At 46.4% G+C, this 109906-nt stretch overlaps 2 protein-coding genes across 3 annotated transcripts; both read right to left on the bottom strand.

Annotated features, from left to right (window-relative positions):
• Positions 1-47503: 47503 nt before the first annotated feature.
• On the bottom strand, positions 47504-56794 carry RPS21 (ribosomal protein S21). The gene is made up of 6 exons (XM_006126177.4): positions 56682-56794; positions 55051-55147; positions 53165-53228; positions 51406-51477; positions 47761-47816; positions 47504-47570 (listed from the first exon to the last, which is right to left on the bottom strand). Exons 2-6 carry the CDS (start codon positions 55098-55100, stop codon positions 47561-47563), a joined length of 252 nt encoding a protein of 83 aa, XP_006126239.1. The 5' UTR covers positions 55101-55147; positions 56682-56794; the 3' UTR covers positions 47504-47560.
• A 2857-nt stretch (positions 56795-59651) lies between these two features.
• On the bottom strand, positions 59652-109132 carry CABLES2 (Cdk5 and Abl enzyme substrate 2). Of its 2 annotated transcripts, XM_075901085.1 has the most exons (10): positions 108591-109132; positions 83808-83879; positions 83545-83637; positions 78617-78694; positions 74548-74656; positions 73665-73830; positions 71114-71217; positions 69394-69500; positions 63526-63730; positions 59652-63065 (listed from the first exon to the last, which is right to left on the bottom strand). In XM_075901085.1, exons 1-10 carry the CDS (start codon positions 109085-109087, stop codon positions 62925-62927), a joined length of 1572 nt encoding a protein of 523 aa, XP_075757200.1. In that variant the 5' UTR covers positions 109088-109132; the 3' UTR covers positions 59652-62924. The 2 variants fall into 2 exon arrangements, with proteins under 2 accessions (XP_075757200.1, XP_075757201.1); XM_075901086.1 differs by lacking the exon at positions 83808-83879 and having other exon boundaries at positions 108591-109131.
• Between the last annotated feature and the right edge of the window lie 774 nt (positions 109133-109906).

The raw sequence follows: 109906 nt of genomic DNA, 5'->3' as shown, positions 1-109906 counted from the left end.
CAGCCACACAGGGGCCTGCTGCAGACAGCAGCTGCTCTCTTCCGGAGCAGCCCCTATCCGTGGTGGACATGGGTGCCCTGCGGGCAGGGACCGCGCCTGCATCCAGAACAGCCTCTGATTGCGGGGAGCCTGGGCCTGCTGTACACAGGGGCTGCTTTGGCAGGGGCTGGCAGCTGGCGAGGGCCAGGAGCCAGCAGCTAGCCCCCGCACAGGGCTGGGAGCGGGAGCCCCATGGACTGGCAGCTGCTCCAGCCAGGCTGAAGTGGTCTCATGTCTAGATCCTGCTAAGTCGGTTAACTGGTTAAACACTAGATTAGCCTAATGGTTAACTGGTTAACTGGGATTTTACATCCCTACCACAGACTTTCTCTATGATCCTTGGCAAGTCATTTAGTCTCTCTGGGCCCCAGGCCCTATCTGTCAAATGGACCAAATAGCATTGCACTTCCCCCCAGGGGTGATGTGATTGTAAATTCAATAGACACCGTGAGGTGTGTGGTATCCTGGATGGACCCTATTGGGAATCCAAAATATGCTAGGAAGCCCTACAATCAGAAATCTGCCCCTGATATTGCTAGGAGTGGGACGCAGGCAGCTCATTGAAGAAATCCCCCCCACTGTACCTTTCCCCAGCTGAGTGCACAGTGCGGTGGAGGAGAGAAATGCAGCTTTGCAGTGGGAAGAAATGTAGAGAGAGCAGGACGGCCCTGTATGGGCCTGAACCATCGTAGAAATGACATCCCTGATGTGGGGAGCGATCTCCAGAAGGAAAAAGCAGGCTAAAGCCTCGCCCAGCAAAAAGCATCCTGGAAACAGAGACGGGGCTGAAGGAAAGAATTTCAGGTGGCCAGTGGTTTGCCCGATTGCTCCCACTGGCCCCAGCAGAATCACTTTCACTCTCACGGCCACGGCCATTCAGGGGATTGTCTCAGAGTTTGGCTGGACCGTTTACATTCCCAGAGGGGGAGCAGGGTGGTCTGTGAGGCCGTTCGTGCAGTTCCGCTGCAATAAAACACCACAACCGCAACATACCATGAGCGCCTTCCACTGAACACAGCACAGCTCACCCGTTCGGCTTGTTGTGCTATCTGACACGGCTGTTCTGGGCGATTTGCAGGGTGTCTGGAAAAATTACAGGCACTTAGGAAAAGCTGCAGTGGCTGCAATGTTAAGACCTTTCCTCCCATCCCCTGAAGGAAGGAAGTTTCCAACTCTTCTTCACAAAAAGCCTTCCCTGTCTGAGTCAAGCTTGATTGCTTGGCTAGCCCAGCACAGAGGGAATGGCTCCACTTGCAGAGCAATAGCAAGACCGTAACGTCCACCTCCCACTGTCTCATTCAGAGCAAGACAGGCATTGACTTAAAGATGCAGGATCCCTTAAGTGCCAAGACTGAGCACGGACAAAGCCACTCAACAAAAGTGAAGGTACTTTTACAACCATGGGCCAAGTTCAACCCTGTCTTCAGTGGAGCTGCATGGGCTGTACATCAGTGCAGCTTTGGTCCATGGTTTTGCAGGGAGCAGAAGGGAGGACAGGCGTTCCTGGCCGATTTGTTCTTTCCAACTGGGAGTTTCCTGCCACACTGTGCCTCTAGAATCCCCCGTAGTAATCGGGACCTGGCATGCCCTTGTCCCTCCGGCCTAGAAGATGAGCACATGGCTCTCTTGCCGAGCTGTTGTATAGACTTCCTGGGAATGGGGTCTGTGGAGCGACAAGCCTTGTGAATTAGTGCTGGCGATGCGCCAAATACCTCTGTGTTGCGTGGCCTCTTACATGCCCAAAGTTTAGCTCTCCCATTTTGCCATCTGCTCTTGCATTAATGGTTAGACACAAACCTGCTAATAGGCCATTAGGGATGGAGCTCAGGCTAGTGTGGGGGCAAGGCTGGACAGAATTTGTAAGCAACTCGATGCTGTTACAATTGCCACATGTGAGGAAAGTCTTTGTCAAAAAACAGTTGCCATGTATGTTGCGGGCCAGATCTTCAATGGTCCCCAGCATCCACAATTGGTACCAGATTTCCAAAAATGCTCATCTCTTTTGAAGATCTATCTCCCCCAGTCTTTCACCATCAGGTTTTCACTGACTATAAAACATAGACCAGTTTTGCCAAGAGCGGCAAGTGATTTGGGATGCCTCCGCTTCTGGCTACCCAGCTGGGACTGAGCATCCAGCCTTTGAAAATCAGATCCTGTGTGTATCAAACTGGGCACCCAGAGTCACTGGCTGTGTTTGAAAAAAATCTTGGGTTGTACAGAGAGCCTGGCAGACTGGATCAGATGTGGGAGGAGCCAAAAGGGAAAGAGGCTATTTTGTGTGTGGCACATGTTGATGGTATTCTCCGGGTGTAACAAATTAACTTTTCCTGTGCGTTGCCTTCCATCGGAGGAGCATGAGCTTCTTACAAACTACCCATAAAGCCTCCATATTCCCTGAGAAGCAGGCAAGACTCATTGTCCTGAGTATACAACTGGGGAAACTGAGGCAAAGGGCAGCTGTGTCACTTACACAAGTTCCTCCCTTCCAATAATTGACAGTCCTCTGAGAACGTCTCTCCTGTGCCAATATGTGAGAAGGGAGATGAGCTGAAGAAAAGTGCAGGCTACACTGTATAAAAGGCATCCCTGCAGCATTCCTCTGGAATGCAGAAAATCTTTACAATTCTTTCCCATATTTTCCCACTCCCCTTGGTGCTCACTAATCTTTATGGCGTTTACATTCCCTGAATCATATTAGTAACCAGAGATCAGGAGGGGATTAGGACCAGGGTGTGTGAGCTATTCACACAAGGCCTGTGCTTATCTGAGCTAACAGAGCAGCTCTCCCACTGTGACTGTGTATACGCCGTCTCCCTGGCATCAACGCTCGCTACCGTGCAGCCATGCATGCTGGACGTCAGCGCCTGGCCCTGCACGAAAACGCCTTTATGTGTTGTCCTTTGCGTGCAAGACGCCTCGCAATAACAGCACCGGTAAGATGATCATTAACCAAGTGCAGTTATGGCAGCAAACACGTTTCTATACGTTCACTTCTCCACCCCTTTCACTTCTCCTGGGCTACGTCTACACTGGCATGATTTTCCGGAAATGCTTTTAACGGAAAAGTTTTCCGTTAAAAGCATTTTCGGAAAAGCGCGTCTAGATTGGCATGGACGCTTTTCCGCAAAAGCACTTTTTGCGTAAAAGCGTCTGTGGCCAATCTAGACGTCCTTTTCCACAAAAAAGCCCTGATCGCCATTTTCGCGATTGGGGCTTTTTTGCGGAAAACAAATCTCTGCTGTCTACACTGGCCCTTTTGCGCAAAAGTTTTTCGGAAAAAGACTTTTGCCCGAACGGGAGCAGCATAGTATTTCCGCAAAAGCACTGACAATCTTACATGAGATCGTCAGTGCTTTTGTGGAAATTCAAGCGGCCAGTGTAGACAGCTGGCAAGTTTTTCCGCAAAAGCAGATGATTTTTGCAGAAAAACTTGCCAGTCTAGACACAGCCCTGGTGTTTAATGTTCCCATGTGTATCGGTGGCTCTGACTGATGGTTTCTCAGCCCGTAAGCTGTGACTCAAAATTGGATCCCCACAGTGTTTCAAAGGGTTGTGTCTCGGCTCCCTGCCGCAGGCCTGGCTGGATTCTGCAGCCTGTTCTGGGTGTTGCACCGCAGGGTTGGCCCAGCCCACCTAATGTGAGTGAGAGGCATGGGGGAGCCCGTGTGACAAGTCTCACCACTACTCCCACAAAGCTGGGAGGGAGAGAAGGACAGAGCCAAACCTGAACAGCACTGCAACCCTGGAGGTCACCATGCTTGGAGCAGGATACAGAGCCCAGCCAGTCCCATGGAGACGGGGGCCACCACTGTGGGTGAGCATGGGACAGCCTCTGTAGCCCCTCCGGTGCTTCCCACTCCTAAGGGGCAGGGAAGAACCCAACCTCCCCCACCACCCCCCCAACCTCAGCACCTTCCACTCCCCCAAGTACAGCACCAAAGCCTCCATCTCAGTCAGTTCCAAAAGGCCCCCCCCTGCCTTAGGTCCTGCCATTCCCAAGGGCCTCCCACCCCAAATGGACCCTCCCCCAACCCCTTTCCTGGGTTGTGACAGGCCATCAACATTTACAAATAGTTCTTGAGCCCCCAAAAGATTGAGAACCGCTGCTGTATCATAGCCCCTTCCCCACCACAGGCAGTGTGCTGGGAGGCTGGGGATGAAGTGCTGTCTCCAGAGGACCCCAGGCAGCCCTGGCAGACACCATGGGGCTGCTGTAACTTACAACTTCAGAGCAAATTGTTCCCTGATTATTCATGACTCCTCCATACAGCGATTAACGAATGGCCCAATAATCTTAAATAATTGAATCTGGGGTTTACCTAATCTGCCCTGCAGGTTACATTGGATGCAATATATATTTAGAAGTGGCTACGTTTCTTCGGTGGAGGGGATGTGACATAGCCCAAAATGCCCACTGGGATCTTCCAGGATGAAACGTGCACTCTCTAAGGGCATGTCTATACCACAGAAAAGATTGAAGCTGCCGCTGTCAATCTTCCAGGGTTTGACTGAGCAGGTCTAGTGAAGACAGCTATTTCGAAGTGGGAGGGATGCTCCTGTTGATGCTGATAGTCCTGCTTCCATGAGGAGTAAGGGAAGTCGAAGAGAGTGTTCCCTCTTCAACTTCCTGCAGTGTGGACAGCACCAAAAGCCGAGTTAAGGTATTTCGACTTCAGCTGAAGTTGCTCAATTAACATAGCTGAAGTTGCGCATCTTAATTCACAGACTCAGAGGCTACGTCTAGTCTGGCATGATTTTCCGCAAATGCTTTTAACGGAAAAGTTTTCCGTTAAAAGCATGTGCAGAAAAGACTGTCTAGATTGGCATGGACGCTTTTCCGCAAAAGCACTTTTTGTGGAAAAGCGTCCGTGCCAATCTAGACGTGCTTTTGCGCAAAAAAGCCCCGATTGCCATTTTCACCATCGGGGTTTTTTTGCTCAAAACAAATCTGAGCTGTCTACACTGGCCCTTTTGTGCAAAAGGACTTTTGCCTGAATGGGAGCAGCATAGTACTTCCGCAAGATTCACTGATTTCTTACATGAGATCGTCAGTGTTCTGGCGGAAATTCAAGCGGCCAGTGTAGACAGCTGGCAAGTTTTTCTGCAAAAGCAGCTGCTTTTGTGGAAAAACTTGCCAGTCTAGACACAGCTATAGACTTTAAGGTCAGAAGGGACCATTATGATCATCTAGTCTGACCCTCTGCACAGTGCAGGCCACATAATCTCACCCACCCACTGCTAGAATAATCCTCTCACCTATATCTCAGATATTGAAGCCTTCAAATAGTTTAAAGACTCCAAGATGCAGAGAATCCTCCAGCTGTGATCTGTGCCCCATGCTACAGAGGAAGGCAAAAAAACCTCCAGGGCCTCAGCGAATCTACCCTGGAGGAAAATTTCTTCCCGATCCCAAATATGGCCATCAGCTGAACCCTGAGCATGTGGGCAAGACTCACCAGCCAGACACCCAGGAAAAGTTCTCTATATTAACTCCTATCATCCCTCCATTGGCCTATTTACCACTGATAGTGAAAGGTCAATTAGTTACCAAGAGCATGTTATCTCATCAAACCATCCCCTTCATAAACCCATCTAGCTTAATCTTGAAGCCAGATAGGTCTTTTGCCCCCACTACTTCCCTTGGAAGGCTGTTCTAGAACTTCACTCCTCTAATGGTTAGAAACCTTTGTCTAATTTCAAGTCTAAACTTCCTACTAGCCAGCTTATATCCATTTGTTCTTGTGTCCACATTGATATTAAGCTTAAATAATTCCTCTCCCTCCCTGGTATTCATCCCTTTAATATATTTAAAGAGTGCAATCATGTCTCCCCTCAGCCTTCTTTTGGTTAAAGTAAACAAGCCAAGCTCCTTGAGTCTCCTTTCATAAGACAGGTTTTCCATTCCTCGGATCATCCTAGTGGCCCTTCTTTGTACCTGTTCCAGTTTGAATTCATCCTTAAACATGGGAGACCAGAACTGCACACAGTATTCCAAATGAGGTCTCATCAATGCCTTAATTTGACCTTATCTCGTAGTGCAGACCTACCCTAAGAGAACTATTATAGCTCCTCTCTCAAATGAGACAAGCTCACTAAGAACAGATAGCAAGGACACCACCCCCAGAGACGCAACCAACTAATTTTGGATCCATTATTAGAAAAAAAAATAGCAACTAACTGAGAAATGCAATGCATGCATGACAGTGCACAGAAGCTATTTACATTCCCATGATGTCCAGTGAGCAAAGCATTTTGTTGAAGATCCGAAAGGAGAGAGTCTCTCCACTCCCTCTCCCCACCTTCACATGACTGCCTAGAAAAATGTGTGAATGCATTTGATGTGAACAAAGCAATTGCTAGAGTGAATGTGAAGGATTTCAGGTGACTTTCTGGAAGAGGAGGGGAATCTAGGAAAGGGTGAAAAGTCAGGAGGTAGGATTTAAAAATAACCAGTTTATTTTGTAAATTTTCCAGGGCAGAGGATCCTGTCCTGGTGTCTGTTTGTAAAGTACCCTATGTGTATACAGTAACCACAAAACGGGTGGGCCTAGCTGGCGATATGGCCATGGTGGTCTTTACTGAAACTGGTTTATGTTATATCTTGACCCTGGTTTTAAAGAGAATTCCCCCAATACATTTACTGCTAACATGATGTCAAAAGACTTCTGGAATCCTACCTGCTCCTGATGGACACTATAGACCCATGGTGTTCAACCAGTTCTGAAGCAGTAGCCACTATAGTGGACTAGCCACACTCAACTGGCCTTAGTGGCTAGCATGTTGGACACCACGGCTACAGACCATCACTCTGGCTCAGAGTTTATTACATCTGGGGTTATCCCAGCTTGTGTCTTCTGCAACAGGGCCCATTGAACAGTCATGCAGTGCTCGGGCTGAGAGAGTCGTCTGGAACAGGCTTTCTTCATGCACATAGAAGGGCTCCAGTGCAGTGTTTCAGAAGGCAGATGCACAGTTGCCGGGATGGTACCATTCACACAGCTGTGTTCTTCACAGAGTACATCTTTGTAGTGCTTGGAAGCAGCTCCCATCTCGTGAGGCACAATAAATTAGGGTTACCATAGTTGAACTTTCAAAAAGGAAGACACTCCTGCAAGGGAGTGTATCTGTATCTGTATCTATACTATATAACACATTGGGTGTGTCTAGACTACATGGCTCCATCGATGTGAAATGAGGCTTACAGGATCTGCCGACAAAGGGTTCTGGGGTCGGCAGATCCCTGTCTAGACTGCTGCGCTGTGCCGACACACAGCTGATTGGCACAGTGCGGCAGCCATTTTGATTTAAATGAAGCAGCGATTATTTAAATCGCTGCTTCATTTCCCTTTGTTGTCCTACCTCATCTACATGGCTCCGTCAACGGCCCCACCTAACTGCATAAGCCATTCATACAAGTGTGGGAGTGGAAAAGACACTAGTTTTTAAAACACCAGACCCTGAATTTATCAATCAGTTCTCCTTGATTTGATGGAGAGAGCTAACTCAAAACTGAACAGTCCAATGGCTACAGGCAAAAGCCGAGTGTTTATAGTACAGTCAGCTGCAGGTGTTCGGCTGACTGCAGGCATTGGCTTAGGAGGGCTCAGCCCATTGAATGCTGAGAACAAACAGATTAGCACTGATTGCATGTGGTGAGGGTATCTACCATAAGTATATTTCTCAAACATCTCCTGCCATTGGTAACACAGGTTCTGCTCAACCCATGTTGGGAGCCCACATGGGGGCAGGCTACTGTTTTCAGCCCATTATTTAAGAGCTCCATGGACATGAAACTGCTGCAGTGGAGAAGAGAAAGAGGAATGAAAATTTCCCAGCATGCTTTCTTTTCAAAATTTGCTGCCCTTCCAGGTATAAGCAGCCATTATAGCCTTCTTCACGTCCCCCTCCCTCATTGTTTCAGATGTAGCAGGAAAGTAATGGGGACAGCTGCAAACAATTCTCTAGTGCAAAGGTTACAGGTGTGCCTTGACATTCCCTCTCCACCTCTGCCCCTCCCAGTAGGAGAGCTGATACCAGCAAAAAAGGCCTCTAGGCCCTCAGGTGACAGGCTGGTGAATGACATGCCCCACCCAGACTGGCAGATCCCATGCCTGGGAGGCAGCAGTGAGAATCACTTGCATTTTTCTGCTCTGAAATCACTCCCCAAACCTGGCTGCCATGGCTAGCCCTGTAGCGCATGTTTTCCTCATAAACCACATTGGAAAGATGGGAGGTCTCAGGAAAGGACATCCTCCCTTGCTTGAGTGGGTTCTCGAATGGCTTAGGGGATAGGGCATTTGCCTAGGAAGTAGAGGGTAGTAGGTTCAAGACTCAACCCTTCCCCCTCTCCACCCACTCTAGGAATGACCTAACTTTGCTTTCTGTGTGTCTCGTGCACCAGACTCACCACAGAACTTCTGATGACTGGCCCTTTCCCCAGCTATTTCACAAGACTGCTGAGGAGGGGGAGGAAGGAAATTGTCAAGTAGGAACCCCTGGAATTAGTCACAGATGCAATCACCTCCTCTTATCCGTCCCAGACCCTGTGCAAGGCTGAGAACATAGCTCTTCTTCTTGCCTCCAAAACACCGCTAAGGACTCAGCCCTGCAGATTGGTGTGTGCACCCACCAGTCCCAAAGAAGTCAGTGGCAGGGGATGGTAGAACTCAGCTGCAAAAGCCCAATGCCATTAGGCCATGTCTACACATACAGCGCTGCGGCCACACAGCTGTACCGAGTCAGCAGTGCGTGAGAGGAAGATGCTCTGTGCCAACAGGAGAGAGTTTTCCAGTCAGCATAAAAAACCCTCCACCTCTGCAAGTGGCAGACGCTGTGTCACAGGAGGACTTACGCTCTTCTGCAGACAGAGCACACGAGTGCGTACGCCGGTATAATTTGTGTTGCTGAGGAAGGTGGTTTATTCACTCCTCTGAGAGACATAAATTATGCCGATTTAAGAAAGAGCGGAGAGGAGGGATGTAAAAATTCGTTTAAAAAGGTAACTGTATAACCACTAAAAATCTTAGTGGTTACGCACAATGGGCTCTGCATTATAAAGCGTCAATAAGATTCATACTGCAGAGCCCGCGGTGAAACCTCCCTGGGAGCTGGCAGCTCCTGCTAGCCCTGCTCCTGGGGAGCCAGCGTGTAACCTGTGGTGGCAGGGGGTGGGGCAGGGCGAAATGGGCCCACCATAGACAGAGGCTGCAGTGGAACTGGAACCAGTAAGCATTACCCATTTAGGGTGAGGTTTACTGGTTAACTGGTTAACCTTTCACATCCCTAGTGTAGACCAGTGTTTCTCAACCAGTGGAATGAGTACCCTTAGGGGTACTCGAGAGAAGTCTGGGGGATACATCAACACAACTGACATTTGGAGAAAACTGAATTTTTGTTTTAAGTTTTACCGTGCTTTATTATTTTTGTACTTTTTACACCCAAAAATTTCATTGCCCGCCCAGCTACGATTATGTTGTGTAAACAAATGTGTTGCAATGGTAGAAAAAAATTGTGTGTCTTAAAACTGTAGGTACTGAGGGTATTTATAATTTTTTAAAGGGGTACTTTATAAAAAAGGTTGAGAAACACTGGTGCAGACATTCTCATACTTCCCGCAGGGCTGAACCACTGAGTGTCCCCCCAGCTGAATCCAAATCCAGAGCCTACTGGAGTCGGGAGGCATCCTTCCAGTAACTTTGCAGTGGGTTTTGGCTTAAGGCCAAACAGCTGGTCTGCAATCCATGTGGCAGCTCCCAGACACCAGCTCCCTACAGAGTCATCACTGATAGCAACATTTCGGTCATCTTCCATCCCGAACGATCCCGACGCACTTCAGAAGGCAGAAGCTAACCTTGAGCCAGGCCCGCCAACAGGGGTGGGGTAAAGGGGGCAGTTTTGCCCCAGGGCTTACCCCCAGGCCCTTTAAACCCCTGCCAGAGCACCTCGCCATGCACTCCATAAGCTCTGAGGGCTGGGGGAGGCGGAGAGCAGCATGCTCTGGGTGATGCTGAGGGCTGGGGGGGAGGGGGAGAAGAGAGCAGCATGCTCTGGGTGATGCTGAGGGCTGGCTGCCTCTGGTCCTTCCCCGGCCCCACCCCTTCTGCCTGAGGTCCTGCCCTTCAAGAAGCAAAGAACTGCCCCTCCCCCACCATGCCCCAGGGCCCACAGAGGCTGTTGGCGCCCCTGCTCTGAGTTCCCCTTTAATTAAAAATGAGCAGCTATGGCCCAGAGGCACAGAATTATTATTTTAAACCTGGGCATCCTTCGTTACTTCCTATCTGGCCTTGCTTGCAGTTGCTTCCAGTCCCTGGCAGGGGCAGGGGATTGAAACGTGACAAGTGAGGTATGCATCACGGCAGCTGGCAGGCTCATGCTGTTCTTGTAGTTTGCCTCATACCTTGGCCCATAAATCTACGCTGCCAAGGAGCATTTCCACAGTCCTCCCTATCGCTGTTTAGCTACACTCTCTATGCCTCCCCGGCTCACTAAGCCTTAGGACTTCTTTAAGCAACTCAAGGAAGTCACAGTAACCAACCCAAAGGGCAGATAACATGTACATCCCCACCCGGTTCTAGCCTAGACTGTGAATGCACCCACTAGAGTCCTGTTAATTACTGCGGGAGTGGCTGCTCCCCAGTGGTTGACTAAGATGTAAACAGATTAGCAGCTTGATCTCACTACACCTTCTACAGCCCCAGTTACAATGAGGTAAACTGCACTTTTGCATATGCTAAACCTGTCAGTTTAAAGTCCATAGGGAGCACACACTTTAATTAACTTGCCCAGTTTAGCATGCATTAAAGCAATCATTTTTGCTGGGGGAGGAGGACAGATAACTCCAAGATTTTGGTAAGTGGTCAAGGGCCACACTTTTCTGTGACGAGGGGGTGCAGGGTCTGGAATGGAGATTAGGTGCAGAAGGGATCTTGAGGTAGGAGACTGAGGTACAGGAGAGGGTGTGGGGGTCTGAAAGGGAGTTTAGGTGAAGGAGTGGGTTATGATCTGGGGCAATGGCTTGGGGTGCAGAGTCTGGTAGGGGGTATGGGTTCAGGAATGGATTCTGGCCTGGGGGAGAGGTGTAGGAGGCAGTGCAGAGTCTGGAAGGGAGGTGTGACCAGAGGAGAGAAGGTGCAGAGGGTTTTAGTGGTGACCAGGAGCAGAAAGGGGTGGTGACCTGGGGCAGGGAATTGGGGTGCTAGAGGCAGGTTCTGGCTGGGAAATGCTTACTTAGGTAGCTCCCAGCCAGCAGCCCTGCAGAACCCTGAGGCAGGCTCCGTGCCTGCCAGCAGACCCAGACCTCTCAAAGCAGCTGGCTGCTCCCTCTGGCCCTCTGCTCTGTGTGCTAGGGGAAGGTGGCACATCTGTCCCCACCCCCAGCACAATTCCTGAGCGCCTATTGGCAGAACACAAAGCTCCCCTTTCTCTAGTGCCTAGGGCAGAGCCACAGGGAGCAGCCAGGTACTTAGGGTATGTCTACACTACCCCGCTAGTTCGAACTAGTGGGGTAATGTAGGCATACCGCACTTGCAAATGAAGCCCGGGATTTGAATTTCCCGGGCTTCATTTGCATAAGCGGGGCACCGCCATTTTTAAATCCCCGCTGGTTCGAACCCCGTGCCGCGCGGCTACACGCGGCACGAACTAGGTAGTTCGAACTAGGCTTCCTAGTTCGAACTACCGTTACGCCTCATTCCACGAGGAGTAACGGTAGTTTGAACTAGGAAGCCTAGTTCGAACTACCTAGTTCGTGCCGCGTGTAGCCGCGCGGCACGGGGTTCGAACCAGCGGGGATTTAAAAATGGCGGCGCCCCGCTTATGCAAATGAAGCCCGGGAAATTCAAATCCCGGGCTTCATTTGCAATTGCGGTATGCCTACATTACCCCGCTAGTTCGAACTAGCGGGGTAGTGTAGACATACCGTTAGAGTGGCATGGGGCTGTTCTGTGTTTGAATGTCCAGGTGGCGTGGCTGGATCCAGTGGCTTGGTGGGCCAGATCCAGTCCTCAGAACAAATCTTGCCTGCTCCTGCACTGAAGTCTTCCCTGCCCACTCTATAATAGATTTCTCAAGTGTTCTAGTTAGAATGCCTGAATCACACGCTCTAAAAAGTCCTCCCATTAAATCCTAAGCTAATAAGACTAAGGGGTGTACGTATAGGCCCCTTGCATGTTGTAGAACTGACATTTCTATTTTACTTATGTACATGACACGCTATCTTAAATTCAAGAGACCATCGTACAAGACACCGGAAATATGATTAAAAAACACACCTAAAATGGATCACATCTCTGATAGTGCTTCTTGGGAAAGCATTGAAATTAGTCCAAAACAGAGTGGCCAAGATATTTGAATGTGTTGCCAGTTTTCAGTGAACCCCTGCAATAAAAATCCCTCTTGCTGTAAGGAGAATGCTAACTGGCTACAATTTTAGCCCATGATTCAAGCAGAATTTTAGACCTATTTTAAAAATAAGGTAGAAAGAGGCTTGAATTTCATGGCCGAGGAAGAGGAGAGAGCACCTTCAGATTTCCTAGGTAAAGCTGAAAGTGTTATTGGAAACAGGAGTTTCCCCATAGAGACTGTGTTTTGTATGCTTAGATAACAGCTGGCGCCGTAAGACAAATACGGGATAGAGCAGATTCCCTGGCACTCCTTGGTTTTGTTTTGTTTTTTGATGGTTCTGGGAGACAGGAGTGTGTAACGAGACATCACACAGGCAGCCATCGCACGAGGGCACAGATGAAAGTGAATTGGGGGGAAAAACTCGTTAAGTCAACATCTTGAAGTACTGTATACATAAATACATCATTGTGTACTTTAATACGGCCTGAGCTTTCATGCCTCAGGTATGAGACACGAATAGGGACTGAGAAGGGCTGAACCGCGTGCCAAGTTCTACCAGTTGCTGAGAAAACACACGTTTTCCTTAAGCAAGGGGTGGGGAACCTAAGGCCTGGATCCAGCTCCCCGGGGCTCAGGCTCCCCCCACAGCACTGGGGAGTCTGTGCTGGTGCTCCAGCCCCATGACCTCTTCTTGCCACCTTCCCGGCGGGGCTAAAATGCCAGTGCTGGCTCCCCGCTGTGGGGGGAGGAGCCCTAAGCCTCACGGCCCGAGTCAGGCACTCCAGAGCCAGATCTGATCTACGAGTCTGCCTGGCAGGGGTGAGGAAAAGCAGCTCTGTGCGTTGCCACTCCCCTTGCCCTCAGCTGGTACAGTAAAGCATTGTCTGGAGACTTTTCTCCCACCAGATCCACTAGCCTGGCCCTCTGCAGGCTCTAGTGTGTGATGGGAATGTGGAGGAGTGTCTTTCTGCTTCTCAATCGGGGACCATGTCAGTGAGGGGTTTTTTTTTGGGGGGGGGGTTGCTTCTCACTTTTATGCAGCTCCTGACTGGTATTCCTGTGGGTCAGCAGCCCCTGACCCGAAAAAGGTTCCCCACCCTCGAGAGCAAGGAAGCTAACAGGAGCTCTTGTGGCATTTAGTCTGGCCTGCTCAGATACACTGATAGCCAAGACACTCCCTTTTCTGCAATCAAATTTTAGACCTAAAATTATATTTTTTAAAAAGCAGCTATTTTTGGTTTTGTTATGTAAATGTCTCAGAGCCAGGGAGGTTTTAACTTTAAACAGAGGGCCAGGGACTCAGCTGGTGTAAATGGGTGTAACTCCACAGAGTCGGATGGAGATAGCTGGTGAAAACTGAGGCGCTCTCCCTTTGTTTGGATTTAAACATTCCCCCGAACAGGCATTAAAGCCTTTTGTTAGGGCATGAGAACCAGAAAGCTACACTGACCGGTCTACTTTCATTCTCCAAGTGGAGAGAAGCCCAATACAAACAAAATCACAGAATAAATAGTGAAAAGGAAATTAGGGTTTCAGCCCTTTCCATTGTAATACTTTCACTGTAATTCCTAGAAATAGACAAGGAATTTTGCAAAAAAATGTGATTTTTAACCTCATTTTTCCCCTTTAATGCAAATACAGCACACAACAGGAAACATTTCCGTATCCTTTTTGTTAACAAATAGGCTGGGATTATGTTAACCCCGTGGCAGTGAATAAAGAAAGCTTGCCTTGTTTACTGATTGTGTGTGGCAAAGGATAGGTCCTATTCAAAGGTCCTTACTCAGGCAGTGGGAGTTTTGCCTGAGTAGGGATTATACAGTCCGCCTCTATAAAGAGTAGTTATTTTAACAAAAAGTCCTTTGGAGTCTTGGCAAAACCCTGGGTCTCGGCTTGTCCCGGAGGAGTTTGGTCATTGTAGACGTCACTGCAGGACTAAAGAATGAGACACATTGCAGACTGGGTTGTTACTTCAGTCAGTTTGACAGAAACATGAATAAAAGGCTAAGCCCCAAAGAACAACAACGCCTTGCATTAGAGGATCCCACCATTGGAGAAGTTCTATCCTGAGGTTTAAAAATGAGGTGTTTCTATCCCCGAAGGATTCTGGTTTAATCTTTTCAACAATGCATCTGCCAGGCGGGCAGGGGTGGCGAGGATTAGGTGTTATGAGACATTTATGAATGGGGGATAGTTAGTCAGACAGCCACCAGACTGACTTTAGGGCAATATCTAGGCATGGAAGAAACCAGGAAAACTCCAATGCCATACACAGTAATGTATTTAACAAAGCAAAATAATGGCCCATCATGTGTGTGCAGCACAATGAAGAAACAGATAAAACACCATTGTCCTGATTATACTAGAATAGAATCATTAGAAAGAAGAGACCTGATTTTCTTCTCAGTGCTACTGCTTTTACACCAATATAAATTTATTGGCTTTGGTGCAGTCCCTCCGGGTTTACACTAGTGTAAGTCCAGATTCAGGCCCATGGCGCAAGTAAAGATCGTTGTGGCTACTTTAATTACTTCAAGCTGTTTCAGTGATCAGAGGAATTATACGTGGGCAATAAGCTGTGTAAGAATTTGTACCATACGGCTGCTTTTCTGCAAAGGCACTTCCTACAAGCCATTGCAAAGGGGAGGAATGGTGCATTGGGCAAGACTCCCACAAGTGACATGTGGGGAAAAGTTTGAGAATCCCTTGTCTGAGGTATTCCAAAATGGTGTCCCCAGGATTGGATTGATCTGGACAGGAAATCTTAGGGAGGAAGGGGATATCTTCCTCCCAGGTTAGCTCTATGACAGTGACTTTTATTTACCCACAGACATCCTCCAGGGTTATCTCTGAGAAGGCATGCCTAAAATGACCACAGATGTTGCCAACAGGATATTCCCAGCTGCCTTTGTGCTGGGCATGTGAATGGGAATACAGTGGGTGTACACCGGCAGCCTCAGTCTGTCATCAGCGGATCAAATGCCCCCTACAAGTAAGAACACAGAATCTTACTAGTTTTGGCATCATTCATTCCTAATAGCTGCTGCCCCACAGAGTATACAAACAGACGTACGTGAAATAAAACTTGCTCTCAGGATGATATATCATTTTTATCCCAACTGCTGATTGGAGAGGTATGCTACACTGGAATGTGACAGTGTAAATATTGCTCCTGTAAATCTTCAAAAGGTTTGGTGGTTGGAATGAGCCTGTCCCAGATTGCTTTGCTATTAGGGTTTGTTTCTTTTAAAGTAATGATAATAGCTTTAAAGGGTGAGCAGTAAAGATAGCTGCGGCTCAGCTGGCTAAGCAAACTCTTGGGTCCTTGGCTATGTCTCTTCATGCTGCAAAGCTGGGCTGGCCATCTTGCAAGAATTGCTAAGTGCTTTACTAGGTTTGGTTCTGGTCCCACTCCCAAGAGAGCAGAGATGAAAGAAAATGGAGAATGAAAAAGTAACTGATAGAAGTTAAGTCCATCTGTCCAGGTCTAAAAACTGGGCAAAGGTTTCTTTGGTGTTTTTTGTCCACAGGAGGAGTTCTTATCTTATTCCGTTTCAGTGGGCCTCATCTAGATAGACGCAGCCCTCAATTCCAGAGTACCTGAGCACCTCCCGTTGCTTACAAATCAGTGTCTTCTGTCCTCAACACCAGCTCCTTCAGACATGGGCCTTGCAAGTAATAGGCAGTGGGAGATATTTCAGTCACTCCTCAAAATATAATCAACCCCTCCCCTGGGCCTACAACATTCGTCCTAATAGGGTTTCCAGGAGGATGTACCTGGCCTCACATCCAAGGACAAGATGAGACCAAAAACAAACATCCTAGGAGCCTGGTCTACATGTGCAAACACAGGAAAGGCATTTCCTCCTCACATACCCTGGAGCTGTGGGCAGAGTGCCCTGAAAAGAGCCTGATCTCCATTCCCCATGCAGCTCCTCACTCCTTTGACCCAGCATTCAGTTAATCATAGATAGGAAGCAACCCAGTGCCCTATGCTGAAGTCCTGCAAGCAGAAGAGAGGATTGAGACTCTAGGTCAGATGTGGCCAACCTGAGCCTGAGAAAGAGCCAGTGTTTACCAATGTCCATTGCCAAAGAGCTACAGTGATTTGTGAGCGGTCCCCATTCGGTGCCTCCTCTCTCGTCGCTTGGAGGAAGAGGTGAAGCCAGGAGTTGAGCGCTAGAAAGTTGGCACCTGTCGCTGCAGCCCTGGAGTCAGTGCCTGAGCAAGGAGCCACATATTAACTTCAGAAGAGCCACAGTTTGGCCACCACTGCCCTAGGTGAACACCCCTTGCATTTACTGTGCGATAGTTAGGGCCAAACTCACCTTCATTTACTTCCCATGAGAGTTGCACCAGACCCAGTGGAACAGAGAATAATCTGGCAACACAAGATGTTTGTGGCAATGAAAGGTATTGAAGCTGGGTCTCCCCAGCTTTGGTACCTTAATCAGTGAACTACCCTTCTGTATGCCTGCACTAACACATGCCCACAACAGCAGAGGCATGGATAGGGCCATCCTTACCTATATGCAGAAAAGACAGCTGTGCAGGGCACCCGAAAATTTGGGGCACCACTGGGTCTTAATGTTGCTCACCTCCTTCTATCCCTGTTCTGGGTCTCTGCTTACTCCACTGAGGATCTAGTTAAAACTTAGAAGTGCATTTTGGATTTGCCCGCCAACAAGCTGAAGAGAGAAGAGACGCAGGAGGAAGGGGAGACTGGCTTCTAGTCATGGTCAGCAGCCTCCTGCTGTACCTGGAAACATCTGTCCTCACTGTAATGGTTCAAGGATTGGTCTTATCGGCCACCTGAGGGTCCATCACTCCCGTGGAAAATGATCATACTTGGCAACGAGAGATTGCCCATCATCATCATCATCATCAAAAGTGAAAACTCCTGCCAGAGCTATGAGCGGAACATTGAACCACTTGGAAGAACCATTCAAGTGGTAATGAAACCACCGAACAGGCATTTGCCAACCCCAGGTATATCCTGTCAGTTTCTGAATTTACTGTGCGAGTCTACGGGCCCTGACTTTAAAATTTGCTTTAAAATATTTCATTAGTGAGTTGGTGAAGATTATAAAATCACGTCTCTGAAAAATGGTCATCACCCTCCCCCACCCCCTGAGGCATAGGGGCACCAGTTTAATAGCATAGGGGCCTCATAAATCCTAAGGACAACCCTGGGCATGAAGTCCAACAGATTAAGCACTATCCTAAGAGCTTGGAGGCCTTTATTATTTGTTCAGCATTTACAGTGGGCTCAGTCCTGTACAGTCTTTAATGCAAAAAGCTTCCACTCTGGAGACGACAGAACCACCGGAGTTCTTGGGCAAGTCACTGCACCTCCCTGCACCTCAGTTTTGCTGCTTGATACTTATCCACATTGGGATGTGCCTGGGGATCTGCAGACGAAGCGCTCAACACAAGTGCTACCTGCAAGCTCGCAGTATTTTGTTCTACTGTCTTGTCAAATGTCTGTCAGGCCACCAGCATCGAAACATCTCAGCTGCTCCTCAGACCCATGCCTGTTCTTGGCAGGACTTAAGAAAGGATTTGTCATCTTTGTTCCAGCGGCAGTGATTGAAGTAGAACGTTCAGAAACTCGGCTTGGCTTTATGAATGGCAGAGTGGGCTGAATGACTAACATCCCAAAACCTACAATAAGGATCTAGATCAGCATAGAGGCAGAATTCCAAAGCATACAACCACACTCAAAATCAGTTAATATCATGGGAAAATGCAGCACTGAGCCCCATGGGAATAGTGATCTCATGTCCCTGGTAGGAGGCATAAGCCAGAGTCAAACCACTTACAAATATCTCAAATGCCTTCATGTATTCTTACGATAAGGCTATCAAATGCCTAAGCATTCAGCGACCATAACAATGCAGCATATTACATGGATCTTCCTCATCCATAAATATGCTCTAACAGCTGGCTGTTTAATTAGCCTACAGCTCTCCCTGCAATTGCAACAAGTGGCTAACAAGCTTTAGATCATCTAAAGCTTCTATTTTAACCATGTACTTGATTAGAAACATTGGACATTTTGAAGTAATCAGAGTAAAATTGACTCCTGTCAACAGGGTCCATATGAGGCTGGGGAGGAGTGAGTGAATCCTTAGCCCTGTGCCCTTTACAACACATCAGTCCCCATGGGCAGTCGGTACAGCTGGGGCTGGGGGAGGCAGACCCCTAGCCCCACCTACAGCCTTGTCTCCACCATGCAGAGTGGGAGAGCATGCATGCCCCAGCCTCCCTGGAGCACTGGGGAGGGAGGAGGCCGCGTGGCCCGAGCTGGCCCAAGCCCTCAGAGCATGAGAAAGGCAGGTGGCACACGTCCCCAGCCTCCCTGGAGCAGTGGGGAGGCTGGACACTGGGAGCAGCAACACTCCGCCCCTAGAACGCCTACAGCAGGTGTTCTGGGGACAGAGTGTGGGCAAGGCCATGCCCAGTGGTTTTAGAAAGGCAAATCCTTCCCCTGCCTAGCATACCAGATGCCCATGTCAGTCCCCTTAACGTATGGGTATGTCTACACTAGCCTCCTAGATCGATCTAGGGAGGCTAATGAGGGCAACCGGAATTGCAAATCAAGCCCGGGATTTAAATATCCCGCGCTTGATTTGCATGCTCCCGGCCGGTCACCATTTTAGAAATTGACTAGCCCAAAGTAACTGCCCGCGTCTACACGCGGCAGTGAAACGGGATTCTGGAATAAAGCCCCTAAATCAAATTAGGTGATAAACTTCATTCCACAAGGAATACCTCCTAATTCAATTTAGGGCTTTATTCCGGAATCCCGTTTCACTGCCGCATGTAGACGCGCGCCGTTACTTCGGGCTAGTCAATTTCTAAAATGGCAACTGGCCGGGAACATGCAAATCAAGTGCAGGATATTTAAATCCTAGGCTTGATTTGCAATTCCGGTCGCCCTCATTAGCCTCCCTGGATCAATCTAGGGGGCTAGTGCAGACGTACCCTATGGCAATCCCTGCGCAGAAGAGGATGCCAATGATGGCTTTGTGTTATCTAGTTCAGCACTTTTCAAACTTTTTTTCTCATGACCCAGTTGAAGAAAATTCAACTCCCAATGGGGGTGCTGAGCTTGGGGGAGGGGCAGTGTGTGGAGCCCTGTGTGCTCTTCCCCTCCCCCCACGTAGGAGCTGGGCCTGTTGCCAGCTACTTCTGGGGCGCAATGCGGTTTTCGGTGCCAGGACAGGCAGGAGCTGCCTTGCCCCCCCCCCCCCAGGTCACGTGATCCCCCCAGCAACGAGACCCAGTGTCTGACGTTCCATGACCCAGTACTGGGTTGCGACCCGTCGTTTGAAAGCCACCGCCCTAGTTTCTTCCTGGTCTGTGTAAGCCCTGAAGGAGCATTTCTGGTCAGGCTGGGACGGGACGTCTGTGCTCTGGCAATCCTAGGCAGGTGCCATGCTTGCTAGAGAAGCACTGCAGCTGGGGTGTCTGTGAACACAGTGTGAGTATTACCATAGGACCCCTTCAAAAATACAGACTGACGTCCGAGGGGCAGGGCAGCCCTCTCCTATGGAGTACAGGCAACCCAAAGTGTTTACAAAACAACCACAATTCAAGTCCCAGAAAGTCATCAGATAGGTTTAAGAATCATTAAAACAAAACAACTCCCTTCCCCCAGAAACCTCTAGAGCCTTTTTTATTTATCGTTTGTTTTTCCAGCTTGAAGCTCCTATTTCCCAAGCTTTTCTCCACAATCGTGTGGGCTTGAAACTTACTTTTTAAAAATGGAAGCTGAGTGTCTCATCTAATCACAGAGCTCCAGGAGCTGGGGTATAAAAAACAAAACACAAATCCCAACTATTGCAAAATATATGATAAAATCACAAGCATTGGCACTGCGGGCAGGCTGCCTCCTCCTCTGCTCTGCCCATCAGTTGAGCCTACGCCTTGTAGTGAATAAGCTTTTGTTCATTACACATTCACTCTAGTGGTTTCTCACACCAAAAATTAAACCCAATTTGGCCGTAGGGCCCTTGGCTCCTGGCCAGGACATACACAGTCTCTCTTCTTCATTCACTCTTCCTTTTCTCAGTTTCCCTCCGCTCAGGGAGAGCAGGCTGTTTCTTTTCTCTTTTCATCCTAGATTTTACTGATTACAAAGCAGCTTTTTTCAAATTGTTAGATTTGTCGCCAGTGGCCATAGGGATCAGAGAAAAGTACACATTGTTTTAGATTCAAGGGCTGGGCTGGGGAGGGACATTTTAAAGGGACTTCTGTTCCATTACAATTAGAGGAACAAGATTAGATTTGCTCGGAAAAGGACTTGGGGGATGGGGAAGAGATTGATATTTTGATATAGGAGGAAAGCCCATGATTTTGGGGTCTACTCTGAGCCCAGGGCTGTTGCCATAACGTTATTCTGAGGGGGTTGATGGAGTGAGCAGTCACATGACAGGGAGAGGTTGAATGTGCGGTGGCACACCAGTCCCCTAGACCCGTGGTCCCCAACTTGGTGCCCACCAGGCCATTTCTGTGCGCCCGCCGAGTGATTGGGCCTGGCCCCGCCCCCGCCCCCGGGCGTGCAGCACATGGGCAGCCCTGCCCCCGGGCATGTGGTGCATAGGCTGTGCTGGCCCTGGGTGCGTGGCATATGTGCATCCCCGCCTCTGGGCACACAGCACAGGAGCGACGCCGGCCCCGGGCATGCAGCACATGGGCTGTTCCGGCCCCGGGCACACAGCATATGGGCGTCCCTGCCCCCGGGCACACGGCACAGGATTGGTGCTGTCCCCTGGCGCATGGCGTATGGGCAGCCCCACCCCTGGGCATGCAACACAGGAGAGGCGCCGGCCCTGGGAGTGCGGCACACGGGTGGCACTGGCACTGGGCACGTGGTGTATGGGTGGCCCCGCCCCCCGGGCACGTGTGCAGCCCTACCCCCGGGTGCCGGCAGCCCCAAAAGGTTGGAGACCACTGCCCTAGACAGCTGGTATGGGGCTGGGCCTGCCATGCGCTCCGAGGCTGTGCAAGGACTGTTCCGTTTAATTAGGCCCTTCCGGCACTATCCTGGAGTGGGGTCCCATCACCCCTGAGGAAGGGTTGCTGTGCTCAAGCTGCCAGACACAAATATAGCAGCAGAGTGGCTTCAAAGGTACTAATTGAAGAAATAAACCCAACCTATGGGCAGGCCCAGACAGGCCCAGATGGGGCTGCTCATAACTTACAGGCTGCACGAGGGGTTGGGTGGGGCTTTCATTCTGCCGTTTGTTTTAATGTTACACAAAGGCAGGTGGGTCTTGAAAATCACCCTAGCGCCAGGATAAATGCTTCAGGCCTCACAGTTTGCCAGCATGTAGGCCCATGGCTGAAGCCTAGTCTCTTTGTTCAGAACCCGTGGTCTCCTTCACGCCAATCCACATAGTCCCCCTACATGCAGCTCACTCCCAGCGAGCACCTTACTCAGTTGGCTGCTTCCCAGCCCAGTTCTCAGGCTAAGGCTGCGTCTAGACTGAAAGCCTCTTTCGAAAAAGAGCATCTAGACTACAACCGGTACTTTCGAAAAAGCAAGCCGCTTCTTCAAAAGAGAGCACCCAAGCAGTCTGGATGCTCTCTTTCGAAAAAGCACAGTTTGCATTACATAGCGCCTTTATTCCAAAAGAGCACTTTCGAAAAAAGGCATTATTCCTCATAAAACGAGGTTTTCCGTCATCGAAAAAACTGCCGCGTTCTTTCGATTTACTTTTGAAAGAACACAGCAGCAGTCTAGACACAGGGGACGTTTTTTAGAAAAAAGGTCATTTTTAAAAAAAAAAACCTGTAGTCTAGACACACCTTCTCTGTCCCAGGGCCTAAGCGGCCTGGTCTCCATTCCACAACCATCCACTAGAGCAGGGGTAGGCAACAAAATGGCAGCAGTTTGCCAGAGTTAGCCCCTCATGGGCCACCATTATATTTACCTACCCCTCTGCAAGTGCCAGCAATCGCAGCTCCCATTGACCATGGATCACCATTCCCGGCCAATGGGAGCAGTGGGAAGTGACGCAGACCAGGACACCTCTTCCCACAGCTCCCATTGGCTGGGAATGGCGATCCATGGCCAACAGGAGCTGCGATTGCCAGGACCTGTGGAGGCACAAGTAAATATAGCGGTGGCGGCCTGCCAGGGGCTAACCCTGGTGGACAGGATCCAGTCTGTGGGCTGGTATTTGCTTACCCCTGCTCTGGGGGCTGGTGCCTCCAGCTCCATACCACTCCCTCAGCAGCGCTTCCCTTCCCGACACTAAGGATTATGGCAGGGGCGGATATAGGGCAGGGCGAACGGGGCGGCTGCCCCGCGCCCCGCGCTTCAAAAAGCCCCGCGCATGCGCCGTGTCGCCACCGCGCATGCGCATGGCGTCACTGCGCATGTGCAGTGGCAAAGGGGGGCCCTGCGAAATTATGCTGCCCGGGGCCCCGCAGAACGGTCATCTGCCCCTGGATTATTGTGCACTCTACTAGCGTCTGTTAAGGAAGTACCCAGTGAAGAGCCCTTCCGCTGGAGATGCTCCACAGGATCACCAAAGCCAACCTTCCCCCCAACCCTAGCCTCACCTTTGGGGAAGATGGGCTCTTCCCCAACCCTAACCTCACCTCTGCATCGATGGGCTCAGCTTTCTCTCTCAAATAGTCTCGAACCAGAAGAGGGTGTGTGAACACTGCCCAGTGCTGGGGAATTTTGGATTCAGATTGAAATCCAACCCTGAACTCCACAGCATGGGCCTTTGTCTAAACAAGAAGCTCCTGGCACACTGAGCTCTGCTGATGTGAAAGACATGTCGGGCGACTAACGGGACAGGTGTACATACTTACCTATTACAGGGATTGGTGAAGAAGAGGTTCCTGTACCCAGATCTACTATCACAGCTTTCTGGCTCCCATTGAGCTCTGACACTTTATGCCCCCTACCTAACCTCCCCCCCCTCCACTCTGCTGCTATATTTGTGTCTGACAGCTTGTGCTGTCCCTACTGGACTCTGATTTGTCATTTTCAAGTCTCACAACCACACTGAAGTGAAACACCCGTGGCTGGCCCACATCCGCTGGCTCCGGCCGTGGGGCTATGAAATGGCAGTGTTCACAGAGTCAGAGCTGGGCTGTGTCCCAGGCTCTGGGACAGGGTCTCAGAGGAGCCCAACTGTCTCCACTTGCAATTGTATCGCTCTGTAGGCTGAGCCAGCTCACACAGGCCAAGCACTAGTTTTTACTGCAGTGTAGACGTATTTACCTCCCCCGCCACCCGCACCACTCATGAAAATGTTCCATTAGGGATTCAGATCTTCCGCCCTGCTCTGTTATGCAGCATTCGACTGCGATTTGCTCTCAGCCCCGTTATGCAGGTTTTGCCCAGGGGGATGGAATTCTATTGGTGTAACCACCCGGGCAGCTAGCACTGGATGAATTTTGGAATGTCCGGTGCAGCTTGGAAGAGCCCACTGAGGTTTACTTGAAAGGTTTAAAGTCTCCTTCCTCCTCTGCTCCGTTCACCTCCATTTCTACTTGCTCAGGCACCAAATGCTGCCAGCCATACCTTCAAATTCTCTCTTAAGAGCCCACAGTAGTGCCCCGCACTCCCAATCTGTCAGCTCCGAGGGACAGCTAGGCTATGTCTATACTGGCGCGATCTTGCGCCAGAGCTATGCAAATGAGGCTAAGCGTGGAATATCGCTGAGCCTCATTTGCATATCGAATGAGCCGCCATTTTTGAGAAAGAGGCTCTTGCGCAAGAAGGAGCTGTCTATACTGCCCCTTCTTGCGCAAGAAAAACCCTCTTGCGCAATGCCATTCTTCCTGAAAATAATCAGCGTAACAGCATTGCGCAAGAGGGTTTTTCTTGTGCACGAAGGGGCAGTGTAGACAGCTCCTTCTTGCACAAGAGCCTCTTCCGCAAAATGGCGGCTCATTAGATATGCAAATGAGGCTCGGCAATATTCCATGCTTAGCCTCATTTGCATAGGTCTGGCGCAAGATGGCGCCAGTGTAGACATAGCCCTAGGGATGGGGTCAGCACAGCTGCGTAGCCAACTTGCAAGAGATTGGGGGGCCAGAGAAAAACCCATTTCCAGCTATGTGGATTTACACTATTTGCAGTCTCTGGTGAGCCACATACATACGCGTCTCATAGAGCCAAGACACAGGACATATTCCCACTCTCCAAACAAACGGTAATAGATGTCTTAGCCAGAACACTACCCATAAATCACCCCGCTTCCTCCGCAGGCTTCTAGGAGCCTCTCAGGGGGGCAGCCTGTTGACAGGGATGGGCAAAAGGGGCAACTGCCCTGAGGCCCGGAGAAGTGAAAGGGTCTGGGGCTCTTGACAGCGGCTACTGCTGCAGCAGGGGCACCTGGAACCGCCAAGGCCCTGCCCCTTCCAGGAGCATGGAGCTGTCCCCTTCCCCACCCTAGGGCCCCGTGTGGCTGTTGGTTCCCTTGCAGGTGAGGCCCTGCTTTCTGCTTGTTACCAAGTCAGGCAAACCTCCTTTACATTTTACTTACACACTGACATCTAAGAAGGCCCCAGGCCCAGCACAAATGAGTCTACTCAGAAAACTCAGCTGCTTTCCTTGAAGGGTAAGGGAGGAGGAAGGAATTCATTCCTACCCACCCATCCTTCAGGAGTTCTGCTCCTAGGGACCCAACACATCCTGGCAGCTCCCTGGGCTCTATTGGTTTCCTGGGAGCTGGCCAGCCACCTGCAAACTGCCTGTAAAATATACAAGCATGTATGAGAATTTGTGCTGATACAGAAATTTGGTTTCTGGCTCTCCTTGAGCTTCAACACTTTATACCCCGGATCAGACACTCACTTCTCAGTCACACCTCCAGCAAGCAGTGGGCATCTCCTGGAGGGGGCTATGACTCTGATTTGCCATTTTCAAATCTCACACCTTCAGGTCCCAGAACACATTGCTCTTCTCTAACCTGGCGAAAGACCTGGAACTGGTGGCATCTGGTAACTGCCCAGCATGAATACCTATGCTCGTGAACACCCCAAGATAAACTTAGCAGAGGAGGGAAGAAAGATTAGCAGGGGTGGATGGGACTCTGGGAGGCAGCTAGAGGAACAGAGTTACTTTTGCAAATCTAACGGCTTGGGTTCCATTTTATTTGGGCTGAAGCAGGCCTCATTTCTCCCACAGTTGCCTCCCAAGTTGTTTCACCCATTCCTAGTCACAGAGACCACTTCCTGACCTCAATTCATTTCCAGGTCCCATGGAGGCTGTGGCATGGTCTCTCCACCCTTGCTGCTGGGTGATTTATCACATCAGAATGTGCCTGGGGAAGGGACTCTAATGACCTGTGTTTATTAGGGCCAATTAAACAAAACCAAACTTTCCAACAAAGGAGAGGAGATTAAAAAGTGCCGTGATGACTCTGAGTGACTCCTTTTCCTTCCTGTCTGTGCCTGCCAGTCCCTCAGGAGCTCTGTGCTTTATTAATAGAGACGCCCAATTAGAACCGCTTGGAAAAAAACCAAACCAAAACAATAATCATGTCACAAAAATTGTCTCCCTGTTTTGCAGTGACATTCCTTGTACTGGACGTTTTCTGACCCTCAAGCGTGTTAACCCCTAAAACAAACCTCCATAGGAAGTTGTGCTGAATGATAGATCTTACCCCAGGGATTCTAACACTCGATTCAGAGCAGTGGATTCTGCTCCTGAGTTGATTTAGTTCCTGCATGAAGTCTGAGGTTGGTTCTCTGACGTACCACTGCTGGAAAGCTCAGATTAGCAAAAATCAGGGCCCTAATGCTGGCAATTGCATGTGCCTTCACTAGGAGTATGTGTGCATTCGCAAGCTACAGGAGGAAGCACTCTGTATCTTAGGGTACATCTACACTTGCACCCTCTTTCGAGAGAGGGATGCAAATGAAGACATTTGACATTGCAAATGAAGCCGGGATTTAAATATCCCGTGCTTCATTTGCATAGTCGTGTTATGGCACTATTTCGAAATAGCGCTATTTCGAAATAACAGACGCTATTAAGATGAGGTTATTTCGAGAGAAAACCTTTCTCTCAAAATAACCTTTATTCCTCATACAATGAGGTTTACCAGTTATTTTGAGAGAAGGGTTTTCTCTCAAAATAACTGTCTTAACAGCGTCTGTTATTTTGAAATAGCGCCATAACGCGATTATGCAAATGAAGCACGGGATATGTAAATCCCAGCTTCATTTGCAATTTCAAATGTCTTCATTTGCATCCCTCTCTCAAAAGAGGGTGCAAGTGTAGACATACCCTTGGTGATCGCATAATTGCTAGCGCACTGTTCTGAAAGTCTGGGCCATGGAGCATAGATATTCTACAGGCTGTACACATTGAAAGCTTTCGTAAGACAAGTTTCAGAGGCTGCTGCTCCTGAGACCACTTGAAAGTCAGCCAGTCTGTACAGCAGGCTAGCATCCTTCTTCCTCTGTACTCCCTTGCTGGGCAGCCCAGCATGTGTCTTCCCCATCAGGCAAGACAGTGGGTATTTTCACTGCACTCTGGACCAGAAGATAATCGGAAGAAATGGGAGGTGAGAGAACAGTCCCCACAAGGCTCTAAAGCAGTGCTTCTCAAAGTATGGTCCGTGGACCATGACTGTCTTGCAAGTGGGCCCAGAGCTCAGTTCCCCCTCCCCCCCGCCGCAGCAGAGAACCTGCGCTGGCGCTCCAGCCCCCTCCCCTCCGCCCCCGCGTGGTTGGAGCACCAGCGCCGGCTTCCTGCTAGGGGAAAGCCCGGATCCTCGCAGGCTGGATCCAGCGTGTGGGGGCAGGAAGTGGCTCTGTGTGCTGCCTCTTCCCCTCCCACTAGCTGGGGGAATGGCAGTGTAGGAAACCACTCGCCTGGAGGCTTTTCCTGCAGCTCCCATTGGCCAGAATCCTGGTCAATGGGAGTAGAGTGGGGCGGGGCCTGGGAGTGGCAGGAGGCGCAGAGCCAGGTATGTATCCCCCCATCACCCTTCATGCCAAGATCCCACTCACACACTCCCTTCCTAGTGAGACTCCCCATCCCTAGCCCACTCCTGCACCCTCCCTCCTGTCCAGACCCCCCCCCCAACCCACTCCTGCACTCATTTTGTCATCATGGGTAGTTGGCTGGTGGTTGGCAGAAAGGTTTGCATTGAGTGGGGTGTGCCGCAGGCCAAAAAGTTTGAGACCCACTGCTCTAAAGCAATCGTCACTTGTGTCCAGCGGGGCTGGACTGTGATGTGACAGTCAAACCACGTTCAAAACTACGCTAGTGACAGCGTTCTGAAAGTCACCATGGACTCATTCCATCTGCCCTTATATTCCCCTACATCCCCGGTCGCTCAACTCGCTTCCTCGCCATCCCCTCCCAGAAATTCCCCACAATAGGCTTCCCTTTCTTCACATAACAAATCCATTCTCTGGCCCCAGCGCACCCTTCCTTTGATATGTAACCTACAGTTCTTGATTCCCCCTCCCTCTCCATTACCACACTGTCTCCCATGGCCCTGAATGTTCCATCTTTGCTGCTTTTATATTTCTGCAAAGCAGGATCATCTGCCCCATGAGCCATCGATAGGGAAACTGAGGCACAGATTGGTTAACTGACTTGCCCAAGGACATGCAGCAAGTCAGTAGCGCAATGGGACTAGACCTCTGGCCTCTTTCCATCTACTGGACCACATGTCTTCAAATCTCCCTCCTCTGTGTACTAGTGTGCTCCCTGCCCCTTTCTGGCTGAAAAAAGGGCTCTATCTAGCCACAGTGTCGCCCCTCTTCTCTTCCCACAGTGTGTTTCTATACAGCGCAGGAAGCTTTGCCTCTCGCAGTGCACGACTCTGGGAGTACGTGCGAGGAAGACCTCTAGTGCAGTGTTTATGTAAGCAGCTCAATGTAGGCCTATAAGGAGGGTTGCTATTTGAGTCCCCCTTCGCCACCAGAGCTCAGAGTATTTCTGTCCCAACTTCAATGGCATTTTACAATATTTAACACCCACCTTCCCATTCCCCCTCCAGGTCAATCACTTCCCCTTCATCACAGGTCCTATCAACCCTCTGTCCTCTGGAACCCTGCACTTCTCAGTAGAGCAGTTGGCTGGTCTTGAGCATTCCTGTTACCACTGAGCTGCCGTGCTGCATAACTGGGTCTCTACAGCCCGTCTCCAAACCAGTTTTTAACAGTGCAAGTGCCCTGCCTGGGCAGAGCAGCCACTGCTGGTGCACACTGGTTCCCCCTGTGAGGAAGCCAGGGACACAGTCTCATACACTTCTGAAAGTTGGTCCTAGTTCTCCCGGGGCTAACACCCCCGATACTCTGGTGCCAAGGTTGCTGGTGCTGGACTGCACTGCAGTCATCAATTGGCTAAACGATGCAGGAAATGCTGTCTTTTGGAAACCCGAATTGTTGGGAATGGAATGGAAGCCATTGAGCCAAACAAGTAGCTGAAGGGCCCCGAAGCAACAGAAGAAATGGATGTTGCGTGACACTGTTTAAATCCAGCGGGATTTATGAGGGTCCCTGATAAAGATTTTATCTCCAGATAGAATCAGTTACCACCCTGTTTGCTGGAATTTCACTTGGGTGGGTCTGGCTGTTCCCAGCTATGTTTGTTTCTGGATAGTGTATGGGGTGGCCTTGGTAGAGTGTTTTGTAAACATGTGGAGATGGGAATCTTTAGGGTCTACTGTTATCTTGTTAATTTACGGTTACAATGCCACTGAACTGAGAGGGGCTGGTAACTCTGCTAGGCAGGAACAAGCAAAGAACAAGACATTAGTTTCTCCCTCTCCCCCCACTGCTTTCCCTAACCAGAATGCCACTCTAGCAGAAGTGGCAACAATGAGAGCATGGATGCAGGCAATGAATCCAGGTAGCCATCACTGTGTCATTTAAATCTAGAATGCTAGATCCATGAGTTATACAGCATATCAAGTCTGTTCCTTTAAGCTTGGTTAGTTGTCAGTCACAGATTTCCAGCACGGGCAGCTATTTTAATTTCAACAAAGAAATAAAGAACTTGAAAATAGAGCAAGCGCTTATTCCCCATTAGTACAGCTAATTCCATGTAGGATTTTCAAAATATCAGAGGCGCTTCCTCCAAGCTGTGTAAATTGACCCCCAGATTATTTTATGTCAGTGTCCAACAGTTCAAAGACAGTGTAGTCATAGAATCATAGGGTTGTAAGAGACATCAGGAGGTCATTGAGTCCAACCCCCTGCTTAAAGCAGAACCAATCTCATCTAAATCATTCCGCCAAGGCTTTATCAAGCCGGGACTTAAAAACCACTGGGGATGGAGATTCCACCACTTCCCTAGGGAACCCATCCAGTGCTTCACCACCGTCCTAGGGAAATAGTTTTTCCTAATATCCAACCTGGAGCTCGTCTACTACAACTTGAGACCATTGTTCTTCCTTCTGTCATCTGTCACCACTGAGAACAGCCTCTCTCCAGCCTCTTTGGAACCATTAACATCCGGATGGGCCTACAATTAAGTATTTACGGTTCAATCAATACAAAGGAGTAGAATATAAATGGCTAAATAAGTGACTCAGGACCCTGGCTATGCCTGGTGCAACTCTGCTGACTTCGTGACAGTTACAGGAGAATTAGATTCATTCCACATTTTATCTTTGTCAATCCCATTTCTTGTGTAGGTGACAACCAACAATACCCAGGCCCACTGATGGGGAAGGCAAAGGAGGCAGTTGCCGTGGTGCCCGGTGATACCAAAGGGCCCAGGGCTCCTGACTGCCACCATGGCCACTGTGGCAGTGGGCAGAGCCCTCGGCCCTTTAAGTCACCCTTGGAGTGCCTGATGGTGCACACCAGACAACACTGAAGGGCTGGCCGGGGGGACTGGTAGGGGGAGGCTAGCTCCTGCCCTGCCCCTTCTGCCCAAGCTCCACTCCTTCCAGGAACACAGAGCTCAGAGGCCCCAAGAGATGTTAAGCAAAAAAAAAAAAAAAAAAAAACACCCCACGTGGCCCCTTTAACAACTTTTTGGCCCTAAGAAGCTGCCCGCCATCTTACCTACCTGCACCGGGCTGGACAGCTCCCCATTAAGCACCAGGGTTGCCAGGCTGCCTCCGTATTGGGCTGGACAGCCTGGGATTTTCATTTCCTGGCCAGGAAAAAAATCAGAAAGTACCAGACATTTTAGGTATCCAGTATTTTCTGATTTTTTTTTTACCAGACAGGAGGCGAAAGTAGAGGGCTGTCCGGTTCAATACCGGACACCTGGCAACCCTAGCCTCCCTCCCCCCCCCCCGAAAATAGCTCACGCTTCTAGGGAACTTTCTGACCACAGATCTCAGAGCACTTTTCAAAGGAGGCAAATATTGCTCTGATTTTACAGAACACAAAACTCCTGCACAAGGAAGTGTCCAGCTCATGAGCAGGCCAGGTCCCTGCCTCAGTGATGGTGAGATTTATGTAAAGGGCCAGCATGCCAAGGAACTGCTCTTTGAATGGTGCTAGTAGCTTTCTGCTGATTAAAGTCAAAAGGGGTAAAGCAGGGGTGGGCAATAATTTTGGAAGTGGCCGTGGGCTGACCTGGAAAGGGGCGGGGCCTCAGGAGGAAGGGGCGGGGTTGAGAGTACTCTGTTGGGAGCTTTGCTTGGCCTGGGGTCTCTGCCCCCTGACTTCTGGATAAAGGAAGGGACCTGGAGCAGATAGCAAGGTGCTGGGGGCTAGCATCCTTCCAGAGCTGTCTGGGATGGAGGCGTAGAATTCACAGAACACGGCCGGCAGCTCCTGGCCCCGCTGCTAACCTGTTGCCTGGCAGCTGCCTGGCAGGTACAAGCCCTTTGAATAGAAGCAGCTGAAAGGGCTCACCCCTCCCGGGCAGCTCCTAGAGAACGAGCCAGTGGGACTGAGAGCTGCGAGCCCTTTCAGTGGCTTCTGTTTAAAGGACTTGTGCCTGCCAGGTGCCTGCCAGGCAACGCAGCTGCCCAGCAAATGCGAGCCCTTTAAATAGAAGTAGGTGAAAGGGCTCATGTGTCTCTAGCTCCCAAGCATGTGCTAGGGCAGGGGTCGGCAACCTTTCAGGGGTGGAGTGCTGAGATCTGACTTATTCACCTCTATGTACAGGTCCAAGTGCCGGTGATACTTTTTAAAGTCAATAATAGTTCTACTTACAGCAGCTTCATTCATAAGTTAAGATGCAGAGCTTACCTTTTAGTGCAGAGGTCAGCAACCTTTCAGAAGTGGTGCACTGAGACTTAACTTATTCACAGATCCATGTGCCAGGGGAAGGAGGCGGCAGGGGAGGAAAGGGCATGCTGGGTACGGTGACCTTATTTTCTGAAGCAGCTGCAGCTAGTGAGAACAGTTTACTTTGCATTATGAAACAGATTAAGCGTTTTAACTTTCTCATGTGAGTTTATCAAACTTCATTTTAAATAAAGTAAAATATTAGGTCCAACACAAAAGGTTTCAATGTTTTCTTTGTTTATGGCAGGGGTGGGGAATCCTTTTTGGGTCGGGGGTCACTGACCCACAGAAAAATCAGTTGGGGACCACACAAGTGAGAAGCAAAGAAACTCCTCCAAAACCCCCAGCCCTCACTGATGTGTCCCCAAACTGAGAGACCTCACTCCTCTGACGATCCAGCCTCACGAGGTGAGAGTAAGGGAACGGGGGTGGGGGGGAACTGAGGTTCAGGGCTTCCCATAGACCAGATTTACTTTTCTGGGGCTCCGAAGTTAGTTGATTTTATGGACCTCCTTAGGCTCTGGGGTAGGACCAAAAATGAAGGTTTCAGTGCATGAGACAGGTCTGCCAGCAAGTAGAATAGGGATGGGGCGCAGGATCTGGGAGGGAGCTGGGGTGCAGAAGCAGGCTGAGAGGAGGGTGTCTGGCCAGGTGGAGGGAGCAGGAACAAGGAAGGGTGCAGAGTGTGGCCATGAGAGAGGGTGCAGGAGCAACGTGGATGAAGGAGTAGGGTGGGGTGTCTGGCCAGGAGAGAGGGTGAAGGAACAAGGGAGGGTGTTGGAGCAAGCTGGGGGGTCCCGGGTCTTGGGGGGAAGGGAAGTGAGGGGATTAGGGTGGAGGGGTCTGGGCATGAGGGGGGACCTTACCTGGTTTCATGCCCCCTTGCAGCAACGGCTGCAGCCATGCTGTCCCAGCCGCCCCGGAGTGAAGCCCCATTGTCGCGGTGGCCACACAGTCCGGGAACAACCTGGAGGTGCCGCTGCCATGGCCACGCACTCTGGGGCTGGCCCTGGAGACTGGAGGCGCCGCTGCTGCAGCCACGCAGTCCGGGACTGGCCTGGAGGTCAGAGGTGCCACTGCCACACAATCTGGGGCTGGCCCCAGAGGCTGGAGGCGCTGTGGCCCTGTGGCCAGCCGCGGAGGCACCGCTGCTGCACCCACACAATTTAGGGCTGGCTCCAGAGGTGCTGCTGCCTCCAGGGCTGGCCCTGGATTGGGTGGCCATAGCAGCCAGTTGGTGGTGGGTGAACATAGGGTTGGGGGGGCAGGAAAGCCTTCAGCTCCGCTCCTTGTGCCCCACATAGGAGCCTCCCCACCCCACAGCACCACAGGGAGGGCAGGCGGAGTGTGGCCCTAGCCCCCCTGACCCTAGAGCATGAGGAGGACACACTGCCCCAGCAACCACAGCCTCAGCATGTCTGAAGACTGGGGGCAGCAACACTCCACCTCCAGAGCAGCAGTAGGCATTGTGGAGGCAAAGTGTGGGAAGGCAATGTCTTCCCCGCCTCTTACAGCTGCTGCTCATGCCCATCCCTGTCCCAAGATCTGCAGGATGCTTCCCTCCAGGAGGAGAACTCCCTCCGTAGTCTTGCTTCCCAGAGCCATGAACAGTCTGCTAGCCCAACCTCCTCTTCCTGGAAGCATGTCCCTTGACTCCGGCTGGGCTCGGCTCCCCTCCCGTGGGCTCGCATTCAGGAGGCAAGCATGTGATCCTGGATTCTCTGAAGTGCTTGGGGAGATGGCAGGGGTGCAGTTCAAAGCCTGGGGCGTCCCCTACTCTTAGGAGGGTGGGTGTCTAAGTTTTGGGGGGAGCAACAAGGTGAGAAGGGAAATGACCCATTGGAAGACAGGGAAAATAACAGCAGAGTCAGCTGTTTAAGGTCTATTCATGGGCACAAAGGATTCTGGAGTCACAGAGTCAGATCTGGCTTCTGTGCAGGGCTGAGTGATCCAGCACAAACGGGCCTTTTCTCTTAAATGTGCTCAGTGAGTTGTCATGTGCTCAGCTCCCATTAGAATGGAGCCATGCATATCCGTCTCCCTGGCCAGCTCAGGATGGGAGATCGAAGCCCACCACCTTTGCATGCACTTATCCAGGTGCGAGCTGGGGGAGACGGAGCTGGGGGAGACTGATTTTTAAAAGCCATTTTTTAGTGAGTTATCAAAACCTGACTCCCTTTTCTTGCAATGTAGAACAATTGCAGTCCCCAGCTCAAGACAGATACAGGGCCAGCACTCTTCACAAGCAAGAGCTGTGCTAATTATTAACAGATTTTATGCAAAGCCTGCAGACTCTGTTTATGCTCAGCACTATTTCAGTGGCAATAGACACATGGTTGCCAGGGGCGGCCCGTGACTATAGGCCGACTTGGCTGTTGCCTAGGGCACCGCCTTCAACGGCGCCCGATGATGATGTCACAGGGCGCCTGGGGCGCCCGATGATGACGTCACTCCATTGACAGCCGTGCAAGTGGGGGCGCCGATCACAATTTCCACCTGGGGCACCAGCTGCCGCAGCCCGCCTCAGACCGCTCCTGATGGTTGCACATGGAGTTTGTCAATCCCCATATTATGTAATGGCTCCAATCAAGATGATTATTTGTTTTACACGGAAACCTGGTGTGATGCTCTGTGAAATTTCACAGAAAAGATGAAATTTTACAGCCACTGAAGATATAGCAAAAGAGACCCTGAAGGTTCTGTTATCTATTAGCACAGGAGTGGGGAACCATTTTTGGGCCAGGCCTAGGGTTGCCAGGTGTCCGGTTTTGAACCAGACAGTCTGGTATTTGAGCTTTCTGTCTGGGAAACAAATTGAGAAAATACCGGACATACAAATGTCCAGTATTTTCTAATTAAGCAAGTTTTATTATTATCATCATGAGTATCAGTCCGTAGTTGCATACTGCCTGGATGGTAGACTCGCTCACATTGGGCAGGGGCGGGGGCGGGGCAGGGGGTGGGATGGTCCCCCCTCCCCTCCCCTCCCCAGCCCCGCTCCCCGCTGGCCGGTTCCCCCTGGCCAGCCCCACTCCCCCTAATCCCCTCCTGTCCAGCCTTGCTTCCCGGAGGAAGTGGACTCAGGTGATCTGGCTTCTAGTCCTGGCTCTGCTGCAAGCCTGCTGGGCATGTCACTGCACCTGTGTGCCTCAGTTTTCCCATTCTACAAATGGAGATAATGCTCTTGACCCTCTGGGTAAATTCCTTTCAGACCTACTGCTGAAAAGCACTAGCTGAGACAAGGGTAAAATTGTTACTAGAGTCTCCCACAAATGCTAGCAGCGGTAGACATGCTAGTGTAGACAAGGCACAAGAGGTATTTTTACTCCCATGTCACATACACCTCTTGCACAGAGTTAGCCCTGGTCTACACTAGGGAGTTATTCTGAAATAACCCCCCTTATTTTAAAATAAGTAGAGCATCCACGCTACCAAGCCTGTGATTTTGAAATAACGCCTGCTTTCCATGAGGAATAACGCTTATTTCAAAATAGTTATTTTAAAATAGCGGTAGTGGGGACTAGGGATGTTAAATATCGTTTAACTGAATTGTCAAGTAACCTCATGAATTCTTCCTGGTTACTCGACTAGTTCATAGGCCCTGAGGGTGGAACCGACAGCCATTACACTCCAGCCCCACTCCCGCGGAGCCCCCTGCCACTCCGTGCTGCTGCTTCTGTAGAGGCAGCAGCGCAGGGTGCCAGGCGGGAGCTGGTCCACAAAGGGAGGCAGTTTTAAAACCAGTTCCCCTCACAGATTGGCTGATACAGAGGCCCAGCAATACTGGGTGGCAGCAGCCCCTGCTTGGTTGAGGGGTAGTGGGGGAAGGAGCAGGGAGAGAGTTCTCAGACCCAGCACAAGCTGGAACTGCTTGCCCACCTGGCTCCTAATACACTTCAAAAGCAGAGCCGCAGCACGTAGGTCCCAGACCTGGTGTGAGCCAGGACAGAAGTGGGTTGCTGGCCAGCCTGCTAAAAAATTTACTGGCGGGGGAGGGAGGAAGAGGGGAGAAATGCATGTAGTCTATAGCATTAACCTATAAGCTTTTGCTTATCTGTTAATCAACTACACCAGTGGTCCCCAACGCGGTGCCTGCAGGCGCCATGGCACCTGCCAGGGCATTTATGTGCGCCTGCGGAAACATCTGGGCTGGCCCTGCTCCCGGCCCGTGGCACATGCAAGGAATAAGGGATTTTTCAGAAAAGGCTTTATTTTCCAAAAGATCCGCGTCTAGACTGGCGCTTTTTTCCGGCAAAGCTCCAAGCTGGAAAAAGCGGCAGCCATGTTTATGCAAATGAAGCAGGGAGGATTTAATTCCCCGCTTCATTTGCAATTGCGACGTGTCTAATTTGCATCCCTTTTACGGAAAAGGGATGCAATCTAGACACAGCCCCTTAGTGTGGATACTCCACTGCTGCTATTTTGAAATAACTACTCCCCACAGTCATTCAATGTAGTGACTCCCCAGTGCTTCCTGGGGCTCTAAGTCGAGGTAGCACATGCACATTAAGGGAGGCTTCCCTGTAGTGTGGATGTCCTATTTTGAAATAATTATTTTGGGAGTTATTTTGAAATAAGTTATTTTGAAATAATTTCCTAGTGTAGACATGTCCTTAAAGTCAGAGGGTAAAAATAAGCAGAGTCCTGTCTACATTAGAGTGCCTAGCTGTTGCCGTCACTATAAAGGGATTTGTAAGAAAAGGGCTAGTGTAGACAAAACCTACGAAAAACCTTTCTTTCTTCCCCTCTCCTCCACCACCAACATATTTACTATATACTTGAGTGAGTTTGTATCTCCATCTGTTTGTTCAAGAACTCCTCCTGAACAGCAAGAGACAGGACCACCAAATTCAGTATGCAGCTTCCTCTTATAACCGAAAGCAAGGTCAGTGTTTGGCTGAGCCAGGAAAATGGGATGTGCGTGGAATGGGATTGCTTCTCATAAACCCCTAGGCTGTGTCTAGACTGGCAAGTTTTTCTGCAAAATCAGATGATTTTGCGGAAAAACTTGCCAGCTGTCTCCACTGGAATTTCCGCAAGAACACTGACGATCTCATGTAAGATCGTCAGTGTTCTTGCGGAAATACTGTGCTGCTCCCGTTCGGGCAAAAGCCCTCTTGCGCAAATCATTTGTGCAAGAGGGCCAGTGTAAACAGCACGGTACTGTTTTGTGCAAAAAAACCCCGATGGCTAAAATGGCGATCGGGGCTTTTTTGCCCAAAACCGCATCTAGATTGGCCACGGATGCTTTTCCGCAAAAAGTGCTTTTGCGGAAAAGCGTCTTGCCAATCTAAATGCGCTTTTCTGAAAATGTTTTTAACGGAAAACTTTTCCGTTAAAAGCATTTCCGGAAAATCATGCCAGTGTAGACGTAGCTCTACAGAAAAGAGACAATCATCAGGCAAGTGAAAGGGACTTGCTGTGGGCATTCTCCCCATCCAGGATTGCCTCAGTCCTGAATCTCTCCCCCAAGACATCCTTTAGCGTGGGTGGGGGGCTGATTTGAATGGGAACATTGCTGCAAAGTACAGTTTGCCGCATTCCTCGCTCTGGCTGGGGAGCACAGGGGGCCGCTGAACCTGGCCCTGCCCCATGCACCCCTCCACCAGCTGTGCCCGGAGGAGTAGCAGCGGCTATGGAGAGGTGTTTCTTACCTGACCCCCAGCTGCTGCAGTGAGAGGGCTGGGTTGTGAATCCCTCATCTCCAGTCCCACGCCAGAGCAACGATTTAAATGAAGAAAAACAAACATTAACTGAGGTAAGGACCCGAGCAACACCGAGTAAAGGTAAATCTTCTAGTGTTTGTAACACACTTAGACCTTAGTCCATCCCATGCTTTAAGCACATTGGGCTACCCACATTCTCCAGGCTTGCTTATTAGCTGCCACGTGACCCAAGTCCTCCCATTTCAAATTCAATTTTTCTGTCATTGATAATAATACGTTTCTAAGTCATCCTAAGTCTACCCCTTTTTCCCGTTGGATTTTCTGGTTTCCGAGAGCCATAATCGGTAGTTGGTTATGATCCCTTCCTACCACATGCCCAAGCCCTGATGCCATCTCCTACAGATTATTTCTGATCAAGTCCTCGCGTCAGCCATTTTTCTGATCTCATCGTTTATTTCTCTTTCCTCATCACTTACTCCTTGTGTTCTCCGGAAGCACGTAGGATGAAACATCTCACTTCTGAGCATGGTTCCTGAGGTTGCCATGGGTTGCTATAGCTACAATGACAGTGGGGTAGACCCTTAGTTTTGTGTGTCAAGATACAGTATTAAGTTTCCAAATGGTCCTAAGTTTACTGAAGGCTGCATTCGCTTCTTATCTCCTCAGATCACGTACCCTCTGTTGGCTTATTGCGCTTCCAAGATATTTGAATCAATCTACCTTCTCTAGCTGTTCATCATGGATTTTGATGTTTAAATTCATATTTCCACTTACCAGGTTTTTACATTTCTTTACATTGAATTGAATCAAACCAACGTTGATGAGGTTTTGGAAACTTTACAAAAGCTAAAAAACAACAAGGCCCCAGGGCTAGATGGCAGTCACCCTGAAATGCTCAAATACGCAAGTGAAGAGTTGGCAATGGAAGTATGTTCTTTATGAAATACAATAGGGAGAGAAGAAAAAGTTCTAGAAGAATGGACGCTTGGTACTAGCAACAGGCTTCCGAAAACAAGAGACTTAAGTAGCTGCTCAAATCAGAGTGGAGCGACACTTCTTTCCAATACAGGAAAATTCTTCACTATGATTGTATTAAAGAGAATGAAAAGAAAGGTGGACACCGTTCTTCGCAAGGAACAATCTGGTTTTAGGGGAGGCCACTCATTCACAGATGTGATTTTCGCCTTAAGAAGGGTTATTGAAAACATGAATGAATTTCAAGGAACCCTTAATATAGTCTTTCAAAAAGCATTCCATAGTGTTGATGTACCTGGCATTGCTTGGGTCCTTAATTGTAGTAATGGGATTTTTTTTGGAAATGATAATTTATTTAAATGATGGAGATCAGGGCAGAGGGTACAGGAGGCAGGGCAGAAAGTTGGGTGTATGGGGGCGCTCAGAGCGGTGAGTGGAGGGTGTAGGAGTCAAGCAGGGGTGAGGGGCTCAGGGCAGGAGATGGAGGTGTAGGAATTAGGGATGGGAGGTGTGGAGGGCTTAGGGCAGGTGTGGGGGTCAGGGCAGAGGATGGGGGGCACAGGGTAAGTGGTTAAGGGGGGCCTCAGGGCAAAGGGTGCATTGAGTCAGAGCATGGAGGGCACAGGGCAAGGGGCTGGGTGTGTGTGTGTGTGGGCCAGGATAGGGGATGAGGTGCAGGGGTAAGGACAGGGCTTTGGGGGGGATTCAGGGTGGGGGTATAGAATTGAGGGTATGGTCTGGGAGGATTGGGGGCTTGGAGTAGAGGATACAGGAGTGAGGGCAGGGGGCACCTCAGGGCACAAGAAGGGGGGTCAGAACAGAGGAAGGAAAATTCAAGTCAGAGTAGGGGGCTCCGGACAAGGGACTGGAAAGCCGAGGGTGGGGGAATCTTGCCAAGGCTACTCACCTCAGTGAGGGTGGTGCTGCTTTGGCCCTAGGCTCCCCTCCCCCTAGCACTTTTTGAGGCAGGGGGCCACTTACCTAGGCTGGTTGCCAGCAAACCGATGCCCTGGCTCCAAGTGGCCATTCTCCTATTGGTGTGGATGCCCCTAGATGGTCACTTTGCAGTATCACTGTCCTCCGATCAGCCCCCTCCCTTTCCATGTTATGGACAACAATCCCATTCCAGGCACTTCCTGTTTTCCTGGCACAACCAAACCCTGACCTTGCTTTAAGTTAGGAGAAGAGGAAGCTGCATCTTGTGGTTTTAGTTCTTACCGTTTAGGAGTTCTTGAACAAATAGACCCATAGACAGATGGACTCAAAGGCAGACATACGCACTCTAAAAATACAGCCCCCCAACAATCCAGCTACTAACATGCAGCGAGCACAAGCACTATTCATAGCCCCAAACTCAGACCTCCAAATTCTGGCCAAGGCAGCAAAAAAGTACCTTTAAACTTGAAGCCCAGTAAATAAGACATCAGAACAAAATCTCCAGAAAGCCTAGAGAGCTACTGTGGGTATTGGAAAATAATATTCAGCTATAATTCAGTCTTTTCACATTTACTTGATTTCCTAATAGGAATCGGATGCCACAATGATTAAAAACAGTGTAAAAACCTCCTGTTGATCTTGATAATAGCCCTTTTTATTCAGCTCAGTGCTTATAGTTCCGGTTGGGGATTTAGGCAGGGGGAACTCCTGTCTTTTATTAAACAATAGTTTACTTCCTAGCAGGAAACTGGTGTGTAATTAATTGGCTTGCCATTGTTTACTCCAGGCTAATTAGTCCTACATGGAAATAGGATGCCTGTTTTCCCTGAGATGCTAAAAGGCAAGCTGTTTCCATCACTAGTGGATTCACTGACTCCTAACTTGCCATCCAGATGTGAAGAATCCCCTAACTTGTCATCCAGATGTGAAGAATGCACATGAACAGGGAACATTTTCTCCTTTGGGGCGCTGGGATTAACACTACAGAGAGTTATAGATTCATCCACGCATGGGAAGGGAGCAGGCAGTTTTCCCAGCTAGCAGGAAAAAGAAAAAAAATAGCGCTAAGCAAGCTCAGTAGTTCAAATATCTACCCAGGTCACCAATGATTTGCATCAGCACTGTAGCTGTGGGCCTCTGTGACAACGAGTCGGGATTCCTCTGATCCTGTAGCCCCGTAGCAGCAAGAATAGACTCCACCAGCCAGTAGAATAGAGAGGGTTTATTGCATCTCCAGGAAACAGCACAGAATAGACGTGATGTGTCTACAGGAGACTGGGCCAGGATGCCTCAGCCCTGTTGAGATCGGGTCCCTGGACCCCTGGATTCCAGCCCCCTCCTTAGTCTGTTTCCTTCATGGTTCCAGCCCAAGACTGCCTCTTCCCTGGCACTCACTTCCTTAGTTGCCTTGCTGCCCTCAACTGGTCTGACCGGTTGGGTCTTTGTCTCTGTGACCTAGGCAGCCCACCTGCTGGGCAGTGCTCACAGACAAGAGGCTGGTAGGGGTCATCCACGGCCCACAGCATAGCAACCAGCAAGGAACTGATGCTACATCACAACATGCAGATGAATCAGTGGGAATCATATACCACAGCGCAGGGAGACATCGGGTTACAGAGCAGACAGCACCCCCACTATGTCACAGCCTCAAGCTACACTCAGCAGCTTCACGGACTTAGACGAACCTCCCGTGTCAGTTGGAAATGTCACAAAAACAGCCTCCCTCCTGAGATTCCTTCTATGTTGTGCTTTCAGCTGGGCCAGACATACTAGCAGAAAAGCCAGCGCCATATTTCTACACCTCTGCTCCATACCTCAGAATTGCTTCCCTTTCCACTGCCAAAACCAGCTGCTCAAGTCAGAGTATTGTCCTGAATCTGTGTATCTGACCACAGGACATTTATGGCCCTGATCCTCCCAGAAGCTCTTCCACACAAATCACACTGTCACACGGTCGGAGAGTAACAGGCTCCTACCAAGGAACGAGGTGTGTTAAAACAGCTATGCTCTACACAGGCAGAAACATTTTAACCACAGATCTTGAAGCAGCCTCAGTAACACATGTTTTTAGGGATGCCACTGCCAAGTCCTTGTAAGTAAGAGCAAAGAATTTCACAACTTGGTGCAATGTAACCATTTAAGGGCAACACTGTCCATCTTCTACGGTACAAGTACAGTTCATTCCCTTTCATGGTTCTGGGAGATCTGAACTATTCTGGTCACAAGACAACGGAAGGCATTTTATTCCATAATGATACTAAAAAGTGCCTTAACATGCATCTCTAAAGGGATGCTCACAAGTATTTAGGTCTCTATGATGGTTCTGCAGAATAACATTTTTACAAAATCTGATACAGCTGTCACAAAACTACAAGACTGTTAGTGGATGGGGTTTGGATTTTAAATCTCTCTCAGATGTAGTTAAGAGTTATGCTAGTGTTGTAAGTTTCACTTCCTGGTTTTGATTAGAAAAAGAAAAGAAAATGATTTCATCCCGGGACCTGAGGAAATGCAACAAACTAGCAAATAGCATAAGGAGTGAAAATATTTCAAGTTTAGTCATTTCAGCTATTAAGAGAGGAAAAAAGACGTATTTTAATAGACACATTTCACTTAATACAGATGTTGATAACAGAGTCCATTCTCTCACATGTACAATTCACAAAGTCATCTGTATAAAGAAGCTAAAATGGGGATTGTTTCCACTAGCCTGTTGTAGTTCAGCATTGCTGGATGTACATTTCCCAAAACGTATGCCCAGTGCTGCCTCCTGGAGCAGCGCCACCTCATTACCCCACCTAGCTGCTATTCCCACCTCAGGTCAGCTGTCACATTCCAACCACCATAGAACCTTTCTGTCTGGATCCCTGAGGACCAGACACGTGTTGAAGTTGGTGATATCCTAAACAAAAGGGCTCTCAACCATACCGTAGCTGTTGTCATCACTTCACACCAATTCAGACATTCTAAGCTTCCAGATGACACAGAATGTCAATCCTGAAAGATTTGTATGGGTGGTGAATGAGGGGCACGTGGCATTGTGAAGAGGCTGCATGTGCTTGGGGCTATTGTGTGTGCTAGTTGTGTGGTTTCTGGGTTGTTTTGCACAGAGTTGTGCAGTGGCATATGAGTAATGTGTGTTGTCGTGAGGGGTCTAGGACTATGTATGCTGGTAGTGTTAGTTTCTGTCTAGGGAGGGCTGTGTTGGGAAATTCCTGCAGGGGGCAGTTAGACTAAGCATTCCACCATCTGTGCAGTTGTCCTTATAAGAGCAACAAAAGTGTTGCATGCAAATTAGCTGTAGTTAGGCTGAGTTTTTTAGGACTCTTGCTATGGCACAGTTACATGCCTTACTGTAGATGCACACCATACAGGTGTACTGACATTTGTAAAGTTAAAATGACTGAGAACTTAAATATTGGACAGGAACACACTACAAAACCCAGCAATGAATCAACCGGTGATACGCTGAATGGTGATACACTGAACATGCTTGTATCTGCTTCCTTTACTGCATGCTGGTTTTACAGATCTTTTAGGCTTCTAAGTGACACACAGTGACATTGCTGGGATCTCTCAGATCAATTACAATAATTTTATATGCTTTAAAAAGGTTACATACAAGAGTCTGTCTTGGGCTTTTAAGTGTTCAGTTCATTTTCTTTTTGGGGATTTCATGGAAATCCAGGCAGATGATTACCTTAGGGTACATCTAAACTACATCCCTTATTCTATTAAGGGATGTAAATTAGACATTGAAATTGTAAATGAAGCCAGGATTTGAATTTCCTGTGCTTCATTTGCATAATGGCAGCTGTGGCTTTTTTTCGGGAAAAAAAACCCTGCAGTCAAGACAGGGATCTTTCAACAGAAATGCCCAGTTTCTAAAGATCCTTATTTTTTGAGGGTTACAGGATCTTTCAAAATGGGGCATTTCTGTGGAAAGATCACCATCTTCACCGTGTTTTTTTCTGAAAAGCCACTTTTTGAAAAAGCCGTGGCCGCCATTATGCAAATGAAGTGTGGGAAATTCAAATCCCAGCTTCATTTACAATTTCGATTCGTCTAATTTACGTGCCTTTATTGAAAAACGGATGTAGTTTAGATGAACCCTTAGGCTGTGTCTAGGCCACTTATTCCGGAAAATCAGCCACTTTTCCGGAACAAGCTGCCAGCTGTCTACACTGGCTCTTGAATTTCCGGAAAAGCAACGATGCTCTACTGTACAAAATCAGCCGCTATTCTGGAAAAACTATTCTGCTCCCACTCGGGCATAAGTCCTTATTCCGGAACACTGTTCCGGAAAAGGGCCAGTGTCTTTTCCGGAAAAAAGCCCCGATCGCGAAAATGGCTTTTCCGGAAAAGCAGCCTGCCAATGTAGATGCTCCTTTTCCGGAAAAACTGAACACGGAATAGTATTCCGTTTTAAGCAGTTCTGGAAATTCATGCCAGTGTAGACACAGCCTTAGAGTACAAGAGACAGCTCAGTAACATTTGGATTCCTTGGTACACTAGACGTTTATCATCTCTAAACATTTCCTGATGTTGCTCTAAATCATATCTAATGCCAAGGTGGGAGAAGCTAATTCAGATTCCAGGACAAATAAGAGATTCTCAGTGGATTAAAACTCATTCCCTTTATTGAGTACAAAAAAAGTTAATGAAACTGGAATGGGCCAAGACTAAATCTCTACTTCAGAGACTGTATGCGCCTTTCTGAAGGGTGATTTCTGAAATCTATCTGCATGAGCAGGGCTCGACAATCTATGTAATCTACTCGCCCGTGCAGAACGCCGGACAGCGCGGCTGGTGAGCAGGGCTCGCCATGGCTCAGCGAGCCCTGTGCATGAGTGTCTTAAAAAAAAATTCTGGAGTCCTGTGGCACCTTAGGGAGACTAACAGATTTATTAGGGCATAAGCTTTTGTGGGTAAAATCCACTTCATCAGATGAATTGGAAACCAGGACTCCTCGTTTTTGCAGATACAGACTAACATAGCAACCCACCTTTGAGACTTAAAAGATGCAGAGCAAGATATACGATATTCTGCCAATTTAGACAATCCATTACATATCAAACAGCAAGTTATTCTCCAGATTGCCTGAGAAGAATCCTAGACTTCAGTTTCCCACACCCACATGAATCTTCAGCAATCTACAAACACACAAGCAGTCCTAATCTACAGCTATGATACTAAATGTGAACAGCAGCACACCCCCAGAGAGCTGCTTATAAAACATGGGAAAACTGCAAATATATAGTTTTGAATGGCATGATATGTAGAATCAACATTCTGAAGCACAAAGGGTGCAAGTCTAAAGGAAATGCTTAAAAATCCCACGTTATAAAAACGTATTGAAGTCCAGCTATGCTGGGAAATGCACAAAACAGGAGGTGACCCACGTAGGATCTGGACATGTTCCACCTTAATTTCTGGAAATATACTAAGCACAACAGGAGCCTTTTTGAAACATGAAATAAAGACGTTTATGCCTCCAGTTGCACAACTACACTGGTAGAAGATGGCAGACAATGAAAGAAGAAAAGCACCTGTAGTGCAAAATCTCACAACACTGGGAAATCATAGCCATATCAGCCATCAAAGAACAAATGTCAAACTTCTGTATGATGCTTCTCACTGTTGTAACTGACCTACAGTAATCTCATTTTTGTTATGCAATGCCAGATTGAAAGGTGAGAAAATTTGTCCATAGGGTTTTAAATCTTCCAACAAGTAATATAAGAGCACATCTGCAAATGATAGTATAGATTTTTCTTTCTGCATGTTACTTTTTTTCTTGTAAGGGACAAGCCTTTCTGGTATTAAATTCTCCACCAGATTTCATGCTTACAGCTTCCAATGGGGTGATAGCCAAAGTAAACCAGAGTCCTGAGCTTATAGATTTTTCAGTACATTTGATACTCACTTTAAGTTAGGTAGATATTCTTCAGCTGGAACCTATCAAATTACCCAAGCCACAGAGATTTCTTGGCCCAATTCACCTTTCAACCTTGTTTCCAGCACTTTAGCTTGTAATTTTAGACATGTATTTAAAAGGAAGTAGGACACTTACCACCCATCCTTTCTGATTTAGCCACATCCTTCATTGCCTTCAGTATTTCTCAAACTTGTCTGGATGGAAACCCCTTACATTAAGTTAACATTTTGCATTATCCCCTTGCATTAAAAAAACATCAATGATAACAAAATACAGGACTATGTAGCACTTTAAAGACTAACAAGATGGTTTATTAGATGATGAGCTTTCGTGGGCCAGACCCACTTCCTCAGATCAAATAATGGAAGAAAATAGTCACAACCATATTACCAAAGGATACAATTTAAAATTTTTAAATTGTATCCTTTGGTATATATGGTTGTGACTATTTTCTTCCATTATTTGATCTGAGGAAGTGGGTCTGGCCCACGAAAGCTCATCATCTAATAAACCATCTTGTTAGTCTTTAAAGTGCTACATAGTCCTGTATTTTGTTTCAGCTACACCAGACTAACACGGCTACATCTCTATCACTATTCATCAATGATAAGTGATTTAATGTATCTGTACGTTTCATGGAGCTGACTGAATACTGACTCTGAAGAGTGTGCAAGTACTGAGTAACATTTTCCTTCCTTTATTGTCATCAAATTCTCATTGCATCATGACTCCTTGATTGCTTTTCTTAACACCCCCCTGCTCGGTTGAGAAACTGATGTAATTTATTCGCTGTAAGGGCTCATGTTATCCAAGGCAGGGTATGAAACTTACATTTTTAGGAACACCAACAAAAGTATTGCCAATATTAAAATAGTAGCCATTACAAAGACTCTAGTGGTTTATTAGTACTATAGTAGAAGATATTAGTGAGTAGGGCCAGAATCTACAGATTTTTTTCTTTACAATCCTATCTGAGAAGAACACATTACAGATAAGTGCCATACCAAATTCCCCCTCTCCCCGATCTTATAAATTAAGATCTTCTTAATCAGTAAAGAAAGTGACATTGTACCGGATAATAAAAAATGCAGAGCATGAAGGTACATGACACTGGAGCAATTTCAGACACCAGGAACCCATGGCTATCTTGTAAAATTGTCTCAGAACGGTTGTGTTTATCTTGGATGCATAAAACAGTTCTGCTGTACTTCAGATTTTGGATTTTCTGAATACTAGAAACTACACTGGAGATAAGGTTTTTCTGTTTCCTAATGCCCCCACCCATCTAGGTTGGACCCAAACTGCAAGCCTGCTTCTATATCCATCAGATATCTGTATAGTCTGAACCTCAGCCTGTCAATGTCTTTTCACAATGTGCATTTCATCAACTGAGAATTGAGCTTGCATGCATGCTCTCCAGCCATTTGCCATTAAAACCCCCCTGAGTTATGGAAAAAAAAACACCCATGGAAATCAGTCTTTCAAAACCTAAATGCAAAAGAACAGCTGTGAGCTGCAGGTTAAAAGTGTGATGTGGTGGATATTAGCCAGAGACAGGGGACCTGACAGATATCAGAGGCAATGTAAGCATGTGTATTCTCATTTCAATTGGCTACGCTCCCTATGGGCTGTTAGGAAGATAGCTAAAAATAACATGACATCAGGTAAAAAGTTTAATAGGCCATTAAAGGACCTGTAAAATGACTACCAAGCTATTTATTAAAATATTGTTTAGATATTTTAAATGAGTTTCTCAGCATAATGACCTTTTTTTTTTTTTTAAAGGATCTGAGATATGAATGAAATTTTCCTGGACATGTTGTCTCTTGAAAAGTAACTAATCTGGGTAAAAGGCACATTAAGAAAATGTAAGCATCTCCTATAATGACAAACGATAAGGTTTCAACAGAAGAGCCAAGAGTATGCATCAATAGCAGAAACACAAATGGCGCAATAATATTAGCAGAAAGTTGAGCCTATCCTTGAATAGTCTAAATCAAATAACTCCCAAGGTCATTCCTACAAAAGGCATGAAACAGGTAGAATCAAAACCTCTAAGTGTTTTTAGACTGCCATACCTGCAAAACATTCAACTCTTGGATTATGCTGTACTGAATTAAGCAAGGATAACAGAGCAAGCTAAAATTGCAAAATTTAGATGAGACACTTTTAAGTTCACAAAAATGCAGACCCAAGGAATGAAATGGAAAACTCAGATTTTTCAAATGAGGTCAAGTTTTATACATTGGGCTATCAAGAAGTTTCATCTCTAGGTTCTCAGAATTAGCCAATTCTGTAACTACCCCCCCCCCCCCCCCACACACACATTTTGAAGATATTTTAGGCAATTAAAAAAAAACACAACCCACTAGCATTTATGGTTCTGAACTAAAATAAAACACTGCACATCAAATATGTTTAAGCTGTTTATTTTACAACAAAATTTTCCATATCAAGAGAGCATCTTCAGTCAGAAATTCCTGGAAAAGAAAACCAAACAAAATTGTTATAAAATCATAATTGTTTCAGCAGCTTTAATAAATATTTTTGTGAAGCATCTTAAACAGCCTGTAAACCCAGAATATGTGTTTTCATCAAGACCTAGAACTTAGGAACCTGGAAAGGAAATCACACTAATAGCCTCTGGAAAAATGATATAAACATACTTACTTGGAAACAATCCCATCATTTTTCGCCAGACGCAGAATAGAGTCATCAGATTCACCCTTAAAATACAAAAATATGGAGTTCTGAAACATGGTCTATAACCACTAGCTTATTTTTAAATGCAAAATGAGAGCTGTGAGGGGCTCAGCTATTTAAAGGCATTTTTTGAAGCATCCAAAGCTTAGAGATCTATAAATCGGTTGGTGTAATACTATTTGTGTGAACTATCTTTTCCAAAAAAAACATTCATCATATTCTTGGCCATACTGCAGTACAAGAAACTATTTTTAACTTCAAACATTATGTCATTTGATGCTCAATACTGTATCCAGCTAGTACAGGGTTTCCCAACCTATGAGTTGGGACCCAAATATGGGTCGCCATTACCAGGGCTTGACAAACAGCGGCGAAAACCACTTGCCAGCTGCGCAATGCGCATGAGCCGCATTGCGCATGCGGCCGGTAAACAGGGCGCATGGCTGAAATCTACTCGCCACAGACGAGTAGATTCTATAGTTTGTCGAGCCGTGGCCATTACATTTCAAAAGGGTTTCCAAGTGTCTCCCCAGGTGGCTCTGTCCTCCCTTCTCCCCCTGTTTTTGAATTGCCTTGGGTCACCAACTCTTGTCAAAATGGGTCCCCATCTGGAAAAGGTTCGGAACTGCTGAGTTAGTACAAACTAGGGATGTGAATGACTAGTTAACTATCCGAAACAAAAGACAGGACTATGCAGCACTTTAAAGACTAACAAGATGGTTTATTAGGTGATGAGCTTTCATGGGCCAGACCCACTTCCTCAGATCAATATGTGGAAGAAATCTGAGGAAGTGGGTCTGGCCCATGAAAGCTCATCACCTAATAAACCATCTTGTTAGTCTTTAAAGTGCTACATAGTCCTGTCTTTTGTTTCAGCTACACCAGACTAACACAGCTTCATCTCTATCACTAGTTAATTATCTGATATGCAGATACTTGTCGGACAGTCAATGGACTAGTCGACTAGTTCCCCCCCCCCATGAGAAAGAGGCAGCAAGGGGGGAGGAAAGAGGAGGAGGTATGTAAGTGGCAGTGCCACATGGAGCCTGGGGTAAGCAGGAGTGTTCCCTGCCGTCCCGGGTTCCATGCAGCACTTTCACTTTTGAAGTGTAACAACAGTATTAGGGCTGTTGCTACACTTCAAAGGCAGAGGCGCCCTATTGACTAATCAATGCAAAACACATTAACTATTCATTTAGTCAATTATTCAATATTTAACATCCCTAGTACAAACACACAGTGTCCTGATTAAAGTAGAACAGGGGAAGGGAACCTTTTTTGGGTCAGGGGTTGCTGACCCACAGAAAAATCAGCCAGGGGCTGCAGGAGGGCTGGAGTGCCAGTGCAGGCTCTGCAATGTTGAGGGAGGCCCTAAGCCTCAGGGACCAGTTCCAGGCCACATCTGGCCCCAGTATCTTAAGTTCCCCACCCCTGGTATAGAGAAAGCCTCACAGCGCTGGTTTAAAGCAATCTTAAAAGCTGGATCCAACACTGTTCTAGAAACTGTTCACTAGGTTCACTGGTTGCCACAAAAAAAACCTTCCAACCACTACCTTTACCCATTTTCAGATAATTCAATTACGCATGTTTTTAATGAGAAAAAAAAAATCAGAATACGTGGATATGTTGCTTGGTAACAGAATTTGTTCAGGAAGTTCACCTCTCAATTGTAAACAGAATGAATCATGTCAGGTTTTTGTTTTACATTTAAAACTTATTAAGGTCTCACAAAAGGTGCTGGATTCAGAGGCATAGAAACAGAATCCTCTATCGAGTGAGGATTAGGGATGTACAGGCAGTCCCCGGGTTACGTACAAGATAGGGACTGTAGGTTTGTTCTTAAGTTGAATCTGTATGTAAGTCGGAACTGGCGTCCAGATTCAGCCGCTGCTGAAACTGATCAGTTTCAACAGTGGCTGAATCTGGACGCCAGTTCTGACTTACATACAGATTCAACTTAAGAACCCCAGGCATCCCCAAGTCAGCTGCTGCTGAAACTGATCAGCGGCTGATTCCAGGAAGCCCGGGGCAGGGGCTTCCTGTAGTCAGCCACTGGTCATTTTCAGCAGCTGCTGACTAGGGGACACCTGGGGCAGAGCAGCTGGGGTGCTGCTGGGTTGGTCCAGTGGCACCCAGAGCAGCGCTACGGGACCAACCGGCAGCGCCCCAGCTGCTGTACCACAGGCGTCCGGAGCAAAGCCGCGGAGAACGGGGGCAGCGGGACAGCCCAGACGCGCCGTGGCTATCCTGCTGCCCTCGGGCTCCGCGGCTTTGCTCTGCTCTGCTCCCCGTCCCCCAGGTCTGCAGACCAGGGGGAGGGGGAGCAGAGTAGAGCAGAGCGGCGGAACGCGCGGCCAGCTGACAGCCCAGACGCGTCTGGGCTGTCAGCTGGCCGCGTGCTCCGCTCTGCTTCCCCCCCCCCCCCATGGTTTGCAGACCAGGGGGAGGGGGAGCAGAGCGGCGCAGAGCAGAGCGGCGGAACGCGCGGCCAGCTGACAGCCCAGACGCATCTGGGCTGTCAGCTGGCCGCGTGCTCCGCTCTGCTCCCCCTCCCCCTGGTCTGCAGAGGGGGGGGGGGAGCAGAGCGGAGCGCGCGGCCAGCTGACAGCTCAGACGCGTCTGGGCTGTCAGCTGGCCGCGAGTTCCGCCGCCGCTTTGCTTCCTCTCCCTGGTCTGCTCGAGACCAGGGAGAGGAAGTGCCCCGTTCGTAACTGCGGATCCGACGTAAGTCGGATCCGCGTAACTCGGGGACTGCCTGTAATAGTGTAGTAGATTAACTGATTAGGAAAAGCTTATAGGTTAATGCTATAGACTACACACAGTTCACCCTGGCCACGCCCCTCCCCCAGTACATTTTTTAGCAGGCTGGCCAGCAGCCTGGCTTGGTCCTTGCTCTTGCCGGCTCTAGGACCTAACCTTGCTGCAGCTCTGCATTTAAAGTGTATTAGGAGCCAGGCAGCCCATCTCACACCGGAACTACATCAGAGGCAGCAGCACAGGACAACAGGCAGATTTGCAAGGGGAGTGGGTTTTTAAACTGGCTCCCCTTGCGGACCAGCTCCCGCCTGGCACCCTGTGCTCCTGCTTCTGATACAGAGGCAGCAGCACAGAGTGGCAGGGGGCTCCTTGGGAGTGGGCTGGCCCCGCCTCCAGGGAGTATAGGATACTTGAGTAATAAATAAGAATTCATGAGGTTACTCAACTATTGAATTAACCAATATTTAACATCCTTAGTGAGGATAACACATAGGAAGCAACAGTACTGACATCCTCACACTGCCCTGACAGCGTACCTTAGCCCTGATCTGGAGCAAACAACTTGTGGATAGCAGTGTTTCGGTCTCCATGATGGCCTGGCCCTGTACCAACTCCTACTAAAGTCAAGATATCTTTCCATTTAAAGAGAAGTTGGATGGGGTGCACAGTCTTTGTTTTCAGTAGAGTCTGCCAAATGACCCACCAGATGAGAGGCATGTTTTTTGTGATGGGCACACTAATCTATTGGGAGTTGGACTAAGATCACAAGGCTGAGCATTCATCACATGGGGATAAATAGTCCAACCAACCTAAAATATAGTAAATGCATTTCCAAATTTTTAAGAATATTCTTACCATCCTACGAATTGCTCCACAAATGGCATAAGTTTTGAACTGGCCATTGACTCTGCCTGTGACCTTGTCAACCTGCAATTATAATGAAATCATTTTGATTAAGTACATGTGTGAGTGGACACACAATTCTTCTAATGCTTTACCCTCTAAAAACTGCCAAGTTTGTAAACAAGAGAGGTGCCAAATGGTCAAATGTTTGCAGAGAAATGGGGCTTATGGTCAGAATGTCACAAATCACAAAACCTGAGCCTAACAATCACATTCAAAATGACAGGTTAGTTTCTTTCCTTACATAATGGAATCATGGAGTCTGATGGATTTAGGCTCAAACAATATAGTAGGAATATAGTAACTAATAAAACCTAGTGGATTAACAAAGGCCTAAAGAGAAGATAAAGTCCAAATCTCTTTTAGGACACACATCCAATTTAAAGGTAATTGTGTTGATTTAACCCCCTTCCCGATTTAACCCTTGTCTGGATTTAGTACTGTGTCAAAATCTGAAAGCAGCGGTCTAGTTCCACAGGCAGATAAATGCAGCACAAGAAAAAGGACACAAGGATCTCGCTTTTTCAAGTTCCAGGGAAGTTTCCCAAAAGGCAAACGTTGAGCAGTGTAAGATTAAACCATGCAGAGATCCTTGAATAGCACAAACATTTGTTTTTCATTTCTGCTGATCCCCGATTTTTCAATACCAATAATGAAATACAGGCAGTCTCTGGGTTACGTACAAGATAGGGACTGTAGGTTTGTTCTTAAGTTGAATCTCTATGTAAGTCGGAACTGGCGTCCAGATTCAGCCGCTGCTGAAACTGACCAGCGGCTGACTACAGGAAGCCAGAGGCAGAGTTGCTCTGCCCCGGGGTTCCTGGAATCAGCCGCTGATCAGTTTCAACAGCGGCTGAATCTGGACGCCAGTTCCGACTTACATACAGATTCAACTTAAGAACCCCAGGCATCCCCAAGTCAGCTGCTGCTGAAACTGATCAGCGGCTGATTCCAGGAAGCCCGGGGCAGAGCAACTCTGCCTCGGGCTTCCTGTAGTCAGCCGCTGGTCAGTTTCAGCAGCGGCTAACTTGGGGACGCCTGGGGCAGAGCAGTTGGGGTGCTGCTGGGTTGCTCCAATAGCGCCCCTTGGCGCTACTGGACTAACCGGCAGCACCCCAGCTGCTCTACCACAGGCGTCCCGAGAAAAGCCTGGTCTGCTGGGGGGGGGGGAGAGGGCGGCGCACTAGCTGCGTCCCCCCCCCCCCCCAGCAGACCAGGGAGACGCGGAGCAGCTTTTCTCGCCCCGGAGGACGCGGGTGGTGGGACCGTGGGTGCGTCTGGGCGGTCCTGCCGCCCGCATCCTCCAGGGCAAGAAAAGCCCCGTTCGTAAGTGTCGGATCCGCGTAACCCGGGGACTGCCTGTATGGCAAACAAGAGAATTTTTCTTAACATGAAGATGAAGTAGTTCCCCAAATGCACACAGTAAGCAAATGGCAGATACAAAACCCCAGGCTTCCAATTATCAGTCCCATACATACCACTAAAGCACAAACCCTCCATGAAAATTAAAAAAAAAAAAAAAAAAAAAAAAAAAAGACAAACCCCGTAGATAGTACAACATAGGCAGATTTTCCAAGGCAAGTGGCCAAGATAAATTAGAACCAATGCTGATGAGGAGCTATTAGACTTATTTGGAGATGTGAAGATGCTAAATTTCACAAAAAGTGAAAGCTCTCTAATTACATATACATTTGTCATGACTTAGACTTACCTCAGAAATATTCATTTGAATGGAAGCATGGTCCTTAGCACCAATTATTCGGTTGCTAGCAGAGCTGAGGAAAGAGATAACAATGTGAATTTAAAATAAGAAGCCTATAAGGAGGGTATTCTACTAACTGAACAAAAACTATTAAAGCCCAACTCACAGAACAGATGCAGCTGAGCTAGCAGTTTGAGGGTGAAAGGCAAGGCATCAGGCAGCTCAATGACCACACAGTTAAAATGTAGGCCTGGCACTGGATTTAAACCTGCCTCTTAACTGGCAGTACAGGTTGACCCTATGTAATCTGTCACTCTCGGGTTCAGCAACATCTGTGGTCAGGCACGATTTTACTTCTCCAGATGTTCACTTATCCTGGGTGTGGCCATGTTTCCTGTAGTCCCATAGAGTTTGTTTACAGCCACGGGTCCTGGCTCTCACGTGTTCTGTGCCTTTATTTAGCTCTAATTTACCTCTAAATGTCTTCTAAGAGCCAAGTAAGGAGTGGAAATATTGGTAATGCTGTTAGACAATACTGACCCCCCGTGGTTTGACACTGGTCAAGTCCCAAGAATGCCAGACTAGAGAAGCTCAACTTGTATTACACTTAGCTACAGTGGTAAATAATCTTCATGTTAACCTAGTTCATTATTTTCAGAATGCATTTAGCGCTATGCTCACTGCATGTAAACGACGATGAGACTCTCACATTGGAACTATGCACGTCTACCTGCTCTGGAAAGCAACTATAAGAAATTGATGTGTAGCTGGCTACTATGTCTGAGAGGAATTCTACTTATTTAGTAACAGAGCAGTGGTGGTGATGGAGTAGAATCAACTGGCCCTTCCAATAGCATCCTTGCACTAAATTCTCATTGCCCGCTCTTCATACAATTTATTTAAGGGATTTTCCAAGTTTAAACTCCCAGTACTTCTATTTAATTCTTTGCCTACCTCAATCCTAAGAATGTGACTTTTAGACTAAACATTGTCAATCCAGATGCAGTGAGTAATCGTGAGTCAATGGTAAAAACTCCTGAGAACCCAGAAGGAGCTCACGAAACTGCAACTCCAGGAAATAAACACACTCACAAAAAGAGCAGTTAATGTTATAAGTTTTTGTTCCCTCTTGAAGGAGGACAGAACAAAAAGACACTCAACACCAATCTGACTAGGGATGTAAAGATTAATAACTCCCCCATGTAAATAATTGAAATTCAGTTGGTTACATGGTTAAAAGCACCATGGGCCACTGGCACTGCGGGCTGTTGGTGGCCATTGGGATTATAACCAGAAAGGTTACCCAATAAGCTAATGATTATCGTATCAGAGGCAGTTGTGTAGGGTACCAGGAGGCTTCCTGGAAGTGCACTGGCTGCCAACTCCGCTAAGATTTGATGCTGTTACACAATTAATTCAATTACTCAATATCTAACATTCCTAGTTTCAACTACATTCGCTAAATTGACTGCCGGTGGATTGATCTGAGTGTTGAGCTGGGCCCGTGGTGTCCAACACACTAGCCACATGTGGCTATTTGGCTGGTTAAGTGTGGCTAATTCGCTATAGCAGTAGTACTACAGTAGCTATGGCTTCAGATACCACAGAACTAGGCTGTAGTGTAGATGTAGCCTAACAGGAAGTAGTAAATCAATTACATTACCCTCTTCACAGCGCATAGTGAACTGGTGTTTTGGTGATCAACTTTCAAGGCATAAACTGACCCTAACACAGGAGCAGTTTCATTTCATACAGAATCACATACCAGTGAGGCTTATTATGGGGATACTGACACTGTTGGATGCAGGAAGCTGTACAAGACTGACCATCTGAGTAAGCTTGGAAAAGCATTCCCCTACACAACAGCACCAAGCATTCCAAGGAAAGACACTCACCATTTACGAGGCACGTAAAGGTCCACAAATTCCCCAGCGTCGTTCTGCATTTTATTTTTCTATATGGCACCACGCAGGGATGTTCAAGAAGAGACACCTAAGGGGACATATATCACAAGGTCATCCCCTACCAAGTACTCAGATGCATGGTTTGCGCACATCTCAGTCCATCCATCTTTTTATTTTGCAGTATCTGTATGCCTTCTGCATAAAAGCAGTAGCAACAACAAAGTCCCTTGTGAACTTAATGGAGCAGGGATGCTAGAACAATCTGCACAGTGGGGGTGCTGAGAGCCACTGAACCAAATTCTATACCCTGGATTAAGGATGTTAAAATGCCATTATCTGACTAATCGTATAGTCGATATGCTATGTATCGATTATACGATAAGCATTGCTGTGCAGAGCCACAGTGGAGGTAGCTCTATAGCCACTCACGCTGCTGCGCTACATTTTAAATGTAGTAAGAGCTGCAGCGATCAGCGTGAGTCGGGGCTGCTTGGTCCCAGCTCGCGCTGAGTCCAACAATCCTGGCCACCGTGAACAGGGGCTGCTTGGTGGCAACAGCCCTGGTCCATGGGTGGCCCAGCTCCCCACTGAGATCCCTGTGGATAAGGGACTGCTTCCCACCAGCATGCCCTATGCTGCCTCTAATGGAGGCAGCAGGGGCACAGGCGGAACCACCTTTTAAGTTCTTCCCCCTCCCCCAGCACCGCCTCCTGTATCCCCTCACTGCAGAAGCACAAGGCGAGCACTCCACTCCATGCTCCCTGAGGCACTTCTGCTTTTGAAATTTCCCCCCAAACACCTGCTTCTTCCTCCCTTGCTGCTTCTTTCTGATTGAGGCAGCAGGTGTGGGTGCGTGGGGGGGGGGGAGAGAATGACTAGCTGTGTGGCCACTTGACCATCTGATAAGCAGCAGTAGTTGCTAACATCCCACCCTGGGTACAATGTAAACCATTTACAATCAGGAAACGCTACCGCACCCCCACATCCCTAGATCCAGCACCTATGTAATAGATTCGCTAGGATTTCTACAACTCTGCTTGCAGTCAAGACTTCAAGGACGTGACTAGGGGTTGAGACGATGGATTTAGGGGCATCTGAGTGTTTCTGTGACTCTTCCGGCCTTTTCAAAGGGGGAAGCTTTGCCGCGTATGCTAGAGACCCGCCGGCTTATGTGCCTCATCTAACGGGCAGGTCTCCACAAAAGCTTCGCCCTGGGCTGGCCCAACCCCCCCCCCGCAGCGGAACTGACCCTCTGACGTAACTGGGGCTGGAGCGGTTACGGCCCAGACTCAGACTGGGGCCAACGGGCCCACACTCAGCCCCATTGCGGGCAATGAAGCCAGGCCGCCCCTCCCCCACCCACGTGCCTGGGACCAGGAGAAGGCCCCCGCCCCGCGTGGCACAGGGGAGACGAGCCGGGCTTCCGCCGCTCAAGGCCGGGACGCGGAAACCGGCGGCAGAAGCCCCCGCGGGCCGGGGTGCGGAAGGGGGCCCCAGCCAGGCTCCCCCTGTCTCCAGAGCCGGGTCGGCAGCCAGGCAGGAACCTGGCGTTACCGCCCAGCCCCCACCCCGCCAGCCGGGGTCTCCTCAGGCCCGCCAGCCCGGCCGCCCCGGCCTCCTACCTCGCCGCCAGCCCAGACCGGAAAGGGCGGGATCTATCTCCCGGAAGCATTAACACCAGGAAAGGGGGGGCAGATTCGAGCGCTTCCGGGGCAGCCTCTTTGACGTCACTGGATAGCAGCCGGGGGCTGGGTGCGCGCGGGAAGCTCGAGCCCGACCCGCGCTGCTGCGGGGGGAGGGGCGGGCGCTGAGGGCTGTTACCCGCGCTCGGCGCCTGCTGCTCCACGGGCGGGAAGGCGGCGCTGCCCCGGGCAAGCACTTTCCCGCGCGGGGACCCGGTCGTGTCCTTGGCTTCAAGCCGGAGCTTGAGCCGGGTCAGGAGGGGCCGTGGCACGAGGCGGTCTAGAAAAGGCACCAACCCCCCCCCCTTAAAAACAGCGAATAGTCCAGTAGCGCCTCAGAGACTAACCACGCGCCCCCCCCTTTGATTTTTGAGACTCACGCCCCTCCCCCCCCCCCCCCCTAGCACCAAAATTTGAGCAAAAAAGGAACTGGCCGGGGCTGAAAAACAGCAGCAAAACTTGGGGAGGGGATTGATGGGGGGGCCTGGGTCGCTTCATGCCCCCCCAGTTTGGGACCGTATCATGAGCTTTTGTGGTGCAACCCGCTTCTTCAGCTGACTGGAGTATTGTCAGTCCAGTGCCCAGCCTCTGTGCTGCTATTGGTTGAATCTCTTTCCTCCGGCATCCTCAGGAGCTGATGGGTGCGGAAGGGGGGCCCAGCCAGGCTCCCACCCCGCCCGCAGGGGTCTCCACAGCCCCCACAGCGAATTCGCCAAACCAGGGGAGGTCACCGTCACCATCACCCACACTTCCCCTGCTTACTGGCCTCCAAGACATTTAGGGGTAAATTAGAGCTAAATGACAGAACAGGGAGAGCTAGAACTGGTGGCTGTAAACCAACTCTATGGGCCTGCAGGAAACTTGGCCACACTCCTAAGTGAACACCAGGCTAAATAAAAATCACACTGGATCATGGATGCTGCCAGACCAGAGAATTTCAACTTGTAGTAGCAAATATCTCCACTGACCAGTGCCAAGATTCTTAAATATCTCTCTGGGTTACTAGAGATTTATTTCCCAGGTGTCTCGTTACTGCAGGCTCATGATCTATTGTTCAGTTTTTAGGCAGAGTAATTCTGTGGCACCTTAGAGACCCCCCCCCCCCCAAAAAAAGAGACTTATGAGCTTTCCTCAAGGTCATCTCATCTGAAGAAGCAGGTTTTGCTGAAAGCTCATGATACTCTATACATCTTTGTTAGTCTGTAACTTTAAAAATGAGACTAACAGGGTTACCCCTCTGAAACTTAAATATTTACAAAGGAATATTTTCCAGAGTGAGATTGTTTACATGGCATGTTGCTGATCTGTGCCAGTGTCATCATACATTTATGGAGGGGATGGTATCAAGCAGTCTCGAAATCTGGGTCACTTGCAGGGCTAATATAAATAGTGGATCTCTGTAATTAGCCTTCAAATAGTTTGAGGACTTCAGCTGTTATTGAAGAGGGTGGGTCTATTACATAAGTAGGTAAGCAAGGTTTTGGGGGCCTACAGTGAGATCAGACTAGGTAAGCATTTCTGAAGTGCAGCCCCTGTGGCTGTATGTGGCCCCCCACCCATGCATTTTTCTTGTAGCCACAGCCTCCTTGGCACCCATGGGAGGGTAAGTGGGGATTTGTCAAAGCAGCAGCTCCTTCCCTGGTGCTGCCAGTAGTAAAGCCCTGCCCTCTTGTGGCAAGACAAACTCAAGGAGCAGGCCATCTTTTCAGGGGCAGGGGGGCGGGCCCCATTCCCTGACTGCGTGGTGGGCTCTGTCCACAAGCTCATCACAGTTCCTTCCCCCACCCTTTGGGACTGGCCCCACTGCCTCCTTACAGAACTTAACTCAGGCCATTGCAAGCCCAGGGGCATATTAAGTCTACTATGAAAAGTGGGATCTGTGTTTCTTAATATCATTTTTCACAGCAGACTTCCTATTTTGCAAGTTTTTTTTTAAAAAACAAAGCAAAGCAAAACAAAAACACATGTGTTTCTATTCTGTTTAGATGTAGTATAATAGTGGTTCCCAACCAGTGTATACATACTCTTGGGGGTACACAAAGGTCTTCTGGGGGCACATCAACTCATCTAGCTATTTGCCTAGTTTTACAACATGCTACATGAAGGCACTAGCAAGTCAGTACAAACTGTAATTTCATACAGAATGTGCAAGTCAGCAATTTCAGTAATTGCTGACACTTATTTTTATGTTTGATTTGTAAGCAAGTAGTTTTAAGTGAAGTGAAACTTGGTATGCAAGACAAAGGGATACAGCAGTCTGGAAAGGTTGAAAAACAACTGCAGTGATTATCGTAACCCTCTTTCTGCCAGTTACTTAGGAAGAGGAAACATTCTTATGCTAGAGCAGGGGTGGGTAATCATTTTAGAAGTGGCCCTGGGCTGCACCAGAAGGGGTATGGCCTTTGGCAGACGCAGCAGGGCCAGGACACTTCCCATGCTTCCCTGTCCCCAGACTGATTGGCCTGGGGGTGGGGACCATGTTAAGTTGTCTTTGCCCTCCACCACTTGCGAAGAACTGCCAGCTGTTCTGAGCAGCTGGAAGTTCTCTCTAGGCATGCGTGCCCCTTGCAGGGAAGGAGGAGACTTCACGCATTCCCCCCCATCCGAAGGTCAATCAGGGCCTGGGGTGTGTGAAGTCTCTTGCCCTGCAAAGGGCACACAGTGCCTAAAGCAAACCATCAGCTGTTCAAAACAGCTGTCAGTTCACACTAGGGTACTCCCCCACTCCCCCCCCACACCTCTGGTGGGGGGAGGAGACTTTGCACCTCCCCAGGTCTCAATTGACCTGGGGCTAGATCAATAGGTTTGGCAGGCTGGATCCGGCCTACGGAGGCTCTCTTGCCCACCCCTGTGCTAGAGTATTTTTAAAAGAATATTTTCTAGACACAAGTCAAAATACATCAAACTTGATTGGTTACAAAATATGTATCAAAACTTTTATTTCACCGCTTCTCAATCCCACAATTTCATTGATCAAAAAGAATAGACAAATTACAAACGAGACTTTAATTTACTAAGACACAAAACCATAACAATTTACATAAAAATGTACAAGCTCTTATCAAGAGCCTTTTCGTTGTGCTGAGTCTAAGCAGCACCATATTTACATGTGATACATAATTCAACCACACCCCCACATGTAAGAAACCAGCATTTTTCTTTAAAGGAAAAGAACATTTTTGCATGAACAAGTGTAACTTCTCAGAATATCATGTTGGGTCCCATTGTGGCTGAACCTTGATAATGTTGCAGTAATAATTTTCTACCACACAGTGGCAGCTTTTCTATAGGAAGATAAATATATCACAATGATGCTTAACTGAAATAGCATTCTTTTCCCTAAACTGGCATAGAGTCCTAACTCCTATAAAACACCACACACAGGTAGGTTACTGCCTTTGCCAACAGGATCACTATTTCAGTACAGGTAAGTTACAGAAAAAGGTACCCAACATACAAGATGTACACTGTTGGATAAAATGATAATTTGGGATCAATAACCCATCTTCAGACTTGAAACAAGATTTCTATTGTTACAGAAGATTTTCCTTCTATTTCTAATGGAAATTTACACACAGTGAACACTGCACATAGTAAACCATTTCCACGATACAGTTTGCACCCATAATATCTAGGGCTTTGGAGCTCAGAAGTTTGGAAGTGCACATACAGAGGTTTAAAATGAGGATCTATTCAGGTACCGCCTTTAATTAAAAAAAAGCTGCTATGAAGATTATATACTTTAAGGAAGGTGTAATTCTGCATTTTGCTGAAAGAATCAACCAACCTGCCCATTTACACACTGAAGCAAAGATTTCCATCCTCTCAGACACTGCTTCTGGTCAACAATGTCTGAGAAAAGATTGCAGGATTAGACCTTCAGGTTTACATATCAGCCAGAGCATTTTTTTTGTTACATATTAGTTTAAAGCAATTTAACTCCTATAATTAACAGCTTGAGCCCAAATGGTCTTGGAGCATCAGACATTTTTAGTAACATTTATAGTAACATGACATTATATTTTTTGAACAAATACATTGTGAGAATTTTTACCATCAACACTTTCCTAAACACTTAAATTACATGTAAAGTTTCCATGCTTAGATAAAGAAAAGGTATTGACTGATTTGGAGAAATCTGTAGTAGATTTGTAGGCCATTATAAATTGAGTGCACTGCAATTAGCATTTTTTTTTGTAATTCAATTGGCAACCCACAAATGTTAGTCTAATACTTTAGTAAAATAGAACTTACAAAACTGGCATTAATTATTCAATATAGAACTTCAATAAACACAATTTTCTAATCTCTCTTGGAAAATAAGGTCAGTTGGCAAATTGGATGTTAGCGGCGTTCAAATTTAAAGGGTGTGTAAAATTCTACCATAGTAAGAAATAACCATGCATCTTACACGTTAGGGAGAAGCAACTTTCTAAAATTTGTGTCCTGCACATTGACCAGAAGATGCCTATTTACTTGCACTAAAGTTGTTAAAGAGCTGCTAGGTTTAGGACTTTAGTGGTATTACGGCAAAAAATACCTTTCAAGTGCTGCTTAAAGAGAAAGTAGCAAAGTCAGTGGAGCCTATTTCATTGAAGTCAAACTGGCCTTAGGTGGTTGAATAGCAAGACTTGTTTTATGTCTGTTCCTATTTAGTGGCCACAACTCACACAAGGAATTGAAATTTACAATACTCCATGTATCAGAGACTAGATAGCCTTCTTACTTCAGGAAGAGGTCTAGCATATTAGTCTTCAACAAATTACAAACATTTTCAATGTCCAAGTATTATTTTTGTCCCTTTCAAACACACAAACATGCACACACACTTATTTGTATAATATTGCTTAGAACCCCCACTGCCCAGAGTGACTAACTGTATCGCTAAAGGTAGAACATGTTTCAGAACTGTTTAAACCAAGTATCTGGCTAAAAGTGGAAGAAGTTATTTAACCCTTGCATAAACATCAGACTGCTGCTGAACATTAACTTATAACCGAATGGCCGATTAAACGTGCAACAAATGCCAGTTCCATGAGTCCCATCACAGTGGCACAATGCTTGGAAGAACTGAGTAAAAAAAGTAGCAATTTGAGAAATGAACATACTTTGTTTCATTGACTTAGTTTGGAAACGACAGCAGTACTTGCTGAAACACTTGTGAACAGAACAGAGAATGAGAGAGAGGTCATGTTTAAAAAGGTGCTAGTTTCAGACTATAGTAAACAGTGGCACAAATCAAAATTATAAATGACAATATGGTGATTTCCTCTCACATGTAAGTCAATTTCTTATCTCCACTCAAAAACAAAACTCCAAGAATGAACTTTATGCTGCTTTGCTGCAGCTATCTTGTTCAACAAGTGTGATATTTCATGACAGATTTCCAAACACAATTTTCCTTTCCTTATTTTAAAAAAATAAATAAAAAAAATCAAACCTTTGTGTAATATAGTTAAAAGTAGTTGAACTTAGAATAGTTTCAGGCTTGCTACCTATAGATCTATAGTACAAATCCCCTCTGTAATATTAGTGCAGATATACTGGAATTATTTTCACTATATGCAAGGCAAATGCAGGTAAAGGATACATTACTATTTAAATTCAGGATTCACCATTATGCAACATAAGTAACTTAGAAGAACTGGTACCAGACCAGTCAGTTTTAGGCACATCTTTAAAAAATAACATCTGCATTTTTAACGTAAAAATGCAAAGAACATTCTCAACTACACTATTTGAAGTTTATGATTTTTTGGAATGAAGTGATGCTTCCTGTAATAAAAATAAATGTCAAAACAATCTAAAAGAACAACAACATAGCATCCTTTGTAGGGAAGAACCGACCATTTCCTAGTAAAACTGAAAAGGAAAATACAGAATAACCAGTAGCCACAAGGCAGCTGGTTTGTGAATCATTTGTGCTTTAATATCCAAAGGAAAATAAAGTTCAAGATAACCTTTTCTGTACCACCTACTGATACAGACTTGGCATCTGTATCGCTAATGTACATCTTGACTGTTCAAAAATCATGTTGCAGTCTTCAAACTAGCTGTAGACATGATCAGATGCACATTGTGGCATAGAGAAGAACAGTGGCAAGTTTCAAATTCAGAAGCAAAGCGTTCAGTAATGCTGTTCATCCCCAGAGCCATCGGTGATCAGCTGGAATGTAGTTTTGGTTAGAATTGCTGTGAGAGACGTCTATAATGAGGTAAAACTTGGTTTTCAGGAAGGTAGAGGACCAGCTCCAAAGCTACAAGCACTGTAAATTCAAATCCAATGAGATCTCGTCTGTTGAATCTGAATCTTTCTTCTAGTTTCTGCAGTGGCATTTTTCCATTGAAAGGGGGGAAGAAGAGGAGAAAATAAGATCAACAGTCATGCCCAGGATAGCCACTAGATTGTCACAGCAAAGAAAGAAGAGTATACCATGAGCTATACTTGCATACAGGATCCAATATGCAGTTGGGTTCCAAAACTAGAAACAGATAAATGTATGGGTTCAATTTTGGAAACTCTGAGCCAAATTACCCAATTTGCATGCAAACACAGGTTTTCTGCATGCTGAAAGGGACAAACTCACATGTTTCACAGGTGCTTTTTGAAGAAAAATGCCCCCCCCCCCCAACCTAATTCTAAAATCAGTGTTTTTGTTTTGAGTCTAAATTTTGTTACTCATTTTTGAAAAAGTTTTGGTCTGAGCTTATAAAATACAAGACTACATTCATTAATAAAAAGGGAGCGCCTTTCACTGTATGAAAGAATTCAACCTCTACTTACATCAATAAGGTGTTTAACTTCATGTTTCCTGAGATCACTGCTGATCTTGGCTGCAAGCAGCACACAAGCACCAGCGCACAGTTTGCGGTTCTGTTTGTTGAGCTTGCCTTGGAGAACAAGCTTCTCAAAGTAAACATATGCCATTGACACAGTAACTGGCTCTAGATTGCACTCTTCACTCAGGTTCCGCATCTCTCTCTTTAAGCTGTGGGGGGACAAAATACTTTTATCACATTAAGTGGGTTCTAGAAGACATTAGAAACGCAGCAGTGTGGAGGAAGCAAAGATTGGTATCAAAGGATCTGAGACCTGAATTTATTAATCTGTTTCATATCTAATCCAGACTAGTTCTCAACAATGCTGTTAGTACCTGAAGGCTATTTGGTGGTTTGTGAAGAGAAGTGGTATTTAGGGTTACCAGATGGTTTAAAAAAATACCGGACACACTTGATCTCAAATTTGGGGGGGAGGAAGAGGAACTGGCCGATGGGAAGCAGAGCTGGCTGGGGTCGGGGAGGGGGAGGAGAACTAGCTGCCGGGATGCAGGGCTGGCTGGTAAGGGGTTTTTGGGGGGGGAGAAGGGAGGGGGCGGTAGAGAAACCGACCAGCAGGGAATGGGGCTGGCACGGCCACACGCAGATCCCAGGGTGCTGCCCGTCCCGGTGAGGCGCATGGGTGAGTCCAGCCCCGGGGATTCCATCCTCCCCCTGCCCCCCATCCTCCCTCCTCTCTACTACATAGTTGCATACTGCCTGGCTGGTGTGAGCGTGTTTACCAGCCAGGCAGTACGCAACTACATACTGACATTCATGATAATAAAACTTAATTAGAAAGTAATTAGACATTTATATGTCCGGTATTTTCTTAATTTGTTTTCCAGACAGAAAGCTCAAATACCAGACTTTCTAGTTCAAAACAGGACACCTGGCAACCCTAGTGGTATTTTCCAGTAGACAGGCCTCCAGAAAGCTGAAACCACCAGGATGGCTGGTATTAACTGGCACTTTCATAGGCCAAAGAGACTGCATCTTGTTACATGGAAGCAGTCCCTCCATAGCCAAGTGTAAGGCGATTTGGCAGGGCAGTTGCAAGCTCTTAATGCTACTGGTCACGCTCTACCTGGAAAAGATTTCTCTCAACATGCAAGTATAAGGAATGGGAGCTGCTGAGGAGAGAGGAACAAGCCTGCAGCGTAGGGTGGCTGCCTGTAAATACAGAACTAGATTTTTCAAGTTTAACAGCCTCATCTATAGTTCTTCACATCCAAGACATGGTATATTAAACAAAAATTGTTGTAGGATTCTGGATTGTAAATAGCTGCAGTGGTTGTACTAAGAAGATTAGGTCCTTAAGAAAATATTCAGTGTGTAAATATAAGAATTAATACATTTAATGAAAACAGAAAACTAATCTTAAAAACGTCACAAAACAGATGAGAACTAAGAAAGTATGAATTCAAGTCCCAATAAAACTCTGTTCCAAGTTGTTTTAAGTTAACTGAAAAAACTATAAAGTTACTGAACTTTAGCAATTTCAAGTGGTGTCTGAATTTTCATAGGGCTCACTCCTGCACCCTGACTTTATGTCCCTGCACCTCACAGGCTGGCTACTGCAGGACTGAACCCAGAAGAGCAGATGTGCTCTAGGGAAGCTGAAATTTATGCTCATGCACAGTCCCACAGAAGTGAAAAGGACTAAAGAGCAGAAGGAGTTGCAGAATCAGGACCTACATTTGCTATTTATAGACAGTCTCTCACTGGCAAGACAGTACCATATCAAGATTTTACCCCTCTAAAGAGGGCTACAATGTCCCTCCCTGAAAACAGAAATGACTATTAACACATTAACTTCTAACAATGTCATAAATAATGTTTTGAATATCTGATCTGCATTTCACTAAAAAGCTACTATAACAAATATATATATATTTAAAAGAGAATTGCCATATTGTGCCACAGAGACAGTTACCTGTCTCATAACTGGTGTTCAAGATGTGTTGCTAATGTCCATTCCAAGTCAGGCGTGTGTGCTCGCCACATGCTACGGTGCCGGAAGTTTTTTCCCTTAGAAGTACCTGTAGGTGAGCAACTCTGGCAACCATTAGTGTGGCACCTAATGCCAGATGGCACTGTATAAGGGGTTCCGAGCACTCCCCTCCCCCATCCTTTCTTGTCGGAAACTCCAACAGTGGGGAAGGAGGGAGGGTTGTGGAATGGACGTGAAGAACATCTCAGATACCACCCGTTACGTGACTGGTATCAGTCTTTCTTTGAGTGCTTGCTCATGTTTGTTCCATAGGAAGGGATTCCCAAACAGCGTCCTCAGAGGTGGGTGGAAGTTCAGGAATACGTTGCTCGTAGCTCAGCACTGCCAAAGCCAGTATCATCCCTAGCTTGCTGGGTGAGCGTGTCATGAGACATGCACGTGTATATAGAAGATTGTGTTGTGGCTCTACAGGTGTTCTGGATCAGGACACGAGTAAGGAATGCAGCAGATGATGCCTGCACCCTTGTTGAGCAAGCTTTTATGTCGTTTGGGGGAGGGAGGGTGTCAGTGTGACACGCATGAGGTCATAAAATGCCTTGATGGAGGTAATCCAATTGGAAAGCCTGTGTGTGGAGACCAGAAGGCCCTTCATCCTTTCCACAGTTGCTACAAAGAGCTGGGTTGATTTCCTAAAGGGCCTGGTTTATTCCAGGTAAAAACCCAGGGCTTCTTCACTGTTAGCATGCAGCTTAGGATACAAAATCAGGAGGACAATAATCTCGTTAAGATGGAAGGATGATGCCATCTTGAGTAAAAAATGGGTAGAATCGAAGCTGGACCATGTAAATAAAAAAAGCACAGTGGTTCCAAAGTCCAGGCTTTCAGCTCTGACACTCACCTGGCTGATGCCATTGCCACAAGGCAACCTTGCACATTAAATAAGTCCAGAAGCCCAAGGGATCCCATTAATCTAGACGGTGCTTCCTGCTGCCCAACAGTATCACCTGCACTTCCTTAGAAGACACCTGCTCTTCTGGATTCAATCAGGCAGTAGCCATCCCATGAGGTGTAGGGACATGTAGCTGGATGCAAGAGACAACTGTGGTCCTGCAACAGGAGGTCTGGCTACTGAGCAGTGTCTACTGTGTTGCTATGACAAGGTTCAGGAGTATGCTGAACCAATGCTGGCGTAGCCATATGGGACGGTCAAGGTGACCCAGGCTTTGTCCCTCTTGATTTTTGACCAGAAGAATGGGCAGGAACACGCATGCACGCACCTGACTGAAACAGGAGAAAAGCATCTGCAAGAGCGCCATTGCCAGGACTTCACAGGGAGCAGAATAGATGATCCTTCACATTTTGCCTTGTGGTGAAGAAATCCATGTGGAGAGTCCCACACCTCCAAGTAAAGGTGGTACCACAAGGAGGGAGGTAAAAGGGATTTGCCATGGCAATCCACCAATGTGTTTCTAATGCCGGGGAGGTGAAATTCCTTCAGATGGATCTCATGGTGCATGCAGAACTCCCAAAGCTGCATCGCCTCTTAGCAGGGGGCTGAAAAGCCCACTCCTCCCTATCTTCTGATGTAGAGCACGGAGACCATGTTGTCCGCCAACACTAGGCCCACACGGCCTTCCAGCTGTGGGAGGAATACCACACAGGCCCTGCAAAGTGCCCCAAGTTTGAAGACTATGTGCAATATCAACTCTTCTAGGTGCCATGTACCTCGTGTTCACATCCGAGGTGAACTTCCTTCCCATCCAAGGTTTCCAATAAATACACAGAAGATTGGGGGTTGTCAAACGGTATCCCTTAGGGGACCATACCTGGATTGATCCATCACTGCAGTGCCTTGAGTACATCCAGCAGAATACTGACCACCTTGTCCAGATGATCCTTAGACGGGATATAGGCTGTCACTAGCCACTCCTGGAGCAGCCGCATTTGTAGCCTCTCATAACATGTGCATAACAGCATGTGGCCCAGTAATCTGAGAGAGACCCTGGCACTCATCTGTCTGGTCTGCAAACAGGGCCAGACTATCGAAAGGGAGATTTTGCCCTTTTGCAGACAGCCTCGAGGATTGGAGCCTTGCCACCTGCACCATGATAGCAGAGGTCATGGACTGTGCTGCCAAATCAGCAGTGTCCAAAGCTTCCTGCAAGGCTGCTCTAGCCACATCTTGGTCCCCTCCCAGGAGGACTTGAAATTCCTGCCTGGGACCTTCTGCAAGGGAATCAACAAATTTGGCCATGGACTGTCACAAGCTGCCATGATTTTAATCTATCAGGTCCTGATGGTGCCATGCTAAGTTGCAGGGTCGTTGAAGAATAAACTTTTCTCCCAAAAAGGTCTAGTTTCTTTGCCTCCTTATTCTTGGGAGTGGCACTAGGTTGATCCTGCCTCTTTTGCCCATTCACTGCTGAAACTACCTGCAAGTTTGGAGCAGAGTGGGTATACAAGTACTCTCACCCCTTAGCAGACACCTCATACTTATGCTCCACCTGCGTTGAAATTGGGAGAAGCAAATATTGGGTTTGCCAAAGTGTCTTAGAGATTTTGGCTACACCTTCATACGCTGAGTGGAATCCTAGCTAGGGCTGCTGAGCTGAGCTCATTAAAGAGCGAGTTGGGAGGCTGCTCAAATTCCTGTTTCTAAACCCAGATTAGAGGCCACCCACTTTAGGAGCTCTTGGAGAGCCCTGGCATCATCTTATGGGACCACTGGCAGGGGGCCTAGAATAACTTTGTTTGGGATGCCGACTGTATGGAGAGCAGATTTCCTGCCCCTGGTACCGGGGTTGCATGGCTGGATATGCCTCTTGCTGGCCACACCACCTAGCCTGCAATCGGTGCTTTGAGCCTTTGGAACCGTGCCCGGAGACTGGCATCAAGGGTTCTGTGCAGGTGGCAACCCACCATGTAGGGCATGGTAACTTGTGGCAGGTGAGCACCAGTAGGATGGTCCTTGAGGTGATGAGGAGAGCCACACAGACAGGGACTGAGGGAATGGTCCCAGGGCAGGTTTACCCCTAAACTTTGGAACTGCCATAGGCAGTGTGGAAGGCTATAAGGGACAATACATCTTACGCTGCTCTAAGGGCCTCCAGGATTGACAGCATTTCCAAGTGCCAAACTCCAGTGCTGTGCAGGGGCGTCCCTGCAAGGGCTTTTCCACTCAGCCAAGTCTGGGGCCCGACTCTCACCTGGAGTCAGTGAGCTGCTCTTTGTGGGGCTAGGCTTGCCTCCTGCCCTCTCTTTGCCCTTGTGAGCAGGAGGAAAATGACCTCTCCCAATCTTCTACTTCTTGCCAGAGTAGGCCCCCTACAGGTGGTATCAAAGGTAAAACTTCTGACACATGTGGCGAACAGAGGCACCGAACTTGGAATGGACATGCACAAGAACCTGAAGGTGAAGTTGCCTGGATTATATTCCCCCCCCCCCCAATAACAATCTTAGACCACATTTTCTTATTACTCAAATAGAAACCGATAACTATGTGGTAAAGATGGAGGCACAAACAACTTACAGAAAAGACGGAGAGCACTTACGTTTTGATCCATAGTGTGCAGGAGTGTTCACCAGGTATAACTTGCTAACATTATATCAGTACTAAGTTAACCATGAAGGAATTGTAGTCTGAAAATAGCCATTTTAGGCTGAGTTACATGAGGACTATTCCCAGCATCCTAACCATTTCTGTTATGGCTGCCCTCCCACAGACAGCTTAACTGGTAATAAGAGATTATCAGAATTTAATCATATAGACTATTAATAGAATTAATACTTAATGCAATACAAGTATTAGAGGAAAGGAGCTTGTACAAGAGGCTTAAAGGACATTGACTCTCTCCCCATTCTGTTCAACTGCTTGTTTCTTACCTTCTGATTTTGCTCAGTGTTAACTTGATGTAAGGAAACTTCTCTTTAAAAGTTTCATTCATGTCCTTTTTAAGGTCTGAGGGTTTCACATATTCTATTACTGTGGTCTGAAACAGAAGAGGAAAGTTTTCTATGCATTACAGTGCCCTTCAAACATACCCTCTGTTTGAAACAGAGGCAAGACAAACAGGTCTTTAATAATATTTTGCACTCCTATAGTGCACACTTAGTGCTTGCAAGTTATTAAATCTCAGCAATTTACAAGACAGATAATTATTCCCATTTTACAGACTGTGAAACCAACTGGGCGGGTCAGCCACTTGTTCAGGGTCACAGAGGCAGAGCCAGAACCAGAACCAGGACCTGACAGATTGGTGCCCTTTCTAGTATAAGCTTCTCAGAGTCTGATTTACAGGCTCCATTAACTACCGAATGCTTTACCTTTAATAAGCAGAGGGCAGCATGAAGCTAGAACTCAGCTGTCAGTGAGGCTGCTTATCGTAAGATCTTCCCTACCAGGGACACTGGGAGGGAGAGGGAGTAGGTGGGAAATGGGAGTTGCCCCTGGGCCCGGCAATTCAAAAGGGTGCAGGGCTCCAGCCACCACCATTGCTACTGCAGCAGCAGCTAGGGCTTGGAGCCCTTTAAAACTGCTGCCAGAGCACTGTGCAGCATGCTCCACACAGTGTGACAGCTGGCTGCCCACTGCCCCTAACCCCACCCCTTCCAGGAACATGGGAGCCCCTCCCATCCAGCTTGCTAAGGACCCAGCAATTCTGTCAGCCCCCAGTTCCCTACAAAATGATCATGGTAGAATTGTGCCAGTGGCGAATATGGAATGCTATATGCTGTTATAGATGCCTGCTGTAGGCCACACCGCCATCCATCTGCTGTTAGTCTATATAATGCTCCAAAAGTGTGAAAAGCCTATAGATACACATTCCCCCCCCCCCCCCCCCCCAAGTATTTCTACGGAGTGAAAGGTTATGTTGTTAACCAGTTACCTGTAAGCATTAGCTGTGGCCTGGAGGGATCCTGGGTGTCCGGAGCTGCCCCACCCCCCGTGGCAGGCCATCTGGACCCCAGTTAACTGATTAAAATTATATTGTTTAACCGGTTAACTTTTTAAAGGGGAATTTACATCCCTATTATTTCATGGGCTATATGACAAGTGAAGAAAGACCACTTCAGCAAAGCATTCAGAGGCAAGAGCGTGAGCAGGCTGTGTGGTTATAACAACGAAGAGGTGTCAGAGAATGAAGTTTGTGCCGAAATTACGGATACCGGTCATTGCTCTGCATTTAGACAACATTTTGCTGCAACATTTTAAAAATGTGCCTTTGTCCATAATATTGTTTCAGAACACATTAACAAATTGATGTATTACTGAACATACATCCCTTGCATATTCACTGTAATAAGAATCTATGCTTATCTGGGTCATCACCACTGAATCTAAGACAGAAGTTTAATCTCCCTAAAGACAAGATCTTTACTGCACTCTGAGAAACATTACTAATATAGTGTTTGGCACTGTTCAAACTCAGCTGTGCATTGAACTTGAGCACTACTATGTCCATATATAGTTTTCCCAATAAATATCCAGCAAACAGGGTAAATTTTATCCAAGGAAGTTCTTTACCAAGATTGAGCATTTATGCACTGAGTAAGTATGCACTGAAAGCCAGACAGCTGCTCGGTTAAAATATTAATTTCTCACCATGTAAGATGCAAAGATGAGAACACGTTTGTGTTTCCCACAGGGCCACTGAGGATCATCCAGGAGATTTGGATTATACTCTGATAACTCACCCACTTCGTTTCCTGAAAGAATGGGGAAAGTGAACACAAACAAGAGTTGTAAGAAATAAATAGCTTTAAGCAAGAGTTTCCTGATGTACCTCTAAGATTAGAGGCAATTTGCAAATGGTAGGAGAATGTTCATTTAAGTATGTTACTGAATGCCCCAAATTCTGGGTCTGCAAACGCAGAAACTACAGGTTACCTACTCATGGTCTAGGAGACACTGCAGTACATAATGTGCATTATGACCACAAAGAGAGTACTTGGAAGGTGGTGACGAGAGAGGAAAGGCAAGTGCTTTTAAAAAAAAAAAAAAAAACCAAGCACATTATGGTTGCATTTTTTTTTTTTGCTGTTTAAAAATGGTAACACACCATATGTGAGGTACTGCATGTGAAAAACCATAAGATCTACCATGAACCAAGATTGCATCCATAATGTAGACTTGGTCCATGGATATTACAAGGGTTCTAGTGAAAAGAATTAAGAGTGGGAAGACAATCGCGACTGTCAAAGATTTCAATAGGGTTGAATAGGATTTCTCTTTGCACCTCCCATATTCTGGCTTCAGCCTGCGACCTGGCTGGCACTTAAAGCAGTCTTGGAGCTGCTCTGTTCTGTCTTGTAATAGCCTCCTAGTGGCTACTGTAACAGATAAGCGTAGCTGGAATGCACAATAGTCTGGTTATACCCTTTCCTTCCTATTTATGCTAAGGAAGGGACATGGTGAAAACAGAAGAGAAAAAGAACCCTGCACTTATCTAGGAGCATGTTCTACCAGGATGATTCTGTGAAGGCCACTTCCAGATTGCCATTAAGGGGCTGGAGCACAAGAAAGAATATGGCTCCATCTCCACGTTTTAGAAGGGTGGTGAGCATAAAGTATACTGTGTGGAGAAGAGGAGTCAGCTGGATGTTTTCATCAGTAGTCCTTACACTGCCGAGTTAAAAGCATCCAGTTATTTTGGCCTACTGGCATTCTGCTGCACCTGGTGTTCTATTGTCATGCTATTTATGTTCCACTGAAGTCAGCAGATTGTTAGAGAACATCTCTGGCGCTTTGAAGCACAGCAGGTTCCTGCTCCCTGAGCATTCAAGCAGCAAGGGTAAAGGCCTGAAGGAAAGCTCTTGTGGTAAAGCTGATTTGAGGGTGTTGCATAAGGATGCCATAAAGGGCATAGCACTGGAGATTCTAAGTTTAGAGGAGGGTCAAAGTAAAGTGATTACACATGTTGGCCAGACACACAAATGTCTATTGTATGTATTGTATTCCATTACAATGATACTGTTTCCAAGTGTTGTTATAACCTGAAAAGTGACTAAAAACAATATCCATATCATTCCACATTTATAGCTTTCCATTGTTCCAAAGGAGCTCTTTTTGCAAATTGAAAGATGAACACTTCAATAGCCAGTCATGCAATCTTAAATTTGTTGCATGAAAATTCAACTGAGTTCTGGCTACCTCATCCATTATCAGACATGATCAAGATTCCTCACTTAGAATCTTTGATGCCTGAGCCATAAAAGAACCCATCTAACCCAGGGTTGTTGAGGCTATTTAAAGGGCTCACGGCTCTAGTGAGCCCATGCTGGAGTAGGGCTGCAACAGTGAGCCATTTAAATAGGATCCTGCTGCCTGAGCCACCATCTGGAAATTCGGTGGCACAGGAAACAAGATACAACTAGAAAGTGGCCAGATGCAGTCCATAGGCCAGATCAAAGTGTCAGACAGGACGAATCCAGCCCCTGGGCCACATCTTGCCCAGTTCTATGTAAGCCCGGCATAACTGAACTTACATGTGTGAAAATAGCAAAAGCACTCTCACAGATGACAGACACACAATGCACTTGTTTATATTCTTAAATAAAATCTTTTGGGCAACTAGTTAGATACATGAAGTCTATGATATTTAGTCTGAATTTAAGAAATAACACTTATCAGTGTTCCTTTAGGTTAGGCCTTGTGATGCTGGAAGGGCAAAGGAAGAGTTCTTCCTTACACTTCCATATCTAAGTGTTTAAGTAACTCTTAAGTTAAAGGCCAAGATAATTTTTTTTTAATCTATTCTCTACAAAGCCTAGTGTTAGTTACATTTCCTATCAAGAGACACAAACTGATTACTCAGAACAGGTAAGGAAATAGCAATTCCAAAGATCAGCACTGGTTATTGTACAAGTCCTTCATCGCCTCTAAACACAAAGGAGTAAAAGCTGTGTTATCTCTAGTCTGCTCTTTTGGTTCCTTCACTAGTCTTTGGTCACAGCTTGAGGGAATGGCCTCCTGAAGAATTCTCAGCTTTATCAAATCCTTCCTAAAGGGCTTTTTGCCAACAGCCTTCAGTTCCTACGGTTATCCAACCTTGCTCCAGGCAAATGTATTCTTGCCTTTTTATAGCATCTTACAAGGCAAAGGTATTGCAATTCCCCTTGCATGCAAGCAGTACAAAGTCGCATGGATTTTTTACCTATTTCAGTTCCTGATGGTATTGCTTTAGCTGTTACAGTTTTATGTCTTGAGCCTGTAAGACTTCGTGAAGCACTGAACCGACATGAAGGAACAGGACCGTGACTATCAATTTTGCGGCCAACGAAGGCATTGGTTGGATACAAGAACTTTGCATAGGACACAACCTAAAGAGACACAACAAGTGTTAGTAATTGTAGGAGGAACTGTGAAAGGCCTCTACATTTGGGCTAAACACATACTTTCTAATTTATCCTGTTGCAAACAGTAGAGGCTCCTCAAACAGTTGCAACAGGCCTATGTAAATTCAACAAAGAGAAAGCCAGGGGCCCAAGAAGCACTGTTTCTGTGTCCCACTGAATTGTATTCAGGTTTGGTAGAAATATAAACATTTGAGGAGTCACTATTTCTCTTTCAGTGCTTGCATTGTCAGCAAAATTTTAGCAGCATGCCAAATATAACTAAACACGAATATTCTAATCTAAGACTGGGCCCCTATCTGCCCCAAAGCAGCAGTGCTTTGCTCTGAGAACTTAAGCAGCAGACAGGTTCTCTGCCAGTGGGAAGAATGAACTGGACTCCCCACCAATCTCACCAGACTCAGCAAGACTGCTGTGGCCCATTAGTCCCACATGGAGAAGCAGCTTCTCTCCCTCCAAAGATACCTTTCATGAACAGATCTCAAAGTGCTTTTAAGCAATAGTTAAACTTCAACATCTCTGGAGAGCGGAAACCTCACTTTATGGATGGGCAAGTAAGAGAGTCACTTAATTTCCACACTTCACCATCAGATAGGGCAGAGCAGGGAATAACACTGAGACTCACCAAACCTCAGTCTCCTACCCACAGATACTTTCTTTCTTCTAATGAATGTATTTCCTTACCTTGCCATCAGCTCCAATCTCCACCCCTTCCAATCCAAGAACCATCTCTGAAGAGACTGAAACCCCACCAGAAGGATGTCGCTGTTTCTGCCCTTCTATTTTTAGATCACTGTAAACGAAGACAGAGCGGGAAGTGTACAAGAAAAAAATCATGTTACAAGTCTAACTTCCTCTACTGTAAACACTAGACACGCCATAGTACCAGCATTAACACCACTGGAAAAAATCCACTGTGTCTTCCCATCCCCCCTTTCAAGCACATAGGTTCTGGAAGTAGGGGTACTACAGCACGCCCCTGGCCTAAAGTGGTTTCCATTATATATAGGGTTTATAGTGTGTTTCAATTATTTGAAGCATCCCCACTATAAAAACTGTCCCAGCACCCCTGTTCAAGTATTAGTTTTTTAAATACTGTACTCAGTATAAGAGTCACTTAACTAGAAAAAGAAACCAATCTAAAAAGATAGAACAGAGACTGGTTATATTTAATTCTACTCCATATTATTACGTTTACTATCATCTGAACTGAGCTATATGTAATCTTTCTGCACAAGAGTCCAACCCACACTGCACTAACAAATGTACAAGATTTGGGTAGCAAACCCAAGTGACAAACATGTTTTGCATTGCTAGTTTCCCTACACTAGCAGCTTACCTTTCAGTTACTCTTTACTGACCTGAACCCCAATTCATAAAGAACAGACTGTACACAGAGATTTCCAGCAGAACTCCACTTTAGTAACAGCAATATCCTACTCAGTCTTTAAAAAGAGAGTTATATTGGACAAACCATCATCTTACAAAGAAAACCTGAAAGAAGTGGTACTCTAGCAGCCAGCTGTCGAATCTAACTCTTTCAAGTGACCCTGCTGCTTTCCCATCAAGTGAGAAAAAAGTTTCCCATTGCCTATTTTTATGGAAAGTATGTTTGCATACAATGCAATTTCCACCACTAAACATCCGTTTCCTTCTTCCATAAATTATGCACAGGACACAAGTGACAACACAATTGTTTTAGCAAAGGTGGATTAAAAGTAAATGCAATATTTTCTGTAGATTGTGTAAGTCAAACATCCACTGAGAGCTTCTTTCATGAATCTTCCTAATTCATCTCATTTAGGATTCCTTATGTGAGTGTATTTGCAATGATATTGTATACATTTTCAACACACTTCTTACATTTCCAGAATACACTGCATTTAGTTTGCCATAAATGGACATTTCAGTTCTTGGTAGTAGGCAAAGTCACAGTGACATTCAGCATCTAATGTTATTTTCAGAGCTTTATAGATCTTAAAGTAAGAAGTGCATCTTACAGTATTTATTATGATTGAGTTATAAATCCCAGAAAACATGGGTCAGTTAAGATAACAGTTGCCTTTACCTTCAATGGTACATCAGCTTAAAGCGTAAAATAACTAACAGCATGATCACAATACTAAAAAAGCTAATAGGGCACTGACAACACTCTCAAAACCTTGAAGAGAACCACTGGCAAACAATACAGTAAGGTAGGCAAGGATGACCAGTCCAATGGAATTATCGAGTTTTCCTTATCAGGCCTGGCAGTTTCTATTTGCTGCAACTTAACAAACGGCTGAAACTAGGGATGTAACAGAGTAGTCAATGAGCTTATTGGTTAATGCTATCGACTACATGCATTTAAATGCAGAGCTCCAGTGGGAGACTTACTATTTTACTATATATGTTACTATTTTAGAATGGCAGCAAAAAGAGGAAGGAGAGGCAAATCTGACTTCTTGTTTTCAATAAAAACATTCAAATATTGTGTAAAACCCCCAAAACTGTGGCATAACTGCTTACCTTTTAAAAAAAAGGTGTCTAGCCTAACAACCTTATTTATAATGTCTGGTTTGCAACAAGGAAGATGTCTTAGGCCTGGGATCCACCAAACCTCAGTTTCCTACTCCACTCACAGATCCATTCATTAGAAGAAAGAAAGTATTTCTGCACACATGAATAGTCTCATAACAGAAATGGCTTCTTATACAGAAAGTTAAGCATGTGCATGTGTGTCTCCAGGAACAGGGTAAATAAGAGCCCTTTTAAATCCCAAAGCATACACCTCAAAACATAAGAATGCCTGTACTGTGTTTGACCAATGGGATACTGGGCTAGATAGCCTATCTGCCGACAGTGCCTAGTAACATTAATCAGAGGGAACGAATAGGAAGTCCCCGCAGAATGGGGCTGCATCCTAACCATCTTGGCCAATCGCCACTTGTGGGCCTATTGTTCATAAATCTCATCTCATTTGAGCTCAGCTATACTTTTGGCTTTCATGACGTTCCCTTGCAATGAGTTCCACAAGTTGACAGTGATGTTGCGTGAAGTACTTCCTTCTGTTTCTTTGAAGCTCATGGCCTATACATTTTATTGGGTCACCCTAGCTTGTGTGTTACATGAAGAGGTAAACACGTTCTCATTCACTTTCTCCACACCATTCTTGATTTTATAGACCTCTTATCTTTTCCCCCTTAGCCGTTTCTTCCTCTAGCTGAACTGTCTCAGTCTTTTTAGTCTCTCCTCATTCAGAAGCGATTCCATAATCAATCATTTTGTTGACCTTCTCTGTACTTTTTCCAATTCTAATATATATTTTTTGAAAAGGGACAATCAGAACTCCATAAAGTATTAGAGATGTGGGTTTACCATGGATCTGTATAATGGCATTATGATGGTTTGCCTTCTCTCTGTTCCTTTTCTAATGGTTCCTAACATTGTTGGCTTTTTGGATGCTGCAACAGACATTGCACAGATGTTTTCAGAGATATTTACATGATGACCCCAAGATCTCTGTGTGGGAGCAGCTAATTTAGACACTATCCTTTTGTACACACAGCTGTGATTATGTTTTCCAGTGTACATTACTTTGGATTGATCGACATTGAATTTAATCGGCTACTTTGTTGCTCTTTGAAACACTTTGCAACCAGCTTTGGACTTAACTATCCTGAATAATTTTTTAAATGATCCATAAAACACTTTTTCTATGATTGTTTGGCAGGCTTCCTACTTCTGATGTACCTCAAATTTTTGCTGTTACTTTGTGTGGTTTTCTAGTTGCTCTTCTAATTCTTTTCAGTCTGCTTAAATATGCTTTTACCCTTTATTATGTGTGGTGTGGCAAAGCCTCTGCCTTGCCCTGGGGGTCCTGCACTTCTAGGCGGCTAGTGTTTGTCTCAGGCTCGCTGTGACCTTCCAAGTAGCCTCTGGCCCTTTACTAGAAGCAGGGTCACAGCCTAGTGAGCCATCCTCATCATAGGCCAGGCAAATGGGTCTGGGGTGAACTCCTCTTTAGTTCCAAATTTCCCCTTCAAGGGTGACCTCTGTAGTGGTGCAAGGAGAGTTGGGGGAACCCAGGACCACCTTCTGCTCGAGGACCCTAAAGGTAGCAGCAGCAAGTAGTAATTTCTCCACCTGCAGCTTTCCCCAACCAACTCCTCCCAGTACCTGACCACAATCTTGCACTCTCTCACAGCGCATCTCTTTACTCCCAGTCTGGTCTTCAAGCTACCCCTGAACTGAGGCCTCTTAAACTAGGCCCCACAGGTCCTTAATGAGCAGCAGGTGCTCCGATTAGCGTGTTGCTTCTGGCAAGTTCTTAATTGTCTCCAGGCATTTGACCTAATTGCTCTCCAGCAGACCCTGCTCAGGTCACTTAGAGAACAGAAAAATATTCTTCTAGTTGCCTGTATATTTACCATCCACCAAACTATTGTGGCCAGTTGGTCTGCATCTGTTACATTGGGCTTTTTACTGATTCTCTATTTGAAGTCTGGTTGAGTACTTTAACTGACAGACCATTTTGATTTTTATATTTTACAATTCAATTTGTGTTGCAATTTTGTGCTTGCTTCAGTAAGTCTTATGAGCACATTTAAAATATGTATTTTCTCTTGTTTCAAGGTATACTAAAATGGGCTATCGTATGTTACAGCTACACTCACTTATGAGGTCCCTCATTTCATAAATTAGGCTGTTATACATGGTGATGGACTAGATACTTCAGAGCAGTGCAGATACCGCATTAAAAATACAGACTCACCTGATTCGTAAGCTGTCCCCATATGGCAGGATAGAAAAAGCCACACATAAGGTTCGTTTAGCACAGATTAATACTATCCTGAAAGCAGAGAAGAAAAGATTAAAGAGAGAACTGAAATAAAAACGTTTTCTGCAGCTATAGAACAGCAGTGGGCAACCTGTGGCCCACTGGGGTTCCACCTGGTCTGTTTAAGGCTGTTTAAGCTCTAGAAGGGAGGGGAAAGAGGAGGGGACGGACGGAGTGTCAATCAGCTGATTCATGGTGCTCTGAAAGTGCTGGGAGGGAGGGGAGTAGGAAGTGTGGGGCTCCAGTGCCCCAGTGTATGAGAAGTGTGTGCTGTGTGTGTGGGGGGGGGGGGGGAAGAGGGCAAAGAAGGGGTGCACAGGCCACAGGAAGAACCCCAGCTGCCCAATGCTGCTATAAAACATCAGGGCTGTGTCTACACTGGGCCACTTATTCCGGAAAATCAGCCGCTTTTCTGGAATAAGCTGCGAGCTGTCTACACTGGCCCTTGAATTTCCGGAAAAGCAACGATGCTCTACTGTACAAAATCAGCCGCTATTCCGGAAAAACTATTCTGCTCCCGCTCGGGCATAAGTCCTTATTCCGGAACACTGTTCCGGAAAAGGGCCAGTGTAGACAGCCCAGTAGTCTTTTCCGGAAAAAAGCCCCGATCGCGAAAATGGCGATTGGGGCTCTTTTCCGGAAAAGCGCGTCTACATTGGCCACAGACGCTTTTCCGGAAAAGCAGCCTGCCAATGTAGATGCTCCTTTTCCGGAAAAACTGAAAACGGAATAGTATTCCATTTTAAGCATTTCCGGAAATTCATGCCAGTGTAGACACAGCCCAGTTGTGCTAGTCAACATGTAACTTCCTAGGAAGCGTACACACACAAGATTTTTCTTAAATGGCTTCTCTAGACAACCTAGGAGAGTTGTGAAACATATACTAAAGAAAGCACCACCAAACAGAAGGGCATTCATATAAGGCTGATGCCCCACAGGATCAAGTGCAGGTGTATTAAGTACTCAGGATAGCCAAGAACCCTCAGAGTGTTTAGCAGCACAAGTCAACCAGTGTACGTGGACTTTCAAAATAGAAAGATAATTTTGTAAACAATGTTTGTAGGCATGCATTCCGAGGTAGTGATAACAAGCCTATAATTCAGAACCTATGCCAAGCACCTGCTGTTGTCAGGAAACAATCCACTCTAACAGGCCTCCCCTCCAGCAGCCATTAGGCATTAAGTAATAGCCAACGTGGCTATGTTGAGAACAAATCATGCCAAACCAACCTAATTTCCTTCTTTGACTGGGTTACTGGCTTAGTGGATGAGGGGAAAGGAGTTCGCGAGATGTATCTTTATTTTTAAGGCTATTGACACAGTTCCACATGACACCCTCCTAAGTCAATTAGGGAAATGTGGTCCAGATAACTACTCTGAGTAAGGCTGAAAAACCACACTCAGTAGTTATCAGTGGTTCACGGTCATAGAGGTAGGACATATATAGTGGATTCCTGCAAGGATCTGCCTTGTATCTGATATTTCATATTTTCACTGATGATGTGGATAATGAAGTGGAGGATATGCTTATAAAACAGGTGAACAACATCACTTTGGGTGGGGCTGGAAGGACTTTGGAGGACAGGATTAGAATTCAGGGTGACCGTGACAAATTAGAGAATCAGTATAAAATAAATACAATTAAATAAAGAATATCACACTTGGGGGGGGGGGGGGGGAGAATAATATGCCGACATACAAAATGGGAAGTAAATGACTGTGTGATAGTGATTATGAAACCCTTCAAATTCTTTTAAAGCAATACTAACTGAATGAGTGAAGAGTATGGCGCAGTTGCGAAAAAGGCTAATATTCAGAAGTGAACATACAACACTCCTGTTAACACAAAACAGGAAGCTCTCTCTCCCACTAGCACAGATGAAACCTCAGCTGAAATATTATAACTAGTTTGGGTGCCACCCTATAAGAGAGATGGGAACAAACAGAAGAGAGTCCAGAGAAGAACAAAAAGCTAAAAGGGTTAGAAAACCCAACCTAAAAAAACTGGAGGATTTAGTTTTGAGAAAAGATGCCTGAGGGGGAACTTGACAGCAGCCTTCCAATATGTTAAAGTCTGTTACAAAGAGGATGGTGATCAATTGTCCTCCATGTCTCCTAAAGGTAGAACAAGAAGTAAAATGGCTTAATTTGAAGCAAGAGAGATTTAGATTAGATAATAGAAAAAGTGCAACTAAGGATAGTTAAGCACTGAAATAGGCTTCCAACGAAGGTAGTGGAATTCCCTGTCACAGGATTTTTTTTTAAATCAGAATTGGACAAACACTTATCAGGGATCGCAGTATACTTGGTTCTGCTTCTATGCAAGGGGTTGGCTGGATGAGCTCTTGAAGTTAGGGTTGCCAAGTGTCTGGTATTGACCAGGACAGTCTGGTATTTTCACCTCCTGTCCGGTAAAAAAAAAAAATTCAGAAAATATCTGACACTTAAAATGTTTGATATTTTCTGATTTTTTTCCCCTGCCAGGTGGTGAAAATACCAGACCCCTGGCAACTCTACACACACTCAGCAACCATCCCCGCCCCCCCCAGGGCTCCATCCTCCCGCCTTACCTGGTTCTGCAGGGAAGCTGCCTTCTGGCTCCCATCAAGAAAACAAGATAGCCATTGCAAAAAGCCTAAAGAATTTTCTTAAAGGAGCCATGCTGTTTTAATGCTGTTTTATTTATTTATTTGCTTAACTCTCAAGGTCCTTCCCCCCCCTTCAACAACTTTGTTCTCCTCTCCTTCTCTCTCCCTCCCAAACAGAATTTTTCCCCTGGTTTTTTTTTTGCGAGGGCTGTTTGGTGTTTTTGATTAAACCATCTGGCAACCCTACTTGAGGTCCCTTCCAACTCTACATCCCTATGAGTTCTATTGATAGGGGATACTTGGCTCCTACATAAAACACTTCTGTCCATTGGAGCATAGCTTGAGCTAATTAGAGAGCCTGTAAGAACTACAGTTTTAACCATTAATAGAAGCAAGCTGTGGAGCAGAGGTCTCAAACTCCTGGCCTGTGGGCTATCTATGGGTTAGGGCAGGGGTCTCCAAACTACGGCCCGCGGGCCGGATGCGGCCCACGAGGCCCTCTCATCCGGCCCGTGGAGACCTTTTTGTCTGGCCCCGCCTTCTTCCGCGTGCCGGCGAGATTATCCCTGAGGCGCTTGAGTCCGAGCATTGGTGTCAGCGGGAGAAACGGATTCGCAGGCGGCTGCGCGAGGCCCCAGCGCGCGCACGGGACAGCAGGTAGCCCAGGTCAGGGACGGCTCCGCGTGCCGCTTGGCCGGGCGGGCGAAAAAGGGGGGTCTCGAAGGCGGGCTCCGGATCAGACCCGGCGGCAGAGGATCGCGGGAGGCTGGACGGAGGGGAGGAAACCCGACGGTGGTTTCTCAGGGGCTAGGAGCGAGGGGCTACTTCTCCGGGGGCGGGGCTGAGGAGCTGGTGCCCATTGCAGGAGGCGGTCTGGTTGCTGTGGCACAGTGATAACGTGTCTGCTTTCAAACCAGCTTTTCCCATTAAAATGCATGCCCCTTGTTCCATGAGGCTATGTTACAAATTGTCACCTCATTCCCTGCATGATAGGAGAGCGATCACATCTCTTCAAGTGTGAGTGTCTTAGGCTGAACATATTGAACCACCCCCAATTTCAAACAGTGATTTCTAAAGCCAGAAATGTCTGCTATTTTGGCATCCAGGAAACAATTTCACCATTCACACTAATACAGGTGTTCATGTGTTGTGTATCAATGTGTTATTAAATAATAACTGAATAAAATAATATTAAATAAATAATTAAAAACAACATCCATTTTTTGATTGGTTTTTATTTGGACCTCAAGTGTGTAGTCGGCCCCCGAACTGCTGTTTGATAGTTAATGCGGCCCTCGGGCAGAAAAGTTTGGAGACCCCTGGGTTAGGGCATATTCACAATCCATCCTGGGAACCTGCCCGCCAGAACCTGCCCCCAAATCCCGCCCTTTCCCACCACCTTCCCCCCGTGACACCCCATCCACCAAGGGACAGAGCCTCAGGGATTACCGGGGAGGCCTGGTACAGGGTGGCGGCAGTGGTTGTTCCCCCCCCCCCCACACTCCTCCTGGCAGTGAGTGCCAGGGGAGCAGGTCAACTGATGCTGCTCTTCCATGCCAGGCCCCCATTGTAATCCCCAAGACCATGCCCCTGGTGGCATGGGGAAGAATGGGAAGAGGATGAGGCAAGGGTGGGGCTTGTGGACAGGTTCAGACATGACCCCTCAGGCTGCAAGGTCTCCCGGACCAGACTGCAAATATGCTCCAGCATGTAGATGGCCCGCTGGCTGGGCATTTGAGACTCCTGCTGTAGAATTTACTCAAGTTTCACGGGGGGGGGGGGGGGGGGAACAGATTTCTTTTTTGGGGGGGGGGGCATACATTCTCTCCAGTTCAAGAGCTGAAGTCACTAAGTTTTTTTTCAATCCAAACAATTCCCCGACTGGCACACTGCTTGATTACTTGAGATTCCATGTTGGCTTGTACCCTCACAGCAGGCAAATTTGTATGGATACATTTTACACTTAGAAATAGATGAATATACCCATTTTATAAAAATCTCATTCTATACTTCCCTGCCCTAAGTGTATTTCAGATGAACATCCCATTTACCGCAGTATCCAAGAATCAAAGCCAGCCTACTTCCCGGACACCAACATTCATGTATGGTAAACTGTAATTACTTGTGATCCAAATCTGCCAGTCTTACTCATGTCAACTGGTACTTATTCACGTAGACAGCCCAGCTGAACTCAAAATGACCAATTGCATGAACTAGGACTTAACTCATGTAAGTAAGGGTATCAGAATCAGACCTCAAATTACATAAATATTACCTGCTATTTTTTGTATCATATTGTCTCATATTTTTGATGAAGTGCATCTTCTTCAAGCTTCTGTGTCTTGGAGATCCAGATATGTGCTTGGTTCTGTAATTAAAGAAAGTTATTAAGTGATCTAAAAGAAAGATGTAGGTGTTCTTATGATCAGATGGCGGCACTAACATGCAGGACCTGAGATAGTCAGCTTTGAGGAGGGTGGAGGGAGGAGAGGACTTGCATGCAACGAGTTAAGATTAATGCTGCTTTTGAAAAAGTACCTTCGTACACTGGCACATTCCACTATGTCTTCTAAAAATTCTAGAGAGCAGCGCTGGGAGATAAAACGCCTTCTGTAAAAATGTACAACACCATGAAGAGTGAACAATATTAGTTCATGGCCTTTGAGATCAGAAACTGCAACAGAGAGCTAAGAAGTCTTAAGATACTGTACTTCTCACAAAAGATAGCTGAAGTATTCAGAACTCAGCATCTTTAAACTTCTGAAGAGGCCAAGAACCTTAGAGTTCCCAAAGCAAGCAGTTTATACTGAGTAAAGCGTTTACCAGTAATAATCTTTAAGAAGTTGGCTCTCTTAACAAAGAGGTCATTTAACTAATCAAAATAGTTAACAGCCTGCAGAAAAGAAAGCTTGTCTGCAAGTTACCACTTCAGGAATCTTTAAAATACACATTTAAAAAAACCAAATGAGAAGTATGGGAAAACCCCTCACCTGGGGTTTTCATATAGCTTATGTACTTTTTCTCAATTCAGAAAATAGAACTAATTGCTTTTCTTATGATAGGAGTTCAGACAAACTAAGAAAGCTTTCTTGGACAATAGTTCTGGCTCAATAAAAGCGACAGAAGTTCTTTAAGAAAATAATATATAAAAAAGGAAGCTTGGGGTACTTCATGCCCATGTAGAATCCTATAATGGAAGACATGGGGGGCGGGGGGGGAGGAGGGAATCCACAAGAAATCGAGATGGCATAATATTGATGACGTATCACATTAACATGGGGAAAATGGACCTTGCCCAGAGAATCAGATTCCTTTTGTCAAAGGCTTAGATCATTCATTAACTGGTGAAAATGTAAATGTGATCAAGGATTTTGAAGCTATGCACTCCATAATAAAAGCTTTGTTCAGATCCAATCCTCACTACAAAGCCATCTCCAAATAGTATTTCACTGGAACTATAATCTACATCTTCACAATTTGTCTTGGTAAGCCTGAACATGCCATGTACTTAGATAGGAGTTTTTCTTATGCTGTTCTTGACAGATGTTTGTCAATTCTGTAATATGCACAGACAGAACCGGATTAACTATATTAATGAAGCAAAGGGACTTTGGTTTTTAAAACCTTACAAAACTTTAAAACACAAAGGCAATGGGATTTCTTTAAAAAAAATAAGCAAATATCCCTATATCCCACGGTAAACAAAATGACAGCAGCATTTCTGTTAAAAATGACGAGAAACAGCAACTGTTTCTTTTATCAAGACAAATTCTGTAATCTGAAATACAGAAGCTAGACATTTCTCTAACTTAAAATGTTTAGTCAATAAGACTGTGCAAATCTCCTTCTAGGAATTCCGTCAAGCATTTAAAAAAATAAGCAGCCACACACTTTGGTAAATAAACTGAATAAAAGACTAAAGGTCAAAACTGAAAGACCAAAAAACCCCCAAGTCAGCCAGCTTTATTATTTGGGTGCCTAAACAGATGGATAAGGCTAAAAGAGACTATTAGTCAGACTGCCTGCATAATAGGCCATAGGACTTCCCCAAATCAATTCTTATTTCAAATGCAGCATGTGTTTTAGAAAGACATTGAATCTGGATTTTTAAATTGCCAGTGATGGAGATGCCCTGATAAATTGTTCCAACAATTAACAGTGAGGGTAAAAACATGCACTGCATCTTCAGCTTCCAGCCACTGAATGTCGTTATTACTGTATGCTGAATTGAAGAATCCATTATCAAATGTTTGTTCCCTCTGTAGATGCTTATCAACTACAACAGTCATCTTTTAACTTTCTGTTTGCTAAGATGAATACATTTACTTGCTTGAATCCATTGTTATAAAGGTCTTTTTCTAACCCTTTAATTATTCTTGGGGCCCTTTTCTCAACTCTCCAATTTATCAATGTCAGTCTCAATGCCAGACACAGAAGTAATATAACCTCCCAACTCCTACTTAAAAGTCCCATTTATACATCCAAATATGGCCTAAGATGTTTAACTTTAGGCACTTAACTTTGGAAGGAAAAATGTACTTTTCAGAAAGTAGGCTTGCCAGATACCTTCACAAAAAATCCTGATCACAGCGGGTGAAAAAACTGGTTGAGGAAAAAAACCCCAAAGTTTGTTGGGGGGAGAGGGGGGTGGAGAGAGAGAGAGTGCGCTGCGCCTTTAATTTCCCCCACCTCTGGCAGGGAAATAATGGCCCCACCGGCCTTTTGTTCAACAGAAACAGAAAATATTGGCATTTTCTGTTTTTTTTTTAAACCGGACAGAAGGACATGATTTCCGGACTCTCCAGGCAGAAACCGGACACCTGGCAACCCTATTAGAAAGTTACCATAAAAAACACCCACATTTACACTTCCTCCTTCCCGTTCTTGTAGTTACTTATTTTCTCAACTTCCACTAAAGATACTGCCAGGATTGCTTAAAAATGTTAGTCCAGGATGGTGGACACACTTCAAAGTAGTAAATCACCATAATCATGTCAAGTTGCCATTATACAGTGCTTTTCCTTCAAATGAGCAATCTGCAGTTTGCATGGTTACCAAAGACCCTTTGATGAGGATTATCTGCACCTCTAAATTAAATCCTTACCATTTTTTCCTACTTAAAGTAAGAGTGTCAACTGTACAAAGAGTACAGCTCTGCCTACCTATTAAAGTGTCCCAGGTAAGGATTTTAAAATTAGAGGATTTATTTTCTGTAGTGAGAATTGCAATTAGTTTGCACTTGCATCCATTCATGTTGTCCAAATTATTTAGACAAATGCTTTCACATATATTCCTAAAGCCTTTTCAAAAGTCATGCTTTAATGTTATCTGCTTTTTGTAAAAGTGCCAGGAGATCCAAGACAAACTACACTGCTGCATGCATTTCTGTCTCAGCAGTAAAGGGCACCCAAAGCAATTGACAAAAGCAATGTAATTAACTAGTTATGGCTAAAAGGAATAAGTAATTACTTGCTATCTGACACAAAACCTGGCATTTGCACTTGAAAGCAAATCTGACTTTTCATTTCTCTTAGTGGAGTTATTCAGGTGTTTTCTGGAAAGAGCATGACTCAAGCAAGCACTCAGTTGAAAAATGTGAGTTGCTCCTTGTATACAAGAATAGAGATGTTAAATCTCCTCCTTTGTGAGTTTAGAGTTAGAAACAGTCTTTGGTAGTATAATATGGAACAGCTAATCAAGTGGCTAGACACTTGGTACATTCATGGGGCATGTATTACTTGAGATCCCCAATGTCCTCTGCCAAAACTGCAGTTTAAAGACATTTTATAACTTTTAAAAGTAGTTTTGATCCTACTCATGGTTATCCTGGAGCCATCACAACCTCAAGCATGGCTACTGCAGTGGTATTTCAGCATGCAACATCATTCAAGATAGAAAGGGGGCCATGTAAATCAAAATTCCTGGTGTGCTGGGAAGGCCATTAGTCATGACACAAAGTTCTGCACAGAAGGGGTGTTGGTTTAGCCAATTAATACAGGCATACAGAAACCTATTTGTAGGAAGTCATGGTTAAGCCCCCTTTGGAGAAAGTGTAGAGTACCACAGGGTTATGCAAAAAACACGTTTTCCTGGTTTAACTGTATGAATCCCAGTTAGACAGGCCCCAGGAAGGAAAGTTTGTTTTTATTCCAGAAGGTTTGTAACCTGGACTCACTAGGATTATGAAGTACAGAGAAAATATTTGCTTCCTGGAGATTTCACTTGTACTTATTGCTCTGAACTTTTTGGGAGGATTAAAGGTTTCTTAAACTGCATTCTTTTGTCATGTGAGATATATTCAGTCCATTTAGGAGAGTAAGTTCTCTGTATCTTCTTTAAAAACATCAACAGAATCAGCCAGCCACTGGTTTATGTATTTGGAGGCTTGGTAAGAAGTATTCTCCTTCACTAGTTATGCTAGAACAGAGCAAAGAGGTTTTGGGCTCACTTTTGGATTGTGGCTGGGGAGCAAATGCTACTCCCACTTGCCATGCCCAACACCAGGCAAAAGAGGAAATATTAACCTGTTAGGGACACAGCCACTTCACCTGGGGCAGATGCATTTTCAGAGCCTGTTCAGGATAACAGGAAGTACTATACTAGTGAAGCATAGTGCTCTGGGGAAAAATGGCCAAATCCACTGATGTTGTATTTAAAAGGGAGAAGAGCCTCATATTCACTTTCTGAAATTTGACCACACATTTCACAAGAAAGCAGAGATCTGCTGACAGCCTGCTTCTGTGTTAGTCGCAAAAAAACCCCAACACTCCAAAAAGAAAATCTAGTCACATTTGCTTGGTTCAGTCTTCCAAACCTCCGCCTTCTTGCTCTTAGTCCAAACTTGCTGGGTTTGTTGTAAGCTATTTGCTGTTTGACACATTAGCCATTAAAACATGAGGAACCTGACTTTAGGCCAGGGAGAAGCTAATATGACTGAAGTTTGTATTTCCCTAAATAAAAATAATTGATCCTAGTCCATTTGACTTAATGTTAGGAATCGAGAGAGCACATGCCTAGGTGATCCCCTTTGTTTATTTTTGCAAATGTGTAGCCACTGAAATGCTTGGTTTCACATTTACATGCAAGGGGCAGGCAGGACCTGGTGCTCCCCTCAAGCACCGGCTCCCCCTGCACTCTCCCCACTCCTGCCTACCACAAAGAAAGGAGGAAGAAGAGGGAGACTGGGGGCCTCTTGCCCCCCACCTCCTGCACTGCTGCCTCTGATACAGAGTGGTGGGAGGGAGGGGTGTTGCGTGTAACCATGAGGGTTAACCAATGAGCCCAAGCTCATTGGTTAACTGTGTACACATTCCTATCCCTAGTCAGGAAAACTACCCATTCTAGAATGACACAAAGCTGTGCTTCCCACAGTTAGTTACATGAAGTTGAGGAGGTCAGGAAGACACATCTGAACTATTACACACAAACTACAGCATAGGAAGCACTAACCCCACCGTCCGAACCACAATAATACATTCAGATAAGAAACTTCACTCCATTTTAGCTTCATTAACAGAATTGTTTTCCCTTGAGAAGTCTGTGGCATGGGAAAGGATACGATCCTATATACGTATATGATTAGCCAACAAAATACAGGATGTTACAGAGATGTTATCCATATATGCCATAATTTGCACACAAGATCTGTGCAGAAATTTAATAGTAAAATACCACCTTAATTTTTTACTCAAAGATTTATTTTTCCATTTCAGATATTCATGAACCTATCAGCAGCGTTTCAAAGAATAAAACAGTTTTACTGTTATGGTATAACAAATGTATTTTTACAGAGTATACTATATAGTACTTTAACAGCTTCCACCATTGCCAAAATAAGAACATGTTGCAATTTGTTAGCCTGTTATTTATTGTGTTTCCCATATCTATTTTCACAGTGTGGATTGATGAGGCTATTATAATAAGAAACCTTGGATTACATGGGTGAGTTGACTACTCCTGTCAGGTTTTGCCTTACGAAACCAAATTTAAGATGATTTATTCTGTTCCAAGCAGATTTATACAGGATGACGTTCCTGGCTCGTAGCTTTATGAACTGGAATCCAAAGGATTATAATGAGAGGGGTTTCTACAGCTCTCAGTGTTGTGTGTAATTTAAATAAAGAAAATTCTCCAGTAAGATGTCTTAAAACTACCTACCTAACTGGAACACATTTACAAATATTTTTAAAGTTGCCATAAAGACAGCGACCATACAGATTTAACAATTAGGAGTTCAAGCAGCACATGTTAGTTAATGCACAATCCTATATGGGCTAATATTTTATTCAGCAAATACAGCATTCTAAAGAAAAGTAATGTCATCTCAAGCAAATAAAATCTGTGAGCTAGATACCAGGGGGAAATGGCTGTTTACTCCCTAGTCATGTATAGTAGGTAGGAGCAAGTTCACTAGTACAATAAAGTACCCTTACTAAGAGAGCAGCTATGTATAAACAAGCTCTTTAAGAATAGGTTGTTTTAAATAAATATTACCCTTAATTTGGCATTGCCTTTCAATTAGTGAACATTGCCTCCTTTTCTGAATGAGCACAGGACCTGAGAAGGCCTTTACCTTCTGTTAGCAGGAGAACAGAGACTGACTGCAGCTGATAAATAGGGTCCTTGCTCTCCCAGAAACTTTAGTTGGAGCAAGGGCTCCCCAGCTGTCTTGCTGCTCAAAGGAAAACTCCAGCAAAAGGCTAGAGGAAAATACAAGGTCAAGATGCTCCCTCCAAATCCCTTTGCAGAAGGGAAAATGGGAGAACTGGCTGACCACTAATCAGTCCAGGAAAGAGTTAGAGGTGGTGGAAGAGATGGAGTGGAGTGGCTACCACTGTTCTAAGTGCAAGGGCAAGGACTGGGTTAGTCACTGCAGACAATTAGCACCTCAAATCTCCACACAATGCACCTGAGCAAGGACAGAAGAGGTCACTGGGGAATGAAAAGAAGCTAGTTAAGGACAGATAAAAAGGTGGAAGCCCAAAACTTTTAGCCTTTATTCGTAAAATAGCAGGAACACATCTCCTATCCCTCTCATTTTCAGAATGGGTGTATTCAGAAGGGGGAGGGATAGCTCAGAGGTTTGAGCATTGGCCTGATAAACCCAATTCAATCCTTGAGGAGGACATTTAGGGATCAGGGGGAAATCTGTCAGGGGTGGTACTTGGTCCTGCCATGAGGGCAGGGGACTGGACTCAATGACCTCTCAAGGTCCCTTCCAGTTCTATGAGATATATATATTTATATTATGTATTGGGAGATATACCTATGAAGTTGAAGATTTATAGTTTGTTCTTTAAGCTGTAGATTTTTAATGTCCAAATCATGTTTAAGCTGGTGAATGCAGCAGGCATCTTGATAATTCATGACATTATTTCCTTTTGGATATCCTTAATGGTAGTAATATACAAGTCAAGGTACCTGAATGGATTCATCTCCTGTATTCCTTTGCCCTTCAACGCAACATCTCAAGTAAGCAGGGAGTTGTTGGAGTTCCCATTAGATCTGGTTTCTTGTAAAATGATTCTTAGCCCCACATTTCTTGCAATGTGGGGTAGTCTTTGTTCAACCAACATGCAGTTACTCAGTTATGATCAGCACAATCTAAACCTTCTAGAATATCATTAAAACGTGACTGTGTTTGATTTCATTATGAGAACACGTGTAGATGAATCCATGGCAAAGCTAGGAGAGATAATAATGCATCTTTGTTTGACACCAGTGTCCATGTTAAATCATTCCCTCAAGTCTGTGATCACTAACTGAGCAAGCTGCACCCTGATACGAAGGCGACGGTAACTATTTGTTGGCACCCCATAACACAGATGTTCTAGAGTGAAATGCAATGGAGGCTGTCAAATGCTCTCTCATAAATCTATCACATTTATGATGAGTGGGTTTTACCACTTGATTATTCTTAAGGTGAAAATGTGGTTGAGACAAACTTCCAGGTAGAAATCCAGCCTGCTCTTCCCTCAGCTTTGCCTCAACTACTTCCTTTATTCTGCAGTAGCCTTTGCCTGTCACTGTAAGGGAGTAAAATATCTTGCTAGCTATCGAAGTCACTTAGGTGACCTTGCTTTGGTATTTTGAATATAAAGCCAGTTTCCCATTGTTCTCCAGGCTTTTCCTAGTTCCACACCGAGGGGGAAAAAAAAAAAAAAAAAAAAAAAAAAAATCACTGAATTTTTCCAACAATGGTCTTATTACAATGGTCTTTCCCAGTGTCTGGATTCTCACCTTCAGCTCTTTTAGGTTTAAAGCTTTTGACTGTACCTTTCATTTCTGTGTGTATAATGCAAGATGTTGAGTGGTCTCGTTCTAAGTACTCGATTTTTTTGTCAAAAATCAGTAACTGTTTCCTGTAATGCTAGTTACCACTTCCAAGTAGTGCTATGCACATCACACTCTTCTGGTTTTCTGTTAGGGTCTTTCCTTGCTTATCCTTGGCTACATCTACGTTACATAGCTTTTAGGAGAGCACTCCTGCCAACAAAGCAGTGTTTACACTTGCTGCAGGCGAAAGTTTTGTAGTTGGGTTGTATGCACACAACTTGTTTAAGAACCCTGATCAACTGCTAGTAGATGTAGTCCTTAAGAGATCCTCTGGTCCGAGTAAATCTGCCAGTTAGAACCCTGCTGAGATAATTTAGTATCACCTTTTTAGCAGCTGTGTCAGCATCTCTTCTCACTGCTTTTTACTGCTCTGTTTCATACAAATGTTTTTATTCTTTCTGAAAGTATGTGAGGAGTTGATATTTTATATCTTATTAAAAAGGTTATATCTTTACAAAATATTTACTGGGGAAATAGTCATAAGATCTGAAGTTCAGCATGGGCTCATCAGAATTTCATATCTGCTCCTCTCCTGATATAGTGTTTCCCACAGCTGCACAGTGAAACAGTTTGTACAGTAGCTGGTACAATGGCTCCCCAAGCTCTACTAGAATTTATGTCTGAAACAGGATTCTTGCCAGTTCTGTGGAGCTTCTCCTGTGGGAGGAGACGAGAGCAAGAAAGGGGAGAAGGAGGTACAAGTCCGCTATTATAACAGGATGAACAGGGGGAGGGTGAAGAGAAAAGAACAATACATTTCTCCTACATCCTGCTCCAAGCATCCAGGAAAACTGTGTACCTTTGTATGGGCTCTCTCACGTACTGTAGCAACTCAAAAGCAGGAACAATGGAGTCAGACTCAGTAGGACCAACATTAGTTTCACTCTATGGTTCTGTTAGAGTAGAGCATCTTTGTATTTATAAGTGGCACAAAATAAGGCTTTGGTTACACTACAAAACTGTCAACAAAAGTCAGCTTTCATTAACAAAACAGTGAAGATGTACACTCTACAATGCTCCTTCTGCTGACATAACTCCCCTGCTTTGCTGACAAAATAAAGCCACTTTGAGAGGCAAAGCACTTACTATGATGGCTCCATGCAGCAAATGTTCTCCCACTTGGGGCACACCTGAGTTGTTGGATCTGCTAGTGCTGTGGGGAGAGGAGGCTGTGCAGTCCCAGTTCTGCTCCAGCCGTAGGAACTTTTATGGTCAGACTTCTTGTGGAATGTCAGATAAGGGCTACACACGGGACACACCTCCGTACTGTGCAAAGATAAAGGAGCTGAGGCAGATACACCAGAAGGCAAGGGAGTCAAACTAGAAATGTTAAATATCAGTTAATCGAATAGCTGTTTAACAACATGAATTCTTATCAGTTACTCCACTATTCTATAGTTTCCGGAGGTGAGGCTGGCAGCCAGTGCACTCCGGCCCCACTCCCGAGGAGCCCCCTGAGAGTCTATGCTACTGCCTTTTTATCAGAGGCAGCAGCACGGAGTGCTAGGTGGGAGCTGGTCCATGAGGGGAGCCAGTTTAAAAAACAGCTCCCCTTGCAGACCAGCTGCCTGTTGCCCCATGCTGCTGCCTCTGATACAGAGGCAGAAGCACAGGGTGTCACCATCCCCTATCTGGGGAGAAGGGAGGGCACAGATCTAAGCTACTGGACTGGGAATGAGTTGGAACTGAGCTGGACTGCCTGCTTGGCTCCTAATATACTTTAAATGCAGAGCCACAGTGGGGGTAGGTCCTGGACCCAGCGCAAGCTGGGCTGCTGGCCAGCCTGCTAAAAAATTTCCTTGTGGGGGAGAGGAGGGAGAATGTGCGTAGTCTATAGCAATAACCAATAAGCAAAAGCTTATAGGTTAATCAACTACACTATTACTTCCCTAAGTCAAAGCGTTGCTATGGTGCAGTGCCAAAGACCCGCCACTTGTATAAGGAATGGGGTGGCACTCTCAGTGGCTATCCTACTCCAGACTGCTAAGAGCCCTATGGACACTTCCTGTTGCTGCTGGTTACATGAGATAGCGCTGTCCTTTGCTTTGTAAGATCCAGGAGTTGAAGGGATAGAAATGCACAAGACTAGCTGCATTTGCACGTGTTTCACATTTCCCTGTGCAGCTAAGCAGAGCACACGGAGAGTTCACAGGAATCCCAGAGAGATCCCTAGGAAACTGTTCTGAAAGTACTGCCAGTCTTCTGACAAAGGTTCTGCCTTGTTTCTTCCCCCATTGTAGGAAACGTCCCCGCACCAGTTAGAAATCACTTATACAAGAACCAAAGCAGCACACAGACTAGCACCAGAGGGACCCAGTTTGAAGCAACACACATGTAGGATATGCACCCTTACATACCTTCAGGAGTGAGATATTGGCTTCCCTAGTCATCTGCTATGATCCCCTTATAAACCAGAGACCTTTGTCTGATCTATAGCACCCCCACTATCCTTGGGCTCAACTCAATATATTTAGGACATCTGCCAAGGTATGTGTTTGTCCAAGGACAGTGAAAAAACAATCCATATTTTAAAAAAGGTGCATTTTACTTCAATGATTTGATGCTGAGAGTGCACTAACACTCATACTTCTGTTTGTTTCTTTAGCTTCTGCAGAGGTGAACGTCAGGGAAACCCCCATACACCAAAGATGCACTTCCACCAGATAAAGAAACAACCAAGGATGACATGTTTCTAGAGGTGCATCAATCCTCACATTAAAAAACAAACCCCAAAACCCCACACCAGAATGCAGGGCACGGAGTGAGATTTTAGAAAGAAAATTAGAGATAGCTAGGACAGAATGGAGAGCAAGATCAAGTCTTACTGTGCCTGGAGCAGATGATAAAAGTTATGGAGAATCAGAGATGCTGAAGTCCCAAGTCATGCTGCAGGCAGAATTTATGCATGCTCAGACCCCCTGTAGCCAATACAAAACTGGTTTCTACGCCCTTTCCAAACTTCTTTCATACGTTCCTTGTAACTTCCTGGCCTGCGTCGGTAACCCATTTACCTCTTCAGGCAGCTTCCAAAACAAACAGCGGTGTATAACTCCAACTGAAGTGCCTACAGGACTGCACCCTTCACTGTTCTCCTTTCCATGCGTTGTTAAATGGTATGTAATAAAAACATTCCGACAACCAATTCTTGTCTTTTACATACGATGGTTGCTGCTGGAATTAATAAACAGTGGCAATGTAATCATTTGCTGAGTACACAGTCAGGGAATCTGGTGTTCTTGCACCACAGGGCTAGGGCATACTCTGCACATAACAGGGATGTAAAACCCCAGTTAATCAGCGAAGAGGTTAAATGTTAAGTTAATCTAATCGGTCCAGGCTGGGGACTGCTCCAGCCCAGCTGCCGACAGCTCCCAGCCCCGTGCTGGGCCTGGGGCTGCCACCAGCTCCCAGCTCCTGCCAGAGCAGCCCCTGTCATGGAGGCACCTGGACTCCCCACAGACAGAGGCTGCTCTAGAGGCTAACTGCCAATCTGGCAATTGCACATGCAATTCGCTGGGCACATGTATGGTTTCAAAAGTGTTTCTATTAATCTTGTCCCTCTGGCCTCTCTTAGGTTATGCTTCCTCTACAGCTTATAGAACCCATGGAAAACTAACAGATTAGCTGAATCAGTACGCATATAGCGCTTGTCTTCAACAAACACTTTTTATGAATCATAACTCTGAACAGGACCTCACTGGTATGCAGATGATTTCACCTGCATGCTTAGAAAGAATCCTCGTGGATTCTTTATTGCTGATAATTTTAAAATCAAGGTTGGATTTCTTTTTTAAAAAAAGATCTGCTCTGAGAATTATTCTGGGACAGAACTAACTATGATCACAGTGGTCCCTTCTTGACTTCAAGTTTATGAAAACTAAGGGGGTTCCAGGGCTTCCCCTTTCCCTGATGCACAGTTCTAGGGAGACTATTATTCTCTAAATATGGAGGGAAAGTCCAGCAATAGGGTGGGATTAGGATGGAAAGTGACAAGGAGAGACTACTGTAACAAGTGACAGATATGGAAGGAATAAGACGACAACAAAAGTCTACTGTGGGTGGAGTAAGGCAAGGCAATGTGAGGCACTACACCCCAAAAGATTTTACACTTCAGATTCCACAAGTAGGAAAAAAGCTGCAGTGAACATTGTTCAAGTGTGTTACACCACCAGGAACACGTTGTTTCACAACTCCACAATGTCGAACGCTTAGAAAGATCATGCTCACAGTTCACTGCATTTCATATACCCTGCAGTTTTGGTGCCAAGTGTTTAGACAATTCAAGGACTAAATAATGACTTGAAAGTATTATGAAAGCCATCTGTTATAACAAAACTGTCAACATGGCTGAATTTGCAGTTCTCTAAAGCACGCATAGCATTCTGAGAATTCCAACTATTCCTTAGAGCACCATCACCACCACACGCTAGCAGAGAAACAACCTATCTACTAATCCTGTGCACTCTGCCTTTCCCATCTCTGCCAATTTCCATGTATATATGCGTAATTGAGAATTCTCAGACTGACTCCTTCTCTACGGGTACATTTCATTCAGTTGGTGTTGAAGATGGATTGAGGCATAAGGGGAAGTTATAAGAGGGAAGTCTTGTGGTCAAGTGGCAGTGATAGGAAATAAGAATATGCTTTCTTAATATTTAGAAAAATACATATTTGCCAGCATGGAGATGTGTCTGATTACTAGACACACAATTCAAATGCGTGTACTAGTGCATGGGTCCCCAAACTGGGGGGTGCAAAGAAATTCCGGGGGGGGGGGGGGGAGAGAACAAGGTGACCCAGCCTTCCTCGTCAATCTCCCTCCTCCCCCAGAAAGAGCCCAGTCCCGTTTGTCCACTCGGGAAGACCTCAAAATGGCCACCTTAAAAGGGGAATGCCTGCTCTGCTCTTAAAAGGCCAATATATTTTGGTGCTATTTTGGGGGGTGAGGCATGAAAGGAAGTGTGATGCTGAAAAGTTTGGGAACCACTGTTCTAGTGGGAGAGCCAACTTGCACTCCACCGCTGGAATGGTCACTCATTCACATGCCTCATTAAAATAAAAGCATCCAATGCAACAGAACTGCAACATCTCCAAGCGATAGACTGAGAAAGGAATCTATACAGAATACATTTGTAAAGAGCTTTCATTCTTCTGTCAAACCAACAGTCCCCATGCTCTAGATCCTCTAACACAGAATCTAGCTAAACCACCAACCCTACTCTTCTGAAACTCAAGTTCAGATGCCACCTTTCACCTGCTCACTCCTAGAAAGATTGTAGGGAGCCAGTTTGTCCTCTGAGGCCTCAGTTCAATAGCAAAAAAAATGGGATTTACAATGCTATTCAGATTGCTAATTCCTTGGAAAAACACTGGATGACAGGCATAATAATGTTCAAACCGTCTCTCCAAAACCCACTTCACCTCACATAGGGAAGACTGTCACATTATTTGGGTCACTCAAGAAAAAAACCATTACATTTAGAAATAAAACTTTTAAAAACTCCAATTTCCAGTCTCAGCGAGGGACACATGTTGAAAACAGTATTTAATTTATATGTTATTTTTAACGTATGATAAAAGGATGTTTTTTAGAAATAGGGTTGGATGGGTAACGTCCTTCTGATAAGGAACGTTAGATATTGTTTAACTGAATAATTGTGTAACTGCACCAAAACTTATTGAACAATAAATAGTCAAGCAGCACTTTAAAGACTAACAGAACATGTAGATGGCTACCCCTCTGAAGCTTCAAAACTTTGGTTACATGATTTATTCAATAGTCCCCAGGGGCAAGACCAGTGCATTCCCAGCCCCTTTCTTGAGGAGCCTCCTGAAATCTTGCCTCGCTGTCTGTATCAGATGTGGCAGGTGAGATATAGTTCACGAGGGGAGCCGGTTTAAAAACGGGCTCCTGCCTGCCACCCCACGCTGCTGCCTCTGGTACAGGGGCTGTTACCACCCCCTCTGTCCACAGGGGGCTCAAGCTCCCCACAGACAGAGGCTGCGTGGGCATCCTGCCTGCCTCCCCACCCTCCCATGCTGCTGCCTCTGATAGAGGCAAGAATCTGAGGGGGTGGGGGGAGAGGAGAAGAGGCAGCTCCATGAAGCTTGTGTTTGTGGGGAGCCAGTTTTTAAGCTGGCTCCCCTGAGCACTGGCTCCAGCCTGCCCTCCGCCCCCGCAGGAGGCAGCAAGGCCAGGGAGGGATGGGGGACAGGTGGCTCTGTGAAGTTGGCAAATGTGAAGAGCTGGCTTAAAAGCCAGCTCCTCAGGTATACTGGCTCCCACTGGCACCGCTGCCTCTGATAGAAAGGCAGCAGGGCAGGGGTAGGTGGGGGTGGGGAGAAGACGGCTCTGCGGGATCCGATGTTTGTGGAGAGCAAGTTTAAAAGCTGGCTCCCCCGCTTGCTGCCTCTATATTAGAAGCAGTAAGGGAGAGGGAGTGCATGTAGTCATTAGGATTAACCGATAAGTCCAGGCTTATCTGTTAATCATTTACACAACTATAGTTAACATCCCTGCTTCTGACATTTCCTTGACTTTCAAATATCCCCAGAGATTGGCCAAGCTCTTGCACCCCTCACCTGCTAGCTTGAGCGCTCAAACACCTCCCATCCCTCTGCCTTGACTCCTGCACCAACTGCCCTGAACTCCTCCTCATCTCCCCAACCTTGACTCCTGCGGTCCCCAGCCCTGAGCCCCTTTTTAATGACATGAGCAACACTGGGTAAATGTGCTAGTCTTTTATAATGAAAAGTGTTAGGCAAGCTGAATACAGGGATTATTTCCAGCATGCTCAGTGGCAGACTAATCCATAGGCTATGGACAATATGAAAGTCCCCCCCGGAGAGCCAGAACCTGGGTGCGATCGGAGGGACCACCAATGCTGCAATTGAGAGATCAAAATCAGACCAGACAGAGAAGAAAAAGAAAGCAATTCAAGCTTATAAAACGTTTTTAAACTGATTTTCCCACTAGGAGATAGTTTGTTTCCTGCCAGAGTACATGACTAACAAAAAGTAGCAATACACAAGCTACTTTCAATTGGGATAAGCCCTAGATAAGCCAACCAGCAACCTACAGAAATTATAGGACAATTCTGCTGAAAACAAGCCAACGCATGTTATAAGCAAACTTGGCACCCTGACCCTATTCCTTCCCCCTCTTCAGCCAGGCTGAAAGGCAGACCAGGCAGTGGTCAGAGCTGCCCAGAAAGCCCAGCCTTTGTTGTCACTCCCTGGGTCATGTCGCTGCTGGTAGGACTCAAGGGTAGGTACTATGAATGTCAGCGTGTAGTCAACTATACAACTGATAAGCCCAGGTTTATTGTATAGTCAATGACACGCATTGACACCTTGCTGCCTCTGTATCAGAGGCAGTGTGTGGGGAGGGGGGGAGGGGAAGTCGGTGCCCGTGAGGAGCTGGTGTTAAGCAGGTTCTCCACAGCACTGTATCTGCCTGCCCTTACCCATCCCCATGCTGCTGCCACCTCTGAGAGCCAGCAGTGTGGAGGGTGAGGGGGGCAGGCTGGAGCCGATATGTGCAGAAAGCCGGATTTCAAACCAGCTCCCCGCAAGTATCAGCTCTGAGGATCCACCTGCTTCCCCACTTGCTACCTCCTACAAGTAGGTGGGATAGGGGGGAGGAGGCAGGAGCCAGTGCTGGGGGGAGCTGGCATCCCTCAGCACCAGCTCCCCAGTGCCGCCTCCACCCCCCACACTGGATGTGATGGGGAGGAGGCAGGGGAGGCTGCTGCAAAGCAACCTCTGTCTGCGGTGGGCCGAGCTCCTCATGGACAGAGACTGCTCCACATCCCACAGAGCAGCTTCTGTCTGCGACAAGCCTGAGCCCCACTGGCAGGAACTCTGGTTAACCAGTTACCCAATAAACATGCCAGTAAGGCTTCTTACTAGGCAACCAGTTATCCCTACACAAGACTGAGTCAAGAATTTCCTCTTTTCTTGTGGGTTCCAGAATTAGCTGCTCTAAGAAGCAGTCATTAAAGTTTCTTGAAACTTTCTCTGCATCCCGTCCCGAGGTGACATGTACCCAGTCACTACAGGGACAGTTGAAACCCCCCCATTATTACTGAGTTTATTTTTAGAGCCTCTAATCTCCCTTAACACTTCACAGTCATTATCACCATCCTAGTCAGGTGGTCAGTAATATAACCCTACTGCTCTATGCATTTTTAGAGCATGGAATTTATCCATAGAGATTCTATGAAACAGTTGGGTACATTTAAGCTTTTTACTTCATTTGATTCTACGCTTTCACAGAGTGCACTCCATCAGAACAACCTGTTCTGTTCCTTCCAGTCAGTAACTGGAGGGTATAAAATATGTCCCATTGATTATCCTCATTCCCCCAAGTTTCTGTGATGCCCATTATATCGATATTCTAATTCAATACAAGGCAATCTAGTTATTTAGACTTCTGCTGGGAGGCAGCAGGCAGCCCTGCAAAGATCACAGCCAGAGAGGAGCCAAACAGGAAGGGCACCTTCTGTGCAGCTCCTGCTTGCTATTAGCCCAATTGCAGTGGCCTCTACACTCTGCCTGGGCTTGCTCAATGCCTGTGCCCACTGATTACCAGTTTTGGTGCCCCTGGAGGTGTGGGGGCCCAAAATATTTTTCTGTGCCCAGGGCCCCCAATAACTGTTAATGGACCTATGACCTCACCCTATAAATTTTAAGGGTACAGATTGTGGGAATGAGCACTCCTCTAATAGGATTACTTTGCTTACTGTTAAGGTAACAATTAAAAGACTTTAAATTTAACTACTTTGTAAAGGTAAAACTAATAGTTTACATTAGATCATAAACATAATAGCCAAAAACCAAGTATTAGCTATGTGGGCGTTTAAGAGCTCTACATCTGAAGAAAGCCAAAATGTTTTTAGCTCAGGGCAATCAGTACGTAGTTACCTGCTTTATTAGAAATACCTCAGGTTTGTTACAGAATCTAAACTTCATTATAGTTCTAGATCACAAAAGCAAAGAAGAAATTTTAAAGTCAAATCTTTTGCTCTGCAGTTTCTTCAATGAAGGATCAGACATTTCCAGGGATATTTAGCTTCACAGTTACACAGCTTTAAGTATCTTTCACAAACAGAAGGTAGATAATGAAGTTTAGCTCTGGCAAACCCACCGGTTAAAACATTTCTTATGGGGAATTTTATAGAGCTACATAAAAATGGGTCACTGGCTACCTGAAGTTCTTACTGAAAAAAAAGCTGAGACAGTTTGTCTGTTTTTTGAAGGAGCTCTTTGAACTGGTGGTAACTAACCTGCATTACCCGTCTCATTCCACTGTAAATGAATAGCTTGCAACAAATGGAAACACATCCTAGTGCTATTAAAGCCAATATGTTACCCAGAATGGCTCTATGATTGCTCACAACAGCATCCCATATGCTATGTCAACAGTATACAGCACCACGGGGGCATGCATTTATGCATTTCAAATACAGACAAGGTAGAATGGCTATCAGTTCAATCAGCTAAGCAGTTGTAAGTTTCAATAGTCCACTCATCTGCAGCTATTGAGAGGGGCTCCTGCTCTAAGACTTACGGCAAAAAGTATCTGACAGTCTAAACATCCACTCATCGCGCACACTCAGCTCTCAGAAATGGGTACGGCAGTTGCACACCATGAGCTCTCTGAACCCAGGTGCCAAAACGGAGGGAAGACGCTACTTCACAACATCTGTTTTGGAGGGAAAGATTGTTTTAAGAAAGTGAATTGAATAGATTGTTTCTGAAAAATAAACTGAGATCCCAAACAGATTTCAAAGCCAGAGAATACAATTTTAAACACAAAGCAGTAAAATCTCACTAGTTTGTTGGGTGGGAATGGGAGAACACTGAAAAGTCACTGAATAGAGCAATAGAGATGTAGCCATGTTAGTCTAGTCCAGCTGAAACAAAAAACAGGACTATGTAGCACTTAAAAGACTAACAAGATGGTTGATTAGGTGATGAGCTTTCGTGGGCCAGACCCACTTCCTCAGATCAAATACAGCAAGTTTGCTAATAAGTAACATACCTCTCCATGAATACTGCATCACTACATACATTTGACAATTATAATTCATGGTATTTCAGTAACTATAATTATAGGAGACTACTGTGAAACTAATGAAGTCTCGAAACCTTGCTACAGAATCTGCTAGGATATTTTTGCTGAGCAGGTGGAATGAAACCCCCATTTTTGTTACAAGTGGTTAGCTTAACATTGTTTATGAGGACATCTCAATTGGCAGCCTTCATTTTTTGCTGTCTCAGAAGATGGCAAGGATTGGACTGGTGCAGACATAATGTTGGTTTCACTTCTAACGGCATTTTTTCCAGAACAGGGTGCTGGTGTGACTTACAGGCAGGGCATGTGAGGTAGAAAAGGCACAGCTGCATCCTTTCTAGAACATACTGGATTCTAATGCACTGGTCAATGATATTTTCACAAGAAAATCGTCGCTTTGAAAAATTATGGCAATGGCATGCAGATAAGAACAACTGCAAGTATAATTAAATCTGCACATAGATTTCTCTTGATTGGTATCATAAAAGATATTTATAAAAGCTGTTACTCCCCTTTAGATGTTGTCAAATGATTTAACTGGTCAGTCACAATGGAAATTTTGCCTGAGGACTCTGACCAGAGTGCAGAGTACATCAATGCATGTTTTCTTTCTTTTATGGACATAGCTTCCATTTGTTGCTGTTCTGTTTGGTGAATTGTGGGCATGAATATTAGGATGATTGGTGGGCACAACGGAAGCTAGCCACACAAATGTTAACCTTTACACCCACAATTTGTTTGTGGCTGAAAAGACAGCCAGGCACAAGTTATGCTCATAAAAACACTACTGGCTAAATGCGGAGTGGATTAATGCCTGGCTAACATTTAGACAAAAGAATGAAGTGTAAATTCCAAAGTAATTCATTTCAGCTATACAAAGCATGCATGCCACTACTGTACTTGTGCCTGCAGACTGCAAGCTCTTAAAAAACTGGGAACTTGGATCTTTGTTTAGTATCTGCTGCTCCTTGTAAAGTACCGTACATGGTCAGTGCACTATCAAAATATATTTGAAGTCTTACAAAACACAAAACTTAAGGGCATAGAAAGCCGACTATTTTGTGATTCTACCATCTGCTGGGGTCTCTGTTATGATCTCATATCAAACATTTTTCAAACGATATTTGAACAAAATGTTGCCCCATCCATATGGCTCAAAGATGTATGTTTGCAGAAATGGCTTAGAGATAAAATGTTTCTTCAAGCACGAATGACAATGCTGCAAAGTATAACATCAAGGGTCACAGATATAGATACTTGACTGGATACTTCTGACCTTTTACATAATAATTTGATGGTGGCCATCAATGACAAAATAGCAACGATTTAAAAACTGTCAGACAACTATATATCATATTTTAATACCCACCTATAAAATTCTAAATAAACTTAAGCCATTTCTGATTTACCAGCATTTTGAACAGTTCCCCCAATTGCTAAGCCAAAAACAGCTTAATTTGGGAAAGTGGCTGCATGCAGAATGGCACTGTGGCTTAGATCTGGCCCAGATACTTCTTTGCAGGTGAAACTAAATGCACAGCAGATGTATTTCACAATTATTCCTTGCATTAGTGCCATACCAAAACCAAAACCCCACAAGTGCATAATATACATGACATTGTTTAATTGTTGCTACCATTTTCCATGCTTTCATAACCTGACTATTTTCAGAGCCCTCAGTTATCTGATCCATGACAAACTGCCAATTTCCAGCCCAGCTGCAGAAATTCATTAAGATCTGGCAATGCTCCTCTGATCACCTCCTCCCTCTCTTGTTAGCCTTATTCTTTGAAAGAATAGAGCAAGATGGAGGAAACAGGGAGGAGGGATGACAGGCAGAAAAAGTAAGGTGGTGAAAGAGCATATTTGTAATTTTAGGTATTCTGCCAGTCTGGATGTAATCTTGCTTTTCAATTTGCAAGTTATAGCCAGCAGTATTTTAAAACTGGGTGTTCAGATTTATAAAGCAGCTCAAGAAAGAAAGCACAGTTAGCATATTCTGTCAGGCTAAATATTAATAAGGGGTGTGTTGGAATTTTCTACCCTACAGGCTTGTTTTTACTAGACAACTGTATACCAGCTGTGAGTAACTGATCATCATGTCACTGTCTAGTCAAGTTTAGACCTGAGCAACTGTGTTCATCATAACATTAGCCAATATTCATTAAACCAGGGGTGTCCAAACTTTTTTCAAAGAGGGCCAGATTTGAAGAAGTGAACATGCGTGAGGGCCGTCCCCGCACTCTCAGCCCCAAGGCGGAGGGCCCGCAGGGTCGGAGGCGGGCGGAGAGCGCAGGGCACGCCGGCCTCATGGCGGCCCGGGGGCAGGGTGAACCCGCAGCCGAGCGGGGGAGTGGGGCTGCAGATGTGCCCTACAGGGCAGGCTCTAGGACCGCGGAGGCCATGGGCGGTGGTGGCGGCGGCGGCGGCGTGGCCGGAAGCGGCGCACTGGGCGCGCCAGTTCAAAAGAGCGCCGGGGAGCCAGGAGAGGGGGAGGAAGCGGGGGCCGTATTAAATTGGAACACGGGCCGCAATTGGCCCGTGGGCCGGACTTTTGGACATGCCTGCATTAAACCCTCCACCTAGTAGAGCTTAATCATGATGTGCTGTGGTCTATACTGACCAGCTGAATTTAGCTAACTTGTTTGCCAGAAGTTGGGAATGGGCAAGAGGGGATGGATCACCTGTTCTGCTCATTCCCACAGAAGTACCTTGCATTGGCCACTGTTAGAAGACAGGATACTGGGGTAGATGGACCTTTGATTTGACCCAGGATGGCTGTTCTTACCTTGGCTCTTCCCAATTACATTCAAACATTAACAAGTTCTTCAGTGAAGCCACATCCTAATTAGCAACACTACGTAAATACATTTAGAACACTCGCTGTAATAATATGGATGTCAGTGCCACGGAACCAACAGGTGTGCCCCAGTATTACAGGGGTATTGGATAGGTTATGAATACATCAAGCTGAAGCTTATTTACATGACATTTAAGTGAGCTGTCCTCAAATTTAACTGCTATATAGCAAAAACTGATAATGTAATATGTTACATAGGATATCTACTATTTAAGTTCCAGAGTCCCACTACAATAAGCACAATTCTTTCCCCATTGTTTTGTACAAGATTTGGGATGATTTAAAAAAAAAAAAAAAAAGCAACTATCATAGGGACCTCGAGAGGTCGAGTCCAATCCAGTCCCCTGCCCTCATGGCAGGACCATTGTGAAACTATTGTGAAACATTTTCTGCTCCATATTACATAGAGCAGTGGTCCCCAACCGTTTGGGGTTGCCGGGCGCCAGAGGGCGTGGCCGTTCGCCCGCCCGGCGCCCGGGGCCCCCCCATAGCCGCATTCCGGGGCCAGCGCTCTCCCCCCCCCCAAGCGCCGCGCGCCTGGGGCCGGCGCTCTCTCCCCCAAGCGCCGCGCTCTTCCCCCCCCCCCCCCCAAGCGCAGCGCGCCCGGGGCCGGCGCTCTCTCCCCCACCTCCCCCAAGCACCACGCGCCCGGGGCCGGCGCTCTCTCCCCCAAGCGCCGTGCGCCCGGGGCCGGCGCTAGCGCTTTCTCCCCCCCCCCCCATGCGCTGTGGGGTGTGAATCTGCAGCGCCCCGGGGGCTGGCGCTTACAGTGCGCCACGCGCCCGGGGCCGGCTCTGGCACCGCGCATGCGCCACGTGCCTGGGGCCAGGCCAGCCCTGAGCACTTGGCGGGCGCCGAGAAATGCCCCCGCGGGCGCCATGGCGCCCGCGGGCACAGTGTTGGGGACCACGGACATAGAGGATTCATTGGCTAGTGCATATGATGGAATAAAAAAAAAAAAGTCATCCTATATAGACAATAGAAGCTTATTCCACTGAAAATACATAGCAGAATTTTTGATCCTTTGTAGACACACAGACAACTTTCCAAGATCCAAGGCTGAGCCTAGTTATTTATTATAGCACCATAGATGTCCATGGTGCCTCTTCAGACAAAAATGTGACCAGTCATTGAGCTAAACAGATTACCATCCAAATTAGATACTGAACAGGGAGACATGACTTCAAACAAGGAGGAGGAAAATATGATAAGGAAGGGAATATTTACATGCTATAAAGTTACAAGGCTGCTGGTATAATACACATTGTGTTAATTCCTTATCATTAACTTGGCACAGGAAGGGGAGGAGTCAGCACTGAACAGTAGTTTACATATCCAGTGGGATTTCTTCAGCCTCCACTGCTGTACATATGTAAAACTGCATGCACACAATTTTGCTCCTATTTCTATACCATGCAAGACACCTACAGGTATATAGGTGTCTATACCTGCAAAGAGCAAAGTAGAGATCCAGGTGGAAATTTCCCTCAAGAGTTTTAATTATGATTTTAAAAATCAAAAGGAAGTGCACAGAGTCAGAATATCTCCTGTTACTTGTACCTTCATTGAAAAATAAAGAGCTGTTTGTTATTAGTTTTCACCTGGAAGAAAACAATGCTGTTGATCAACAGCACTGTTTCAGCTAGCTAATATAGAATCATAGAACCATAGAGCTGGAAGAGACCTTAGGAGGCCATCAAGTCCAGCCCCCTGCCCAAGGCAGGACCAGTCCCAATTAAAATCAACCCAGCCAGGGCTTTGTCAAGCCGAGACTTAAACACCTCTAGGGATGGAGACTCCACTACTTCCCTAGGAAACCCATTCAAGTGCTTTACCACCCTCCTAATGAAATAGTTTTTCCTAATATCCAACCTGGACCTCTCTCACCGCAACTTGAGACCACTGGCCCTTGTTCAGCCATCCGTCGCTACTGTGAACAGCCTCTCTCCAGCCTCTTTGGAACCTCCCTTCAGGAAGTTGAAGGCTGCTATCAAATCCTCCCTCACTCTTCTCTTCTGTAGACTAAATAGACCCAACTCCCTCAGCCTCTCCTCGTAGGTCATATGCTCCAGACCCCTAATCATTTTGGTTGCCCTCCGCTGGACCTTCTCCAATGCATCCACATCCTTCCTGTAATTGGGGACCCAGAACTGGACAAAATACTCCAGATGTGGCCTCACCAGAGCTGAGTAAACATGGAGAGGGAAGCCTGGACCTGCATATAAAGACTTTGTGGACAATGCCTAGTACACCCTTGGTAGACAGGTGTGCTGTGCAGGAAGATATTACAGCGCAACACTGTTTCTTCAGATCTTATGATGCAATAATCTGTACCGTAACCTATAACATGTAAAAAGCTAACATAAGTTAGGGCTTCTCTCTCTCTCTTCACTGTTTTATTGGCGTAGAAGATTGGAAAATGGAAGTGGAGGAGTGAGGAAAAGAACAGGACAGCAAGACAAATAGGTCACTCATCATAAAAGGACTGGTGTAACTATCTTCACTGATGCTGGAACCTTCATGTGTCCTATGGATCATAGGACATATCCATTTCCTTCAGCTGCACTGAACTACATTGATCAGATGCATCAGAGAAGCCATCTGGCATTACAGGACTAACAACATTCCTATTTAAGCACTGTAATCAACTTCTTAAGTTCGCAAACTACTGACCTATGGGATTCATGTCTTTGTGCTATTGTTTCTGCCCCTCAGCACTGTATTTGTATGAGATGACTAGAATAATTGTTTCAATTTAGAACGTACATTTCAAAGAGCTCATAAATCGATTTTATAAATCGGCTTTATAAATTGACATTTCAGACTAGTAAAAATTCCCTTAAAGTCCAGTCATACATTCACTGAAACAGTGTACCCATCTCTGCAATTCACCCACCACCACCTATGGCATACAAGACATTGATTAATATTGCTCATGAAATAATAGTATAAACAAGAACCAGATGATTAGAACAAGGTACACAGAGAAGAACGGAGATTAAGGGGAACAAATTATAGCTGTGTCACTGGCCAGAATTGTGTTCAATTGTATCAGCATGATCTGGGTGGAAAAAAACCCTCATTGCTGAACTACTGGAAATCTATGATCACTCATAAACCAGTACAGGATTTGTATTACATTTAGTCAGAAAACCGTGTTCAAAGTAACACAAAACAACCTCTCCCTCTCAAATTGTGACCACTCATTGCACCTGCATCACTGTATTACCAAATAACTAAACATTAGCTGCTTAACAGACTTTTGTAAGGCTCAAAAGGAAGAAAAAGTTTTTCTGCAAGGAGCATGCCTACTAGTAACAACGGATCAAGTCAGGGTAAGAGTACAGAAACACAGATCAGCTGGTTTGTGCCCAGTCTCAAGACAGACAGATGTGAAAATGACCTGACCTCCTAGATCTCAGGCTGATAAGGACATCCCCCGCCCCCCCAAGAATTCACTGGCTGGCTCTAATAAGGGAGACAGAAAGGGAAACATGCTCCCACTCGCAAAAAAAAAATAAACATCCATGCAGGAGTACTAAGGGATTCACATTGACCGAACCCCACGACACACACTATTAGAGACAAGACGCGCAGCTAAAGGCTTACTCCTAAGGAACCTCAACAGAAGGAGGATGGCCACAACATAAGACAACTCGGGCGCCATACCAAGCCCACAGCTTTGGGGCACAGCCCCATCTCCCTTCCATCCCCGGGAGGTGCCCCCAACTTTCTGAGTCCGGCTCTCCGCCGGCCAGGAGAGGGGACAGGGCAGCCCCCTTCTCACCCCACCATTTCCAAGGCAATAAACAACATTCCTGGCCCTTAGGCTGGAGCGGAGTTCGCAGGGCAAGGAAGAGGGGTCTCCGCCAAGCCCCCTCCAGGCCCAGCCCCTGCACAGGGCTGGAAGGGGAGCAAGTGGGGCTCCCCCCATGGAGGAGGGGGAGATGAAATGCAGCCGCTTCCCGGGCAGGCGAGGGCGCAGGGCCCCCGCTGGATGGGGGCGCGGAGACGGGACCCAGGCGTCCGCCCCCCTCCCCGCGCTCACCTTTGCCGCTGCACCTCCAGCGTGAAGCCGCCGCCTCCTCCCGGGACGATCTGCGTGGGGCTGAGCAGCCCCGGGGGGGCGCCGCCCGCTTTGGGCCCCCCCGGCAGCGCAGGCGGCGTGGGCGGCTGGGGCCCGAGCTGGCTGCCCAGGAGCAGCGGGGGCAGGAAGGCGGCCAGCCGGGGCGGCTCCGCCTCGCCCATGGCCCCCACGGCGTGGGCCGGGGGCGCCCCGCTGGGAGGGCGCGGCGGCGGGCAGGGCAGCGGGGCGGGAAGGAGGCGCGGGTGGGCTCCGGCCGGCTCCGCCGTCGTCTCCTCCGCCGCCGAGGGGGGCGGGGGCGGCTTGTGCGGGCCCAGGCCGGGGGGCCGCCCGTCCAGCGAGATGTTGTTGAGGAAGTAGAGGGCGGCCTGCCGGCGCCGGGAGTCGCCCCGCTTCCTCGGCGGGGGCTGCTCCCGGGGCGGCCGGCTGGCGGGAGACCCGCACGCCGCGGCCGCCGCCATCCTCTGCCTCAGCCGCTGGCTGCGCGGCCGCCTCAGCCAGCCGCCGCCCCATTGGCCGCTTCGCGGCGGTATGCAAATGAGGAACCGGCCGAGGCGAGCGCTCATTGGCTCAGCCTGCTCGCCTCCTCCTCCTCCCCGCCGTCCTATTGTCGAGTCTGCCCCGCTGGCCTTGCCGGGTCCTAAAGCCGGGAGGCGCTCCGGGCGCACAAAGGATGCGCTGAGAAGGAGGCACAAAGGGGGCGCCGGCCCTAGCGGTGGGGGCACAAGGCGCCCAGCCCCCTGGAGATGGGGGACACAAGGGGACACACCACCAGAGTGGAAGCACAAGGGGACACTCCCCAAGTATGGGAGACAAAGAACATAAGAACGTAAGAACGGCCGTACTGGGTCAGACCAAAGGTCCACCTAGCCCAGTATCCTGTCTGCCAACAGTGGCCAGCACCAGGTGCCCCAGAGAGGATGGACCAAAGACAATGATCAAGCGATTTGTCTCCTGCCATCCCTCTCCAGCCTCTGACAAACAGAGGCCAAGGACACCATTTTAACCCCTGGCTAATAGCCTTTTATGGACCTAACCTCCATGAAATTATCTAGCTTCTCTTTAAACTCTATTATAGTCCTAGCCTTCACCGCCTCCTCTGGCACGGAGTTCCACAGGTTGACTACACGCTGTGTAAAGAAGAAAAGGCACCCGCAGAGGCGGGGTGCAAGGGAGTACCAACCTATGGGCATACAAGGAGACACGACCCTGGGGGTGGGGCATAAAGAGACTCGCTGCTTGGGTGGGGAGCATGAAAGGCACCTGTTCCCTGAGGCCAG

Source organism: Pelodiscus sinensis, chromosome 18 (assembly GCF_049634645.1).
Source record: "Pelodiscus sinensis isolate JC-2024 chromosome 18, ASM4963464v1, whole genome shotgun sequence".
In the NCBI taxonomy this organism is placed as follows: Eukaryota; Metazoa; Chordata; order Testudines; family Trionychidae; genus Pelodiscus; species Pelodiscus sinensis.
The sequence above is the reverse complement of the archived record's forward strand: the minus strand, read 5'-3'. Positions and strand labels throughout refer to the sequence as shown.

Coding starts and splice junctions, on each gene's coding strand:
- RPS21 (XM_006126177.4), bottom strand. CDS start 55,100: ATGCAGAACGACGCTGGGGAATTTGTGGACCTTTACGTGCCTCGTAAA. Junction 53,229..55,050: donor CTTTACGTGCCTCGTAAATG/GTGAGTGTCTTT, acceptor CTCTTTCCTCAG/CTCTGCTAGCAACCGAATAA. Junction 47,817..51,405: donor GTGGAGCAATTCGTAGGATG/GTAAGAATATTC, acceptor TTGTATTTTAAG/GGTGAATCTGATGACTCTAT.
- CABLES2 (XM_075901085.1), bottom strand. CDS start 109,087: ATGGCGGCGGCCGCGGCGTGCGGGTCTCCCGCCAGCCGGCCGCCCCGG. Junction 78,695..83,544: donor TATGATACAAAAAATAGCAG/GTAATATTTATG, acceptor CTCTGCTTTCAG/GATAGTATTAATCTGTGCTA. Junction 63,731..69,393: donor ACACTGAGCAAAATCAGAAG/GTAAGAAACAAG, acceptor GTCCCCCCACAG/CTTAAAGAGAGAGATGCGGA.